Source organism: Delphinus delphis, chromosome 9, assembly GCF_949987515.2.
Source record: "Delphinus delphis chromosome 9, mDelDel1.2, whole genome shotgun sequence".
NCBI classification, from domain to species: Eukaryota; Metazoa; Chordata; class Mammalia; order Artiodactyla; family Delphinidae; genus Delphinus; species Delphinus delphis.
The window spans coordinates 10,741,079-10,867,080 of NC_082691.1; the positions used below are offsets into that span (position 1 = coordinate 10,741,079).

The 126,002-nt window shown below is 49.7% G+C and overlaps 3 protein-coding genes across 12 annotated transcripts; 1 reads left to right on the plus strand and 2 right to left on the minus strand.

The window, feature by feature from the left end:
- Positions 1-5,648: 5,648 nt before the first annotated feature.
- Positions 5,649-21,532, minus strand: ZMIZ2 (zinc finger MIZ-type containing 2). 8 transcript variants are annotated; one of them, XM_069541004.1, is made up of 18 exons: positions 21,398-21,532; positions 15,177-15,311; positions 14,902-15,016; positions 14,380-14,582; positions 13,944-14,136; positions 13,414-13,677; positions 13,082-13,258; positions 11,994-12,162; positions 11,230-11,374; positions 10,943-11,153; positions 10,195-10,300; positions 9,844-10,001; positions 9,120-9,187; positions 8,803-8,871; positions 8,287-8,531; positions 7,624-7,793; positions 7,300-7,539; positions 5,649-6,608 (listed from the first exon to the last, which is right to left on the minus strand). In XM_069541004.1, the coding sequence occupies exons 2-18, from the start codon at positions 15,224-15,226 to the stop codon at positions 6,501-6,503; spliced, it is 2,691 nt and encodes an 896-aa protein (XP_069397105.1). In that variant the 5' UTR covers positions 15,227-15,311; positions 21,398-21,532; the 3' UTR covers positions 5,649-6,500. The 8 variants fall into 8 exon arrangements, with proteins under 8 accessions (XP_069397105.1, XP_069397106.1, XP_069397104.1 ...); XM_069541005.1 differs by having other exon boundaries at positions 7,383-7,539; positions 13,911-14,136; XM_069541003.1 differs by having other exon boundaries at positions 13,911-14,136.
- Positions 21,533-31,508: 9,976 nt separating this feature from the next.
- Positions 31,509-108,190, minus strand: OGDH (oxoglutarate dehydrogenase). Of its 3 annotated transcripts, none has more exons than XM_060020163.1 (23): positions 108,130-108,190; positions 94,620-94,868; positions 79,968-80,159; positions 78,087-78,189; positions 63,758-63,873; positions 60,507-60,661; positions 60,221-60,367; positions 59,606-59,696; positions 59,050-59,229; positions 54,746-54,874; positions 46,370-46,549; positions 45,877-46,029; positions 45,077-45,179; positions 44,774-44,902; positions 44,275-44,425; positions 43,907-44,034; positions 43,558-43,736; positions 43,013-43,084; positions 42,298-42,426; positions 41,642-41,714; positions 33,040-33,203; positions 32,687-32,841; positions 31,509-32,589 (listed from the first exon to the last, which is right to left on the minus strand). In XM_060020163.1, the coding sequence occupies exons 2-23, from the start codon at positions 94,839-94,841 to the stop codon at positions 32,469-32,471; spliced, it is 3,072 nt and encodes a 1,023-aa protein (XP_059876146.1). In that variant the 5' UTR covers positions 94,842-94,868; positions 108,130-108,190; the 3' UTR covers positions 31,509-32,468. The 3 variants fall into 3 exon arrangements, with proteins under 3 accessions (XP_059876146.1, XP_059876145.1, XP_059876148.1); XM_060020162.2 differs by lacking the exon at positions 108,130-108,190 and adding an exon at positions 106,867-106,974; XM_060020165.1 differs by lacking the exons at positions 78,087-78,189; positions 79,968-80,159; positions 94,620-94,868; positions 108,130-108,190 and adding an exon at positions 78,318-78,411.
- A 12,231-nt stretch (positions 108,191-120,421) lies between these two features.
- TMED4 (transmembrane p24 trafficking protein 4) lies at positions 120,422-123,025 on the plus strand. Its single transcript, XM_060021228.2, has 5 exons — positions 120,422-120,592; positions 120,795-120,895; positions 121,008-121,133; positions 121,393-121,539; positions 121,973-123,025. The coding sequence occupies exons 1-5, from the start codon at positions 120,466-120,468 to the stop codon at positions 122,120-122,122; spliced, it is 651 nt and encodes a 216-aa protein (XP_059877211.2). The 5' UTR covers positions 120,422-120,465; the 3' UTR covers positions 122,123-123,025.
- The last annotated feature ends 2,977 nt before the right edge of the window (positions 123,026-126,002 follow it).

The following is a 126,002-nucleotide window of genomic DNA, read 5'->3' on the forward strand; positions in this document are numbered from 1 at the left end:
TATGGTAAGAGTATGTTGAGTTTTATAAGAAACCACCAAACTGTCTTCCAAAGTGGATGGACCATTTTGCATTCGCACCAGTAATGAATGAGGGTTCCTGTCGCTTTCGTGTTTTATTTTTTATCATGAGTGTGTATTTACTGTACAAAAGCAGTGTTTCCTACTCATGTTGCAAGGAAGTCAAGCAGACGGTGACACTGTTGGCAGGTGACGGCTGCTCCACCGAGGCCTCTGCTGTCTTGGGCTCCTGCGGAGAGGGTGGGGGAGAAAAGAGCAGACAGACACCAGCCGCCAGAAACCTCGGGCTCTGTGGTCCTGTGCAGGCTCAGTCAGGAGGAGTTTTGGCTATAGACAGAAAATACCACACAACGCTGGCTCTGGCCACATGGACCTGTTTTGACATCAGCAGGGTCGGTTCTCCAGTCCTGCTGGCGTTACCAGAGCTTGCACCACCCCGCTCCACCTCGTGGTCAAATCCTGACCGCCATCCACATCCAGCCACAGGAAGGAAGAGCAGTATGGAGAAGGTGGCCCCATCGCAGTCAGCCAGTGTCCCAGCACCCAAAGGGGGCCACGAGGAGCTGCAGAGGAGCTGGGAAGGGAGCCGCTTCTGTGGGGGGGGCGGGCAGGGGTCCAGCTAGAGAGCAGGGTCACTGTGCCCGGATCTAGCTCTGCCACCAGCCATAGAAGCAGATGGCCGAACTCTTCCTCAATCAAACCAGCAAATGCTCCCTGGACACCTGCTGAGTGTCCTAGAGTGGCCCTGCAGGGCACAGTCCCTAGCAGGGGACAGTCACAAGCTGAGTGGAGAAGATGCCGGCAGAAGCTCTGCGTGCTTGCGAGGCGCTTGGCGGTGAGCAGACGCGGCGGCCCTCGGGGAGAATGGGCCAGGCCGCATGTACCTCCGGAAGACAGCTTTGCATCCAGCCCATTCGTTCCTGCCTTAATCTCTTTGACAAATGTTTTGGGCACCGGAATAATCCAGGACACAGGAGAGATCTGCTCCCTGCCCTCATGGAGTTCACTGTCTCATGGAGAAAACAGATTAAAAACTTATATGATCTCCTCTGACCAAGAATGTTTAACCACGCTCTAGACTTCCCTTGTAAGTGACAGGACACACAGGGGATAAAGGAGAAAGTGAACAATGCCAGGAGGGAACAACCAGGTGAATGTGGGACATTCTATAAGGTGACTTGACTGAACTGTTAAAAAAAAAAAAATCAATGTAAGGGGGAAGAAAAGGCCAAAGACTGTTCTAGATTGAATGAGACTAATAACCAGTTGCAAAAGTGAACCTTGATGGAATCCCAGATTGCAAAAAAAAAAAAAAAAGAAGTGATAAAAGGCATTTTAGGACAAATGGGACCTTTGAATATAATAGGTGAAGCTATGGAATTACTGTTCGTTTTCTTAGGTGTGATAATGGTAACGTGTTTATAACAGAACATTCTTGTTTTTCCAAGATGTGTGCTGAAGTATTTAAAGATGAAGTGTGGGGACTTCCCTGGCGGTCCAATGGTTAGGACTCTGCGCTTCCACTGCAGGGGGCGTGGGTTTGATCCCCGGTAGGGGAACTAAGATCCTGCATCCTGCATGGTGCGGCCAAAAAAAAAAGTAGGGATGAAGTGTCTCTCTGCAACTTACTTTCTGAAGCTGGCAACAAAAAAAGCGAGTGTGTGCATTAAAAAATACAGATATATGGAGGGAGTGAGAGGGAACAGTAAAGCAACAGGGCAAAATATTGACGGTGAATCCAAAGGTGGTGTGGATGTTCACTGTACTATGTTTTAACTTCACAAAGATAAACTATAATTGTCTGTAATTGATCAGCTACAATGGGGACCATGACAGCAACCCACAGGTGAACCATGGCCAGAGCAAGACGCTCCGACTCATTCTGGAAACAGAGCTCCCTGGGGAAGGGGCAGTTCAACCAAAGCCTGAGCTAGGGTAAGACACTGAGAAACCTGGAAATCTTCAGACGGGGTGGGGAGTGGGGAGGCAGAGGTGCTGGTCTCTGTGGCCGGGAAGCCTGGCTGGAGGAGGTGAGGCCAGGCTGGGCTGGCTTTGGGCTAAGGAATGTGGACCTCATCCTGGGGCACCTGGGGGCCACCTGCACCCCCTTCTGAAAACTGACCCCTCTCTCAGGAAGCGCTCATGATCCCACTCTAGTCACGGGGGCCCCCCTAGCTGAGCCAACCAGAGCCAGACCGGAAAGCAAACATACGGTCAGTGCCTTTCTGTGGTGAGTCAACTTGAGCCAGGCTTGGAAGCTCAGGTCTGGAGAACAAACCTTTCAGAAGGGGAGGAATGCCATCCTGGGGTGTGCCTGCCCATGTCCAGCTGTCCCTGACATTGACCAGGTTCTTGGCCTTCCCCAATCAGTAGCAATTGACCAGAGGCCAGACAAGAAATTCAAGCAAGGCTTTACTGGGGCCCCTGCTGCAGCAGCGGGGAGAGAGAACAAGTAACAGGTTCCCCTGCCCGCTCCCCTAGGCGGGGCCAAGCTGGTTCCTTACATGGGGTGAGGGTAGGGGTGTGTCCAGGGGTCCAGCTTAGGTGGTCTGCCCACCCCTTTGGTGGTGCTGTGCGCAGGCGGCACGCACAGTACCCTGCTTTTGCTTCTGACACCGTTTTTGCTCCTGGCTCTTCAGAAGTGGCAGTTGGGTTTTTTTTTTGGTCTTTTTGTCCATAATTTGCCCCAAGATGGTCCCGAGTGGGTCATGGTCACTTGCAACCTGGGTCGTGGCTAACACCCCATGGAGAGAGTTTCAGCAGAGGAGCACCCTGGCCAGAAAGAGTTGGGTGTCGGAGGCTGGGGAGCGGTGTTAATCACTGCTAGTCATAACTAGGAACAACTTACAGTTAAATGAAAATAAAAATACGAGCTTTAAGGGTCAGTTAACCCAGGGGTGCAGACCTATGATTCACTTATATTAGGTTCAAGACCAGGCCATATTCACCTCTGGTGACAGAGGCCAGAGCAGCAGTAGCTGAGGGGGTGGGGGGAATGGTGGAAACATCTGTCTTCACCTGGACAGCAGTTCCACAGGTGTATGACCTTACAGAACTCAGTTCTGTATGTCAGCTTAAAAAAGTGGATCAGGCCAGTGGCCAATGACTCCCAACACAAAAGGTTAAACAGTAAGACAAAGAAAAGAAAAAAGGCTTCAGCAGTCCCTGGGCCCATGAAACACTCCCTTGATCCTGTCTAGAGACTTCTCCCTCCAGCCATTGCCGCAATGTCCTTGCTTCTCTCGTAGAACCCGTGGCAGGCAGGATGAATGGTCTCAGGGACCACCCAAGCTTGAAAGGTTGTTAAGGAGGACAGGGCTGCAGGGGGTAGAGCTGAGGGGGCAGGGGTGGCAGCCCCTTGCTGCAGGGAGAGGACACAGGCCACCAAGCCTGGAGCGAGAGAAGGCCAGGAACATGGCAGTGCTGCTGGCAGGGAGCTGCCGAGAGGAAACACTCAGGAAGTATTCCCTCCTCTGCAGTGTTTACAAGAGTGGGATAAAGATTGGTATAAGCCTTTAAATGGTAGCATTCACCCATGAAGGCATCTGGTCCCAGACTTTTCTGTGTTGGGGGAGGTTTGATTATTGATTCAATCTCCTTACTTGTAGGTCTGTTCATATTTTCCGTTTCTTGTTGGGTCAGTTTTGGTAATTTGTATTTCTCGGAATTAGTCAATTTCATCTAAGTTATCTAATTTGTTGGTGCACGATTGTTCATAGTATACTCTTATCCTTTTAAGGTCAGTAGTAATTTCCCCAAGTTTCATTTCAGATTTTAGTCATTTGTTTCTTTTCTTTTAGTCAATCTAGCTTAAAGGTTTGTTCATTCTGTTGCTTTTCAAAGAAACAACTTTTGCTTACGTTGATTCTCTATTGTCTTCCTATTCCCTCTGTTTAATAGTTATTTCTTTCTGCAAGCTCTGGATTTAGTTTCTTTTTTCTACTGCCTTCAGTCCTAGTTAGGTTAACTGAGTTCTTTTTTGCTACTTCTTTTTTTGTAGTCATTCATTCATTCAGCTGTGCTGGGTCTTAGTTGCGGCATGCAGAATCTTTACTTGGGCATGCGAACTCCCAGCCACAGCACGTGGGATCTAGTTCCCTGACCAGGGATCCAACCTTAGCCCCCTGCACTGGGAGCATGGAGTCCTAGCCACTGGACCACCAGGGAAGTCCCTTTTTTTAAATGTAGACGTTTACAGCTATGAATTTCCCTCTTTACCACTGCTTTCATTGTGTTTTAGACTTTGGTGTGTAGTGTTTTATCTTGTAATTTATTTGTGATTTCTCCTTTGACCCCTCTGACTGTTGAAGAGTGTTCATTTACACACATTTGTGAGTTTTCGTTTCCCTTCTCTTATCTAGCTTCATTCCACTGTGGTCAGAGTAGGTACTTTGTATGATTTCAATCTTGGTAATTTATTGAGGCTTGTTTTGCGGCCTAACGTGTGGTCTCTCCTGGAGAACGTCCCACATACACTTAAAAATAACGTGTATTCTGCTGTTGTTGGGTGTTGTGTGTGTCTGTCAGGCCTAGGTAGCTTTTTAAGTTGCATATTTGGTACGTTCGTAAGGATATATAACACAAAGCATAAGGTGAAAACCCGTGAAACCACCGCTCCCCTTGAGGGTCAGAACACCACTGCCACTGTCACTCTCCCCAGACGCACCCCTGTGCTGTCCCCACAGGGAGCACTGTGTTGACCGCCTTGCTTTCCTTCCTGTTGCACATGTGCGGATCCCATGAAATGCAGACCTGGTGTTGCGCTTTATAAAAAGGGCATCACACCGCGTGAACTCCCACACCTTGCTTTCATCCCTCACGGTTTGAGGTGGCCACGGTGACGTCGGGGCTGAGGCGCCCCTCAGACCTTTCCCGACCTCTCTGTGGGTATAGCCCGAGCAGCCCATCTCCCGATCTCTCCACTCCACCCAGCACATCACAGGCCAAGGGTGCACAGCTGCCCCATACAGTGGGACAGCGCTCCCAGCTGTGCCTAACATCCACCAGAAAGGAGCCCCCCACCCCCTGGGGGTGGGCTCTGCTGGGTCTGGGCTTCTGGGCAAACCCCGGGACCTGCCTCTTTGCTCCCTGCAGCACTGGGGGCGCCGTTCCTCCCTCAGCCTCTCTCCACTTCCGTTCCCTCAGCCAGAAAAGCCAGAAGCAAGGCTGCAGAGGGACAGAAGGCCCACACCTGGGGTTCCAAGATGTCAGCGGGCAACGTGGAGCCCGCCCACACCGGACGCTCCCCCCGCGGCAGGTGTCCGGGGGCGCCCTCTCTCCTCCCCCAAGGGACACATAAGCCTTTTCTGCTGGACAGGAAGGCCCTCGGGGAGGCTCAGGCAGCTAGCACACAGACGAAGGCACTCGGTCCGGCCCCTCCTGAGGCCTCTGGCCCCATAGCTGGCTCCCTGCCTGAGGCAAGCCCACACAGTGACGTGGTGGCAGATGCGTCTCCCAGCCCTGGTGACACTTCACCAAACAGCTCTCCTGCCAAAGCCAACTTGGGAAATTCCAGGGACAAGGAAATTTACCCGGGGTTGCGAACAGCTGGGCCTTGGCTTGGAGCAGGGAGCCCCACCCAGGCACAGGACGCAGGTGGAGCAGGAAGGAGGGACTCGCCAGGTCCACCACGAGGGAGTCCTTTAATAGAGACGGGCGGACAGGGGACACAGCTCGGCCCTGCACCTGCAGTGCGGCGGCTCCTCCCCCACCTGGCGTGGCCCCAGGGTGGACACGGGAGAGGTGTGGTTTTAAAAAACACAGCGAGACCAATTCTTCACTTTCACAGAGAAGGGGAGCTTGGGGGAGCCGAGTCCGAGCCCCGCCTCCAGCAGGAGGGAGCTTGCCGCCCCCCCCCCACCGCTGTCTGCACACGGCCAGGGCAGGAGCCCCGGCTGCACAGAGGCCCAGCCACCCTACATCTGTCAGCGTTTCTACGCTAGGTACACTGTTGTGCTGTAGAGGCCCCACCCCCAGCGTCAGCCTGAAGCCTCTGGTGGGAGGAGGGACACCCCCAGCCCCTGCCACAGGAGGCTGGGCGAGACGGGGCCCCGGGACAGAGCAGCCCCGCTCCTCACCGGCCCAGGGCCAAGGGGTCATTGAAGTAAAAAGGTCAACGGTGGACAAGATGCAGGCCGGTGAGAGCAGGCAGGGGTCGGGGGGCCAGGGGCAGCAGGTGTGCATGAACCAGGCAGGGCTGGACAAGCATGGGTGGGGTGCGGACGGGGCAGGGACAAGGGCGGGGCTGGGGATCTCATCAAAAACAGTTCTGCAGCTGCAAACTGGGCCAGCGAGCACCACCGCCCAGGGGTCCCCTCCCAGCCAGTGCAGGGCCGCCTCCAGCCTCCAGGGCCAGGCGTCGGGGCGCGTCCTGGCTCCAGGTGTACGTGTGGGGAGGGCCGCTGGTGTCGGGGGGGCCGGGCTGGAGAGGAGGGTGTGTGACATCTGCGGGCATGTCCCCGTCGGCCAGGTGGTCAACAGGATCAGTTGTTCTCGAAGAGAGAGAGCAGGTCGTCATTGCTGTTTGTGGGGAGGTCGGGTGGGCCCAGGTAGGACAGCAGCTCGTCAGGGTTAGTCAGTTCTGGGAGCAGCTGAGGACAAAGCAAACCCGCCAGCTTTGGGCCTGGGTCCCCAGCCGGGATGCGGCACACCCCTCACCCCGACACAGGCTGGCACTGGAGCCCCTCAGCCTGCTCTGCACAGGGGCTCTTCCAGCGAAAGACTGCTCTGTGACCAGGAATCACCTGTGACAAGCTGTTCAAGGACAACATGGGACACCCAGGACCGTGAGGGGTCCCTGACGTGAACAGGGCGAATGCAGAAGGTGGGATCCCACTCCCTGGGATTTTCTGCTTTGAGCTGTGCTTTCTACATTTTTTCACGCTGAACTTTGTATTCATTTACCATGGTCAAGAGACAGTCACCTGTCTTTTTTGCACTGAGTCTGGCTCACATACCACCTGTGAGTCAGACAGGTCAAATCAGACCCTAAGGCCAGGGTCACCAGCTACAAGCCAAGTCTTCTCGGGGACTCTGCCCATGCCACGGTGGCACCCAGGTCCCCAGGGCCAGATGTCTGGACACAATCACCCATGGCTACTCTGGATACCTCACACTCGTCAACAAAAGCGCTGACGTCACCCGACCAGCTCTCCCTGCGTCTGGAAGTCACGGTGGTATCACTGTCCTCCCTTCTATGAAGCATGTGGACCCTGGGATGACAGATAAGCCACACCCCAGCCCCGGCTCCAAGTGCTCCCCAGCACGGGGCCCAGTACTCACGTCCAGGCCCGGTTCCGGGGCCTCCCCTGCCCCAGACACGGGGGGCCCCATCATGCCTGTGGCAGCACTGAAGGCCAGCTCACCGATGGGACCCGAATTCACCGGGCCCAGGGGCTGCCGGGATGCCGGGGGAGGGTTTGGATGGTGCAGCTGGGGCCCTGGGGGGCCTCCTAGGTTGGGGGCATGCAGCCCCGGAGGCCCAGGGTTATGGGCCGGGTCCAGGTGACCCGCTGGTGCCATCTGAAGGAGGAGAGAAGAACCTAGTAAAATGGCCCAGGGGCTCTCCGGGTGGACAGCTCGTCAGCCCCCCGCCTTGGCACTGACCTGGCCTGGGAGGCAGGGGGCAGATCTCTCCGGTGTCAGGAGGCTGCTGGGAATGTCGGATTGATAGGAGACAGGGGGGGGCCCCGGGGTGAACTCAGCAAGGGTCGGGGTGCTGGGCGTGGTGGGCGGGAAGGAGTCGGGGAACGTCCCGGGTCCCAGGAAGCTGGAAGCTGAGAGAGGAGAGCCAGGGGGCTCATGCCGGTAGAGCACGGAAACAGGCCAGCCACAGCATGGGCAGGACTCACTGAGCTCACCCAGAGAACGTCTGACTTTACGAACTTGCTATTCGGCAAAGGGCATTTCTTCTCATTGCTGCTGGGGGAGCTGGCTGATGACACTGCCAGGAGGCTGCGAGGGGACAGGAATGGGACCCACCGCACCCGGACACTCGCGCACGCGTGGTCGGACGGGGCCGGTCCATGGAAGTGTGCCAGCACAGACCTTTGTTCCAGACTACTGGGGAGGTACGTGCAGCTGCAGCCGGAGGCCCTGCTGCCCATCCCCGCCGGCTCGGCCGAGGCTGCGCCTATGCCACCAAGTCCCCAACCAGGCCCCCAGGCTCGCGGCCCTCGGAGTGACACGTCCACAGGCAGCAGACTGGTGGGAGAGGATGGATCATTTGTCCAGGGCCATCTGTTTCTAGGGCAAGCCCCCTGTACTCACCCTGGCTGGGGTAATCGCCGGCAGCCGGGGCTGAGGGGGGCTGGAGGGGGGCGAAGGGCGCGGCCCCAGGGCCCAGGGCAGCGATCATCTCCATCACGCTGGGCATGAGCACGTGGGCGGGGCTCACGGTGCGGCAGCGCTTCAACGCCGGCCCGTCCGGCTCCTCCTTGACGTGCACGTCAGGCTTCACAGGCACTGGCTTCCAGCTGCACGTGGGGTCGATGGTGATCTCCTCGTAGTCAGAGCTGGGCGGGGACATGCAGGGCTGGTCACCACCTATCCTGCTGCCTCTCCTGGCCCTGGGCCATTTTTAGGCAGACCTCCCACTCAAATGCTTGTGGCCACCCAGCACATTCCACGTGCTTGTGGGCTGCGGGCCTGGGTCGGATGTGGATTCCGTCCACGGCCTGGAGTCGAGCCCGCTCCACGCTGGATCAGCATGGGGTATCTCCCCACCTGTCCCAGGGCTGCCCTCTGCTGACCAAAGATGCTGGGGTTGCAGGAAAGGAGACTCACTTCTGAATGTAAATGAGGATGCCCAGCATGTACTGGTCCACCTCCAGGCCCTCCAGCAATGCCGTCTTGCTGTAGAAAACCAAGGGGACACACAGCTCAGAGGGCTGGCCCAACCTCTTCCCGGGCACAGGCCCTGTCATGTCTCAGCCCCCGGTGTGAGGTAACCCTGCGTGACGTCACTGCCCTGAGCCACTCCATCCCTCCTAGCCTGTGCTGTGAGCCCCACACCTGGCTTGTGGAAGGAAATGCCCATTAACAGCCTCAGAGGAAGTGCCACCCGCCCCCAGAGCCGTGGGGACCGTCTCTGACACACTCACTTGCACACGGGGCACCTCCAGGTCCCTCGCTCACAGTTGAGCTGTAAATAGGACTCCAGGTCAAAGCACTGCAGAGAAAGGGCAAGACAGTTCCTCACACTGGGGCCGGGGCAACCCGGCCATGCTCTGTGGTTTCAGGAACTTGGGGCTTATTTACTGCCTGTGTGAGAGGCTCGGCTCCCAGGCTTTTACCACGGCATCATCCTAACAGATGTAGGAGACGGGACAGCCTACGCAGCCCTCCCTGGGAATGACATGTGGCCAAATCAAGAACTGGGCAGCTCTGCCCAGTCAGGGAATGACTTCCAGGACGTGGTGTGGAGGAAAAACATGATGCAGAGCGATGTTTACCGCTTATGTAACCAAAAGGTGGGCGGGGGGGTGGAGGGTGTGTGTGCACGTACTTGTCTGCACGCAGAGCGTTTCTGCAGAGACAGACAAAGGCGCTGCTCCTGGGGGCAGGGCGGGGAGAGGACAGCGCCCTGCATCCAGGATGCCGTTTAAAATCGGAGCCCCAAGAACGCAGTGAAACGGCTGTTACGCTTAGAATAATGTTAGAAGAAACAAAAGCCCAGTCTGAGGGGAGAAGGCAGGGGAGCCAGGCCACCTGCCCACTGGCCGGCCTGTCCTGTCACCTGCCAGCCGAGGTGCTCAGAGGCCACTCCCGCTGAAGACAGTTAAAGGGCAACGGAAGTTCTGGCAAAGCTCTGCAGTGGCCACCTACCTGAATGTGGCGACAGTCATGGCCTCGGGCAGGGAGCTGGATCCTGCGGAAGGTGATGGGGCACTTGAGAGACACCTTGATGGCCGTCTGCTCCACCCCGTCCTCTCCGTTGGGCCCAGGGGTGCCAGGGATGGTGCCGCTGCTGAAGTTCCGCTTTACTGACATCGACAGGGGAAAGGAGGACGTGGGTGAGGGCCGCCAAGCGGGACCCGACCACTGCTGGCTCAGCACCTCCGAGGGGCGTTCCAGGGCTGACTGCTGCTCTCGGCACACAGCCCCCGCCCCAGAGAAGGCAGCCTTGTCTGTCATGGGGCCGGCTGCCTGGGGCCGAGGAACACAAGGGCCACTCACTCTTGGTGATGCAGTGCTCGGCGGGCAGGAGGCGCTTCTTGAGGAGACCCTGCAGCACCGAGCGGACGGACGGCCGGTGCACCAGCTGCAGCACGAAGAGGTGGGACTGCAACAGGAGGACCCGGTCAGTGGGACGTGGCCCGGGGAGGCGCAGCGCAGGCCCGTTCTCCTCTTGTGGCTAACGCACAGGCAGGCCACCTGCTGCCCCTCCCCGGGGAGCCCAGGGGACCAGGCCCACACCTATCTGGAAAGCTCACTGTGTGTCTGCACCAACCACGGCCTCTCTGTCGGAACACAATTATCTGAGAGGCCCCTGAATGTGCCCTGCCTACAGCATCCACCTTTATCCACGCTGGTCCAAGTGAAAACATCCCAGAACTGCATCGGGGCTGCCCGCCTCTGCCCCCTCCCACCCGGGCTGATCAGTGCTGTGCAGCTAAGTGCATCCTGCCTCTTCTAGTCCTGGATCCGGAGCCTGCTGGAACCTGAATGACTCCTTAACAAAGACTCAGGGTCAGCTGAGACTCAGGACCCTGTGAGCTTCCTCCAGGAAAGAGGCAGGCTCAGCTAGTTTCCCTTACATAATTAACATGAGCATCAAATTTAGTCACTGAACCTAACCCGAAAGCAGCAAGGGCATTTTTATTTGAGATCCTTTACTTACAAGGCCCAGGATGGGAAGGAGGAGAGCCAGTGCCTTTTTCTCTAGCCATGACGCCCCCAACCCAGCCCCGCGGAGGGCACTCACGCAGCAGCAGGCTGTGACGGTGATCTGGATGGTGTTGCGGCCCGGCTGGCACACGTGCTTCAGGTAGAGGGGCTTGTGGGAGGTCTTGTTGTCGCCACGCTCGATGGTGAGCGGGGTGGCGTTGACGCTGACCTGCACCGAGGCCGGCCAGTTGGTGTTCATCTGCCGGTCCTCGTGGTGGTAGCACTTGAACTGCAGCTCCAGGTCCGGCCTGCATGGGAAGGATGGATGCTGAGAGCGAGGGGGCGGTGCGAGGGGCTGCAAGCTGGGGGCAGGCGCCCACTCACCTCAGCATCAGAGTCTTGTAGACGGAGTCACGGAGCTGGAAAGCGTGATTGCTCACGGCCAGGTTGTGCTGCAGGCGGAAGGGCTCCAGGACCACCCCGTCCCGCACGGGGAAAGTCAGCCGCAGCTCGTCACAGGGGCCACTGCCTGGAAGCAGGCCATGCCGGTGTGAGCAGGCCACCTACAGGATGGCCACCAGGCCAAGCGGCCTGCTCCCGCCCCATCGCGGGGGCTGTGGCCCCTCCTCCCCTGCCATGGGGCTGGGGTTTGGGCAGCATCTCTCCCGGGACCCTGGGCTCGGCCTCCACCTCCAACGGGAACAGATCTTGGTGTCCCGCCATTCTGTCCTGCTCCAGTAGGAGCCCCAAGAATGATCCCTGAATCATGACCAGAGAACATGCCCCACCAACCCAAAAAAATGGCGTCTCTGGTGCTTTCAGAGGGGGTAGGAGGCAGAAGAGGTGCGAACAGGCCACCTGCTGTCACCCTAGTGCTCAAGCTAGGGTTTTAGGACCCCCAACTGCTGCTGCAGTGGTCTCCCGGAAAGCAGGAGTTCTTAACCAGAAGTGGGCTTCAGGGGGCCCCTGAAACCATACACAAAACTGTGCACATGGCTATTTTCCTACAGAGGAGATGGATGCTTCAAATGGATTTGCAAAGAGGTCCATTAATAGAAAATGAAGGTGAAAGCCCCCCACCCCCGCCAAGGTCCCTGCAGGACTGTCTGGAGCCCTGCCCATCTGTCCCGAGAGCAGACCTCACTCACCGGGTGGTGACGGGTGCAAGCTGCTCACGCCGGGCTTGAGGTCGGGCAGGAAGGGCGACTTGACCTCCTGGCTGGTGGACATGTAGGGGATGCTGCTGCCGGGGGTCATGGGCGGCGTGGGGCTCCCTGGCAGTGGGGAGCTGGGGTAGCCGGGGATGGAACGGGCAGGCTGTGGGGTTGAGCAAACAGTCAAGGTGGAGTGGTGTAGGGGTAGAGTTTGTTCTTGGAGCGCCCAATGGGAATGGTCAGACCAGGAACGGGCAGGGAGTCCACGCCTCCTCCTGCCTGGGCGCCCTCTCTCCAGGCGCCCACCCTATGGGCCTCCCACCGCCCATACCCCACTCAGGCCGGGCTGGCTGTAGCTGGCGCTCCCCCCGTTGAAGCGGGCACCCTGCCCGCTGAACTGCTCTGCGGGCTGCAGGAGAGAAAACCGCGTGTGCCTGGGACTGCCGCCTGCCCCTGAGCGCTCACAGGGTCCTGGACTTGACCCTAGGAGAGGGCTGGGGACGGGGGGCCCACCACACACACGGGTGTTGGCTTCTTTCTTCTTTATACACTTTTTGTGTCTTCTAAATAATCTACAGGGAGCACGTGCTGATTTCCTAATTTTAAGAACGACCACTACAGAAAAAGAGCTGACCCCACGCACCAGAGGGGTTTACGAGGAAGCCACAGAGAGGCTGAAAGGACACAGGTACACACACCTCCTGTCCGTCCTCCAGCGGCACTCTCATCGCTCGGGCCCCTCCCCTCAAGAGCTCCTGGCCCCTCTGGCCTGTCCCCTTGCTGGGCTTCTCTGCAGCAAGCAGAGGAGATGGGGACACTGTCCCTGAAGGACACGCAGGTGGCGTGGGTGCCTGCCTACTGCTCCATACACTGAATCTCACAGAGGGGCCTTTCGTACCTGGACTCCCCTCCTGGGAGCTGCCCTACGCTGATCAGGGCCCCCAGGAAGCTCCTGGCTGCTTGGCCACCCAAGCACACGCGAGCCCACTCGCCAGCCCCGGCTGCCTCAAGGTCCGCCTGTGTCCCACAGGGCTTGGCGTGGGCCAGCAGGGGCTGCAGAGGCCCGGGAGAAGCGGCCCTACCTTGTAGTGCAGTCCCGCGGGGCTGGGGGTGGACAGGGACTGGCCCGCACCCTGCTGCAGGGGCAGCCTGTGCCCAGGGTAGGAGGACGGGGCGGGGGGCTGCCCGGGGCCAGGCGCGTACTGGGTGGCGGCGGGCGTGTACTGGCCTCCTGGCAGGTACTGTTGCCCAGGATACACCTGAAGGAGGAAAGAGGCAAAATGGCCAGGAGAAGAGGTGCTGGGGAAGCCCGTTCCCGGGGAGGGAGGGCGGTACCCACCCTATCAGGCACAGCCGACTCTCCCTCCACACAACGGCTCTGAGGGCACTCGGGGTGGGGGGCCTGACCACTCACCTCACTGGAGTAGGCTCTCTTGACGCCCTGTCGGGGCAAGGGCTGGGCCTGGGGGGGCCCAGGGTACCCGTGCTGGGGCAGGCGCTGCCCTGCATATAGGGGCGCTAGGCCCGCTGCCCGGGTGGGGTTCATGCCCATGGGGCTCATGCCGGAGGGGCCCATCAGCCCTCCCACGCTGGCAGGGTTCATGCTGCTGGGGACACTGGGCCCCCGGGGACCGCCGTGCTGCAGGAACTGGCTGTTAAAAGACTGTCCGGCCCCCATCTGGGAAAAGAGGAGAGGAACCATCCAGGCCTTACCCACCGCTGTGGGCGCCAGCCTTGTGCCCATCCCCTGCAGGCGGGCTCCCCCTCGCCCCCTCCCCGGCCTGGGTTCTCTCCCCTCAGCTCCCTACTCCTTTCCCGCCTCATCTTCATCGGCCCCGGCACACAGCGTGCGTGTCCCCAGGGCCTCAATCCTGGCTGCCTGACAAGACCCTGCCTTCTGCACCAACGCACACGGGCCGCACAGGAGGAGCTGCGGGGCCTCACCGCTCCGTACTGGCTCAGCTCCTGGCTCTGCTTCTCCTGGAGGGCGGCCACGGTGGCCGTGGCCGTGGCTGTGGCCGTGGCGGCAGCAGCAGCCACGGCAGCAGCCGCCGCTGCTTGAGTGAAGTCGGTGGAGGGCCGTGCGGCGTGTGAGGGAAGGCCCAGGCCCCCTGGCCCCCCCGGGCCGCCCGCATACCTGTAATAGACAGACAGCTCAGCTCAGAGGCGCTCCCCTGCCATCTTCCGGGGGGTACACGGCACCCGAGGGGAGCCCCATTCTTTCCCACACACCCCCCTTGTTAGCTTGGGAGCCGGCAGGAGCCGCAGAGATGCAACGTTCAACACATCAGTGTCACACAGCTCCCAGGCGCCCAGCAAGTTAGCAGTGTCGCCCCCAGAGGGCTCCTAGCACGCCTGCCAGGGGAGCGGTCCTGCTTACCCAGCGGTGAAGCCGGGGCCCCCGGGGTAGCCCCCGCGGCCATACACCCCTTGCTGCACGTAGCCCTTGTTGGCACCGCCCTCACCGAACGCCTGCTGTCCCAGGCACTGCGGGGAGTTCAGGGCAGAGCTGCCGCCTGCCATGCCGGGCATCATGGAGCTGCCGGGGGGGCTCCCTGCGGGGCCCATAGGGTTCCCCAAAACCTACAAGGAAGCAAGAATCACCAAAGGACACCATCCAAACAACTTGCTTCATGCCGTGGTTCTAAATTGCTGGAAAGGAGAGGCTGGGCAGGTGAGGAGGTGGAGGTGGGGGCAGAGGGGAGGGTGGTCCAGTGGGGGGGGCACCTGCTCACAGGTGGGGTGTGGAGGCCAGGTGAAGACAGGAGGAGGAGATCCCACGCCACGTGTGGAAGAACTGGTCTCTGAGGACGTGGGAGACTCAGGAAACCCTGGCTCCACTTCTCCGAGATCTGAGGGGGGCTCTGGCGCCCCTCGGGGCGGGGCCCAGGTGTGGGCTCACCTGGCTCTGCGCCGCGTTGCCGACTCCCCACACGGTTGTGACCACGGACAGCGATCCTGCTGGCTGAGTGGCACTCTGTTGCCAAGGCACCGCCTCATAAGCGAATGGACCATCACTACAAGGAGAGGGGCAGGCGGGGAGACTCGGTCAGGAGGCCGCAGGTGCCTAGAACCCCGCCTGGGAAGAAGCGAAGGTTGGGAGCAGAGGGATCCCGCTCTACCACCCACCCGTGTCCTGGGGCCCGAGCGGGGAGGGCAGCAGGAGACCCCACTCACCCGTGTGGCGCGGGGGGCAGGGCGGGTTTCATGGGGTTCATGGGGTTCATTGGCTTGGGAGCAGCCTTAAGGCCAGGTCTGTGGGTGGCAGGAAGCAGCCCTCACTGGTGCTTACGTGGGACTCAGATGCTCTGGCTGCTGGGACAGGAGGGAAGGAAGTCAGTGGAGATGCTGCCGGGAGACCCCTATCAGCACCAAGCCCCGTCCTTCCTCTGCTCCAACCGATGAAGGGTAGGGCAGGTGAGACGGGGACCCGGGGGCCCGCTCAGGGGGCTCAGGGAAGCCCGGCATTGGCCCTACCCGCACTGCCCACCCTGGCAGATCTCTGCCCTCCCCAGCCCCAGCCCGGAAGCCAGCACTGACCCTTTCTGACCGGGCCCTGCCACCTGGAGCCCCCGGAATGGTTCTGGAAGCAGACTTTCTGATCCCCCAAACTTTCCACGTTCTCCCTCCCCCACACGAAAGCCTGGATACGCATAAAAGCCAGGGGACATCCAGAACCCAGCTGCCAGAATCCCCTGCCTCCACCCCCCCCCCCCCGAGGGGGGGGCGGGGAGGACAAGGCCAGAGGCCTAGGAGTGCCAGACAGCAGGCGTCACCTGCTCAGGGTCTGGGGCCTGCCCACTATGGGGAGGGGCCTCTGCATGCCGGAGGTGGGGGTGGGGGTGGGGGTGCGGCACCAGGTCAGCTAACCTGCAGCCTGGGGCCAGGCAGGGGCCGGAACTAGGTGTGGAGCCAGCAGCCCATCCCTGGCTGGCAGCCCCCCAGCCCCAGGGCTTCTCCCCAGAGCAACAGAAGGGCGGCGTGAGCACAGGGGCAAGGCGGGAAGACTGACCCCCACAGATCGCGGTGACCCGCACGGTGAGCTCCCAACAAGGCGGGGACGCACACACAGCGCAAAGGGCGGAGGGTTGGTGGGCACCCAACAGACATGGCAAGGGGCCAGTGGGGACACAGCAGCCATGGCCGGGGGACACGCATGGAACCTGTGAGCCCGTGCTGGGATGGGGCACCGCTTCTTCCCACTCTGTGGGGCTGGCTCTCTTCTCCTTAGCACCTCAGAAAACGAGCAATGCAGCAGCCGGCTGCCCCTCCTGGCTGCCAACGCCTCCGACACCTCCACAAGCAAACCCTCCGCCAACCAGGCCGAGGGCCCTTGCTGGCACCGCCAGGGCCACCTCTCACGCGCACCTCCACCCAGCCTAACCACAGAGGCATGCTGGCTGTGGCTGTCTGGGGGTCTCCGGGGACGCCCCTGTCTGCCTTCTCTGGGTCGAGGTTCCAACCTAGAGCACCACTGCCTTCTAGGGGCTGCAAGGCCTCACGCGCACGCACACACCACCTGGGCAAGCTAACTTCTGGTGGCTCAATCCCACCGCCTCAGCACTCACAGTGCCACCCACCCAACCCCAAGGCTCGCATTCCTGAGCGCTGACCAGGACCTCACCGTCAGGGCAGCCCAAGCGAGGCAGGATTATATCATCATGTCCTCTGCAAATACAGTCCTGAAGGTGGCACGCGGGGGCCGAGTCCCTGACCAGGGCCCCAGCGCAGGTGGGGGATACAGCGGGGGCTGTGACTTGGGCCCAAGGCCTCCCACAGAGCACTGGGGTGAGTGGTTCCCAGAATCGCAGCAGAGCCAGGGCTGGGAGGAAGGTGATGGACCGGTCAGACAAGAGGAGTGAGGCAGCTGGCGTGCCTGCCCACCTCACGCCTGGCCCTGCTCTCCTTCCTGACGCCCCTCCCAGAGGAGTCGGGCCCCAGACCACATGCCAACCAGGAAGCAAAGGCCAAGAAAGCAGGAGGCCGGTGGCTCCAGAGGGCTCAGGGGCCCCTGGACTCAGCCCTCGGAGCCAGAATCACTGAGCCAGGCAAGGGAAGGCTGGCTGTCCCCAGCGAGGACAACCCCCAGGTTGGTGACACTGCAGTGGGAGGCTGGGGGTGGGGAGCGCTGCCGACAGCCAGAAACGCCCCCTAAACCTGCTGAGCGGGGCCTGGAGCAACATGCAGCGCTTTTAGGACTTAGAATATAGGCGGGCTGCTCTAGACTGTGGTATTGGCAGAGGGACAGACACACAGGTCAATGGGACAAACTAGAGAGCCCAAGACAGACCCAGACAGAGTTTCTGACAAAGGTGCAAAAAGTATGCACTGGGGGAAGGACAACATTTTCAACAAATGTGCTGGAGCTATTGGACGTTCACAAGCAAAAGACAAAAACAAAACAAAACAAAAAACCCCTAAACTTCACATCTTATACAGAAACTAACTCGAAGTGGGTCACAGATTTAAATGTACGGCACAAAATCGTAAGAACTTTCTTAGATTTGACACCAAAAGCATGATCCATAAAAGGAAAAACTGGAAACTTTTGTTCTGTGAAAGATCCTGCTAAGAGGATGCAAACGCAAGCTATAGACTGGAAGAAGTATCTGCAAGCCACGTATCTGACAAAAGACTAGTATCTAGAGTACATAAAGAATTCTCAAAATGCGAAAGCTAAAAAAAAATAGAAAACAGGCAAAAGACACGAAAAGACATTTCACCAAAGAAGAAATACAGACGGCAAATAAGCACATGAAAAGATGTTCAACATCACTGGCCATCAGAGAAATGCAAATTAAAACCACATCGAGGTATCACTACACACCTATCACCATGGCTAAAATAAGAAATAGTGATACCACCAAATGCTGGCTAGGAGAAACTGGATCTCTCGTGCATGGCTGGTGGGAATATAAAATGGTACAACCACTCTGAAAAACGATTCGGTAGTTTCTTATAAAACTAAGCATGCAGCCACTATACAACCCAGCAACTGCACTCCTGAACATGTATCTCAGAGAAGTGTAAACTTACGTTCACATAAAAATCTGTACGTGAATGTTTACAGCAGTTTTATTCCTAATAGGCAAAGAATGGAAACCCAGATGTCCCTTAGCAGTGAAGAGTTTACCAACTGTGAGCCTGGAGGCATAAAAAGGAAGAGCTACTGATACAGGCACCAACCTGCAGGAATCTCCAGAGAATCATGATGTGTGGAAAAAGCCAGTCCCCAAAGGTTACACACTGTATGATTCCCTTTATATAACATCCTCGAAATGACGAAATTATAGAAATGGAGAGCACAGTGGTGGTTGCCAGGGGTTAAACGTGGGGAGAAGGGAAGCGAGTGGGAATATAAGAAGGTGGGGATGGAAATACATGTATCTCAACTGTATTGGTGGAGTTAGTACCCTCCTGTGATACTGTGCTACAGTTTTGCAAGATGTTACCACTAGGGAAAGCCAGTAAAGGATACAGAGCTCTTTGTGTTATTTCTTATAACTGCTTATAAATCTATAATTCTCTCAAAATAAAAATTTACTTAATGTACAACCGCGACTAGCTCTCTCTCCCCACAGAGGTGCCCAGGGCAATCCTTTCCCAAAGCTCATTGGATTGGCCAGGCCCACTCTGCTGTCCCAGAAGCAAAGGACAGGGAAAAGCAGGAGGAAGACGGGAAGACAGGCCCCCCCCTACACCCCCCCCCCCCCCCCCCCGGCCTGGGTCAGAGCCTCAGGGCAGGTGGAGCACGCCGGAATCTAGGACTGCTCAGCCCCACTCTGAGTTCGCAGGGTGGGGTGGGGCCTAAGACATGCATTTCTAACAAGTCTGCAGGTGCTGCCGCTGCTGGTACTCGGACCACAATCTGAGAGCCCGGGGGAGCTGGGGAGGAGGGGGACAGGGCAGGTGCAGGGCGGGGGGGCCCCCCGTGGAGGGTGCTGGCCTGGGGCCCAGGGCAGCTTCCTACATCACGTGACTCTGGGGAATTCCAGCCCCACGGCTGTGGACGAGACCACAGACATTTCCAGTTCCCCCTGAGCTTTCTGTGCGGGGGCAGTGACTTCCTGACTTCCTGCCAAGCTCCTGAACCAAGTCTGGTCTCCTCCCTGAGAAGCCCCAAACTCTCCAGGTCAGGGACCCCGTGACCCTCTGCTCCTGACAAAGGGAGAGGCGTGCTGTGAGCACAGACCCTCCTCCCACCTCCTGGCCTCAGAGGCAGAGGTAAGAAAGAGCTTGGGTGTGTGTGCTTCCTGCCGGCTGGGGGCTCTCCCTGTACACGGACACTCGCTGGAAGCCAGGACCTCGGCAGAACGTCCTGGCTTGAGGTCAGTCTAGAAGGCCACAGGGTTTTCTGGGGGTCAGATTACATCTTCCTCCCGAAAAAGAGCTACAGACAGCTCACTACCCAGACCCTTCTTCCCCAGGACCTCACAGCGCCTGCACCACAGTCTCCAAAGGCAGACATTAATTAACATGGGCCCGCCCTCTTCTATCTCCGCTCCGTTACCCCGGCCTAGTCACCCAGGAGCAGCAGGCCCCGCGACACACCACCCGACCCCAGGAGGGCAGGGACTCGCTGCCTCCCCCCGCAGCAGGGGGCCCACAGTTCCCAAGGTTCCAGTGACGGGCCCCAGCCAGAGGAACACCAGACACGCTCAGAGAACGGAGAATGATAGCTCGAGCATCGCAGGACACCATGGGGGGGGGCTCACATGCTCCAGTGGCTCAAAGTCCTGCCCCTCTACTTGGGAGACCACACACTGACTAGCATAAGTGTTAAGAGTTCATCCAGGGGCTTCCCTGGTGGCACAGTGGTTGCGAATCCTCCTGCCAATGCAAGGGACACGGGTTGAGCCCTGGTCCGGGAAGATCCCACATGCCGCAAAGCAACGAAGCCCGTGTGCCACAACTACTGAGCCCGCGTGCTGCAACTACTGAAGCTGGCGCGCCTAGAGCCAGTGCTGCACAGCGAGAGAAGCCACCGCAATGAGAAGCCCGCATACTGCAATAAAGAGTAGCCCCCACTTGCAGCAACTAGAGAAAGCCCGCACTCAGCAACGAAGACCTAACACAGCCAAAATAAATAAAATAAATAAATTTAAAAAAAAGAGTTCATCCAAAATGCCCAGGAATGAGCATTTCTGAATGGCCCAGGTGTGGGTCATTTCAGAGAACAGTTGAAGGGTTGCACTCTTCTGGGCCTCAGTTTACAATGTGTAAAATAGGTACGTGGTGGCCACTCTAGGACTAGGAAAAGGGAGAACACGTGACCACCTTTAAGTCATCAGCCCCCGATCCCATCCTGGACCCAAGCGCTAGTGGACACTCCATGGGGAGGCCTGGCTGCCCTTGGCGATCAATCCAATGATCAGGAATCCTCCCCGGCGCACACCCTACCAGTCTTTCACGAGTGGCTCTGAATCTGTCATTCATCATCTCACCTTTCTCTTCCCAGCCAAGAGCCACCCTCTGGGTGTGACAAGTCCCCAAGGCCAGTACTCACGGGGTGAGGCTGAGATTCCTTCACTTATCCTGTTACCTCTCTCAAGCTTCTTCAACGGAAGCTCTCTGGTTCTAGTGTGACAGGATTTGGTGGGTGAGTCTGTGTTCGCCCTATCAACTGTCTTACAGATCGAGTCACATGTTCTGTGTATTTCCCTGTGAAATCTTCTGAGATAATATTATACGAAGGACTTAAAGACATCACCATGGATATTCTGCAACTACCGGGAAGAGCGTATGGGGAGCAGGCTGTAGGAGAGCAGGTCAGGGGGGAAGGTGGGGAAGGTCCGGAAGAGCAGGGCAGGGGTAGCAGGGTAGCGCGGTGGGGGGTACAGGGCAGCGGGGAACAGATGCGGGAGGCTAAGGCAAGACACGCCGGGGGGCAGGACACCCTCCCGCCTGACTTCAATATGTCCTGTTGGGAACAGGGTATCTCCACCAAAAGCACGGCTGGGGGCTGGAAGGTCAGGGTCGCCAGCCCCAGAGCCTATCTCCGCGGACCTTACATCCGCGTGCCGGCGGCGCGCACGGCCCGGAGGGGCCCGAAAGGTGAGCTTTCAGGCCACACCGCGGAGAAGAGGCAGCGGGACCAGCTTGGGCGAGGGCCCGGGTCAGCCTCTTGCCCCAGACCCCTCGGGTGCTCGGCCGGATTCCGGCCAGCCCCAACAAAGGCTCAGGTGAAGGGTCGCCTCGGCGCGCACGGGGCCAGTCGGCCCAGGACCACGACGCACGCGCGGCAGGTGCGGCAGGTGGGCGGCAGGGCCGGCTCCAGCCCCGCCGGGGCCCCGCCGAGGCGCTGCAGAGCCGGGCCCGGGGACGCCGCACCTGCCGCCGCCCGCACCTGCCGCACCTGCCGCCCCCGCCGCCCGCACCTGCCCGCCCGGTCCGCTCACCTCCAAGCGGCCCGGCCAGGCCCCTCGCCGCCGCGGCCCACGGTCCGCGCCGCTCCATGCGCTCAGCCCGCCCTCAGCGCCGCCCGCCGCCCCGGGGCCGCCGCGGTCCGCGCCATCTCGCCGCCGCCCGCTCCGAGGGCACAATGGAGCCGCCGCGCTGCTCATGCATATGCATGACGCCGCGCGCCGGCTCCGCCCCCAGGCCAGAGCAGTGGAGCCCCGAGCCGGCGCTCAGGAGCGAGTGGCCGCGGGCCTGCGCAGGCCAGGGCGGCGGGCCGGGCGGCGGGTCGGGCGGGGGCGGGGCTGGGAGGGAGGGCGGGTTGGGGGCGACCTGAGCTCCCCGCCCCCTTCACACCTTTCCAAACGCGGCGTCTGCAGAGTCACCCGCGTTTCCTCTTCGCTCTCCGCCGGGGCGGGGCGGAGGAGGCGGGTCCAGAAAGAGGGCGGGCCCAGGAGGAGGGGTGGGACGGGGCGGGGCCTAGAAGAGGGCGGGGCCTACGGAGGTGACCCGGTGTCAACCGGCCACTTCTGGGAGGGGTCTTGTAAGGAAAACCACGCGGAACCAAACAAGTCGCTTTCCTCGCTGTTCTACCCTCTTCCCAGAGGGCGGCCCTGTTGAAGCATTCTTAAAGTCATTCGAGTTCTAGCCAGATGAAGCAACCTCTGATCAGTTGGCATCTTCATATGCTATTAGCAGCCTTTATTTGCAACTATTTTCTACCCTTCCTTTAGGAAGACCACGTTCTCCCGATTACCCACAATTTTTTTATTGTGGTAAAATACAATATCAAAGTTTACCATCTTAACCAGTTTTAAGTGTACAGTGGCATTGAGCACATTTCCCACTGTTGTGTATCCATCACCACCATCCATCTCCATAGCTTTTTCATCTCCTAAAACTGACACTCTGTACTCATCAAACAATAATTCCTCATCCCCCTCCCACCCACAATTTTACTTTCTGTCTCTGAATTTGACTACTCTAGGGACCCGTTAGGAGTGGAATCATACAATATTTGTTTGTGACTGGCATATGCCCTGAAGTTTCATCCCTGTTGCAGCTGGCATAATTTCCTTCCTTTTGAAGGCTGACTAATATTTCATTGTGTGTGTATACCACATTTCGTTTATCCATTCCTCTATCAATGGATGTTTCACAATTAACTGTTTTTTAAATTTTTATTTATTTGGCTGCGCCGCGTCTTAGTTGTGGCATATGGGGTCTTTGTTGTGCCGTGCGGGAACTTTAGTTGTGGCATGTGGGATCTAGTTCCCTGACCAGGGATCCAACCCGGCCTCCTGCATTGGGAGTGCAGAACCTTAGTTACCACCAGGGAAGTCCCACAATTAACTTTTTTTTTTAAACAATTCTTCATTTATTTATTTATTTATTTATTTTTATTTAATTTGGCGGCGTTGGGTCTTTGTTGCTGAGCGGGGGCTTTCTCTAGTTGCGGCCAGTGGGGGCTTCTCTTGTTGCGGAGCATGGGCTCCAGGCACGTAAGCTTCAGTAGTTGTGGTATGCGGGCTCCGTAGTTGTGGCTTGTCCCACAATTAACTTTTAATATTGCTGAAATTACTTCCCTCAAGGTTATCTGAACCCTGTGCTCTGTATCCTTTGAGAACCATTACTTCATTGAACAAATATGGCCGGCCTGCTGTGTGCCAGTCACTGGTCTGTGCTCTGAACGCCCCAGTGACCACGTTTGAAAGTCCTCTCTGGCCCCACTAGAAGGGACAAAGAGAAGGAAATGACTCACCAGGTAACAATGTTTCCATCAGGGCAAGGGTTAGGAAGAAAAATAAAGCAAGACCGGAGGATGGGAATGCTGGGAAATGGGAGGGGGGAATTCTCTAGAGAGCTGGCCCCGAGAAGAGAGAGCGTGAAGGGGGAGGCAGACCCCATGGAACCTGACCGTCTTCTGCCTCCAAGAGGCTGTGAGTTTGGGGGAGTTGCAGGCAGGTTCCTGGAAGAGGCCAGAAGTGGCCACACCAGGGTGCTGCCTTTGAACTCTGCAGGCAGCTCTGTTACCTCCTCCCAATGCCACTGGGAGATGCTGTTTGGTGCTCACTCCCATCTTTGATTATGTGGATTGTTAGAAGAGTCTCCCTTAGGGGACTTCGCTGGAGGTCCAGTGGTTAAGACTCTGCTCTTCTGGGACTTCCCTGTGGCGCAGTGGTTAGAATCTGCCTGACAATGCAGGGGACATGGATTCGATCCCTGGGCCGGGAAGATCCGCGGAGCAACTCACCCCGTGCGCCACAGCTACTGAGCCTGCGCTCTAGAGCCCATGTGCCACAACTACTGAGCCCACGTACCACAACGACTGAAGCCCGCGCACCTAGAGCCCATGCTCTGCAACAAGAGAAGCCACTGCAATGAGAAGCCCGCACACCGCAATGAAGAGTAGCTCCTGCTGGCCGCAACTAGAGAAAGCCTGCATGTAGCAATGAAGACCCAATGCAGCCAAAAAAAAATAACAAATAAATAAATAAATATAAAAGACTCTGCTCTTCCACTGCAGGGGTCGCAGGTTCAATCCCTGGTCAGGGAACTAAGATCCTGAAAGCCATGCAGCCAAAAAAAAAAAAAAAAAAAAAAGTCTCCCTTATTTACTGGAAAAAAATCTGCCTCCCTAAAATCTCCCTTCTACAACTGTATAAAATGAGAATCCTCATTTTGGTATTTGACAGCTCTTCAGGTATTAGAAGAAACTTACTCCCTTGGAATCTGCTGTTGGAAGACAAACACGCCCAGTTCTTTAAGTGTTAACAGCCACAGGATTTCCAGACCCCATACAGATTGACCACTCTCCTTCAAATGCACGACAGTTAGACAGTATCCTTTTAAAAGTGACACTGAGGGACATACCCTGTGGTCCAGTGGTAAAGAATCCACCTTCCAGGACTTCCCTGGTGGTCCAGTGGCTAAGACTCCGTGCTCCCAATGCAGGGGGCCTGGGTTCGATCCCTGGTCAGGGAACTAGATCCCACATGCTGCAACTAAGAGTTCGCATGCCGCAACTAAGACCCGGCACAGCCAAATAAATACATAAATTAAATTAAAAAAAAAAAGAATCCACCTTCCAATGCAGGGGACGCAGGTTGGAACCCTGGTCGGGGAGCTAAGATCCCACGTGCCATGAGGCAACTAAGCCGGCGTGCCACAACTACTGAGCCCAAGCACTCTGGAGCCCGCCCGTTACAACTAGAGAGAGAAAAACCCACACGCCACAAGTAGAGAGAAGCCCACACACCACAACGAAGAGCCCACATGCTACAACGAAAGAGCCCTCATGCTGCAATGAAGGTCCCGCGTGCCGCAACTAAGACCTAATGCAGCTAAAAATAATTTTAAAAAGTAAAAATTAAAAAAAAAAAAGTGACACCAAGAACGGGACACAATATTCTAAATGTGGCCCGCCTAGCACAGCATGGGGGCTTCTGTGGGTCTGCTCTTTCCTGCAGTTAATGTGGCCTAAACCAGAATTTGGTTTTTAACCAGGACCTTCAGTTATTATGAATGGCTCTTAAGCACAATAATTTGACGTGATCTTGGCTTGCAAAACTAACTTTTAAAAGAAAAAACTGCTACTTTTTTTGCAACATATTGTAATTGTAGAGAATACAGAAAAATGTTCATAACAAATCAAAACCTTCCACTGTCCAAATGTTGAGAGAGGGCTTCCCTGGTGGCGCAGTGGTTGGGGGTCCGCCTGCCGATGCGGGGGACGCGGGTTCATGCCCCGGTCCAGGAAGATCCCACATGCTGCGGTGCAGCTGGGCCCGTGAGCCATGGCCGCTGGGCCTGCGCGTCCGGAGCCTGTTCTCTGCGGCGGGAGGGGCCGCAGCGTTGGAAGGCCCGCGTACCGCAAAAAACCCCACAAATGTTGAGACAGAATCCTTGTTATTTTGGTCTATTTTATCTCTGATGGTTCTCTCTGCATATCTGTGTGGTTTGGAGATTATAGCCTTTATGTGGTTTTGCATCCTTATTTTTTCACTCTATTAACAAACATTTCCCTTCTTATTATCATTATCTGTGATCGTCATAAAATAAACGCTGCAAAGATTTATATAAAAGGATGCTTGCTGTGGCATTATCGATGATACTGAAAAATTAGACACAAGCTGTATTCATTCATTCAACAAACTTTTGTTGAGCTTCTATTTGCCAGACACTGTTCTCAGTGCAGGAAATGTGGCAGCTAGTAAAACAGACAAAAATCCCACTGTTGTGGAGCATTCATTAGTAAGCCAATAGTTCAATTCTCCTAGGTAATAGTTTAGTAAAACACCCCCATAGGCTGGAATTTATGCAGCACCCAAAATCATGTTTTTGAAATATTTAAAGGTATGAGAGGGACTTCCCTGGCGGTCCGGTGGTTAAGACTCCACACTTCCACTGCAGGGGGCATGGGTTCTATCCCTGGTCGGGGAACTAAGATCCCACATGCCTTGGGATCATGGCCGAAAGAAAGAAAGAAAGAAAAGAAAGAAAGAAGGAAAGAAGGAAAGAAAGAAAGAAAGAAAGAAAGAAAGAAAGAAAGAAAGAAAGAAAGAAAGAAAGAAAGAAAGAAAGAAAGAAAAGAAAAGAAAAATAGGATACAAAGTTGTATGATGCTAGCTGGTAAAAAACATTTATGGAGCAGACAATCTTCCACAAGCCACTAATCATTATGAGTAGAGATAGGTACCTTTACAATAAAGACATGGATCAGACACTACCTTAACCAAGTCAGCATCACCAAGTGTGGGACCAGCTGACATCCTATGCCCTTGGTGTGATGCTCAGTGTTGACACAGAAAACTGCATTCGGAAGTTCCAGCCAGAAAGGTTCAACCTGAATCGAATCATGAGAAATTCTCGACTGCCTTTCCTTTGTTTCTGCATTCATTCACTCCCGTAATTAGTAACTGTTTGAATCTGCCCTTTGGAACTCAGGGAAGGTCTAGGAGGCTGAAGCCTTTTTCCTATAAATAAGAAACGGGGGACATGCAAAGGCTTTTGTACCCTAGAGGGCCCCACAGGGTCCTGCTCTATTTCAAGGACACCAGAAAGACCAAGAAGTAAATGCAGTGCCATGATCCTTGATTGGACTCTGGATGGAGGAAAAAGACATTATTGGGGGGGCTTCCCTGGTGGTGCAGTGGTTAAGAATCCACTTGCTAATGCAGGGGACGTGGGTTCAAGCCCTGGTCTGGCAAGATCCCACATGCGGCAGAGCAACTAAGCCCGTGCGCCACAACTACTGAACCTGTGCTCTAAACCCCGCGAGCCACAACTACTGGAGCCTGCGCACCTAGAGCCCGTGCTCCACAACAAGAGAAGCCACCGCAACGAGAAGCCTGCGCACCGCAACGAAGAGTAGCCCCTGCTCTCTGCAACTAGAGAAAGCCCGTGCGCAGCAACGAAGACCCAACACAGCCAAAAATAAATAAATAAATAAATTTTTAAAAAGAGAGAAAAAGGTAAAAAAAAAAAAAGACATTATTGGGACACTTAGGGAAATTTGAATAAGGGCCAGAGATGAGATAATAGCATTGAATGGATGTGAAATTCCCCGAGAGTGATGGCTGCATTGTGGGCTTGGAAAATGCCTTTCTTCTCAGGAGACTGTCAAGGAGAAGTATTTAAGGTGAAGGGTCATGAGGTCAGCAACTAAGCTCACATGATTAAACCAAAACAACTAAGTGTGTGTAGATAGAAATAAAGGAATGTGTCAAATTAGATTTCCCAGCGTTAGCTGGGAAAAAAGTATTTTTAAAGGCATTAAAAAATGATAGGAAGGAATGAGCCAAACTGTAAGGATGGATGCATTATTTGTAGATTTGGTAAAAACTATTTAAAATTCTTTAAAATACTCTTGATGACTGCCTAATTTATTTGATAGGTGCTTCATGATTTTCCTTATAGGCAATAGGAAACTGAAACCAATCAAGCAGGGTAGAGTACCAATATCGTGGTTGTTTTTTGTTTGTTTGTTTTTGTTTTTTTGCGGTACGCGGGCCTCTCACTGTTGTGGCCTCTCGCATTGCGGAGCACAGGCTCCGGACGCACAGGCTCAGCGGCCATGGCTCACGGGCCCAGTCGCTCCGCAGCATGTGGGATCTTCCCGGACCGGGGCATGAACCCTCGTCCCCTGCATTGGCAGGCGGACTCTCAACCACTGCGCCCCCAGGGAAGCCCCAATACCGTGTTTTGAGAGTTCTGACTCATCGGGTGAGGGGGGACCACAGCCACGAGATATGTCAGACTCTCCACGTAAGCAGATAGGTTAGGGTGTCCCAGAGAAAGAGAACCAGGCATGGCTTTCTTGACATAAGAGAAGACGTTTTTAGCCTAAGCCATTTTGTGATCTAAGCCAGACCAGAATGCTTGGTCTTGAACAGGTCTTAGTAATGAAAAATCTTAAGGATAGTGAGGGACTGTAGGGACAAGGGAGAAGCAATCAAGAAACAATAGTTCAGGGCTTCCCTGGTGGCGCAGTGGTTGAGAGTCCGCCTGCCGATGCAGGGGACACGGGTTCGTGCCCCGGTCCGGGAAGATCCCACATGCCGCGGAGCGGCTTGGCCCGTGAGCCATGGCCGCTGAGCCTGCGCGTCCGGAGCCTGTGCTCCGCAACGGGAGAGGTCACAACAGTGAGAGGCCCGCGTACCGCAAAAAAAAAAAAAAAAAAAAGAAACAATAGTTCAGTGATAAAAAACAGAGTCCTAGTTCCTCCTCAAGGAATATATATGTGGGGCTACATCCCACAGGCCTACGAGGCCTGTACCTGTTCAGCTTCCAGACCTGAGAAAGAGCCCAGAGTCAGCCACAGAGACATCAATGGTTTAATGGATGGGGGAGCTTACAGTTCTAGAGCAAGGTCCTGGAGCGACTCCCCCCTGGGCGTGCTGGACTTGGCGGAAGTCGACGCTCTGGAGGTGGGGGGGGGGGGGGGGGCGGGGGAGGTTGCCAGTTATAGGGGGAATTGATGAGTCAGATTGGCTCATCGGTTACCAGGGAAACCAACAGAGGGGCACGCCCCTCACCGCCCCTTTGATAAGAAGAATCATTAGCTGGGGTTTGGAGCAAGTAGGAAGGTCAGTCCTGTGAGCAGCATGTAGGTGAAGCAGGCACTGGTCGAGCAGGGGATGGACAGAGAGCAAGAGAACAGCCACCTTGAGTGGCCTGACCGTACACAGTTTCTCCCCGAAGAGCAAACCTGGGGAAGTTTTAAGCTAAGAGTACATGCATGTTCATGTAGCAGCTTGGGTATTGGAGAGAGTCCAAGTTTTACTTGATTGAAGTCACGAGGGTCAGAAGACGTCAACATCATCATTAACCTTAGGTTCCTGTTGATCTAGTGGTTGAGCACCTGAGGGGGGCTTAAATTCTGCAAAATGGCTCAAGAAAGTGCTTCAGGCCAGTCTTTACCAAAGAAGCAGAACTGGGAGTCTGGATAACAGGTGATTTGTTATCTTTGCTATTGTTACTTCTCTTGCCTGATAACAGTTTGATCTTTTTTTCCCTTAAGATCATTATTACTGAGAACTGTTTAAGGGCAAACTCTTAAATGTTCTCATCACAAGAAAAAAAAAAAAGGAAACGTGTTGACATACGTGAACTAGACTTATTGTAGTGACCATTTCACAATATATACAAATATTGAATCATCATGCCGTCAATTTTATTGGATTATGGTTGATTTACAATGCTGTGTTAGTTTCAGGTGTACAGCGAAGAGATTCAGTTATACACATACATATACTCATTCTTTTTCAGATTCTTTTGTCATATAGGTTATCACAGAACGTTGAGTAGAGTTCCCTGTGCTATACAGTAGGTCCTTGTTGGTTTCCAATCGTTATGTTGTACACTTGAAACTAATATGTTATATGTCAAATATATCAATTAAAAAAAGGGTCAAGAGGGAGTTGAGGTCCTGGGGGGAGGTGATGGGGCTGCGGGGAAGGGGTCTGCCCTGGTGGGAGTGAGGCCCTGGGGGAGGCGAGGGCGTGGGGGAGGGTAGACTACAGTGCAAGGGTTAAGTCCTGGGGGTGAGGCCGCGCGGGGAGGGGCAGAGCAGCCCTGGTGGAGGGGACCTGGACCCCATTCCTTTCAGCTGGGTGTGGCAGCTGGGACTCCCAGGGGACAAGAGCTGGGGGAAATCTGAGAGGTGTGGTTAGCTTTGTAGTCCGGTCCCAGGTGAATACTACCCTACCGGGCAGCTCACTGCCCCACCTAATTGAGGGCAGAAATAGGTTTGACACTGATTCCAACTCCACTTCCAATGGAGATAAAATCACCCCAGTGGGTGGACACTTGACACATCAAGGGTGAACTATGCATAAGGCCTCAGCCCCACCTGTGCCTCACCCCGAGCCCCTCCTCTCCCCCCAGCACTCCCCAGGCCCACCTGTCCTGGGGGCCGCTCCCGGGAACAGGGACATGGCAGGCTGACCCTCTTCCTACACTTTCACAGGTGCAGCTGTCAGATGGGCCTTTTTTTTTTTTTTGGCAGTACGCAGGCCTCTGATGTGGCCTCTCCCCTTGCGGAGCACAGGCTCTGCACGCCCAGGCTCAGCGGCCATGGCTCACGGGCCCAGCCGCTCCGCGGCATGTGGGATCTTCCTGGACTGGGGCACGAACCCGTGTCCCCTGCATCGGCAGGTGGACTCTCAACCACTGCGCCACCAGGGAAGCCCAGATGGGCCTTTAATATCCAGAAAGGCCAGGAATCCACATCAAGTGGCCCAGGCACTCTCGTGCACACACACACACACACACACACACACACACACACGCACGTGCACACACTGACATGCCCACACATGCATGCTCTCACACACTGGTCCAGGTCCTCTGGAAGTCTAAGCATATAGGCTGCTGTCCTAGACTGTGAGGCTTCTTCCTTCTCACCATTGCTCTTTTCGTTTTAGGAAAGGGGCAACTGAGAACCATAGCAGAACAGAGCTGACCAGAGAAGCGTTTGTCTGGCGGGTGGCCCAGCGTGGCCTGATTGCCCCTCATCTGCAGACCCACGCAGAGCTGTAGGAGTGGGAGAGACCCAAGTCCCTCGCCCTGTCCCTTGCCTCGGCTCCTGCAGATGGGCCAGTGGTGGTGGCTCCTGGGAGCCCTGGACTCCCTCAGGTACCCCACCAGGAAGTGCCCAGACCCCCTTGGGCTCTTGGCTCCCCTGTACCCACCGACCAGATTAGAAGCAGCAAGAGGTGAGGGCGAACTTCCATCTCATGTCTCACCCCGATGTGCTCTGCCTCGGGGTAAGAGCGGAACCCTAACTCACCACACAGAGTGCAGGATGGGGACAGCTGCCCCCTTAGAGCACCAGAATTCTCTCCAGGGAAAGGGGCTCCTGACTCCTTTTTTGCCTATTAGCTCTAATCTGCCTGGCTGACCGCATCAGACACGGGGACAGGGTGCTGGTTTTGCAGCACACACAGGAGCACAGGGGCAGGTGACAGCTTTTCCCCTGCCACTGCCTGCCCAAGGCATGCCAGGCCCGGAAGACTCTCGGGCAAGCCACAGGACAAAATGAAGAGATTCTGAAAAGCCTTCAAGGACAAGGGACCCGGGTGTGGCCCCAAGGATGGGGTGAACGGCAGGGGGCCCCACTGCTGGAGGGTACCCCCATGTCCACACCCAGGCCTTTCCCTGAGCTCTTTTTCAGTGCCGGGACCTCTCCAACCCCCAGAAAACCAAGGCTGGCGTCCTGTGGGCTGAAGGCAGTGGGGCTCTTGTCAAGAGGGGACACGGCCTCATAAGGGCTCAGCTGGCACGGCCGGCTCCCCTCCAGAGGTCCAATGAGCTGCTTGGGCTCCTGGAGACTGCTAGCAACGTCCCAGGGCGAGCCCACCACCCACGCTGGCTGAAGCACAGACTGCAGAGTACTTTTTTAGGTGGAGTGTTGGGGGACCTGGGAGCAGGGGACACTCAGAAACCAGGGTGTGTCCAACACAGTCTGCCACAATGATGACAGCGAGGCCAGGCCGGAGGGAGGAGGCGGCGCCGCCACCCCTGTGCTGCCCCGCAGGCACGCAGGCCCTGCAGCGAGGAGGGGCTGCTTCCCAGGCAGGGCGGAGCAGAAAGAATGACACCACACAGGCCCAAGGATAACTTAGTTTATGGGTCAAGCCAAATGCAATGCAAAGTTGTTTTCGTTATTTTTTTTTTTAACCAAAATAAATAAATCAGATCTGTCCCTGTGACAGGTCAGGGGAGCTGGCCCCCGGCCTAGTGCTGCCCCTCACTCCTGGCCCTCCTCTCCCCTTCGGACCAGCTTTGGCACAGCAGAGAGAAGGATGCTTCGGAGTCTCCATCGTGTAGAAGGAAAGAGGAAAGGAGGTGGAACTGGAGGTTAAGGGAGGGCAGGACCCAGATGAGCAGCCTGCGCCTGCGCCCGAGAGCCCCGAGTGGCGCTTCCCGCCACGCACACCCCACGGGCCCGGGTGCCACCCAGCTCCAGGCGGGTGGAGTGTGCATGGCCCCTGTGCACGGCCCGGGACCCTCTCGAGGGGAGGAAGTGGACGCTGAGGAGAGCGGACCTGCCCTCTCTGTGCAGGTCAGTCTTGGGCCGTCTCCCACCAGCCAGCCCGCGTCAGTGCCCTCTGCTCACTGCGCGGCGAGGGTCCTCACAGAGCCCTCCCACCCCACAAAGCCTCTGACCGTGGTGGCTCCCCTGAGGGGTCTGGGCTCAGCCTGAGGAGAGGAAGCCACCCTGCTGGGTGACAGGGACCGCCAGCACAAGGGTGTGCCACATGAGGCGGGCCCTGGGGGTGATCCGGGGGTGAGGGCAGATGTGACCCTCCCAGGACTCCTGCGGGGGCTGCCTCTCCTCCCCCCCGCTCTCCACTGCCTCCATGAAGGCTGCTCAGCTGGACAGAAGTCACAGAGCCTGGGGAGCACCTGGCCTGGGGGCAGCCGAGCACGTGGGGGAGCGGCTTAATTCCTAAGTGAGCAAGGAGGGGGTGTGTGTGGTGCAGGGACGGGCAGAGGCGCGGGCAGCGCGGAGCACTATTCTGTAGTGGAGAAGCAAGGGGCGGTCGTGAGGCGGAGCCCAGGCAGCATCTATGAGAACTTCTTGAAGGCGTCCAGGTCAAAGGCCGTGTCCAGGAGGCGCTGCAGCTCCGTGAGGTGGGTCTTCTTGTTGCCGGTGGCTGGAGCCGCTGCTGGGTCCCGGCCGGCGTACCTGAGGGGAGCGACAGTGCGCGGTGATGGCGAAGGCCCCCGAGGGGTCCGGGCCCCCTTGCCCTCCCCGGGCCCCAGCCGACTGCCCGCGACCTTACCACACAGGCTTGGCGCGGTTGATGGTGGTCCGCAGCCTGGGCTTCACATAGTCATAGTAGCCTTGGTTCTTGTGCTCCTCCTGGCACCAGGCCAGCTCGGCGCTGGGGTACTTCTGCACCTCCTGCAGCAGGAGGTCGAAGGGGAAGGGCGACAGCTGGGGAGAGAGAGAGGAGCTCCTGTCAGGAGAAGGTGCTCAGAGTACTGGGCGAGGCTGGTGTCCTAGAGGGGCTGGCATCCCAGGTGAGGAGCTCAGTGACCCCTGAAGGATGTTCTGGAAACTCTGGGAAAGCTCTGGGGTCCAGACACCCAGAGGAGGAATGCCAGGACCGGCCTGGGCACCAGCTGCCCTCACCTGCTCGATCCTCGTGATGGCCACTTGCTCTGCCATGTCCCGTGCTTTGCGCTCTCGGGTAAGATCATAGTACACTTTGCCGGTACAGAAGAGAAGTCTCTTGACGTTTTCTGGGTTTTGGGCTGCAGGGCCATCTTCTGGGATCACCCGCTGGAAGTGGGTACCTACAAGAGAATCCCCACAGCTGGGGGTCTGCTCAGGACTTGGCTGAGGGTGTCCAGGGCCCTCCCTCCACGAGGTGGGGCTGTGCCACAACTGACACCAGAACATTTAGTTTCTGAGGGTTAGGGCTCTCCCCCACTCGCCAGCCTGTGATGCCCTTGCATTAATCCACACTGAGAGAGCCTAACAGGCACAGCAGGCAAGGCCAGCCTTGAGGAGCAAGGGACATCAGTTCATTCTTCAGAACGACCTACCTCAGACTTCAGGGACAACTAGGTCTAGAAGACCATCCCATGACCACTCTGCTCAGACTCCTCATAAGTTTACAAATACTAAAACTTGCCACACTGGAAACTAGAGCAAATACTCAGATGCTCACGGCCGGGACCATTCCCCTGCGAACAAGGCCGACTTCAGGAAGCTGCATTCAAAATAAGGGGTTCCCTTAATGGCACAAAAGCAACACACAACATGCTCACATTCACGTACACACGCAAATGCTAGGATTAGAAGGAAACTACCTTCACATGAGAAAGGCCAGATATGAGAGACCCACCGCAAACATCATACTCAATGGTGAAAGACTGAAAGCATTTTCCTAAGACACAAACAAGGCAAGGATGTCCGTTCTCACCACTTGTATTCAGCGTAACACTGGAATTTCTAGCCAGAGCAATTGGGGGGGGGAAAAAAAAAAGAACTAAGAAGTATCTAAATTGGAAAGGAACAAATAAAATTATCTGTTTGTTTTACATGTAGAAAACCCTAAAGATTCCACATACAAAAAAACCCTGTTAGAACTAATAAATGAATTCAGCAAAGTTACAGGATAGAAAATCAACACTCAGAATTCAGTTGTACTTCTATGAACAATCCAAAAGTTAAGAAAAAAAAATCCTGTTAAAAACAGCATCAAATAAATAAAATTACTTAGGAATAAACTTAACCAAGAAAATGAAAGACTTGTACACTGAAAACTATAGAACATCACTGAGAGAAATTAAAGAAGATACCAATAAATGGGAAGTCCTCCATGTTCATGGATCGGGAGACTTAATATTGCCATGATGTTAATATTATCAAAGCAATCTACAGATTCAACGCAATCCTTATCAAAATCCCAATGACAGGGACTTCCCTGGTGGTGCAGTGGTTAAGAATCCGCCTGCCAATGCAGGGGACGTGGGTTCGAGCCCTGGTCTGGGAAGATCCCACATGCTGTGGAGCAACTAAGCCCGTGAGCCACAACTACTGAGCCCGCGTGCTGCAACTACGGAAGCCCATGCTCTTAGAGCCCGTGCTCCGCAACAAGAGAAGCCACCGCAATGAGAAGCCTGCTCAGCACGACGAAGAGTAGCCCCCGCTCGCCGCAATTAGAGAAAGCCCGTGTGCAGCAACAAAGACCCAACACAGCCTAAATAAATAATACGTCTTAAAAAAAAAATCCCAATGACATTTTTTCAGAAATAGAAAAGTCCACCTTAAAATTCATGGAATCCCAAAGGACCCTGAATAGCCAAAACTATCTTGAAAAAAGAAAAACAAAGCTGGAGGACTCATGCTTCCTGATTTCAAAACTTACTACAAAGCTACAAGATCAAAGTGGTACTGGCATAAAGACATATATAGACCAATGGAAGACAACAGAGGGACCAGAAATGAACCTTCACGTATATGGTCAAATGATTTTGACAAGGGAACCAAGACTATTCAATGGGGAAAGGAGAGTCTCTTCAACAAATGGTGCTGGGAAAACTGGATATCCACATGCAAAGGAAGCTGTACCCTTACACCATACACACACAATAACTCAAAATGGATTAAAGACTAAACACAAGACTGAAATTATAAAACTTAGAAGAAAACATGCGGAGATTGGTTCAAGATGGAAGAGTAGAAGGTAGTGCGCTCACTCCCTCTTGTGAGAGCACCAGAATCACAACTAACTGCTGAACAATCATCGACAGGAAGACACTGGAACTCACCAAAAAAGATAGCCCATATCCAAGGACAAAGGAGAAGCCGCAAAGAGATGGCAGGAGGGGCGCAATCACAATAAAATCAAATCCCACAACCGCTGGGTGGGTGACTCACAAACTGGAGAACAATTATACCACAGAAGTCCATCCACTGGAGTGAAGGTTCTGAGACCCACATCAGGCTTCCCAACCTGGGGGTCCGGCAACGGGAGGAGGAATTCCTAGAGAATCAGACTTTGAAGGCTAGTGGGATTTGACTGCAGGACTTCGACAGGACTGGGGGAAACAGAGACTCCACTCTTGGAGGGCACACACAAAGTAGTGTGTGCATCAGGACCCAGGGGAAGGAGCAGTGACCCCTAGGAGACTGAACCAGACCTACCTGCTACTGTTGGAGGGTCTCCTGCAGAGGCAGGATGTGGCTGTGGCTCACCGTGGGGACAAAAAAACTGGCAGAAGAAGTTCTGGGAAGTACTCCTTGGCGCCATTAGCCCCACCAAAGGGCCAGTAGGCTCCAGTGCTGGGTCACCTCAGGCCAAACAACCAACACGGAGGGAACCCAGCCCCACCCATCAGCAGACAAGCGGATTAAAGTTTCACTGAGTTCTGCCCACCAGAGCAACACCCAGCTCTACCCACCACCAGTCCCTCCCATCAGGAAACTTGCACAAGCCTCTTAAGTAGCCTCATCCACCAGAGGGCAGACAGCAGAAGCAAGAAGAACTACAATCCTGCAGCCTGTGGAAGGAAAACCACATTCACAGAAAGACAGACAAAATGAAAAGGCAGAGGACTTTGTACCAGATGAAGGAACAAGATAAAATCCAAGAAAAACAAATAAATGAACTGGAGATAGGCAACCTTGCAGAAAAAGAATTCAGAATAATGATAGTAAAGATGATCCAGGACCTCGAGAAAGAATGGAGGCAAAGATTGAGAAGATACAAGAACTGTTTAACAAAGACCTAGAAGAATTAAAGAACAAAGACCTAGAAGAATTAAAGAACAAACAAAAGGAGATGAACAATACAATAACTGAAATGAAAAATACACTAGAAGGAATCAATAGCAGAATAACTGAGGCAGAAGAACGGATAAGTGACCTGGAAGACAGAATGGTGGAATTCACTGCCGTGGAACAGAATAAAGAAAAAAGAATGAAAAGAAATGAAGACAGCCTAAGAGACCTCTGGGACATCACTAAACACAACAACATTCACATTATAGGGGTCCCAGAAGGAGAAGAGAGAGAGAAAGGACCTGAGAAAATATTTGAAGAAATTATAGTCAAAAACTTCCCTAACATGGGAACGGAAATAGCCACCCAAGTCCAAGAAGCACAGAGAGGCCCAGGCAGGATAAACCCAAGGAGAAACACGTCGAGACACATAGTAATCAAACTGACAAAAATTAAAGACAAAGAAAAATTATTGAAAGCAACAAGGGAAAACGAAAAAAAACATACAAGGGAACTCCCATAAGGTTAACAGCTGATTTCTCAGCAGACACTCTACAAGCCAGAAGGGAGTGGTATGATATATTTAAAGTGATGAAGGGGAAGAACTTACAACCAAGATTACTCTACCCGGCAAGGATCTCATTCAGATTCGATGGAGAAATCAAAAGCTTTACAGACAAGCAAAAGCTGTGAGAATTCAGCACCAACAAACCAGCTCTACAACAAATGCTAAAGGAACTTCTCTAAGTGGGAAACACAGGACAAGAAAAGGGCCTACAAAAATAAACCCATAACAAGAAAATGGTAATAGGAACATACATATCGATAATTACCTTACACATGAATGGATTAAATACTCCAACCAAAAGACACAGGCTTTTAGACATATGCTGTGTAAAAGAGACCCACTTCAGACCTAGGGACACATACAGACTGAAAGTGAGGGGATGGAAAAAGATATTCCATGCAAAGGTAAATCAAAGAAAGCCAAAGTAGCAATACTCATATCAGATAAAATAGACTTTAAAATAAAGAATGTTACAAGAGACAAGGAAGGACACTACATAATGATCAAGGGATCAATCCAAGAAGAAGATACAACAATTATAAATATATAAGCACCCAACATAGGAGCACCTCAATACATAAGGCAACTGCTAACAGCTATAAAAGAGGAAATAGACAGTAACACAATAATAGTGGGGGACTTTCACTTACGCCAATGGAAAGATCATCCACACAGAAAATTAATAAGGAAACACAAGCTTTAAATGACACAGTAGACCAGATAGACTTAATTGATATTTATAGGACATTCCATCCAAAAACAGCAGATTACACTTTCTTCTCAAGTGCACATGGAACATTCTCCAGGACAGATCACATCTTGGGTCACAAATCAAGCCTCAGTAAATTTAGGAAAACTGAAATCATATCAAGCATCTTTTCCAGCCACAATGCTATGAGGTTAGAAATCAATTACAGGGAAAAAAATGTAAAAAGCACAAACACATGGAGGCTAAACAATACATTATTAAATAACCAAGAGATCACTGAAGAAATCAAAGAGGAAATCAAAAAATACCTAGAGACAAATTACAATGAAAACATGACGATCCAAAACCTATGGGATGCAGCAAAAGCAGTTCTGAGAGGAACGTTTATAGCTATACAAGCCTCCTCAAGAAACAAGAAAAACCTCAAATAAACAATCTAACCTTACACCTAAAGGAACTAGAGAAAGAAGAACAAACAAAACCCAAAGTTAGTAGAAGGAAAGAAATCATAAAGATCAGAGCAGAAATAAATGAAATAGAAACAAAGAAAACAATAGCAAAGATCAATAAAACTAAAAGCTGGTTCTTTGAGAAGATAAACAAAATTGATAAACCATTAGCCAGACTCATCAAGAAAAAGAGGGGGAGGACTCAAATCAATAAAATTAGAAATGAAAAAGGAGAATTTACAACGGACACCGCAGAAATACAAAGCATCCTAAGAGACTACTACAAGCAACTCTATGCCAATAAAATGGACAATCTGGAAGAAATGGACAAACTCTTAGAAAGGTATAACCTTCCAAGACTGAACCAGGAAGAAATAGAAAATATGAACAGACCAATCACAAGTAATGAAATTGAAACCTTGATTGAAAATCTTCCAACAAACAAAAGTCCAGGACCAGATGGCTTCACAGGTGAATTCTATCAAACACTTAGAGTAGAGCTAACACCCATCCTTCTCAAACTCTTCCAAAAAATTGCAGAGGAAGGAACACTCCCAAACTCATTCTGTGAGGCCACCATCACCCTGATACCAAAATGAGACAAATATACTACAAAAAAAGAAAATTTCAGACCAATATCACTGATGAATATAGATGCAAAAATCCTCAACAAAATACTAGCAAACAGAATCCACCAACACATTAAAAGGATCATATACCATGATCAAGTGGGATTTATCCCAGGGATGCAAGGATTCTTCAATATACACAAATCAATCAATGTGATACACCATATTAACAAATTGAAGAATAAAAACCATATGATCATCTCAATAGATGCAGAAAAAAGCTTTTGACAAAATTCAACACCCACTTATGATAAAAACTCTCCAGAAAGTGGGCATAGAGGGAACCTACCTCAACATAATAAAGACCATATACGACAAACCCACAGCTAACATCATTCTCAATGGTGAAAAACTGAAAGCATTTCCTCTAAGATCAGGAACAAGACAAGGTTGCCCACTCTCGCCACTACTATTCAACATGGTTTTGAAAGTCCTAGCCACGGCAATCAGAGAAAAAAGAGAAATAAAAGGAATCCAAATTGGAAAAGAAGAAGTAAAATTGTCACTGTTTGCAGATGATATGATACTATACATAGAGAATCCTAAAGATGCCACCAGAAAACTACTAGAGTTAATGAATTTGGTAAAGTTGCAGGATACAAAATTAATGCACAGAAATCTCTTGCATTCCTATACACTAACAAGGAAAGATCAGAAAGAGACATTAAGGAAACAATCCCATTCACCATTGCAACAAAAAGAATAAAATACCTAGGAATAAACCTACCTAAGGAGGCAAAAGACCTGTACTCAGAAACCTATAAGACACTGATGAAAGAAATCAAAGAGGACACAAAAGGATGGAGAGATATACCATGTTCTTGGATTGGAAGAATCAATATTGTGAAAATGTCCATACTACCCAAAGCAATCTACAGATTCAATGCAATCCCTATCAAATTACCAACGGCATGTTTTACAGAACTAGAAAACCTGCGGCAAAAGCTTCATGACATTGGGACTTCCCTGGTGGCACAGCGGTTAAGAATCCGCCTGCCAATGCAGGTGACAGGGGTTCGATCCCTGGTCCGGAAGATCCCACATGCAGCGGACCAACTAAGCCCATGTGCCACAACTACTGAGCCTGCGCTCTAGAGCTCGTGCGCTACAACTGTTAAGCCCACGCGCCACAACTACTGAAGCCCATGTACCTAGAGCCTGGGCTCCACAACAAGAGAAGCCACCACAATGAGAAGCCCGTGCACCACAATGAAGAGTAGCCCCCGTTCGCTGCAACTAGAGAAAGCCTGCGTGCAGCAATGAAGACCCAACGCAGCCAAAAATAAATAAATTTATTAAAAAAAAAAAGCTTCATGACATTGAATTTGGCAGTGATTTCTTAGATGTGACTCCAAAGGCACAGACAACAACAAAAAGAAGAGAAAAAGTGGACTTCATGAAAATTTAAAAATTTTGTGCATCCAAAGACAACACACAGGGACTTCCCTGGTGGTCCAGTGGTTAAGACTCCGCACTCCCAATGCAAGGGGCACGGGTTTGATCCCTGGTTGGGGAACCAGGATTCCACATGCCGTGTGGTGCAGCAAATAAACAAACAAACAAACACACAAACAGGCCTGGAAAAAAAAAGACTACACACAGATGGAAGAAAATAGTTGCAAGTCACATATCTGATAAGGCATCAATATCCAGTAAACAGAGAGAAATCTTACAACCCAACAACAAAACAAACAACCCAATTAAAAAATGGGCAAGGACTTGATTAAACATTTTTCCAAAGATAACATACAGATGGCCAATAAGCACATGAAAAGACGCTCAACATCACTGATCATTAGGTTAACAAAAATCAAAACTGCGATGAGATACTACTTCATGGTCACTAGGATGGCTATTATGAAACAAAAACAAAAACCAAGAAAACAAAAACAGAAAACAGTAGTGTTGGCAAGAATGTAGAGAAACTGGAATCCTCGTGTATTGCTGTGAACCAGTATGGAAAATGGTATGGTATGCCTGAAGAATTACCATATGACCCAGCAATCTGCTTCTTGGTATATACCCCAAAGGAATTGAAAGCAGGGTCTTGAAGAGAGATTTGTACACCCATGTTCATAGGTGTACTAAAAATTTTAGCCATAATGGCTAATAATTTTAGCCATTATCCCCAATGGCTAAAATGTGGAGGTAACCCAAGTGTCCACTGACAGATGAATAGATAAGCAAAAAGTGGTATAAAAATACAACAGAACATTATTCAGCCTTAGAAACGAAGGAAATTCTGACACCTGCTACAACATGGATGAAACTTGAGGATACTGTGCTGAGTGAAATAAGCCCGTCACATAAAGACACATGCTGTATGAGCCCACTCACATGCAGCTCCTAGAGCAGCCAAACCCACAGAGACAGAAAGCAGATGGTGGGTGCCAGGGGCTGGGGGAGGGGTGGTGATGGGGGAGTTCTTCAATGGGTGCAGAGTTTCAGTTTGGGAAGATGAAAAAAGTTCTGGGGATGGACGGGGTTGATGGTTGCACAGTGACGTGAATGTGCTTATCAATGCCACTGAGCTGAACACTTAAAAATGGCTAAGATGGTAAATTTCATATTGTGTATATTTCACCATAATAAAAAAAATGGGAAAAAACCAAAGAAGGGGTTTACCTTGACCGAAGATTAAAGGGGGCTCCATGGCTGGGAGCAAGTGGGCTCCCCTGGCCCTGTAAGCCCGGGGTTGTGTGGGGCCACTGTGTGCTGTCAGCCACCTGATGTCTGCTGTCCGGGGGGAAATCTCAGTGCTGTGGGCGTCACCTCACACCACTGAGCTGCCATGTTACGTGGCAGCCCCTACCCACCGGTGCTTCTCCTCTTTTCCTGGCGGTGAGCTGCCATCAGCCCCCCAGGAGCAGTGCCCGGGCAGCAGCGTGAACTCTAACCTCAGACTCACTTCACTGCCTCTGAAAGAGTCCTGCGGGGGTGCACCCAGGCAGGGGTCACAGACCCCAGTGGGACGCGAGACGCGAGACATGCTGTTTGACCAATTTGCACATGAGCTCTGACATCCAGGCTGTCGTGTTCAGTGGTCTTTACCCAACAACCAAAAAATGTGGCAAGGACCAGAGTGAGACTGACAAGGATAAGCCCCCCACAGAGTAGCACTCCAAATGCTCACCCCCCTCAAGCCTACCTGGAAGCATCTCGTCAAAGCTGGATCTGGCCTCAGGGTGCCGCAGCAGGGACTTGGGGGTGAAGATGATTAACTGAAACACAGCAGGACAGGCTCAGGTTCTAAGGATTCCAGAAGGAGGGCCGACAGCAAGGGGCTGCCCAGGCCTCGCCTTCAGAACAGGCATCTAATGCTGCCCTCCCAGCTCTACGGTCAGGTCAGCGGGATCCGCAGGGTAGAGGTGAAGAGAAGGAAAACAGAACGATGCGGTTTCCCCTTGTCCCCTCTCCTCCGCCCTGAGACACTGGGCATCCACTCCTCCAGGGTCTGTCCCAGCCTGCTCGGAGCCCTGGGTGCCCCCTACCCTATACCTGGGGAAGACCCCTGAGCCTTTCCTGACGTCCTTGCCTGTGGCCAGGGCTGTCCTGTCCCATGGGCCTGCCTGGCCCTGCACTGTGGCCGGCAGCAGCAGGGGGCATTCTCCCCTTGGACCCTTCACTCACACTCCTACTCACCCTTCCACACCTCACCAAGGAGACTGCTTCCTGGGGGCTCAGCTCTCCTCCAAGCTCAACGCACCATCTACGACCACCCGCCCACAAGTCCATCCTCCCATTGGGCTGGGGCCCTGGAGTTCTCAGGCCAGGCCTCTCTGAGCTGGGACACCCCCAACTGACCGGCTTCCGGAAGGGAAGGAGAATCTGGCGACGCAGCACATGGAAGAAGTTGCCAGGGGTGGAGCAGTTGACGACAACCCAGTTGCAATCGTACAGCTGATTTATGTCGAAGTTGGCTTCCTTAAGGTCCTGGAGCAAGGAGGGAAAGGGCCAGAGGCCAGGCGGCACTGAGCACCCCATCGCAGGGGGCATCAAGGCAGAGGGCCTCATGGCCGCAGCCTTAGGGTGCCACAGCTCCTCCAGAGATGCACACACAGGGGGCACTGACGAGAGCTCAGCCAGCCAGCCCCACGCTCTGAATGGGATTCTCAGTCCCATGTAATCCCTATTTCTCTGAAAACTACTGCCTGGTCTGGGACAGATACAGGTTCTACCTAAAACCAATTCTGATGTTCCTCAGAAACAGAACCCCCCAAATTTCCTTTTAGCTCTTAAAATTTCACTAGAATCACCCCAGAGTTCTTTCCTCTAAACTGTTTGCCTGAATCAAAATACAGGCGGTATCACTCCTAGAAGCTTCTGCTGTAGCTTTCAGCGCCTCTGCTTTCTACAGCAGCAGGGACGACAGGAGGCAGCCCGGCACTGTCTTTTGTGCTCTAAGAAGGCCTCTCACTTTGTGGAGACCAGCAGGCTCGGGGCCCACCTGCGACTCCCGAGAGGCACAGAGCAGTCGTGCCTTCAGAGTTGCCCACAGACGCCCAGGTGTGCCACTCACCGGCAGGACGTCTGGGTCGTCATTGCACATCTGCAGGAACCGCTCCGGCCTGGCGGAGGAATGTTCCGGACCCTGGAACCAGACACACAAGTTACAGATCAGGAGCTTCCCCCATGCTGACCGTTGCATTCAGTACATCTCTTCCTTAACCAACTTGCTCATTTTGGTCTGAAAAACACCAAACTGTCTCTTTACTGCTGGCAGTTTAATTCCTTCTCCTCCTGCACATGGAGCGTGGAGGGGGCGTTTCCACATCAGGACAGGGCCCAGCACTCCTGGTTCCTCCTGGTTTCCAAACCCGGTTCTTAAGCAAGCCCCCCACAGGGCCTGGCGGAGGAGGAGGGAAGAGAACAGGGAACACTGGAGCCTGGGAGGTCCCCGTCCGCACTGCCACTTCTCATCAGTAACGGAGCAGGACCTGCCTCTTGCCTTCCAAGGGAGGTGGGGAACACCAGCAGAGCCTGTACAGTGCCAATTTCGGGGTCAGGGTCCTAGGCAGGCCCTTCCCACGTTCTAGGTCTGCCGGGAAGGGGCGGGGGCCTCACCATGCCCTCCATGCCGTGGGGCAGCAGCAGCACGATGCCGTTCTGCCGCACCCACTTGGCTTGTCCCGGGCAGATGAACTGGTCGATGATGCACTGGGCCGTGTTGTGGAAGTCACCAAACTGGGCCTCCCAGAGGACCAGGGCGTTAGGACTGGCCATGGCAAAACCCAGCTCAAAGCCTGCAGGGCAGGAGGGAGGGAGAGAAGACCGGACAGGAGTCAGCTGGTGGGCGGGAAGGGGGCTGCAGGGAGGAGGGGAGAGTGGGGCGGAGGGGAGGAGGGGCAAGGGGTGGCAGGGGAAGCAGCGGGGAGGTGGCAGGGAGGAGGGCCTCGCAGGCTGGGGTGCTCACCCAGGACCCCGTACTCGGACAGTGAGCTGTTGCACACGGTGTAGGGGGCCTGGTTGGGCCAGAGGTGGTTCATGGGGATGCAGGTTCTCTTGTCCACATTCTGGTCGTGCAGCACGTGGTGGCGATGGCTGAGGGAGAACAGCACCGATTAGCGGCAGAAGCCAGCCCCGTGCACCGCCGGGGGAGCACAAAGCCCCGTTCTTAACAGAAGCGTCTAATCAGAGCAGGGAAAGGGTGCTTCTGGGTCTGAGCAATGGGATCTAATGATTTGCTCCTGGCAGGGATTTTCTTCTGGGAGAGGAACTCCAGAGCCCTTCCTTTCCATCTCCCATGCTTTGAAGGGCCCACAAGAGCACCGGGACCATTACCTAAAAGTGCCCCGCTCCACGTCCTGGCCGCTCAGCCGGATGTGGATGCCCTCCTTCAGGAGGGAGCCGAAAGCCATGTACTCTGCCAGAGCCCAGTCCACCGTCCTGTTCTTCACCAGCTCCCCACGGGTCTTCAGGATCCGGCTCAGCCCTGCAGAGACAGGGTGCTCACCAGCCGCCCAGCACCCCCTCTCGGGACAAGAGCTGAGCTTCCTTCGGCCCAAGCTTTTGGGAGTCCTGACTCACCGGGAGAGTGGGGAAGGGAGCTGAGTGGAGACCAGGCCAGAGCGGCCGTGACATCCCATCCCTTCCTCCACTGCTCCGCCGGCTGAGGACCTCGCCGGGGCAGGGGTGAGGCGAGGCGAGGGCTTCCCTCATCCAGCCACCGCGGCCTTGAACGAAGCAGGGACCTAAGGTGGGCGAGGACTGGTCTCATGCTGGGACACAGTTGGCACTGGACTCGGCCCAACACTTCCAAAGGTCCGGGTGGCGCCCTTACCTCCGTGAATGGTGAAGTTCTCCACAGGCACGGAGCTGGCCACGTTCCCAATGTGCGCGAGAATATCCTCCGTCAGGCCCGTGGAGGGGCAGGTCATGCTCCTGGGCTGCCCGTCCAGGGTGAAGAAGCCTAGCAGAGAAGGGGCAAGCTGACGCACAGGTGCCACTCCTCAAGGAGCCGTGGACACGCGAGATGCTGTGCAGCGGTGGCCAGGACCGAGAGCCGAAGTCAGGGGTCCGAGTCCAGAGCCCACAGGGTGTTGTGGAGCGGGGAGGGGGCTCACTGGTGGCGTTCCTCACTCACCAGGCCAGGGGGAGTCCAGCCAGTGCTTGATGTGCAAGATCTTCTCGTCCTTGGACCTGGTGAAGGCCTCCTCACAGATCTTGTCATACTTGGAGATCTCCTCCTGGAGGGTCGGGCCCGACACAGCCGTCAGGGCCGCTCTGCACAGGGCACGCCAGCCACACGGCCAGTGCGCGCCTGCACTTCCTGAGTGCAGAGTCCCTCAGACTCCACTGGCCTCCAGGCCTTCTCCTCCCAACACGCATCACCCCTGAGGTCTGTGGGAAGCTTCCGTTTTATTGTTTTCATTCCCGTAGCTGCTTCTCCACAGTTGCTGGCTGCAGATCCTGCTCTAAGTTGGAGCCCTGTCCCCGCCCACCCTCTCACCATATTCTTTCGGATGAGTTCTCATGGCTCCGAGCACAGCCCCTGAATACGAAGCCCTGCTCCATTTCTCCGTCACCCTGCACGGGCCTTCGCACTCATAACCAGCCAGAACTGACCAGGTCACAGCAGGCCCTTTACGAGCTGGATCCCTCATCAGCCTCTCGCCCTCTCACCCCTGTGCACTGGACTCCGTAAGCCAAGGAGGCCACTGCCTTGTGCCAAAGTGCTCTCAGGTCCCACCTCCCTCACCCAACTCCTCAGTAGCCTGGACTCTCCAAGAAGTTATGCACCGAAATGCTATAGTTGTAAATATTTCACGTGTTCTCACTTGGATCCTAATTACTCTGCGAAAGCGAGCATTTGCCCTGTGGTGGGCCTTCTCTATCCCTCCCTGGCTCTGGAAAGGCCCACTGGGACCAGAGCCGGGGACGCACCTCATACTCAGGCTGGTTGACCACGCCCTGCGACACCAGCACCTCGGCGTACTTCTGCAGCACGGGCTTCTGCTTGCGGATCTGCTTGTACATGAGCGGCTGTGTGAACATGGGCTCGTCCATCTCGTTGTGGCCATTGCGTCGGTAACACACCTGAACACAGCCAGGAGATGCCAGCATCACGGACCATGTTGGCTGGGACCCAGGACCCACGAGGACCTGCCCCCATTTCTCCTATGTGACACCTCAGTTTACCTCTTCTAGAATTAGGGTCCTGTCTCTCCCTCCTTCACTCGCTATAATTGCTTTGACTGTCACATGAGATGAAACGAGAGTGACCTGGGGCTATCTGGGGACAGGATTCCAACTACCTTCTTCCCCAGGTCAGGTCACCCAGGCCGAAGATGCAGGAGCCCTCAGGAGGGGCACTGAGGTGCCCTGGCTCTAGGGAGCCCTGACCCCTCTCTTCAGGACACGGGCTAAGGTCACTCACCAGGTCCACCACCACGTCCTTGTGGAAGGTGCTCCTCCACTCGGCTGCCACCTTGCACACGTACATGACTGCCTCCGGGTCATCCGCATTCACGTGGAAAATGGGGGCATTCACGACTCGGGCCACATCGGTGGGGTACGGTGAGGAGCGGGCCATACGTGGGTCGGTGGTGAAGCCGATCTGCAAGAGACAGGCAGCTTGGCCAGGGAGCTTGGGCATGCTGCTGAGCATGGGTGGGGCAGAGGTGGGGCAGGGCAGAGCAGGCCCACCCTCCAGGCCAATGGCAGGGTGGAACCAGGACAGGGGGTGGAGCCGAGGGCAGGGCAGGATAAGAGGGCAGGGCAGGAGCAGGAATGTATGTGTCTGAGGGTGAGGGTGGGGCTAACGGCAGGCAGGGTGGAGCCTGAAGGCCACTTGCTGGAGGCTACTTGGCTGCCCTTGGCCTACTCTAAGACAGTTCCCAAAGGCTATTTTTTTTTAATTGTTTTTTTTTCCTATTCTGGTAACAAAATTCATACATGTTCAACAGAGTTTGGAAGACAGTTTAATGAAAAATTAAACAAAGTCACTATATTCTACCAGGTTCAGTGTAAATATTTTGATGTTTTCCTTTCCAGATGATTTTCTTTGCATGCATACGCATGAAATATAAATATAAAATTTCAGATCCTATCATTTCTGTAGTTTTGCACTTTGGTCACTTAACATTAGCATTCTTTCTTTGAAAAGAAAATTAAAGGCCTCACCACTTAGATGTACTAAAACTTAATCATATATTCGTAATTTTATAACCTGCATTTAACATTTATTTTCATGGGGACTTCCCTGGTGGTCCAGTGGTAAAGAATCCGCCTTCCAGTGCAGGGGATGTAGGTTCGTTCCCTGGTCGGAGAACTAAGATCCCATGTGCTGCGGGGCAACTAAGCCCGCGAGCCACAACTACTGAGCTCGCGCGCCTCAGTGAGAGAGCCTGCGTGCCACAAACTACAGAGCCCACGTGCCACAACTAGAGAGAGAAAACCCACACGCCACAACTAGAGAGGAGCCCGCATGCCACAACGAAGAGCCCACATGCCACAACAAAAGATCCCGCATGCCACAGCTAAGACCTGACGCAACCAAAAAAATAAAAAGGAAAATAAAACAAATACCTAAAATTTATTTTTATGGACTACTTCAAACATATAGAAAGTATGATAATACTATAATGATCACCCATGAACTCACAAGACAAAATGAACAAATCTTAACAGTTTCAGGACTTTTTATACATTTCTGCTACAGCTGGCCCCCACACAGAGAGCACAGCCCTGAAAGTGGAGGATGTAGTTTCTACATGTTGCAATATGTATTCCATGTGTCCATAAACAATATATGTTATCTTCTTAGGCTTATTGTTCACTAAAATTTTGATATCATTCAGACTTATGGAAAAGTTGAAAGCATACAGAGAACTCCCACACAGTCTTCACTCAGATTCACCAACTGTTGCCATTTTGCCCCTTTTCTTATTCATGCTCTTTCCATTACACACGCACGCACACACACACATTTTTCCTAAACCATTTGCAGGTAAGTAGTAGACGTCCCTATTCCCTAAAACATGGACATTTCATTACCAGCCAGAGTGCAGTTCTTGGCCCAAGCAATTTAATATTACAGAATACCGTTATCTGACCCTCAGTAGACACATTCCACCAATTGTCCTAACGATACCCAGTCTTTCTTGCCTCAGTCCCATATCCAATCCAGCACATCACCCTGCATTAGTTGTCACCTCTCTCTAGTCCCCTTTAATCTTGAAGCCTTCTTGCTTTTCTTGGGTTTTCATAGCACTGACATTTTGGAAGAGTATTTCCATGTCTTTTAAACCATAGAGATATACAGTCTGTGTACCTTACATATGGTGTCATACTCTATATGCTGTGCAAATCCTTTGCAACTTGCTTTCTGTTCAATATTTATATTCATGGTTCATCCAGGTTGAAACATGTACCTCTACGTCCTGTAGTAGAGCTTAGTGAAATCTAAGTACTGAATAGTATACACCACAGTTCATTTATCCATTCTCCTGTTGTTGGACATTTAGTTGTTTCCAACTTGTGGTTAATACACTGTTACTGTACACATTCTTACAGAGGTTTTCTCCAGCAAGCACTGAGTTTCTCTGCAGTACTCCTAAGAAGGGAAAACTAAGCCACAGGGTCAGAACATTGCACCTAAATACCATCGAGTGCTCTCCAAAGTGGTTGTACCACTCACCCTCCTACTAGCAGCATGAGTAACCTGCATTTAAACTCACCATGTTGTGACCGTTTCCCCAGGATATTAAATATTTTAATGATTATATAATACTGCTTCCTACGGCTTTGCCAAGATTTATACAAAGACTCTTTGGTTTTTATAAACATTCTTTTTTTTTTTTAATTTTTCCCTGAAAAATCTTTTCTTAAAAAAATAAATTTATTTATTTATTTTTGGCTGCATCGGGTCTTCGTTGCTGTGCATGGGCTTCCTTTAGTTGCGTCGAGCAGGGGCTACTCTTCGTTGCACTGCACGGGCTTCTCATTGTGGCGGCTTCTCTTCTTGCAGAGCATGGCCTCTAGGTGCATGGGCTTCAGTAGTTGTGGCCCGTGGGCTCTAGAGCGCAGGCTCAGTAGTTGTGGCGCACGGGCTTAGCTGCTCCGTGGCATGTGGGATCTTCCCTGACCAGGGCTCGAACCCGTGTCCCTGCATTGGCAGGCAGATTCTTAACTACTGCGCCACCAGGAAAGCCCGATAAACATTTTTTTTTAGTAAGTTTTTTTGTTTTTTGTTTTTAAAATTTATTTTATTTTTATTTTTGGCCGCTTTGGGTATTCTTTGCTGCGTCCCGGCTTTCTTTAGTTGTGGTGAGTGGGGGCCACTCTTCATTGTGGTGCGTAGGCTTTTTGTTGCGGTGGCTTCTCTTGCTGTGGAGCACAGGCTCTAGGCACACGGGCTTTGGTAGTTGTGGCACACGGGCTCAGTAGTTGTGGCTCACGGGCTCTAGAGCGCAGGCTCAGCAGTTGTTGCACACAGGCTTGGTTACTCCGCGGCATGTGGGAATCTTCCCGGACCAGGGCTTGAACCCATGTCCCCTGCATTGGCAGGCGGATTCTTAACCACTGCACCACCAGGGAAGCCCCCCCACCCCGCCCATAAACATTCTTATACAAAAGCATTTAGCAACTGATGGCTTCCTTAGCAGAAAAATTCAGAATAGGAAATCCTACGTGTGTCCTTAGAGAAACAAGAGCCTCAGCAAAGCACGTCTTTCCTTTCCTGCTACAGATCTTACTGGCCCCATGTCATGATTGATGTTATCAAAAACAGTAAAAAGATTTAAGAAAACATTAGCAAAACTGTAGTTCTTACAGAAGTCTGAGAATTCTTTCTTTATTTATGATGAATTGCTTTTACATAAACTCCTTTATTACACTGACTAAAGAAAAGATTAGAAATAGTCACAAACTGATGAGAACATTAAAAAAAGATGTACCAGGGAGAATTCTGATGAGCACTTACAGAGAACCTTGATCAATCCCAGGGTCCATCTGGGTCTGGGTCTCCCCATAGGGAAATGAGGGTAGGGACCAGGTAAGACAGTGATCATAATATGAACATTACAGCTAGAACACCACAGAAAGTGAACTGCTTCGAAGTTTTGAGACCTCAGTCCCCCAGCTGCCCTCCCCAATATCCACCACTGTTACCGACTTCATTTTTTTAATTTTATTTTTAAAAAATATTTATTTATTTATTTGGCTGTGCCGGGTCTTAGTTGTGGCATGCGGGATCTAGTTCCCTGACTAGGGATTGAACCCAGGCCTCCTGCACTGGGAGCTCGGAGTCTTAATCACTGGACCATCAAGGAAGTCCCTGACTTCTTCATCTTTAAACACATATGGTGGGTGTACGCATACCCACCCACTCACACACACACACAGAGGTGCCGCTATACTCCACGTTCTGCTCTGCACTTCTTTTCCCCACTTAACGTACCTTATAGTTCATTTCAACAGTATATACACATCCTACTCTCTCAAATGGTTTTATTACACTGCAGTTGCAGTTAACTTACATTAGTGCTTATTTATGGGCCAGGCACTATTCTGAGCACTTTATGTATATTAATTTCTATGTATTAATTCATTTAAGCCTTGTAACACATGGATGGATACATCATAAACTACTTAACCAGCTCCCTACTGATGTAGTGGTAGAAACTCTGGTTTCTAGTCTTGCTGCAGCAGTCATAGCTTCCCCACAGTGCCCCTCCATATTATTTACTTATTTCAGTTGTGTACATTTTTCTTCCAGTTTTATTAAGATATTAACTGTGCAGCAGTGACATATATATTATGTACATATAATATATATATATATATATATTTTGGGCCACACTGTGTGTCTTGCAGGATCTTAGTTCCCTGACCAGGGATCAAACCCTGGCCCTGGCAGTGAAAGCACCGAGTCCTAACCACTGGGCAGCCCGAGAATTCCCCAAGTGCTATCTTTAAAGAAGACATTTGGGAGTGAGTGTACTAGTAGGAAAACCCCACAAAGTGGAACTGCTGGGTTTGAGAGTGAGAGGGGATGCGAGAGGCAAATGGTCTATCCTGGTTGGAGCCCTGTTTCCTTCAACCCTGCAGCTCTGTCCCTGGCTGCCCCCCATCCACGCCACTACCCCTGCTCCCACATGTGCTGGGCGCTCTGCAGCTTTCAGGGCTACCGCATCAACCTGCAGATGAAGCTGGGTGGGCCTGAAGGCCCCAGATTTGGCTAACTAAGGCCCTCACCCAACCCGGACTCTGCACCTTCTTCCCTGTCCTGTTTTCAGTGTCTTCCCCACCCTATTAAATTTTATCCGGTGCAAAAAAAAAAAAAAGGAACAGGGGGCTTCCCTGGCAGCGCAGTGGTTGAGAGTCTGCCTGCTGATGCAGGGGACATGGGACATGGGTTCGTGCCCTGGTCTGGGAAGATCCCACATGCCGCAGATGGCTGGGCCCGTGAGCCATGGCTGCTGAGCCTGCGTGTCTGGAGCCTGTGCTCTGCAACGGGAGAGGTCACAACAGTGAGAGGCCTGCGTACCGCAAAAAAAAAAAAAAAAAAGGAACAGGTCTGATTGTTGGAAGTTCTTTTCATTCAGCTGAAATCTGCTGCTTCCTGGTAACTGCTATGCATTGGTGCTGACTCTGCCCATTATATTCCTTGCTTTGTGAAGCATTCATTTATTTGAAAACAGCTCTTATGCTTCTAGGAGTCTTCCATCTTCTGGGCTACATGGTCACGGCTTCCTTTTAGGGTAATTTTCCAGACACTATGCCATCTTAAGACTCTCTCCTCTGGACACAGTCTCACTTAAGTTCAACCAAAATGCTTGATGTTCTGTCATAAGAAGTTTGACAAACCAAAGGCTTACCTGTACTGCATTTGTGTAATGTGATTCTTTTTTTTTTTTTTTTTTTTTTTGTGGTATGTCGGCCTCTCACTGTTGTGGCCTCTCCCGTTGCAGAGTACAGGCTCCAGACACGCAGGCTCAGTGGCCATGGCTCATGGGCCCAGCCGCTCCCCGGCATGTGGGATCTTTCCGGACCGGGGCACGAACCCGTGTCCCCTGCATCGGCAGGCGGACTCTCAATCACTGCGCCACCAGGGAAGCCCATGTAATGTGATTCTTAAATTGAAATACTGTTAAATGTTTATATTGCCAAGACGGAAGGTTTCAAGTCAATGAATAAGAAAAAAGAAACTAGAAAGAGAAGACTAAATTAAACCCAAAGCAAGTAGAAGGAAAGAAATTACAAAGAGCAGAAACCAATGAAATAGAAAACAGGAAAACAACAGAGAAAATGCAATGAAACCAAAGCTGTTCCTTTGAAACCAACAACAAATCTATATAACCGAGAAAAAGAGAAAACACACAAATTACCAATATTAGGAATGAAAGAAGGGATAAAACAACAGACCCTAATAAGAGAACATTGGAAACTTTATGCTCATAAATTTTACAACTTAAATGAAATGAAAAAATTCCATGAAAGACAGAAGTAACCAGAGCTCACTCAAGAAGAAACAGATAACCTGAATAGTCTTGTATTTACTAGAGAAATGGAATTTACACTTAGAAAACAGTGCTCATAGGGACTTCCACTTCTGGAAGATGGAGGAGATGTACCTTTCCCTCCTTCTCCTGCTAATAAGTACAATTAAAAACCCAAGGCATTGTATACATAAGACAAACACTGAAGGCAGACAGAAGCAAGCAGATCAGCCGGGGACCTCCGGTCCCGATGAATGACTGGTGATCATTCCCAGGGCTATCTTTTTGCCTCATATAGCCCAGATTTAGGGCTAGGGAAGCAGGCAACTCAGAAACGCCAACAGGCATAGCAAAAAGACGTTTCAAGGAAAGTGGCTCTCTCTGGCCAGAAGACCAGGAACAGGCCACCTAGCAGTACAGAAGATTTTTAGACAATCATCACCCTGCTGCAGCCAACCCCACAGAAAACACCGTGGCCACCCCCACTTGCCCCAGCAAAGGCCCGGTGTCCCCAGCAGCCCCCCTAGGCTTCTGGTAATTAGGCAACCACTCCATCCCTGGCATTAGTGGAGGCTACTTGGGAAGCAGTAACAAAGCACCCTTGTCCCACCCTCCGTCCCCTCCCTTCCCTGGGTATCAACAGACCTGGGGTGGGGAACCTGGACCCCTACCCCACCTGGCAGTAACAAGTATCCCCCAACCCCGACCCGAAATGTCCAGAGGACACCTCCTATAACAGGAGATTTAAATAAGATTCTGAGTTTCATAACATATCCTCAAAATGTCTGGTTTCATAAGAAATCACTTGTTATACCAACAACCAGAAAAATCTTAGCTTGAATGAGAAAAAGCAATCATTAGAAGCCAACACTGAGATGACACAGATTTTAGAATTACCTCACAAAGACCATAAAATTAAAATTCATAAAATTCAAAGCAAACTTCATAAAAATACCTCAATAAAAATTATGAACATTCCTGAAATACATGAAAAAATAGAAACTCAGCAAAGAAACAGAAGATACAAGAAGAACCAAGTGGAAACTTTAGAGTTGAAAAAACAAACAAACAAACAAACCCCCCCCGGGGGGGGGTGGAAATCAGGGAAAAAAAACCCAAACCTGAATGGAGGTGCTCTATAGCAGAATGGAAGGGAGAAAGGAAAGACTCAGAGAACTTAAAGATGGAACAGAAATTACCCAATCTAAACAAATGGAGAGGGACTTCCCTGGTGGTGCAGTGGTTAAGAATCCGCCTGCCAATTCAAGGACCACAGGTTCAAGCCCTGGTCTGGGATGATGCCACATGCCGCGGAGCAACTAAGCCCGTGTGCCATAACTACTGAGCCTGCGCTCTAGAGCCCGTGCACCACAACTACTGAGCCCACATGCCACAACTACTGAAACCGACGTGCCTAAAGCCCGTGCTCCACAACAAGAGCAGCCACCGCAATGAGAAGCCCACGCACCACAATGAAGAGCAGCCCCAATAGAGAAAGCCCACGTGCAGCAATGAAGACACGATGCAGCCAAAAATAAACAAATAAATTAATTTTAAAAGAAGAATAAATAATCAAAAAAAACCCCAAAAAAACCGCACCAAAAAAACCCAACCAATCAACCAAGCAAAAAACTCCTGGGATGGAATTCACCTGACTCTGGAGACTACTCATGGAAAAATTTTTTTCTTTAAAAAAAAAAATCCCCCTGTGTCTTGGGCTTCCAATTCCTGTGAATGATCTTTGCTGTACTCTTCCAGATTGAAGACCATTCCTGTTAGCATCTCAGCCCCTACCCAAAAAGCAGTAAAGACTCTCTGTGTTTGGTCATCTGTTTAAAACACAGTTCAGAGGTTGTTTTTAGACCTTTCTCTTTCCTTGGCACCTTTTCAATATCTATTTTATGAAACAACCTATAATGAATTATTTCCATTAAAATTAATATTTTAAGAATATATAATGCCATGAGAAAACACTGTGGTAAATAAGAAGTGGATATAAAACTGTGTGTATGGAACCCAGTTTCTTAAAAGAGGAAAACCATCTATATGCTTGTGGATATGGAAGAAAATATTCTGAAATAACACCATGATCTTAAACACTGTAATTAAAATCTCTCCACTTTAAAGAAAGTTTCCTGTTTGTCCAAGTTTATTAATCAGAAAACAACAAATGTATTAAATGATGAAACCATGTCATTCTAAGTAAGGCTGATGTGAGCGTAGAAGCCTCAGGAGAAAGTCTAATTGATGCTGTGGCCTCCACAGCCTTCTCTGCTGCAAAGACCCCAGAGCCCGCCTGGAGCCCAGGTTACCTGGTTGTTGACGACCACGTGGACAGTGCCGTGAGTCGTGTAGGACGGCAGGTCACTCAGGTGGAAGGTCTCGTACACGATGCCCTGGCCGGCAAACGCAGCATCCCCGTGCAGAAGGATGGACATGACCTGCAGACATGCAAAGGAGACCCCAAATGTGACATGGTCCTGACCACCACGTCCACAAGGCACACTGGAGATTCAGTCACAATCCACTTTTCAAAAAATGATGTATTTTGAGATAATTTCGAACTTAGAAAGAAAATGGCAGGAAGGCACAACGACCCCCAGGCCCCCCCAGCACCCCCTTCCCCCTGAGAATGTGCTCCATGAGGGTGCCCTCCATGTCTGCACACCAGCCACCCTGCCATCATCTGCTGCAGAGCCAATGCCCATCACCCCTGAACCCACCACGCAGGACCCTCTCATCAGGAAAGCAATGCTGGCCCAGACCCCACGTGGACGTGCTCTTAGGGCCACGCCTCTTTAGCCTCTCGACCTGGAGCAGCCCATTGTGTCTCCCGTCTCCACGTCGCGGACAGGCCTTGGGCTCTGATGGTCCTGTGTGACCAGACTCAGGAACGGTGCATTCCGTACCAGGGGACGCCAGAGCTGGCCTACCCCACGTGGATGAAGTTGACTTGGATCATATGGACAGGTAGCTGTCTGTTTCTCCCTTTTTTTTTTTTTTTTTTTGGTCACGCTGCGCAGCATGTGGGATCCTAGTTCCTCAACCAGGGATCGAACCTGCACCCCCTGCAGTGGAAGTGCAGAGTCTTAACCACTGGACCGCCAGGAAGTCTGTGTTTCTCCCTTTAAACTTGCCATTTCTCCTCGGTAACGAGAACAGTGAGGAGAACTTCTAGATCTTGCTCCTTACCACACCTCCACCCACCCAGCAGCCTGAGCGGCACCCCGGGATGCTGCCAGGTGTCACTCCTACCTCACGCGCTGGCATTCCATAAAAGCTTTCTCTTCTCGACTTTTATTTATTTGTATTAATATGTGCTCCCGGATTCCTGTTTTATTCAGCTGGCTGTAACTGACTAGTATCTGTAGTTATTTGGATGCTCACACTGCCCCATACTTGGCGTGGGGGTCCCGTGCCATCTGGACAGGCCCCATGGCTCGTGGGGGCCTCCGTGCTTTCTGGCACAACAGAGATTTCAGCCCCCTGCTGCACTGTTCCTGCCCAGCCCTGGAATCAGACACTTCTCTAAGGAGCCTGGTTCCTTCAGTGGAGGACGGCACTGAAGACTAGTATTTGTGTGCTCATCACCACTAGAAACATCACACTTCTAGGCTCTTCCAGCACAGAGCCAAAAACCAGAAGCACAGGTTCACGCACACAGAGATTTCTAAGTCTGTACACTGCACAACTGTGATGCCTCCAATTCCAACCCTTTTTCTGGGCCTTCCTCCTTCCGCGTTTATAAACATCTCCTACCCCGTGAGACACTGTTCCCACTGTCCTCAGCACATTACCTGTTTGCTTGGTACAGCCCCACGGCCCTGCCACCCCTGCTCCTTGACGCCCTCTTGCTGTGTTTACTCAGCTCCTGTCACCTCCCTGGTCCGCAGCGCCAGGAAGAGAAGGTCCACGTGCTCTTCAGGGACAAAAATCTAGATTTTTTTTTTTAGCAGAACCCCATGTGTCCTGCCCTGAGGGACACAGGGACGCTGTCTGGGACAGGTGGAAGTGGACACAAGTGTCGGGTCTGCGCAGGGACCTCCTCAGAGGATTGCAGCCTTGCCAGGGCCCAAACGACCGGGGGACACGGTGCCTCTTCCTGCTCGCCAGGACGCGCGTTTCTCTGCAGAGCCTTCTCTGTACAACCTCGGCCTTCTGCCGTCGGGCACCTCAGGGTCAGCCTCCCCTCTCCTCACGCTGTTTCTCTTGATCTTCTGGAGAAGCTGTATTGTGCCCCTTGCTAGGTTGCACTCGGTCCCTTGTGTTCCTCAGCGCAGCGCTGCTTGCTAAAATCACACACCCTGGCGGCCCGATCTGGACCCAGGTAGGAGCGGGCCTCCGTCCGTGGCAGGCCACCCGCGGCGCTAGGGAGCTGCTTTCCCACATGAATGCCCCAAGGGCCACATCAGCCCTGAGCCAAGCTGGGTCAGGCTCAGTCTTGCACCAGGTTATAGAACAACCTTGGCCACATTTATAGAAATTACATAGTTTTTTTCTGAAACACTGAAGGTTATGTAACAAACACTCCAGCTCCCTGGATTCTGGGTTTAACAGAAATCAGATAATTGCCTAAGGGTTTGGGAAGCGTAGCCAGGAGAGCAGGTGTGAAGGACTGGTGGGGTCTGGACCCGCCCGCTGAGCACGGGCAAGGGTGGGCTCAGATAGAGGGGCGGGGGCAGGGGCCTGGAGGGATGGGCCGTCCACGCCAGGCAGGGCACTCCCATGGACAGGGCACTCCCTCAGACAAGTGCCTGGTGACCACACAGGGCTAATCGGCCTCTCCTGGCCTCAGGATGGATTGCTGTGATCATCTGAAGCATGTTAGACACCCTCCACCACTTCTCCCTAGTTCTTTCATTCCTTTTCAGGACGTCTCCAGCATTCTAAGCAAGCGATGCTGGAGTGGCTTTTCGTCTGTAATTTATGAACGTGGATGTCACGAAGTTTTCTGCAATCCTGTTCCCTTCCCTGGCCCCAAATGCCTGGGCAAGGGTTCCAGCCACAGACAGCGGAAATGCTGGAGGCACTGGTCACTGATGCTGGTTTCCTCCCTATCCGTCCCCGGCCACTGTGTCACTGGTGGTCTCGGGGGCTGCACAGGAAGCCACTTTCTACCCTCTTGGAGTTTCTGAGGCACCATCCAGGCCCCCAAGCTCAGCAAAGTAACTCTCATGTCCCGACACCCTCCCCGTGGGCCACACTCTTTGTGGTGCAGGAACCACTTCCTGTTCCCAATGCCACCTCTGGTCGGGATCCCGTTACCCTCTAACCGTCCAAACACAGTACGAGTAGACTCACAGTGTTTTAAATTATAGAACCTAGTAGACTAATGCTTGGTTCCACCTCTAAAAAGTCTGACCTCTCTCCAGGGCATCCCTGGGCCAGGCTGCCCTGCCCAGCTCCTCCCTGCTCTGCCCACAGCACAACCCCACCTCCATCCTTGTCCTTCTTTCATCGCCAGAGAATGTCCTTTTCTTCCCGTCTACCTAAATCCTGCTGTTTCTTTAATTAAATATGACAACTACCTACTCTATCGATGAGAGGATCTGTCTGCCTTTCATTCCACTTCCTTCCACACCCATATACGTCTTCTGAAGTTCTTTACCAGTGAACCTGCAGCTTTACATCACATTGTGTATGTTCTGTTAGCTTCCTCACATATGACCCTATTTCTAGGAAGAACAAGAGATGCTTGAGAGTAGGGTGGTGATGCTGACTTTGAACATGCCCCAGAATGCACAGGCAGACATTACAAAAACTTGATTTTTCTTATTGCTTGGCTTTGAGGTTATCATTAAGTAATAAGAACTGTACAATTTGTTACAGACAGACTTCTACTTTGAGGTTAAACAAGGACAAACAGTTAAAATCCACTGAGGATTTCTATACGTAAGTAGGCTGTCCAACCAACATTAAACATTCAGTGTCACACACCTGGAAAATGCCAGTACCAGGGCCCCCCGGAACTCGAGCTGTTCTCCATCTCTAAACGGTGCCACCCTGCTACAAACTCGAACACCTCTCCTTCCATCTATCAGTATTTTTTTTTTTTTTTTTTTGCGGTACGTGGGCCTCTCACTGCCGTGGCCTCTTCCGTTGCGGAGCACAGGCTCTGGACGCGCAGACTCAGCGGCCATGGCTCACAGGCCCAGCCGCTCCGCGGCATGTGCGATCTTCCCGGACCGGGGCACGAACCCGTGTCCCCTGCATCGGCAGGCGGACTTTCAACCACCGCGCCACCAGGGAAGCCCCCCATCTGTCAGTTTTACAGTTCCTCCTTTAGGCTCACCCACATCTTTTCCTTAAGACTCTCTCCTCCTGTTCAGTGACAAAGGCTCTTTGTCCGCCATGATACTGTACAAGACTAGCTTCTCCACAGGTGTGGTGACAATGAAAGCAATCTACTCCCCACCTAGCTCTGGTGATCACAACTTGGAAGGAAGCATTATCTGTAACGGATTAATTTATTAATACTATGGCTACTCTTTCAAGATCCATTCAGAATATTTTGTTAAATTCCAGAAACATGAGGTCTGGGACGTGCCTGAGGTTGTGAGCCGGTCCTGGACCATGTGGCCTCAGGGCTGCCCCTGGCCAGCCCCCGTGGCCTTACCTTCTTTCCCTCGGTGTCCCCGCAGTAAAACTGCTCAGCTTTAGTCTTGCCCATCACCACGGGATCGGCAGCCTCCAGGTGGGAAGGGTTCGCCACCAGTGACAGGGTGATGTTCCTGTCGGTCACACGGTTGATCCGCCGGTGATACATGCCCAGGTGGTACTTCACGTCTCCAGAACCCTGAAGGTACAAACAGTCAGTCTTCATCCTGGGCATGGAGATGCTTACTCTTCACGACAGCCCTGTCCTGTGTTACTTCTCCTCCCAGAACCCCCATTCCTGGAAGGATGGAAAGCCTTTCCCCAGAACGGCTCTACCTAGGGCACAGGGAGAAGGTCCCTCAACCAGAGGCACACATCCCAAACCCCAGCGGGGAGGACTGCGGGGGCTGCCAAGCCTCTGATCTCTCTTTTCTCCGGGAGGTCGGCCACCGGCTACCTCCTCTGTGAGTGGTATGGAGGATCCCAGGCCCAGGTGCTTCCGGAGAAACAAGTGGAACCAGGGTCTGGTGTGGGTCGGAGCTATGCTAGTTTCTAAAAGAAATCAGGTGTCTCACCTCATCAGCTGCCTCCAGCTTTGAGTCGAACTGACAGAAAATCTGCTCCAGCTCCTTCCTGATGACGTTTGCAAGCACGTTCAGCCGCCCTCTGGTACACAGAGGAGCGAGCAGGGCCTGAGCTGTGTTCCGGGCAGCAGGCAATGCTGTTCTAGCCCCTTCCTCCCCCGATGGACAGGCAGTGCCTCGGTTTGCAGCCCGAGAGGAGCTGAGAGCAGAGCTGATGGGACACTCAGCCTCTGCTTGCCCGGCACCCAGGGCCACGACGAGGTGGGAGGAAGAAAGGTAGAAAACGGAGAAACACTGCCGGCCTGCGGCGAACGCTCCACCCTCAGCCTCCGCTGCCGCCTCAAGCTGAGGTCTCCGCTCCACGTCACCGAGCAGCCTTCCCTCTAGGTTAACCTCCCTCAGTGGTGATCCCGACAAGGGCATGAGGCCAAGATGCCTGCCTAAAACCACTATGGCCTTGAGTGTGACAGTGGCTACTGAGGGAGGGGGATGCTGTGGCGATGGCTGTCCCAGGACAGGGGTGCAAGTGCGTTCCAGGCGAGCCAGCCTCTTTGCTTGCCTAGTGCCCCACCCCGTGCTCTGGATGCATGAAGGGCAGCCAGGTACCTGTGCGGCATCCCCATGATCACGTAGTCCACTCCGTTCTCACTTGACTTGTCAATGATGGTCTTGAGGGCAGGAATCAGCACCTCGCAGCCTTCGAGACCAAAGCGCTTCTCAGATGACCACTTCCGCTGCAGGAACTCCTCAAACCTGGACAGGAACCAAGCCACTCTGAAGAGCCAAGTCACCAGGGCCAACCTTGCTCTCGTGGGGCTGTGGCCACGCTCCAAACCCACCCACCCCTGTCAACAGGCTGTGCCACACTGACGGGACCAGTGCAGCCCCGTACCTGGTGGAGCGCACTAGCCGGGCCAGCAGGGTCCGCTTCTCCTCGTTGGTGAACTGCATGATCCCAGGCGTCTCGAATTTCTGCCGGATCCACTGGCACTGCTCCAGGTCATTGATGAACATGAACTCCACCCCAATGTGCTGGCAGTACGCCATCTGTTTTTCACGCACACACACACGATCAAGGGGATGTCCCCCCAGGCGTGTTGACTGCCCACTCAGCCAGAAGGCTGGCAGGAACAGGTGGCCTCCCTTTCAAATGCAACAGAGCCAGCTGTGATCTGGGGCACCAAGTTTGGGCCCACAACCTCCTCTCACTCCGAACCTGGCCATGAAATACTTCCTCCACAGAGTACAGAGCCCAATAGGCAGGGAGGGGACAGTGAGAACCACTAAGCCGAGACATGCTCCCCTCATGGTGGGAGGACAGAAGCACCAGCCCAGGGATGGGGAAGCTCCTGGGGAAGACAGGTTCTCTGACCTCAAGGTCAGACTGTGCCCACCACCCTGAGAAAGAAAGGCCCTGTACTGCCGGTGGATATCACAGCTCAGTGGCCACTTAAGTTAGCAGGCTTTTATTTATTTTTAAAATTTATTTATTTATGGCTGCGTTGGGTCTTTGTTGCTGTGTGTGGGCTTTCTCTAGTTGTGGCAAGCTGGGGCTACTCTTCGTTGCGGTGTGCGGGCTTCTCGTGGTGGCTTCTCTTGTTGCGGAGCACGGGCCCTAGGCACGCGGGCTCCAGTAGTTGCGGCACGCGGGCTCAGTAGTTGTGGCTCATGGGCTCTAGAGCGCAGGCTCAGTAGTTGTGGTGCACAGGCTTAGCTGCTCCACGGCATGTGGGATCTTCCCGGACCAGGGCTCAAACCCATGTCCCCTGCATTGGCAGGAGGATTCTTAACCACTGCTTTTAGGAATTTAAAAAGCAATGCCCTGGTGTGCCAATAATTTTTTAAAATTAATTAATATATATATATTGGCCACGCTGCACATCTTGTGGGATCTCAGTTCCCTGACCAGGGATCAAACCCAGGCCACGGTAGTGATACCGCTGAATCCTAACCACTAGGTCACCAGGGAACTCCCGACAATAAGTTTTAGAGCCCACAGATGCCTTTCAACATCTTCGCAGCAGCCATGCTGACCAAGCACTTAGAGGGCCGGGTTCTGCTTGGTGGTTCTGTCTGTGACCCCCTTTGGTTTTCACAACAGACATGGAAACTGGCTGGCACAGTGCAGGGTGAGGATGCACCTGGGATCCCAGTGGTGGGTCCAGATGTGACACCAGAGCAGGGGTGGGCACCTCTGCATGTTAATTCTATGATAATGAAACAAAGGGACATTTGCTTGAACTCAAAATAATGGCCAACCACAACGCGCTCACTATCATCCTAGCCAAGAGGAGGAAAATCTTGCCTAGGGACAAAAAGAGGAAATGGAGCTGGGAAAGACCTTGGTGTTTAAGGTGTTTTCATTAACTCCAAAACTATATTTCCCTGAGGACACCTCATGTGATAAACTGGGAACTTTTAAACTGGATGCACAAGAAGCCCAGGGATGGGGGGTGCTGGCCGGCCTTCCCTGACTTCAGAGCCAGCGCGTGTCACCACTTCCACCGGAGCTGTACAGTGACAGTGCCCTGATCTACTGAGCCGCAGAAGAAAGTGTATTTCTACACAAACACATTTGAGAAAACATGGCCCAGCCACAGCGTCTGTTAACATGAACCTTGAACCTTCCTCCATCAGCTTAAAAAAGGGTGCATCTTCCCTGGGACCCAAGTCTGAGTTGTAAGCCTAGCAGAGAGGAGAGGAAGGGGTGGGGAGAGAGGGGAGGGGAAGGGGAGAGGGGAGGGGAGGGGAAGAGAATGAAGGAAGGGAAAGGGGGAGAGGAGGGGGAGGGAGGAAGTGGGGAGGGAAGAGGCGGGGAGGGGGAGGGGGCTCCCTCCTTTACCCATGGAGGCAGGAGAACACGCCCGTGCTCCTTATGCCTGATGGGCAGGTATGTCCATTACTGAACAATTAAAGGCTCAAAGGAAATTATTAGGTCAAAAACAGTATGTCTCCATTATTATCAGCATGAATTTAGCTATTAACTTGGACACATAGTTACTGGGCCCCTGGATCATATTTTGTTTCTCCTGTTCTTGGCTCAATCCCCAGGAGAAAAGGGCAGGGAGTTTTAGGTGCCGATTCTTAGCTTCTCTCTCTAGTGAGACGTTAGGAAGCCAAGAAATTGCACTCGCTCTAAATATTCAAAGAGCTGCAAGTTGATTATTATGTCACAGGACCAAGAACATACTTAAGCTCTGTCAGCTCACACAGCCGCCCAGTGCACGCACATGTCACGTGTAAACATACCTAACCCACCATCATCGGGTGAGTGTTCACAAATATCTGTAAACAACGAGAAGGGGTATTCCGAACTGGGACAAGTCAGAATGGTAGGCTCTCTTGGAAGAGCCCTGGACGTGGGGCCCTCTGGGGACAGGGGGTGCTATGGCTGGGACCCCTGGAGTCCAGGTCCAAGGGTCCACAACAGCCCAACTCCTGGGTTCTGGCACTGGATGAAATGAGAGCCGTGCATGGCTCTCTGCCCCTTTCAAATGCTGGATCAGTACAACCTGGGGCTCGAGCAGTCGCTTGTAAACACAGCTGCGTATCCCTATCTCCGGGAGATTTGTAAAAATGCACATTTCCAGGCTCCAAAACCAGAGCTGACTCAGTTGGTCGTAGGTGGGCCAGGAATCTCCCCAGGCGTTCCTATTCAAGTTGGTTTGGGAATGACACCCTTTATTTACCTAATGCTTTAGGACACATTTTTTTTTTTTTTTTTCTGGTACGTGGGCCTCTCACTGTTGTGGCCTCTCCCATTGCGGAGCACAGGCTCCGGACTCGCAGGCCCAGTGGCCATGGCTCACGGTCCGTGGCATGTGGGATCCTCCCGGACCGGGGCACGAACCCGTGTCCCCTGCATCGGCAGGCGGACTCTCAACCACTGCGCCACCAGGGAAGCCCAGGACACATTTTTTAAAGTCGGAAGCAAAGTCTACATTTTGTTATGGTTGATTGTAAAAATAAACATGGAATTTCATCAACAAAATAGCAAAAAACAGAACAAAACAATTCCCCTTCCCTTACATTAAAAAAATATATAGGATCAAGAGAAAAACAACCTAGTCTGGAGGCCTCCTGCCAACACAAGTTTTTAGCAAGTCCACTGGAGTTTTCTGGAAACGACTTGTGGTTTCTTACCTCCAGGCGCCGGATGATCTCCCGCAGCGGAAGGGCCGACTCCTGTCCGCCGATGAACGTGGTGGTGGGCAGGTGGAAGACCTTGTCCAGGTCAGACTCGTCCAGGCCGTAGAACCCTACGGGGGTGAGGAGAGATGGGCACAGCCATACGGGGGCCACAGTTTAGGAAAAGGGGGAGGGACTCCCCGGGGGAGAGAAAAAAGAAGAACAAAATCATAAAAACCTCTGTTATGTATGAAAATAAATACTATATTACAGCCAGAAACACAAAGTTTAGCAACAAACAGAAGCTGAGTATATTACTGGCATCACAGGTAAAGGAGAATAAATTCATATGATGCATATATTAGTCCAGTGCACCAATTATTCATAATTTAGAGAAAAATGTATTTCAAGGCCCCACAGACACAAAGCGATTTAGGTTTGAAAAGGCACTGGGTAAGTCAATCAGAAAGCAAATGAAAAACAGTTAAGGAGAGAATTCAAGTAGAAAATGAGGAACTGGACTAGACTAGGTCATATATGTCTTAATGGTGATGGCTTTTGTATGTGGTGAGTGGAAGCTAGGAGACTGAGAAGTGAGGGACAGTCACCAAGAAGCCCAGTGGCCTGCGGGAGAGCTGCCAGGCAGCAGGGCAGAGGCTTCCACAGCCACCTCTGATGAAGGACGGCGCCATCTCCTGGAAGACCTCCAACTGCACATAAAGACCCATCCTCCAGACAGCGCTCGTAAGTCACAGATCTGATTATCGCTCTCCCCAGTCCAATACCGACACGTATTTACTGACTAATTGCTAAGGAACCGACTGTCACTGACTCATCACTGCTATTTGCTGAGCACCACGTGCAAGGTGCCTCCTCATCTGAAAGCATATTTCAAACTGACAAACACGTGATGGAGCGGAGGGGCTCTTTCCAGGGCATTATGCGCTTGTTTCATGTTGCAATAATTATCAAAGGGGAAGAGACTTGGAGGAAAACTGCCCAGTGACACTATAGGTTAGGCTCCCACCCACAAGATATTGGCTGGAGTGAGGCAAGGTGCAGTTCACAATCCCAGACGCCAGGATGAAATGTGAAACGAGCACCCAACAGTCTCTAACACCTGACTGTGCAAGATCAGACAGTCTCCGATTTCCTGGCCTAATTAAGTGTAAATAAGACAGAGGGCCCAGTAAGGGACCCAAGCAGTTGCTTGCAAACACAGCTGTGTATCCAAATCTCTAGGGAATTTGGGAGATTTGTAAAAATGCACATTTCCAGGCTCCAATGCCAGGACTTGACTCAATTGGTCATGGATGGGCCATGAACATCCCTGGATGATCCTATTCAAGCTGGCTTGGGAACCACAGCTTTTATTTATCTAATGCTCTAGGACACTTTTTTTTTTTTAACTTTTAAAAGCAAATTCTATGTTTTTCAACCTTTTTTTGTTTTATTAAAACAAAAGCAACCTGGCTTTTTTTCACCTTGGGGTGGTGGTGGTGATGGTAGAGTGGCTTGGTTAAGCTATGCACCCGTTTCCTGCTGTTATTCTATCAAGAATGAGGATGGGCCATCACGTGGGCCTGATAAAGCATGGCTCTGGCCCTTCACAGCCCAGCTCTCAGTGTTTATGGAGGAAAACCAGAGTTATTTGGGGGACACTTTTCCTAGCTCATGGGAACACTCAGCAGTGGGGGCTAAGGGAACCGGGGTATCCAAAGAGTGCACACTCTGTTGGGAACAGTTTGAACATTTTGATTGTGGAGTTAACCAACGACCTGTGTGTCCCAGAGGAGAACGTGGGCTTGTCGTGACCTTTCAGCATGAAGAGCCCTTGGCCTCACCACATGTGTGATTCTTCATTTCCATCACCGTGAACTGATCATTCTTGGGCTCTACTACTGAACTTCAAAACTGCTGGCCTTGCTTCTGAGTTCTTCAGTCATTTGACAACTTAAATCTACAGACGTCTGGGAAGGTAGTATAGACATATGCCTACCTATTCCCCCACCAAGTGCAACTAAAAACCCCAGATATCATGTATAAAACAAATGTAAGATGACGCCAAAGGGTGGAGAAAAAAGCCAACCAGCCAAGGAGGTCCCTAGGTTTCCTTTTGGGCTCCCATATCCCAGACTTGGAGCAAAGAATGTGGAAACTTCTACAGGTGTAGACAGAAAAAGCCCCAACAAAAGCTGCTCTCTTTAAAGGACAGGAGAAAGGCAGTCTCGCAGGACAGAAAACTTTTAGACTGTAACTGCTCTGTTCCACCCAAACATACGGAATACACTGCAGCCCCATCAACACCCTTGTCAGGCTGCAGTGCACTCTGACCTCTGACCCCACCCAAAGGTTTCAAAGAAGGCCCAAGAAGAAGCCCAAACTTTCATTCCCTCTGGGAGGTAATGCACTAGCCCACTCCCCTACCCTAATGTCAACAGAGACTTTGGGGCCCAGAATGTCCATCTCCACCGGGGAGTAACTAGGTGGGCCCCTCCCTACCAGAGCAGTGTTCAGAGGAGCCTTGCTATAACAAAGATTTCAACAAGATCCCATCTCATAATACCCAAAATGTCCTGGTTTCAATATTAAAAAAAAAAAGAAAAATCACTTATAACAAGAACCAGGAATATGTCAGATTGAACGAGAAAAGATAATCAATAGACACTAAGATGTTAGAATTATCTAAGATTCTCAAGAAGCCATTATCAAATGATTTCAGTGAGCAATTAAAACGTGAGAGAGACATGAAAAAAAAAATTAAGTCTCAGCAAAGACACAGAAAGTCTCTGCAAAAAATTAAGATACAAAGAAGCACCAAATGGGAAATTTTGAAACTGCAAAATATAATAACCCAAATTAAAACTTAGTAAACGGGCTCAATGGCATTATCAGAGGACAGAGGATCAGTGAACTTAAAGGGAGAACAACAGAAATCAACCAACCTGAAGAATACAGAGAAAACAGATTGGGGGGGAAAAAAACGGAAGAAAGTCCTAGGGACGTGTGATGCTGTAACAAAAGATTTCACAGTTGTGTTGATGAATCCCAGGAGAAGAGAAAGTGGGAGGATGAAGACTTCCCAAATATGGCAAAAGACTTACTCCACAGACTCAAGAAACTCAGTGAACTCATAAAATAAAGCCAAGGAAATCCATGTCAAAATATGTTACAATTAAACTTCTGAATTTAAAGACAAAAAATCTTGAAAGCAGCCAGAATACAGTGACACTCTGCCTAGAGGGCAAAACAACTCAAATAACAGTGGATTTCTCAACAGAGGACAAAACAACAGAGGACAAAATAATAGAGGATTTCTGAACAGAAGCCATGGAGACCAGAAGGAAGTAGCACCACACTTACCAAGAGCTGAAAGAAAAGAACTGTTTCCCCAGAATCCTATATACAGTGATAATATCCTATAGGAATGAAGGAGAAATCAAAACATTTTCAGATGAAGAGAACTAAGAGAATCTGTCATCCTAAATGAATGGCTAAAAGAAGTTGTAAACAGAAAGGAAATGATACCAGAAGGAATCAGACAGGAGGAAGGAAGAAAGAACATGGAACTAAATAATACAGGTAAATAAAAGACTTTCCTTCTCCTCGTGGGTCTTCTAAATTATGTTTGATGATTGAAGCAAAATTTGTAATATTATCTGATGCAGTTCTAAACATATGTAGAGGAAATGTTTAAGAAAACTATATATTTTACATGGAGAGAAGGAAGGGATGTAAAGGGAGGTAAGTACACTTCACTTGAACTGGTAAAATGATGACACCATTAGATTGTGATAAGTTATGTAGTGATATAACACCTAAACAGCCACTAAAAAGGCTAAAAACCACTAAAAACACAAAGAGAGATGATCAAAAAGACTATATATAAATAAAAATGGAATTTTAAAGTATAGGTTTAAAAACCTAGAGGAAGTCAGGAAAAAGAAAGCAGAGAAATGAATAGGGCCAAACAAAATGAAGGATAAAATGGTAGATTTAAGCCCTAACATATCAATAGTTACATTAAATACAAATGGTCTAAATATACTACTCAAATGACAGAGATTGACGGAGTGGATTAAAAAAACAGGACTCAACTATATGCTTGACTTCAAATACAGTGATTTAGGCAGACTGAAAGTAAAAGGATGGAAGAAGATATGTCATGTAAAACATGTCCAACAAAAGCAGGAGTAGCTATATTATCATCAGATAAAGTATATATTAGAGCAAAGAAAATTACTAGAGACAGAGAGGGACATTGTATGATAAAAAGATCAATCCACCCAGAAGACATAGCAATTCTAAATGTGCGTGCACCAAACAACAGAGATGCAAAATATGCGAAAGAAAAAACACCAAAACTGAGGACTGAAAAGAAAAATAGACAAACCCACAGTTCGTCTGGAGGCTTCAAAGCCCTTCACTCAATAATCGACAAAAAAGGAGATAGAAAGTTGCCAAAGATATAGAAAGACTCTATAACTGACAGGATCTAATGGACATTTATAGAACACTTCACCAAACAACAGCAGAGTATGCATTCTTTCCAAATGTCCATGGAACAAATGTCAATTCAGACAATATAGTGGGCCATAAAAACACCTCAACAAATTTAGCAGAACTGAGGGACTTCCCTGGTGGTCCAGTGGTTAAGCATCTGCCTTCCAATTCAGGGGATGTGGGTTCGATCCCTGGTCGCGGAACTAGGATCCCACATGCCATGGGGCAACTAAGCCTGTGCGTCGCAACTAGAGAGAAGCCAGTGCGATGCAACTGGAGAAGCCCACGCGCTGTAACAAAAGATCCCGCATGCTGCGACTAAGGCTAGATGAAGCCAAAAACAAAAAAATTTAGCAGAACTGGAATTATATGGAGTACATTCTCCAACAACAATGGAATCAAACTAGAAATCAATAAGAGAAATATAAAAGGAAAATCTCCAAATTCTTGGAAACTAAACAACACCCTCTAAATAATCCATGAGTCAAAGAAGAAATATTAAGGGGTATCAGAAAATACACTGAACTGAATGGAAATGAAAATACAGTATGTCAAAGTTTGTAGGACAGCTAAAGCAGTTCTGACAGGGAAATTTATAGCAGTAAATGCAAATATTAGAGAAGAGGAAAAGGCTCTAATCAGTAATCTATAAGATCTTATCACAAGAACCTAGAAAAAGAAGGAAAAAAAAACAATACAAAGAAAGCAGAAGTAAGGAAATAAAGATAAGAACAGAAATCAATGAAATTGAAAACAGCAAAACAGAAAAATCAATGCAACAGCTGGTTCTTTGGAAAGATCAGTAACATTGACAAACTTCTAAAAGGACTAACAGAAAAAGAGAAGACACAAATTACCAGTATCAGGAATAAAAGGGGATATCAATACAGACCCTGCAGATATCAAAAAGATACTAAGGGAATACTATGAACAACATACACTTGACAACTCAGATGTAAACAAACCATTCCTAGAACAACACAAACTGCTGTTACCCACCCACTAAGAAAGAGATAATCTGAATAGCTCTAACTTTTAAAGAAATCGAATTCATAAATAAAAAGCTTCTGAAAAAGAAATCCAAACCCATATGGTTTTGCTGGGGAATTCTACTGGATGTTTAAAGAAGAATTAACAACAACTCTACACAGTCTCTTTCAGGAATTAGAGTAGGAAGAAAACTTCTCAGCTTATTTTACAAAGCTAGAATTACCCTGATACCAAGAGCAGACAAAGACAGTCAGAAAAAAAAAATTACAGACCAATATTCCCTACGAATACAGATACAAATACATACATATATAGATGTAGCAATATGCACAAATAATTATATACCATGACCAATTGAGGTTTATTCCAGCAGTACATGTAAGTTGGGTTCAATACTTGAAAATCAATCGATGTAATCCACCATTGATCAGGAACAAAGCAAGGATGTTCATTCTTATGCCTCTTAGTCAACATGGTACTGGAAGGTCCAACCAGGGCAATTGGGCAAGAAAAGGAAATAAAAGGCAAACAGATTGGAAACGAAGAAATAATTGTTCCTATTTTCAAGTGAGATGATTGTCTACCCCCAAAATTCTAAAGAATCTACTAAAAAAAAAAAAGTCCTAGAATAAGTGAGCTCAGCAAGGTCACAGGACACAACATAAAAACAATCAATTGTACTTCAAGATATTAGTAATGAATAGAGGGACACTAAATTTTTTTAAAAACAGAAAGTACTGACATGTAAATCTAACAAAACATATACAGAATTTGTATGCTGAAAACTACAAAAAGCTGATGAAAGAAATCAAAGATCTAAATAAGTGAGACATACTATGTTCATGGATTGAAGGGCAACATAGTAAACATGTCAATTCTCCTTAAATTCATCTATAGGTTTAACACAATTCCTACCAAAATGTCAGCAAGAGTTTTTGTAAATGTAGACAAGCTTATTCTAAAATTTACATGGAAAGAGACAGGCCCTAGAACAGCCAAGGCAATTCTGGAAAAGGAAAATAAAGTTCAGCAGCTACAGTAATCAAGACAGTGTGGTACTGGTGGAGAGACACACCTATTAAAAGAATAGAGAACCCAGAAACAGACCCACTGAATAAGTCCAACTGATTTTTGATAAAAGTGTATAAAAGCAATTCAATGATAAGAAAGACAAACTTTTCAGTTAATGGTGCTGGAGTGATTGACATCCACAGGCCAAAAATAAACAAACCTTGATCTAAACTTCATATCCTATACAGAAATGAACTCAAAATGGATCACAGAGTTAAATGTTAAATGCAAAACTATAAAACCTTTAGAAAAATACAGGAGAAAATCTTCAGGATCTAGAGCTAAGAAAAGAGTTCTTAAACTTGATACCAAAAACATGATCCATAAAAGGGAAAATTGATACACTGGACTATAGAGTTTAAAACTTTTGCTCTGTAAATGACCCTATTAGTCGAAGAACAGAAGAAACAACACAAAGGTCCTTCAGTGAGTAAATGGTTAAAACAATTCTGGGACACCTATGGCAAGGAATGCTACTCAGCAATTAAGAAGGAAAAAATTAGTGTTAGAAAAGCATGCTGACTGAAAAATGCCAATTCCAAAATGTTACATATTGTGATTTGTAAAACATTCTTGAAATGACAAAATTATAGAAATGGAGAACAGAACAGTGGTTGCCAGGGGTCAAACATGGGGGTGGGGTAGAAGGGGAGTAAGTGTGGCTACAGAGGGGCAGCAGGAATGACCGCTGGAGTGATGTAGACCTCTGTGGCTTGACTGCTGTCAGTGTCGGTATCCTGGTGTGATGTACTATGGTTTACAAGATGGTACCACTGAGGGAACTGGCTGAAAGGCATATGAGAATGTCTCTGTTATTTTTCATAACTGCATACAATTATTTCAAAATGAAAAGTTTAATCAAAACTAGAGTCTCACAGACATGATAAGATGGAGGAAAAGAGAACTTCTGAGTGACACCTGGCATGGAAGGAAGACTGGCCACTGTGGTGAGTGACAGCAGGCAGATGACCCCCGGCACCCCACTCTGGATTCTTCAAAGGTGCTCTGCCCAGAACCAAGGGTCATTAAGGACTCCTTACTTCATTAAGTAACGTTTTATCAGTACTTTAGTTGTCCTTCAAACATGGGAAGATCAAAAGGGAAAAAATGCCCAGGAAGCAGAATCTGAAAGAATCCAGAGTCCAGTCAGAGGCACAGTGCAGGATGTGGAGGAAACGACGTGCCAACATGCAGAATGTAGTGTGGCCTCAGGTCCCCGCTGGCTACAGCAGGAGCTAGAGACAGCCTACGCTAAAGACGGAAGCCCAGCGAAGCGATGGTGGACACGTGGAGGTGAAAATGCTCTTCAGAACACAAATGGACAGAAGCTAATATGACATGGTAAGTAGCTCTACCTGTTGGATAACAGCTATATGACAGGAAAAACATATCTCAAGACAATTAACAAACTTCAAAACACTCGACAGAGTTGTGTCAACTTTCCCCAAATTGCATGCTGGGGAAAGCTGCACATCCTGCTCAAACGAAGTCCTCAGCTCCAGAAAAGTGAAAGGCTCGTTATTTTCATACCTCCTACTGTTAGCATTCGAAGTCGTTCCTTGAAAACTGCAAGATCTGAGAGGCAGAGTGGGATAGCATGGGTGAGTGCAGAGGGAAAAAGACAGGCGAGTTAGTTTAAAAAAACCCCAAACACCCAAAACCCTACACCATTACCGCAGGAACAGGTAGCACAAACACTGTCACACAGACATAGACACTGAAGGAGAACAAGGGAGGGGGGATATGTGGTCTGATAAACATGGAAACGGTTCATGAACAGCTGGAATAAGGTGAATCTGAAGGAGGGAAAGGCCGCTCCCTGAGACCAAGAAGCCACCGTGTGGTGGCAGCTGAGGCCTCCTCATTTCCCCATCCTGAACAAGTGGCCGACACAGAGCTCTCCTGGGAAGTCAAATCCACCCAGTCCAGACTGCTTTGGGATGAAAAAACTGGGGAAAAGAAAATGAAAAAGCCTAATTTTTGTGTCCCATTCCTCAGAACTGGAGCACTAGGCAGCAGAATAGACCCAAAACCTCAAGCTCCTGCTGGATTCTAAAGAGTAGAAGGTAGGTCCTTGGTCTCCCCTCTCGAGAAGGTAGAACCAGGATGGAGGAACTCAGCTGCTGAGGACACAGGCTGAGAGCCACACACGTGCACAGCTGTACACACTCCTGCCCCACACCTGGAAGCTTGCCTGGCGCTAGTGAAAATCAAGATGTTGATCTGGACACACAAAATGCCTCCTGACGCTGGTTCCCTGGGAGGGTGGGCCTGATGACTGAGGGGTCAGAGCATGGTCACTGGCACTGTGGCTGCTCCCTGCCCTGGGAGTAGAGAGGAAGGCCAGCCAATGCATCCTTGGACGCTGATGGCAAGAGCTCTGACTCAGAGAGGACGGAGATGCCTGCTCTGAGTGGGTAAAGCTCTCCTCCTCACCCTCGAGGACGGCAGCACCTACCAAAGACCTCAGAGCCAGTGGCTCTCAAGACAATGGAACGTCCAGGTCCTACACAAAAGCATGGATGCTTTGCTTAAGGCAAGGATGAAGACTCTTCATTTTTTTCCTTCAATCCTCATAATCACGACATACGACCATGCCAAGGAGCCATAAGAGTTGCCTGTGGGACTATCTCCCCACCTCCCCTGCCACCTCCCCACCCGCCGCCGGCCTCAAAGGGAACTGCAAACGTGCATCTGTTAAAAAAAATCTAGGGACTTCCCTGGTGGCGCGGTGGTTAAGAATCTGCCTGCCAATGCACGGGACACGGGTTCGAGCCCTGGCCCGGGAAGATCCCACATGCCGCGGAGCAACTAAGCCCGTGCGCCACGATACTGAGCCTGCGTTCTAGAGCCCGTGAGCCACAACTAATGAGCCCACGTGCCACAACTACTGAAGCCCGCGCGCCTAGAGCCTGTGCTCTGCAACGAGAAGCCACTGCAATGAGAAGCCCGCGCACCGCGATGAAGAGTAGCCCGCACGCAGCAACAAAGACCCAACGCAGCCAAAAAATAATGAAATAAAACTAAAAAAAAAATCTAAAGGCAATATGGTAAAATGTTTACATTTGTTCACCGTGGGTACTGGATACGTGGATGCTTTTATTCTTATCTGCACTTTTTGGATATTTTTAAAATAAAATACAAAGAAAAGACACAAACCGAAGGAGAATGGAAAGAGAACAGATATTCTGGTTGTCATTTACAGAAAGCGCAAGGGATTCCCAGCACCTGAGCACTTCAAAACATTTTTAAAAATTACTTCTTGATGAGCACAAGATGCTCTGCTGGGGAGACAGAGAACGGCTGAGATTTGGCCGTGTTGTTCCTAAGTGAAGCATAGCCGGCAAGAAGCAGGGATGTGCCTTGGTCTGCCAGTTCCTGGGCATCCAGGACGGAGGACACCCCTGCAGGGGGAGGTACCCACAATGACCTTAGCTTGGCCTGCCCTCCTGAGTCACTTGGGGAACCTGATCCCAACTCTTCACTCAGTGGTCTGGTGGCACCACACACTCACTGCACACAGCTGCCAATAAATGCTAAGTAAACTGCCCTCTATTGTTCTGAAATTATGAAAGCAGATTAAAATTCAACTCTATTTTTAGCTCATTCTTCCCAGCCATCAAGGGGGCAAAACTCAACCAGAAAGAACGCTCTGGAAGGTCAGAAGGGTGGGGAGACTTCATGTCCTGCTGTGCTGGACATGAAGTAGCTAAAATGTTGCCATCATTTGGACTTTTGAATTGCCCTTTTAACTATTTAACTCAAGCTCATTTCCTAAGACTGACAATTTGCAAACACTAATGGTAAATAGAAGTTTCACGCCTTCCTCTCTATTTACAGAATTTGTTTTGAGTTCTCCTTTAATTATGTTTAAGTCTCACATTTAAGTAAATTCCAATCATTTTGTCACTGTGAATAGTTATACTATAGAATTTATACAGAAACCACAGACGATGGCACTTTTAAGCTGGAATCTAACTCAAATGCTGCCCTTGGAAGAGGAGAGGAAATGGAGGGCAAGAGCTAATGAGAACTTTCACCATGTCCCCACCCAGCCAAGGGCAGCTCTGCTGAGGCCAGAAACAAGACTGCCCCACGCCCCGTCCTCACCCCAGCGAAGCAAGGACTGCATGCCAGCGCAGGACTGCACCCTGGAGGGGGAAGAGCGCACAGGCTGTCTGGAGTTGATTTGTTTCTACTTAAGGTGGCAACAACCCCGACCCCAAGGGACTCGCTGTCAAAAGCTGCACGCTGACCCTTCTTTAGGGCCAACCAGGAGAGGCCTCGCTAGAAAACCTGATCCCATCTGGAGACTTCCCACCTCTCCCTAGGGAGGAATGTGGAATGTGTGCCCAGGCATCTCAGGTTGGAGCTCAACTCTCCTCCACCCGATGCGACATAAATCAAGATGCTCTTCTGGGGGACACCTGGAACCTGGCTCCTAACATAACACATTATGGGAAAAGGCCCCCCTTTCCTAAGCAGTCACCGCACAATTCTAGACCATAACCCACACCTGAGAAACTGTTCTAACATTAATTGTTAAATTTTAATCAAAATAATCGATAACCCCACCATCTCAATGATATTTCTGTTGCATTCACAGTATGTTCTGTGTGCACGTGTCTCACGGTGACCCTGACATGCTAGGACCATCCAGCAGCTGGAGCATGTCGGCCAAGTCGGCTGTCTACCTGTTAACACTCTCTACCAGTGACTGCAGGGGCCATGAGTATTTCTAGGATGTTAGCATAGGGAACCTAGGCCAGCGTTTCCCAACCTTCTCAGAATTGGTCAGAAAAGGGCAAGAACTCAGTGGAAACTTTTCATATTTTCCACCTTATTAAAAAAATTTTGAGGGGACATCAGCCCCGCTCGCCCTGCAGACCTGCACTGGCTAGCGCTGCCCTTGGGAACGGCTTCCTGACTTCACCCAAGGCTCGCAGCTGTTCCTCTGGCCCTCATGCTGCTCCAGCAACAGCACAATGCTCAAATACCTGAGGGGTGATCACCGCCTGGGCCTCAGTTTCCCCACAAGAGGATGGAGAAATCGTGCCGCATCCACTGGGAGAAAGGAAGGGCAGCTCAGGGGTGTTACGAGTGGGACGCAGGCTTGGGGAAGGCTTCTGTGCAACACAGGACACCACTGCAGTCACTCACTTACCCCAGACCAACACGTGGGCCACGCCGACCCCCTGCTTTGGCAGGTCCCTGCCCCGGAGCTACCCTGTCTCCTCGTCACTCAGGGTGCAGCCCAGTCCTTGCTAGTACCAACTCCTGTGGGACCCACTCTGGGTTATTTGCTCCATTTCTTGGTTTCTAAATATATATCTTTACCAGAGAAACCAGCAGCTACTTATCTCAAAAGATTATTAACAATCACAGTGGCTCACACCTTCATGGAGCTTAGTAAGCTCCAGGTACTATTCTCAGGAGTTTATTTAATTCTGAAACAACCTAACAGACGAGGAGACAGAGACAGAGGCACACAGCTAGTCCTGGCAGAGCCGGGCTTCCACATAGGGAGCTGGCTCGAACCCAGGCCCTGAGGTTCGGATAAGATGGTGGGCAGGAAAGTGCTCTAGGGACTGTCCAGTGTCCCTGAATAGAGCAGTCACATTGGACCAGTTGTTTTCATAAAGACCTACATACATCAAGGATGAGATAATTTAAGACTAACTTTCCTACACTAACCCCATTGATCATGACTTTTAGGTCACACTATTTTGAATTCTCGGGATGCAGTGACCTTTTCTCCTGCACAGGAGGGGGCTGCTGCCCAACTTTCTCCTGCTGTTTCTGAAGGGCTCCCAGTTGGAGGATGCCCAGTCTTCCTCAAATGAGCTCAGGAAGTTCTGGGCCACCTCTGTGTGTCTCTGGCTTATAACCCTCGCCATGCTGACACAGAACCTCACAGGGGCACACTCGGGGCACTATTCCAGAGTAGAACGTAAGGCAAGGCCGAGATGGCCAAGAAAGAGCTAGGAAGAAGGACAGAGGTCCTGCCTCTGCCTCTGCCCCTGATGAGAGCTGTGAACTGAGGAGCCAGGCAGCATCAACTAGGCCTGGGGGCTCCCACCCTTCACAGACTCCTGGGCTGGGATGGCCTGGGGGGCGCTTCCAAGAAAGCCCCACCTGTGCCTGTGGGCTGCGGCGGGTGCCATCCCACCCTGACCAGTCTTGCGTGGGACAGAGAAGAGCTCCAGGCTCCCCAGGCAGTACTAATGAGCTGGGAACCACCGAAAAAGGTCCGTTTTGATACCAAGAAACTAGCAACCAGGGATGGCACAAGGAACAGGGGATGCAGTTTCGGATGGGAGAAGGAGACCCCACCTCCCCTGTGCCTTTCTTGTTGAAATGCTTGACTGTGCATGGGAACACCAGGCTCTGTGGCCTGGGCCGGGCTGGCTCTGCAGTCCTCCTTTTCTGGAGAGACAGCTCCAGGGCACAGGGCCTTGAGCTCTCATCAGGCAGCTGGTGCCCTGGGGCTCGCAGGTCTCTCACGTAGAGGGGGTGCTCTGCCCTGGACCTGGAGGGGACTCACGGTGCTGAGGGGGCTTCAGCACTGGTGAGCACCGGTTGGGTCAGGCCTGGGTGCTGCGGGGACTAAGTGGCGAGGAAGAGGAAAGGAGCTCCAAGTGTCCTCAGGGACACTGCAAAGAGAAGCTCACTTCTGGGGTGCACAGTTGTCACCACTCAATAAAGTAGCAGGATTAAGCTCACGTCCTGCCGACAATCTGAACTGGCCCTATTTAATCATATTCAGGAGGGCTTCTCTAATCTTTCTTCCAAAAGTGCAGGTACAAAGTAGAGGAAACCCTGCATTACCTAGGAGTGTTTCTGAAATGAAGACGGAGCAGAGACGAACCTCTAACAGCAATCCCAGGGCCAACACTGTTTGAAATCCAGCCTTACCTGACTAGTGCCTGACCTCCCACGTCACAACTCGGACACGCCTCTAAGGGCATTCGGGCACCACAAAGCATTAGTGACTGTTATTCAGGAGGCAAATTTCGTCCCCTCCCAAAGAGCAGCGTTAGGCAGGTAGGTAATCATCAGTTTTATTAGCATGCACAGTGTTTCTCGAAAACAACCTGGCCATTTAAAAATTAGTCACGTCGTCATTTCTGCAGCACAGGTTAGCAGCACGGTGACTTAGAGCAGGTTAACTTGAGAAAGCAACCGCAGGTGTGAGCCCAGCCACGCCCCTCTGCTCAAGACAGAGAGGGTACGGTGAGCGGGACTACAAGCGCCCGCGGGGACGCCTTCCAAAGTTTCCTCAGTATGATCACCGGCATTTGAGAATCGAGACACCCAAACTGCACCACCTGCTCTGGAATTCGCCCTGTCAAAGGCAGGCCACACCGTGCTTCAGAGCAGACAGTGTGTGACAACGGTCCTGAGCAGTGCCCCGTCTGGGGCAGCACTGCCCTGAGATCTGGAAACCGAAGCCAGACGAGCTGGTCTCTGGAATATCTTCTGACCCGCCTGCCTGGGTGGGTCATCTTTTTCTCTGTGCCACAAACCTTTTCTGCCCCCAAATTTTACTTTCCAATTTTGAGACTTAGATAATTGAGCTCATACGATCTGGCTGAAAAGCTGAGATAAAAATAACTTGCCCAAAACACACTAAGGCTACATGACTGATAAATGTCAAGTGATCAGAACGAAGGAAACTTAAGAGTCTTTCCCTTCTGCCTGTGGACGTCCTGGCTGCCACAGGCTGGGACACAGAGAGAGGAGCCACGCAGCGCAGCGCTGGCCGCTCTCAGACCCTCACCAAGTTTGTCTGTGGATGAGATAATATCAGCGGGCACGGAGGAGTCCAGATCAGCATCCAAAATTCCCAGGGGGTCCAGCTGTGCTACATGGTGCCCTCGTATCTACGAATGGGCCAGCGATGGAGAGGGAAGGACACACACAAAAGGACAGGAGAAAAAAAAGAGGGAAGGGGTAAAAAAAAAAAAAAGTAAAATTACATTAAAATTAGTGTTTACAGATTAATTCTCACCCACGTTTGAAGAAACAGTTACTGGAGCATCATCAAAATTTACACAACTAATTCCGAGAGGATCAAGTTTTGCAATGTGGTGACCCCTGACCTGGAAGCAATAATACAAGCAGTCATTAAGCAGGTCCTGTGGGCTGTGGCGAGGGGTAAAAGTTGCACTTGGTCAAACCTTTCCCTGAGAGTGCCAATGAACCCAAACAACAAAGTCAGTTAGTAAAAAGACTTACAATAGTTTGTTTTAAAGCACTATTGTGCATAAATGCACTTTTATAAAAAGGGGATAAGCTCCTCAGGTTTTGATAAACCTGGCAGTCTAAAAGGACCCACTTCTCGGGATCCTTCACAGTTTTCCTGGATAAACAGAAATGGGATATGCTGGGGACTTTAGCGCCAGTGCGAAGACCACTCAGCTTAGAACACGAAGTCCCTAAGGAAGGGGTGGGTGTGGCCCTGCTGCGTGGGTCAGGGCACAGGGGGCACAACAGCAGACAGCTACAACAGGGACCTCAGTGCCTGATCTGAACCATTTAAAAGCAAAAAGACACGTAAAATCCCTTCCAATTTTGTTTCTTTAAGTCTTGGATACTTTATCCACTGTTTCTTGCTAACAATTTGGGAAGGGGAGCAGTTGCTGAGAAGTCACTTAAAGACCAACAGAAATGACTGAGGCTGAATAAGTCAGGCAGTGGTCAGCACACACCAACTGGGCCTCCTTCTACAGAAACGCCCACTGTGAACGGCGTGCGTCTCGTCATTTGCCCTGGGGAGAGAGCCTGACTTGCCAGGCTCCAACAGGACAGACCCACCCTGTGCTACCTGTCCTGACACCTGTGGCAACTGGCCCCGTGGGCGGAGGGGAACGGTCCACATGGCCATTTCCAGGAAAGAGAACATCGGAGACAGAACTCTGTGGTGTGACACCCCTGCTACATTGCAGCAATGCCAGAAGAGGCAGCAGGGGAGCCCATGTCCTGGGAGCTCCCAGAAGGGCCTCCCTGGGCCCGATTTCTCCTCCTTTCCTCCTGAGAACTACTCACAGACCAGGTGGTAAGGTCTGAATTCTGGGCTCTTCTCCACACCACGCGGATATCCTGGAAGGGGCTTCTGGGCTCTGAGAAAGGCCATGGAAGCCCTTGGTTCTGCATGAGCCTCCTCCAACGGGGCTGACCACTGACTGGAATGCTCCTGGAGAGGTGGCCCCTCTGCAGGCTCAGCTGCCCCTCACCTGCCTCTCCCTGCTTCCATGGGCTCTGCTTCTGTCCCCAAACCCTACAGGTTCATTTTGTCTTATTGCATTTGGGCCCTAGCAACTGAGAAGGGGAGCAGCACACCCCTCCTGGTCACTGCTCCCTCCTGGGCATCGGCACTTCCCCTGACACCCGGGCACTGACCGCGTTTCCCTGCTCACAAATCATTCTTGCCAAGCTATGGGAAGAAATAAGGGCAGGTGCTAAAGGTGGCAGAGGATCTGCTCAAACAGGGTGAGACCGCCTGGGCTCCTTTTCTCTTGTCATATGTCATTTTTGCCTCCCTCCAGCCCAGAGCAGGGAGAGAGAGCGCCTAGTGTTTGGTGGGGGTGAAAGTTAAGCGACAACCTTCATGGGGTCAGCGGGGCACTCTGTCACGGATGGCTGGCCGCTGCCACCTTACCTGGTAGGCCCTGATGAGAGACTGCACTGCCAGGTGATCCTCCACCAGCTTGTCCACGTTGGGCTGAACCTCCACCAGGGGCTGCGCTCTGGCCACAGCTGACAGGGAGCCCAGGCTCAGGGGGAGCGGGCTCTGGTAGGCGGTGCCCGGGGGCGCTCCGGCGTTGGTGTTTCGGAAAAAAATGTCCCATGACTGAAGACAAAGAAGGAACACACATGTCACTCCGTTGCTCCCCTAAGGCCTAGGACTCATTTTTAGCCAAAAAGAGAACTGTTCTCGGCAGGTAAGCCTTGATTATGCCCATCTACCAGTAGCCTGGTTGGGTCAACTTCTTCCTACTCTGGACAGCCTGCTTCTGCCCCCAGAGGGTGGCTCTCTCAGAGGCTGGGCCCCTGCTTCCATCATTCCCTCAGATGCGCCTCCTCACCCCAACCCTACGACGCAGATGCCCTCCCATCAAAACCCCCAAGGCCCAAGGCCGAGCAGCTCTGCCCGGCTTGTGAGTGCCAACTGCTTCCATGGCAGGCAGCCCAGGAGGCAGGTGAACAGAGGCCTTCCTGCCCCATCTGTTCCCTGCCTAGTCATCCGGAAGACCAATGCTCGTGGCCCTCCTGCCTCTAGGGCTGCAGCTGCCCCAGGTCCTCAAACCCCAACTGGGCCTCCTCAGGGGAACTGAGTGCATTTAGATCCTCTTTCCAGACCCCAGAGGCGTGGCACAGCTTTTGAAGCCCAGGCCTGCTTGCTTGTGCTTTCTCACCGGACATAAAACAGAATCAGGGGGACTTCCCTGGTGGCACAGTGGCTACGACTCTGCGCCCCCAACACAGGGGGCCCAGGTTCGAGCCCTGGTCGGGGAACTAGATCCCAACACGCATGCTGCAACTAAGAGTTTGCATGCTGCAACTAAGGAGCCCGTGCGCCGTGGCTGAGGAGCCGGCGAGCCGCAACTAAGGAGCCCACCTGCCGCAACTAAGACCCGGCGCAACCAAATAAATATTAAAAACAAAAACAAAAAAAACCCAAACAGAATCAAGGCCTTTATGTAAGAGGCAGCCCGGAGCTTGGACCTGTGAAGCCTGAAGCGTCCTCACCGACCCCTACAGAAATAGTCTTGTCACTAAGGGCTCAGGGTGTGCAGTCGGAGGCAGAACCTTAAATCTGAGCTCTGAGATCTTGGTAAATAACCTAAATTTCTGTGCTCAGTTCTTTCATCCGTAAGATGAGGACAAAAAAAATCTATATATTCTTCATAGGTTTTTTTTGTAAAGACTAAAGGCATTTAGCACACAATCTGGTAGGCAGTTGGCATTACTGGTAGTAACTAGTATTACTACTGGTTTCAACTTCCTTTGTGCTAATGTGAACTAACTCCTCTTCCTATTATTTTTGGCTATTTTGTATTTGATTCAATTTTTTCTTTTCTTTTTTTTTTGGCCATGTTGTGCGGCTTGTGGGATCTTAGTTTCCCGACCAGGGATCGAAACTGTGCCCCCTGCAGTGGAAGTTCGGAGTCCTAACCACTGGAGTGCCAGGGAATTCCCTGATTCAATTTATAATCTGCATAGACATTGTGAACTATAATAGTTTATCTCATACAAAGACGTGAAGCTTAAAATAAAATTTTAGAGGTCAGAGAAACTAAGACTTAATAAAATTCCATTGCCAAAAAATATATATTAAAACTCAGAGAGTTTAGAAACATGAAAACATTGTCTTTCTTCTCTGCCATGCATTTTCCAGTTTCTAAGATTCTTCTGTCAATAAACTCTGGTTAGACTTCTTGAAAAATCTGGAGAGGAGAAACTTCACTAGACTTTTGTTCGCCCTCCCAGTTAAGTGCTACCAAGATGTTGTCCAGATGGGCTCGTCTGGGAGCTTGGGCAGGTATCGAATGGGTCTATCTATGTCTGGGCAGAAACCCTGAGACTGGTCCTGAAGCCTGAAGGTCTTCTGGCTTTTTCAGGCAGGCTCTTTATGACATGTAGACCTACTGACTCGGACGGTCCGAGAGATGGCTGCATGCTGCTGCCAGGCACAAACCCCTGGGATGCGCACAGGCCTGGAGCATCACACAAGGCAGCCCGGCCTCTCACTACAAGTGTTTCTGAGGGGAGCTTTCCAGAATGTTTATATCATTCTACAATAAGAACACAGTCCTTTTGTATTCAAAAAGATTAATTAAAAAAAATCAAACTATTAGGGATGATAGTACAACACGGTGAATATACTAAAAACCAGAATTGTACAATTTTTACATGCAAATTCTACCTCAATAACAATTTTTAAATGTTTTAACATATCTCACTATTCAAGGTTTTACTGTTTTTACCTTTCTGGTTAATTTTCAGCATGTCAGCTGATGGTAGAAGGGAGCTCTGGGGTTCTCTTTTGGCAAAGGCCATAACACCGACTGCAGAGCACCTTGCATCACGTGACCTGACAACCAGGGGCATTCTACACCCAGGGCTTGGAACCCCAAGACCATTCTCTCCCTCTGAGTCCTCTAACAGGGGTAAAAGCAGTATGCCCACCAGAGAAAGCAACCGACTTACTCTTGGGAGAGAAAGGAGAGGATGCCTCAGGATCAGCAGCCTTGGGCAAGGCAAGGCTGCCCCAAGCTCGGCACCCACCTGGTTCCTTACACAGGCCTAAGGAGCAGACACGCTGGACACCCCCAAACATTTCTGACTCTGTGAGCTCGTACAGCAGGCCATGCAAGCTCCACGCATTCTGGGAGCAGCTCTGGCCCAGGGCTCTCCCTGACCCCCACCCATACCTCCAGTAACCGAGGGCCTGGACTGAAAGGAGCCCCGTTGATAGGGTAGGGGATGCGGCAGGAGTCAGCCCAGCCCTGCACGGCAAGAACCAACAGCACACCGTTCCTGACTTGTAAAACCTCATCTAGTTTCTGCTTTGCCCCCAGCGGGCTCTGGCACTGGCGCCCCCACCCTTACGCGTGTCCACGCCAAGTCCTGCTCTGGACATTTACCCTGGGGCTGCAGGGGGGCTGAAGGACAGGGCATGACCCTGAAACCAAGTAGCCTCTGGAGAGCAGCACACAGGATCCCAACTTTCTTCAAGCCTTAAACACTGTCTTCTTCCCCGCAGAACGCATGAACACATGTGTAGAAATGCAGCGGCAGTCGCCCAACGACAAGACCTTGGATGGAGAGGGTCCCCTGGCTGCACGCCGACCCCTCACCCTGATGGGCACCAGCTGCTGACAGACCCAGAGCCAAAAGGCATAGCAAAAAACACAAGTTCACCTCTCTTTAGAAAAATCAGCTTTGAATAACAAGAACAGTAGTGGCAGCCACAGAGGTAGGAGTAGTTACCACACTGATGTTCCAAGCACCTGGAATGCCAACTACAGCCTCCTGGGGAGAGGTTCAGGCAGGCAGGACTGACAGCGTGGTCACCAGGCAGAGATACTGATCAGGTTAAGTAAGACAGAGCAACCCTTACATAAACAGCGTCTCTCAGGCTGGCTTACCCTTGCCAAAGCCAGCAAACAATAAAATCAAAGGATTTCCAGGGCTGACACCCGGAGGGCGCAGGCCAGGCCCCTGGGTGGCAGTGGGGTGGGGAGGGAAATCGCAGTCATCGGGCCTCCTCTCTCTGACCTTCTTTTGTGCTTGGGATAAAACTCCAGGTGATTTTCAATTGGCTGAGGACAGCGACACAGACTGAAATTCTGCTCAAGCTGGAGGCGGTCAGAAAAAACTGGTTCCTACCAGTATTGCAGAGAGCTGGGAACCACTGGGAAAGAATATGCCAGGAATGCAGCTTCCTCCAGGCCCGTAATTCACCCCTGCTGCGCACGCTTCCCTGCAGCTCCGGCAGGCCCTCCCCCGCACGCTCTGGGCAGGTGTGGGTACCTGCACTCAGATGAGGGCCCGCCCAAGGAGCCCACCCCAACAAACAGCAAGCCCCCTTCCACCAGATCCGATCAGTTTGCACACGTGGGTGACAGAAAGTTCCTGGTGGCATACACTTTGCAAAACCCTCGCACCGCAGCTTAAAACCAGTAAATTTTCATGTAAGTCAGACCTCAAAAAAAAGTTGATTTAAGCTGTGAAAGTGAAGGTCATTTTTTCTGGCTTGTAGGTTTCACCGCCCTTCAGAGGCAGAGCTTCTCTCCCTCCAGCATCTTCTCCAAGATGCCTCTTTCACCCCTCCCCTCCCCACACCTGAACTGGCTTCCACCTTCGTTCGGTAGTAGCCTGCACCTCCCCCACTCCTGCTGCCTGGGGCGCTCATCCCCTCTCCACACACTGACCCGCGTCATCTTCAACCTGTGGCTCTGCCACTATCTGGAGAGGGTTCCCCTTCTGATAATCGCAGCCCTCATTTGCACACATCTGAACTTGAGGCTTTGTTTACCCGTATGTCTACCTGCTGCCAGTTCCAGTTCTCTCCCCGGCAGCGGCTTCCCTGCTGTCAGAACCAAGTGTCTGCAGACCCGCTGCAGGGACAGGTGACCACGAGGCTGAAGTGACCGGTCAGTGGGCCCTTTCCCAAATGAAGAGAAAACTTCAAGAAGAGGACGCCTGTGCGGTCCCACATGCCCCCTGCACGTGGAGCTTCGCGGCCTCCGTGCCATAGAGGCGAGCAGCCCTGGCCCGTCAACGGAGGTGTAGGCAGGCCACCCACCTCCCATGAATGGGTTTAAGGTCATCAACTTGTTGCTGAAATGACTTAAACCAAAACACGATAGATTTCAAGTACAAATAAGTATAACATTCTGGGTGAAGTGAAACCAGAATTCTTACATTTAATTTTAGATAACTAAAAGCATTTAACTGTAGTACATGAAGGTCTGCTTTCAAAAGCCATTAGCTCCTCTGCTCCCCCATACACCTCCCAGGCTTCTCACAGCCCCAACGGGCTTTCCCTGCCGCCCGCCGCCAGTCCTCTTCTCCCCAGTTAGAGGGAGCTCTTCAAAGCTGCAAACACATCCCTTCTCTGTAACGTCTAAGGAAGCGGGTCCGGTGCTTTGCACATAGTAAGTGCTCAACACACCTGCTAAGTTCAGACAGGTCAGACTCCTTCAAAAGCGAACATCTTGACAGGTGTGGTGTCAGATGCAATGTCAGGTGCAGTGGTAGGGCTGGTATCAGGTGTGATGCTAGGTGCTGTGCTCCCTGGGATGTCAAATGTGGTGCTGGGGGGTGTTTGCTGTAGTTCTAGGGGTGGTATCAGATGCAGTGTTAGGTGTGATGCGAGGTGGATGCCAGGTGCTCGGTCTGGCGTGGTCCTAGGGATGGTGTCAGGTGTGGTGCTAAGTGCTGTGCTAGGCAGGGTGTCAGGTGCAGCAGTGGGTGCGGTGACAGCTGTAAGACCGTGGACCGTCCAGAGTCCTCATCTCAGATAAGGCACTGACCTCAGTGGCTGTGGGAGTGCTAACCAGGGGACGTGGGCGTCAGTGGTTCAGTGAGGCAAGCAGACTTTACCCTGTTGATTGTCAGCAGATCGCAAGAGTGTCAGGGCCAAGTTCCTGACTGTGAAGGTCGTGACAGAGACTTGCTCACGAAGGGTTTGGCTTTGGAGGGGTCACAAACCTGCTACCAAGTGCCCTTCCCCACCCCGTCTCAAAGTCCCCCGATGTGTGTCAGATACGTAGGCCAGTGCAACCGTGTGACCTACCGGGGCCACGCACAGGCTGAGCCCACCAGAGTGGGCCTGCCTGCTGCCCGCCCGCTCCTGGGCGTTGGGAGCCCCAGTCCTGACCCCCACAGGCTGGGCGAGGGCCAGGGAAGTCGCGTCAGCTCTCTGTGCCTCATTCCTTGCCTATAAAGGTAGGGAGCACTTACTTAGGACAGCCCCGTACTTGTGCTTTTACACCTTAAAAAGCACCTGTAGGTATACTCATATTTGTTCAAGAAGCTGATGATCAAAGCTTAACCCCAGGGTTACTAATGCTTATTCTAGCTGCTCAATTCTATGACTCTGGGTTCTGGATTGGCCAGGCCACTTTCTCTCGTGCAAAGTCCCCTTCAGATGCCCTGCTGTCTCGTCTCCACCTTAGCTATGGAACAAACCCCACCCACCCGCATCATGCACCCTGGTCTAGAACATGATGTCACCTGCTAGCCACCACCACCCTCTGCTGGGCGCCCTGCCAAGGACCCTGACGTAAACACCACGCGGGGGACCGGGCGGGGCAGCCTCTGGCCGCCTCTTGAATGGACCAAACCCCAGGCTCAAAGGCCATCACAGTTGATAAACTAATGACTGCCAGGTCTGGACGTCAGATGCCAGCACTGTCACAAACAACCATATCATTATGTTCTGATACTGACAATGCTTTTTAACTGCCACAAACGTGAAATTCAAGGGAACAAGTGACCAAGGAAAACACATGCATGGCCAAACAAGGGTTTGGTGGGTTCAGGCTAATTCAGTCAAATAAATGGACAGGCAACAGCTCCCTGAGCCAAGGATGGTCACCTGTGACTCGCTGGCCGACAGCGCCAGCTGTCCTTGAGGAGGTGCCGCTCCTCAAGGACCCTAGTGCCCTGGAGGGAGCTGGCACTGCTCTGAAGCTGCACGTCTCCCTACCCACCCTGCACAGGGGCTCTTCCAGCTTAGAAAGTGCGCTGGCAAATTCTGCAATTATTTTCTAAGTGCCTAGCTTTCTGTGCACACCAGCCCAGCTATGGCGTGGAGCTGAGCGATTCATGTCTGTGCTGTGTATGAAAAGCCTGCATGGGGCAGTGTCTACAACCCTCCTGCTGTGCCCTGTCTGTGCCAACTGCTGGGCTCCATGCCTTTCCTGAAAACACCGTGTGGGACTGTCCAAACGTCCTGACGAGACGATGCCCGGGGTGAGGGGGCGAGAAGACCCGCGGTGGACTGCCACAGACCTGCACAAAAGGTTCCTGCTTCAGGGCTAGGCAGTCTCAAAAGACATGCATAGTGCTGGGCTGCAGACCCCTCCAACCACCAAGGCAGGGCCTTGCTCAAACTGTCCCCAGCTGAGGACGGGCGGGGCCATGTCCCGACCCAGCTCACTGCCCACCACCACATCTAAGAGGCACCAGGATCAGGGCCTGCCTGACCTGTCACCACAGATCTATTTACACTGGGAGCAGTTAAACTTGGGCATTCTGCTCGGGGATGCCTCAGCCACAGAAGCCAAATGAACTGTGCTCGATTAGAGCGATGCTGTTATTTTTAAAGCACAGTGTAGCACAGGCGAGAGAACATCTCCAGACAAGTTCTACTATCTTCTCTCTGTATGGGCATGCAGGTAAAATGTCAATAAACACACAAGATTAGCAAAGAAAAGCTGCCTCAGCTCTGCTCTAAGGAATCTGCTGATAGAGGAATGATACTCCCTGGGTTTCTGCCCTAAAGGAAGTAGCCCCATCAGATCATTATAGAAAGGACTGTGGTAGGCTGCCCAGGGGCCACACGTCCTCCCAGGTCCACAAAAGGCCCCCTGCAGTGGCCATGTGGCTCCTCCACTGGGGGTGAGCCCTTGGGGGCTGGCCTGAGACTTGCTTAGACCAAGGCCACAGGTGGGAGTGGCAGTGTGAGTTCTGGGTGGGGCATCCAAGGCCTGCAGCCTCTCCTCCTCTCTCCTCTCTTCTCCTCTTGGAGCTACACTGAGGACTTGTGAGGGAGTCTCTCTGGTCCCCTGGCTGATGGCAGGGCCTGGTGGACAGCAAGCACCAAGCACCAGATGTGAGGGGGTCCTTTGCGGGGCTGCAACCTGGCCAAACCTCAGCTGCACGGAAGCTGGGAACCATGAGAAAGACTTCATTGGTGGTGTTTCGAGTTGCCAAGTTTTGGGCTGGTTTATTACACAAACGCTCGTAGAAACCAGACTTTTACTGCAGGAGAATATTATACGCAGGCCGCCTGTGACGGCTCTCATGCGCAGTTTTTCTGGCATTGCTCAGGAAGTGAGAGCCCTTGCCCTCTGCCTGGCGGTCCGCACCCAACAGTGCATTCTGTCAACTCAGAATTGCAACTCTCAAGGGCGGCTGTGCGGGACCACAGTGGGCATCTGGTCCCCACGCGCCTAGTGGATGGCCCCACCTGGAGGACCTAGCCCAGCGGAGCCAAGCCTCAGGCTGAGAGAGAATTCTGGCTCTGCGAGTCGGGACCACTTAAGAGAGAAGGCCCTAAACTCAGAAACTGCCCATGGACGGCAGAGCCCAGAGCCCAGCAGACCTTCAGACCCCTCGCGGGGGCCTGGCACAGGCGGAGTCGGGGAGTGAGTGGCCTAGAGGCTCTGGACTGACGATGTGATCACCACCACAGCCCCTTTCTGGGAAAGGCCCCAAAGAACGCCTCCGGCTGACAACGCGCTCCTTCTTCCCTTCCCCAGAGAGGAGGTGCCAGGCAGGCGGCTGAGGCAGAGCTCGCTGCGCCCTTCTCAAGAGCTGCCCCAGGGACTTCCCTGGTGGCGCAGTGGATAAGACTCTGCGATCCCATCGCAGGGGGCCGGGGTTCAATCCCTGGTCAGGGAACTAGATCCCACATGCATGCCACAGCTAAGAGTTCACATGCCACAACTAAAGAGTCCACCTGCCACAACTAAAACCTGATGCGACCAAAAAAAAAAAGAGCTGCCCCGGCCCCGAGGTTGACTCGCTCCTTTCTTGCTCTTGGTGTCCACCTTCCCCTTGAGGTCGCTCTGGATCTCTCTCTCCAGTTATCACTGACATTTAAAAACCCACGATTCTTGCTTAAAATACAGTATAAAAGGATAGGCATTAAAAAATCGCGCTCCCAAAGATGCAGCACGCCTTTACTCCCAGCCCGCCCTCCGGCCACTGCAGGCTTAGTTAGCTCTCCATCAGCGTCTGACACCCTCACTTTCTGCCAACTGCTCAGGGGTCCACACTCCCACAGCGTTTCACAAACTAAGCCAACACCCCTCGGCTTGATCTCGGGGCCTCTCCACGTATGTCGCAGCTCAAACTGCTGGTCTTCACTTTGCTGCCTTGGGTTCCTGGTGCCGAGCCTCCCAGGAGCTTCTGTGAGTGCTCGCTGAGTGCCCCCCGACCCTTCCCATGCCCCTGTAGCTCTCTGCCTTCACACGTGCCTCTTCTGGGTACAGCCACCCTGTCCCTGGCCAGGCCCCTTCCTTACCCTTCAAAACTCAGAACAACTGGCGCTTCCCTGCAGAAGCTGGTGAGGTTTACTCTGTATTCTAACTGTGCTCGGCTTACTGAAGTCCCCACGGGCCCACGAGCTAGCGGGCCCTGCACACTCGCACCTCCTGGCAGCCAGTCGACGCAGTCCTCCAATAAAACTGTCGCGAGCTGTGAACCGCTACACACATAAGGTGAAGGCACTGCTTCAGGACCCTTACACTTTCCAAAGGTGTTAATTTTATGTCCCTGAAGGTATAAACACAAATTCTTTAAGAGTAAAATACTATACTGAAGTTAGGGAAGATGTTCTTTGTTGGTTTAGTCAATTTAACACAAAAAGTCACCAGGGTTGAGATTCATCCTGATTTAGGAAGCTGAGCATGGAGGGGGAACTTCAAAGTGAGGTTTAACAGCCTCGATCACTGAAAGCCCCTGAAGTATACCACGTGTGTGCTTTTCCCCAAGGCCAGCAAAGAACTAGGGCGAACAGCGGCTGAGTTTTTAAAGTGCAGCCAAGGCAGTTTCAAAGCTGCAGAATGAAAAGGAACGGTGTCACCCCATACTGGGGACGATGTGTGTCTGTTTCTGCTCTGCTTGTCTGGTTCAATTACAGAAAATAACAGCATTGTGTTTCACGAGCATGGAAGGAAGAAGCAGAAGTGCCTGGCCCAGAAGGGTGGCATGGCCGAGCTCAGAGAGGTGGGACCGAGAGTCTAGGATCTGCATGTCGAGCGCCACACAGAGCTCTTGTGGTGACCACACTGGACCAGAGAGCTGTTACTACACGTGGGAGCTGGCCCACAGAAGGCAGGAGAGGAAATGGACACAGTCAGCAAGATGAGGAAGACAGGCTTTTAGGAAGTGGGCAGGGGTCACTCAGAAGGCCCAGGCAGGGGAAGTGAGCTCCGATGCACCAAGGACGGCCGTGGTGGCTCAGTGAGCAGGGGCACAAAGGGCACCACAGGGTGGAGAGGGCACAGGGCCCGACCCTGGGATCTCCCCGCAGGGCTGACACCACACTGTGACTGTGGTGGGGGTGGAGGTGAGGGCAGGCACCTGCCTCTGCTGCACAGGGGGGGCTCGGTGAGGGCTCAGCAACTCTCAATTACCTGTCTGTGTGAAACACTAACAAGGGCAATCTGGCTTTGACTCTGTTTTTAAGACATAAACAAAAATAAGATGCCACCATCTGACTTGTCCCCAACATGGCCAAGACCTTAATGAGGGAGGGCTTTGCATGCTGACAGAACAGGCCCTGGCTGACGGGTCCTAGGGGGGCAAGGGGCGAGCTACACTTGACAAGGTGTTTACGACTGGAGCGCAGAGGCCGAACTGGAGAAAATGATGGGGAAGAGATGGCTGTCTAGGAGAGGACCACGCCAAGGGACGAAGAGCAGAGGGACGGCGAAACGGGGTGCAAAGGCAGACCCAGGTAACTGTGCGCAGAGGCACGGGGAGCGCTCGGAGGCTTGCACCCCTGAACTGCTTGATTACTTTACCACAAACATAACATTCACCATTAAACATTTAGAAATAAAAGCTTTCTTTTTTTTTTTTTTCGGTACGCGGGCCTCTCACTGTTGTGGCCTCTCCCGTTGTGGAGCACAGGCTCCGGATGCGCAGGCTCAGCGGCCGTGGCTCACGGGCCCAGCCGCTCTGCGGCATGTGGGATCTTCCCAGACCGGGGCACGAACCCGTGTCCCCTGCATCGGCAGGCGGATTCTCAACCACTGCGCCACCAGGGAAGCCCTAAAATTTTTCTTTAAAGATAGGGATACGACAAAATTATAAAGTAAATTATAAAGTCAAACATGAAAGGGCAGCTTTAAGATAATCACAAAGAGCTGAATATAGACTGAGAATGAGATTATAGTATTAGAGAAGTATCTTGTTAATTTTGTTAGGTGTGGTGAAGAAACCATTCCCTTGATAGAGCCACTGAGATGCATTTATGACAGAAAAGTAAGTGGGGAAGGAATAGATTTTTAAAGACTGGCAAACTGCAGAGAGCTACTGAAGTTGCGTGATGGGTCTCCTCACGGAGGTTCATTTCACACTCCTGTCAACTGGGGGAAGAAAAAAAAAGCACAACGTGAGAGTTGTGAGTTAAGTTTTATTTGCGGCAAAATGAGGACTATAGCCCAGGAGACAGCATTTCAGAGAGCTCCGAGAAACTGCTCTAAAGAGGTGGGGGGGGAAGGTCAGTATATTTGTGATTTTCGTGAAGGGGGAGTCCATGCAATCGAGCACACATTTTTTGCAGAAGGTTTCTGCTAGTCACGAGGAGCAGACAGCACCATGAAGGATTTTAGTGCTTCTCTAGATACAGGGAGATGACAGAATTGAGCTCATAAAATCTTCTCCTGAAGATATCTATCTGAAGACCTGTTCTCCCAGCTTTCCCCAGAGCACAGAGTGCTTCATTCCTGATCTCCACCCCCTGAACTCCTTTCAGGGGGTGTTGAAGGTCAGCAGCTGCAGAGCTCATAATCTGATCCTTGTAGAGGTAGATGCTAAGTGTCAATTTGTAATTGACACTCCTATTGTATGTTTGAAAACGTCATAAAAAGTTTAAAAAATAATAGGAAAGCAGAGCATAGAAGGGCAGGGAGGGGGAAGATGCTAAATCTGTGCTGTTTCTGCTGGACACAAAAAAATTCAGTCCTAGCAGTTCCTCATAAGCCCTCTGCAAAGGGAGGGAAGAGAATGATGACAGAACCAGCTCTCAGGACAAGGAATGTGACATCCCTTATCTGATGCAGAAATGAGAGATCAGAAAGATGATCAATCTAAATCTTAAAACCTAATTTTCTTTATCTCTCCCTAAACTATTTTTTCTAACACAGAGCACAAACAAAGCATTCTTAATAAAACCAACGATTTCCAAGGCCTTCCGTGGGTCACAAATGCCTTTGAAAATCTGATGAAAGCTCTGGATCCTGTCCCTCAAAAAATGAGCATACAACAGGTATTGGGCCTAATTCAACTTGGAGAGGCGATCAAGTCCACTTTGCTGGGATGCCCGCAGAGGGACACTGCCATTGTAAATGTCCACTGATTTACACCATCCTGTCCCTCTCCCTCAAGGAGACGCTGTGTCCCCTGGAGAATACTGACAACAGAAACCAGCACATAAAATCTGGCCCAAAGACGCCAACCTGCATGTATTCTCTTATTAAACTGAAAAGTCCTTTTTCGAGATCCTTTACCCATATCCCCCGCAGAATCTCTCAAAGAGGTGCTAAAGAGGTGCTTGCTCTGTCTGACCTGCGAAGCCCAAGGACCCAATCCTCACTCTGCATTCTTCCTCGGCAGGCTGCATCTACCTGTGCCTGTCAGTAGTCCTCTCACTGTGCTGTCCTCATCCCTGGGACAGATGGACACGGTGACCCTCCCACGCAGCCTGAGAACCCCCAAGTGTTACCTTCCTCGACACCATGTGATAAAAATCCTTTTCAAGAATAGGTGGAGCACAGAGCATTTTTAGGGCAGTGAAAATACTCTCTATGATACTATAATGGTGATACATGGCATTATGTATTTGTCCAAAACCACAGAACGCACACCACCAAGAGTGAACCCTAATGTAGACTGTGGGCTTTGGGTGATGATGACACGTCAGTGTAGGTTCATCAATTATAACAAATGTTGTAACTCTGGTGGGGGATGTTGATGGCGGGGAGACTGCATGTGGGGGCAGGGGGTACATGGCAAATCTCTGTACCTTCCCCTCAATTTTGCTATAAACCTAAAACTGCTCTACAGAATAAGTCTTTTAAACAATTTTTGTTGTTGTTGTTGTTTTTTTGTGGTACACGGGCCTCTCACTGCTGTTGCCTCTCCCGTTGTGGAGCACAGGCCCCGCGGCCATGGCTCACGGGCCTAGCCGCTCTGCGGCATGTGGGATCTTCCCAGACTGGGGCACGAACCCGTGTCCCCTGCATCGGCAGGTGGACTCTCAACCACTGCGCCACCAGGGAAGCCCTAACAATTTTTTTAAAGCAATAACGATAACGATATTAATACAAATACTAATAATGGTAACAGCCACTGTGATGCTTTCAGCCTCACTTTCCAGAGCTCTGCACCACAGAGCCACAGTGTGCTTCACCACTGCAACCCATTCCCGTGACACCAGGCATTCACACGCGGACGTTCCCCAACCTAGATCCCTGTTAACTTGCAATAGCTCACTCATGTGCTATTCTCCCTAAAACCAAATATAACTTAAGAAGACTTGGTTGGTTCCGTAAAGAGGTTACGTCTGAGAAAAGGAAGGCAAGGGACAGCCTGGACACAAGATGAAAGTCTGATTCTGAAACCTCTGGGCTAAGTTTATTTGAGAGATAACCTTGTAGTAACTGTCTTCAGAAACCGCTAATATCTGACATCACAGGCAGAGGCACTTCTTTCCGGGCAGTGCATTTGTCTACAGTCTTGGGAAACATACCGCAGATCTCCTCCCATAGGAAACCAGGTCTCATCTTGCTCATGGAGCAATGCAGCTTCCAGGTTGCCATGGAAACGTTGCTGGGCAAGGAGGTTCAGACCAAGAGGCGGCATTCCTGATGAAACGGGACTAGTGGCTCCTGCAGTCAAACGTACCCAATCTAAATGTCACTAGTGCTTCAGGGTAAAAGGGTAAAGCTTACACTCAAGGGCCCAATGGAAGCAGGCTGCCTTTAGATAGCAAGTCCCCAAAATTCACAAGGAAAGAGCCAGATCAACAGTGACAACAGCCAGCCTCCGGTGGGCACTTTCTCTGCGCAGACCCTGAGCACCTCACACATACTGTCTCCTTCACACACCCCGCAATGGGGCACAAGGAGTCTGAGCAACTTGGGGATCTACCCTCCAGCTTCTGCTGGGCCAGCTGCCTGACCTGAAAACCAAGAAACAGTCATCAAAACCCATAAATATCACTGGCCAAAATGCTGTGAAGAAGTTCTCCCACTAGGCACGCTCTGTATCAAGTAAACGTGTGAAGAGAGAGGCTCTAAGGAAGAGCCTCACTGGTTAACACAGAGAAATTAGAAGGAAGTCTTCACAGAATTTACTTTCAAATACAAGAGAAAAACGTGAACATACTGATCTAAAATGTCATTTATACAGAAATCACATGAAATGGTTTTCAGGTGTTCCGAGGACAGCGGGACAGAGGAGCTTCCTGCGGGGCCTCTCCTTCCGTGGGCTTCCTTTCTGCAGCATCACCATCCTGCAGCAGCCTTGGTGAGAGCCTGGGAGTGGTGCAAGTGCCCTCTACATCCTTGCCGGGTTAACACGTTGGCTGTTCCAAGGAGCAAGGCCTTGAGCGCGCCGCACACGGAGAGAGGGACACACCCCTCCAGAGAAGGCGGTTCCAGTTGGGCCTGGTGTGACGGCCGAGCTGGGCTGACGCAGAGAACTCGGGTTGGTGGGGCTTCCAGCCACCTGCCTGCCTTCCTTCTTGACGGTCCTCAGAACACATGCACTTACCTGGATGGCCAGCCACCATCGGCCAAGACTCCAAACACACGAAGACACCTGCTCCTCTGAGCCTTACCTTGTGTACACTTTTGGGGTTTTCCAACCAAGCATAGTACATTTCCTCCACATAGTTCGAACTAGTCCCGCTGAGGAAGGGCTCCGCAGCAACGGGGGCAGTATAGCACCGGACCTGCCCAAACGTCCTAGCTGCTGCTGGTCTGTTTTGTGAAAATGTCTTCACAGTCTGGGAAGCCGTCAACGGCCTCAACTTAGCAGCACAAGTCCTTAAGTGAAACATTCTTGTCCTGAAGTCTCTCACGACCGTCTGCACCAAAAAAAGAAAGAAAAGTTAGAAAGAGCATTGTAGCAGCCAAGGCTACTGGGGGAAAACCTCGCAGACTGTGGCTGGAGGAGAAAGACCCTGTAAATGCATTTGTGGCCGCGTGCCCTGCTTCAGAGAGCACGACACAGCATGAGGTAGTCAAACTGACCAACCTCCTATGTACAGGGCCTGTGCTCCACATGGGGAGGAGAGAACACAGCTGTAGAGGTATGGTCTTCCCCTGCAAGTTTCAATCTAGTTTGAGGGATACGATATATCATGATAAATATGTGACGCCCTGTAAGTTTATACGTTGTATAAAACAATTATAGGCAAAGGCAACAAAGATTAATGAATGATTAGATTAATATAATTGTAAAATGAGAAAGATACTTTCTAATCTATTCGGAGACTACCGAGTACCCGCTGGACTCACGGTATTCTGGAGAACACGGAGACATTGGAAAAATATTTTGCTCACCCTCAAATAATTTATCTTTGAGCAGCAGAAAAAAATTTTTTTAAATTAAAAATTACAGCGACAGCACTGAGCGCTTGAGAGGCACAGAAAATGCCAACACAACTCCATGGGAGAAGCCGCTCCTCCCAGGTGTTCCTTTCCGGCGGCTGGGAAAGCTTGGGGAAGGGGCGGAACACAGGGAGGATTTTGCTCTGGAGAGGCAGAACGGCAGGCATTCTAAATATAAGAATCAGGAGGAGGAAAGACAGAGAGGTGGAAAGGCGAGCAGAACACAGGGGAAGAGCAAGAATCGTCTTGTCTGGCAGGAGAGGTGGACTGGCTGGACAGCCAGGGGTCCTGAGCCCCGTTTCCTGGGACTGGGAGCGGGCTCTGTGGGAGGAAGCACGGGCAGCAGTGACTACACAAGTGTCTACCTACCTTGGGGCGCTCTGTGGTCATCAACTTGACATGTTAGGATCCTTCACGAACCCCACCAACTCCCTAGAAGGCAGGCGCTAGCTCTTCTGTTTTACAGGTCACCTTTCTGAGTTTAACTTTCCCCCAAGGTTGAATAGACCTTGAGTTTGAGGATTGTAATTTTACTAAATCTAGTATGTAACTCTATATACGCCAGCCATTTTACAAAAGCAGCTGATGTACCCACCAGATCATGAAAGAGTTTAGACTGTCCCCAGAGGGGTCTTGAACCACTTCCAAGCACGAGTCAGAATCCAGATGCCTCCGGGAAGGGACCCAGTCAGGAAGGGATAAGGACACTGTGCAGTTCCTCTCCCCATAAAGATCCCGGCACCTTCCAGTCAAAGCGAAAGAGGCTGTGGGAGGGGAAGGGAGCCCCAGGGCAGGGACGAGGCTCACCACAGCCCTCTGCCCTGAGATACAGTGCCTGCTGGCCTAACACATGGTTGCCCTTAAATCTGCCTTAAAGCAAGTGCCGGGGCTGTCAAGTTGGAATTACACCCCACCTCCACTCCTGCCTGAAGGAAATCCAAGCTCTGAGACATGCTGAGAATTACCCAGAAATAAATGTTACATAAACTATCCTCTACACAGTTTATACGAACCCTTCCTCTTAAGCCAAATATGATCAGAATACGCATAAAGGACACTGACAGAGTCTCTGGCCTGTTCTCCTGCTCAGAAAAGACAGGTCAGCAAAAGGGAAAAGCAGAACAGGTACTTTAAAAACAAACTGAACAACAAACAAAAACTTCCTCCTTAAAATTTAAAGATGAACAAGCCTATATTTTGCTATAGAATGCAATCTTAACTCCTTTTCTTTTTAACCTTAAGTAACTTCAGTAGTTCTTCCTACCTCCAACTATACTCCCATTTTCTCTCACAGGCAGACAAAGAAAGACACTGATGGCAAAAATACTACTACTGCTGCTTTCCACGTTAATTTTTTAAAAAATTCAGATCCAAAGGAAAACACTCATTTTTTTCCTCCAATGTCATTATTATCTAGGCAGCTTGAAACACTCGATGGCCCCTGAGCTGGGGTTTTCTCCTAGAACACAGCAGTATCATCACCTCCATTAGTATCATCACCACCATTAACTGTCATTATTCAGTTGCTGCGATACCCAATTAACAGGCACCACACTGACAAGCACAAAACTGCTCGTTTCATGTGTTCTTCCCAATGCAGTCCTTCCAATATGATACTATAAACAAACCACGTTACCTAGCTATCTACAGTCACGGAATCTGACAAATAGCTCAGTGCTGCTGAGCACTGTTACTAGCAATTTTCAAACTTCCCTTAAGATGACTCATCGGAAAACCTGCCCTTCAGCAGATGGCTCAACATCCCCGGCCTCCACCCTGGGAAGACCAGGAACAGCTGTTCTCTATCCACGATCTTATGGACCCACAGAGCAGACAGCAGGTATATATACATTTCAGATTTTGGTAGGGTCAGATTCCATCCTTCCAATTCCAGAGTCAACATTACGAATAGTGCACCATTTTTGGTAGAAACACTGGATTGTTCAAACACTTTCATGAAAGCTTCGGGTTGTCCAAGAAGTCCAAGTGTTCTGACTTGTGGTTTAGAACAATATTTCTACTTGACAAGGGGGCCAAAAATTCTCAATGGGGAAAGAATAGTCTTTTCAACAGACAGTGCTGGGGCAACTGGAGATCCACATGTGAAAAAATGAAGTTTGGACCCCTGTCTCACACCATATACAAAATTAACTGAAAATGGATCAAAGACCTAAATGTAAGAGCTAAAACTGTAAGACTCTTAGAAGTTTTATAACTTCCAAGTTAAAATGGAATAAATCTTCATAGCCTTGAGACAAACAACGTGTCTTAGGACACCAGAAGGACAAACAACAAAAAAAATAGACAAACTGGACTTCAACAAAATAAAAACTTTCGTGCTTCAAAGGACAACATCAAAAAAGAGAAGACAGTCTAAGAGTAAAAGGAATATTTGCAAATCATAGAGCTGATAAGAACTCTTACAACTCAATAATGAAAATAAAAATAACCCAATCAAAAAACTGCCAAAAGTGACTTCCCTGGTGGCGCAGTGGTTAAGACTCCACGCTCCCAATGCAGGGGGGCCCAGGTTCGATCCCTGGTCAGGGAACTAGACCCCACATGACGCAACTAAGAGTTTGCGTGCCACAACTAAAGATCCTGCATGCCACAGGGAAGACCCCGCATGCAGCACAACCAGGAGCCCTCGTGCCACAACTAGGACCCGACGCAGCCAAATAAATAAATTGATTAATTTTTTAAAAATTGCCAAAGGATACGAACAGACATTTTTCCAAAGAAGACACACAAATGACCAATAAGCACATTAAAAGATACTCAACATCATTAGTCATTAGGGAAAAAAATGCAAATCAAAACCACAACAAGATACCACTTCATGCCCACTAGATTAGATACAATCAACACAAGCAAGTGTTGGAGAGAACGTGGAGAATTTAGAACCCTCATACAATTCTGGTGGGAATGTAAGCTGGTGCAGTCACTTTGGAAAACAGTTTGGCAGTTCCTCAAAAAGTTAAACATAGAATTACCATATGACTCAGCAACTCCACTCCTAGGTATACAACCAAGAAAAACAAAAACATACGTCCACACGGATGTTCACTGCAGCATTATACGAGCCCAAAAGTGGAAACAACTCAAATGTCCATCAACTGATCAATGGGTATACAGAGTGTGGTATAGCCATACCATGTAATAGTATTAGGCAATGTAAAGGAATGAAATGTTGATATCTCTTGCAACACAGATGAACTTTGAAACTTTTAAGTGAAAACAGTCATTCACACACAAAAAACACATGTTGTATGACTTCATTTATGTGAAGATGTTCAAAAGAGGCAAATTGATACAGACAGAAAGCCCAAGACTGGGGGTAGCAAGGATAAGACATAACAACTAATGGGTATGGGTTTTATTTTTTGTTTGGGGGGGGCGGGGAATGAAAATGTTCTAAAACTATTGATAGATAATGCTGATGGTTTCACAACCTTACGATATACTGTAAAATGTTAAATTGTACAATTTAAATGGGTGAATTGTATGGTATATGAATTATACCTCAATAAAGTTTTTTGTTTTTAAATGTTTGTGAACAGATTTGCCCAAACCTAAACTTTATTTTTTTTGCCACACCACACGGCATGCGGGATCCTAGTTCCCCAACCAGGGATCGAACCCGTGCCCCTTTGCAGTGGAAGCATGGAGTCCCAACCACTGGACCACCAGGGAAGCCCCTCAATAAAGTTGTTTTTAAAAAAGTCTAAGAAGAAACATAAACGAGCCTATCCCTATCAATAAAGTACACAAAGTGACACTATCTGTAACCCATTAATTTCAAAATGCAAGTATAAATGTATACATTTGAGAAAAATAACATTAATAAAATCCCAAAAACCAAAGCAAAATTTGTTTTTAAGGGTTCAGTGCTCTGCCCTTAGGAAAATAAAACAGTTTATCTGTGCCTGGACATTCCCCAGTCAGGCAGCACACACCTTACCCAAGGCCACCTCCCCATTCACAGGATGAGGAGATAAACTGACTCCTGACGTCTACCACCCTCATGCTGGCTAGCAGAGGAGTAATTAAAGAGGCAAAAACAGCCTGGGCATTTCTCAGGACATGAGTCTTTTAGGGAAAAGCACATGCATCATTAAATGATTGTTACCATTGTGTGTTGCCTAAGAACCATTTTAAAAAAAACTTACCTTGAGAGACTTTTTGTTTTTTGTTTTCTTTTGGTTTTGGACTCATTAAGATTTTCATGATGAATCAAGAAAACAATGCTTGCTACATACCTATCGCTGTTAATCCATTATTCTAGTTTTAGCAGTGATACAAAGACATTATGTACAGGGAGAGCACAAGTACCAATTTTCTTTTACTGGCTGAGAATCTCAAGAGAATGCAACGTCTTTCACTTGTGATGCCTCATCAAACATAAACTGAGGGATTGAGAGGTAGTGCAGAGTACTCTTAAACTACAAAGGTACTTTCCCGTTATTACACAGAAACGGTGGTTGAGCCTGCAGGGCAAACAGGCAGAGTGACTCTTCCTTGCTGTGTGAGCCTTAAATGTATCACTTGATCTGTGTTCGTTTCCTTTGCCATAAAGTGAAGGATGCAATCACTTCTGTTCCCTCAATGTTTTTTGTAATTATGATACAAACATGAAAGAACTTTGCACACTTTAAAAGTACTTTTATGGGACTTCCCTGGTGGCGCAGCGGTTAAGAATCTGCCTGCCAATGCAGGGGACACGGGTTCGAGCCCTCGTCTGGGAAGATCCCACATGCCGCGTAGCAACTAAGCCCATGCGCCACAACTACTGAGCCTGCTCTCTAGAGCCTGTGAGCCACAACTACTGAAGCTGCGTGCCACAACTCCTGAAGCCCGCGCACCTAGAGCCCGTGCTCCGCAACAAGAGAAGCCACTGCAATGAGAAGCCCGCGCATAGCAACGAAGAGTAGCCCCCGCTCACTGCAACTAGAGAAAGCCCGCGCACAGCAATGAAGAGCCAACACAGCCAAAAATAAATAAATTTATTTTTTTTAGGTATTTTTATGACTAAAGAACTATAATCTACCAGAAGAAAAAAAAAAAAAACCCACCCCACAACTAATGGTATGTCTTAAAAAGCTGAAGTTCCCGAGGTAAAACTAAACAGAAGTAAATTTGGAGTGGGTAGCTGACCAGATTGCTGGGGGGGACTTCCACCTCTGAAGTGGGAACCCCAAACAAGCTTCAGTGCATGGGTCTGAAGACTGATCCATCCTGCCCAGACCGGCACTGTGTTTCCAAAGGTGCCCTGAATGCAGTGGTGTATGGTATAGGTAAATAGGCACTTTTTAAAGGTGTTGGTTAAAGTAGAAATTATTAAATTTTTATGGAAAGCAAGGACACTTGTCAATATTTATTAAAAATTTAAAAAGCACATACAGGACTTCTGTTTCCCACTAAATGCAGCTAAAAACATGAGATGCTTCATTTAACACAAAACAAAACATAAGACTCTGAAAGGTGGAGAGGAGACAGACTGGGAAGGGGCCTCGGGGCCCCAAAAGACTGAGCACTGAGTTCTCGGTTTTCCTTTTGCCTCATATATTCCAGGCTAGATGCTGAAGAAGCTGGCAACCCAGAAATACCAACTAATGTAGACCAAAAAAAAAGCTGCAGTAAAAGCCTGCCCTCTCTGGCCAAAGGACCAGGAATGGGGCAGCCTAGCAGGACAAAATACTTTCAGACAATAACAACTCTACTGCAACCAACCCCACAGAAACACTGTGGCCCACTCCCACTCCACCTGGTAGTGTCAGAGGAGATCAGGGACTTCCATCCCCACCAGGTGACAATGAGCCACCCTCCCCACCCCAACAATCTAGGAGGGAGTCTGGATTCTACTCTCGCCCAGCAGTAACAGGGCAGCACCTCTCCCTTCCCAGGCAGGGTGGAATCCCAAAGGTGTAATTGGGAAATTACACCCACACAGCAGTAACAAGGAGTCCCTACCCACAGATACCAAGGAGGCCAGGTGAGGAGCCTCTACCTCCATAACCAGGCAGCACCTCCTACCCCCCCAGCAGTGTCAGAGGAAGCTCACCAACACCAAGATGACACAGATGTTAGAATTATCTGGCAAAGATTTTCAAAGAGTCAGCATCAAAATGCTTCCACAAGCAACTAGAAACATACTTGAAACAAATGAAAGTAGAGAGCCTCAGTAAAGAAAAAGAAGATATAAAGAAGAACCAAATGGAAATTTCAGAACTGAAAATTACAATAACCAGAATAAAAAATTTGATGGATAGGTTAAACTGAAGAAAGAAGAAACAGTGAACATTAACATGGACAAACATGAACGAAAGGAATTTCGCAATCTGAACGGAGAAAACAGACTGGGGGAAAAAAAAAGAACAGGACCTCAGGAACACGTGGGACTATAACAAAAGACCTAATGCTGAATATAAAATGTCATCAGAACCTCAGGAGGAGCAGAAAGAGGAAGGGGCTGAAAACGTATTCAAACAAATAATGGCTGAAAACTTCCCAAATTCGGCAAAAAGACATAAACCCATAGATTCAAGAAGCTGAGAGAACCCCAAACAAAATAAACCCAAAGAAATCCACTCCAAGACCCATCACAAGCTTTTGAAAACTACAAACAACTTGAATAGCATATTTCTCACCAGAAACTATGGAGGCCAGGAGAAAGTGGCATAACACTTTTCAAGTGTTGAAGGAAAATAACTGTTAATCCAGAATCTTATATCCAGAAAAAGTATCCTTCAGGAACAAAAGGGGAATAAAGATCTTCTTAGATGAAGAAAAACTAAAAAAATCTGCTGCCAGAAGACCTACCCAAAATGAATGGCTTAAGGAAATCCTGTAAACAGAAAGTAAATGATAAAAGGAATCTTGCAACATCATGAAGAAAAGAAAGAACAACAGAAAGACAATGTATGGGTAAATATAATTTCCTTTTCCTCTAGAAATCTTCTAAATGATGTGTGATTGATGAAGCAAAAATTTCAACACATCTGATGTGGTTCTAATGATATGTCTGTAAAGGAAATATTTAACACATTACTGACTGGGGGATTTTTGGCAGAAACTAACGCCTGTGGCCATAATACGTCTCCAGTCAAAAATGTGTTAAAAGACAATTTTAAGTGGAGTAGGATACAGTGATGTAAACAGAGATATGGTTTCTATACTTCAAACTGATAAGATGATGACACCAGTATACTGTGATAAACTATGTATATATAATGCCTAGACAACCATTACAAAAGCTACACAAACCGATATACTCAAAAACACTACATATAAATAAAAGCAGAATTTAAAAATATGTTCAAGTAACCCACAAGAAGTCAAGATAAAGAAAGCAGAAGAACAAAAAACGAAAAAGGAAGTAAAGGATAAAATGGCAGACTTAAGTCCTAACATATCAATAATTACTTGATATGTTATGTAAATGACCTAAATACACCAATTAGAAAACAGAGATTGGCAGAACGGATAAAACAACAGGATCCAATAATAGAAGAAACTTCAAATGTAACAATACAGGAAGGTTGGAAGTGAAAGGATGAAAAATTATATACCATGAAAACATTAATCAAAGGAAAGGAGAAGGACTATATTATTATCAGATAAAGTAGACATCAGAGCAAAGAAAATTACCAGACACAGAGATATTAATGACAAACGGTTAATCCACTAACAGGATATAGCAATTCTAAATCTGTACGCACCAAACAACATAATTGCAAAATATGTGAATCAAACCAATAAAAGAGAAAGGAGAAAAAGACAAACCTACAATTATTGTTGGAAACTTCAACCCCCCTTTCAACAAGAGATGGAAAAGCTAGACACGAGGTCAGCAAGGATACAGAGAAACTCAACGAAAGTACAAACTACCACAACTCACCCAATTTGAAATAACTATTAAAGAAACTTCACATGTAATTTAAAAGCTCCTGGAAAAGTAATTTCCAGGGAATTCCCTGGCAGTCCAGTGGTTAGGACTCTGCACTTCCACTGCAGGGGGCACGGGTTCGATCCCTGGTTGGGAAACTAAGATCCTGCAAGCCACGCAGTGCAGAAAGAAAAAAAAAGAAAACGTTATTTCCAGGCCCTGATGGTTTCACTACAGAATCCTATCAAATGTTTAAAGATTAATTAACTCCAAACCTACACAATCTCTTCCAGAAAATACAAGGAGGAGAACTTACCAATTCATTTCATGAAGCTAGTATGTCCCTGAAATGAAATCCAAACAAAGATAGAAAAAAGAAAAAGGAAAAAAAAAGCTTTAAACTCATATTCCTCATGAATACAGATGCATATAAATAACCTTGACAAAATATAGCGAATAGAATTAAGCAATATATAAATGCAATTATACACCATGACCTAACGGGGTTTTTTCCAGGGATGTAAGCTAGTTCAATATTCAAAAAACAATGTAATCTACCATACTGACAGGCTAGAGAAGAAAAATCACATGCTCATATCAATAGATGCAGATAAGCACTTGATAAAATTCAACACCCATGATAAAAACTCTCATAAAAGTAGGAATAAAGGGGAACTTTAACTTAATATAAAGCATCCACAAAAGTCTACAGCAAACACATACTTAATGGTGAAAGACTGAACGCATCTTTTTAAAACTGGGAGCAATGTAAGGATGTCCACTCTTATCCCTACTACTCAGTGTAGCACTGAGAGTTGCAGCCAGAGAAATAAGGCAAGAAAAGGAACTAAAAAGCATATGTATCAGAGAGTAAAACATAAAACTACTACTATTTGCAGATGACATGATTATCTATGACAAAATCTCAAGGCATCTACAAAAACACTTATAGAACTAATAAGTGAATTCAGCAGGGTCACAGGATACAAGATAAATATACAAAAAAAACTGTATTTCTACAAACTATCAACAGACACATGAAAACAAAAATTGTTTTAAAGGAAATAGTATAAGTCTAACAAAACGTGTGCAGGACTTGTATGCTAGAAACTAGAAAACACTGATGAAGAAAGAAAAAACCTAAATAAATAGACATACCTTGTTTAAGGATTGGAAGATTGAACATAGTAAAGAAGTTATCTCCAAATTGATAAACAACTTTAACACAATTCCTATCTAAATCCCAGCAAGAATTTTTATAGATATAGGCAAGATTATGCTAAAATTTATATGGGAAGGCGAAGGAATTAGATCAGCTGAAGCAATTTTGAAAAAGGATAATGAAGTGGGAAGAACCAATCTACTTAATTTCAAGAGTTATTATGTAGCTGCAATAATCAAGACTTGTGGTACTGATGGTGAAATAGACAAAAAGACCAATGGAACAGAACAGAGAACTCTAGAACAGACCCATACAAGCACAACCAACTGATTTTTGACAAAAGAGCAAAAGCAATTCAACAGAGAAAGAACAGTCTTTTCAACAAATGCTGCTGGTTGGATACATATGGGGAGGGAAAAAAAAAAAAAAGAAAGAATGAAAGGAAAAGAAAAGAAAGAAACCACTCGAACTAGACTTCACACCTTATATAGAAATCAACTCAAAATGGATTATAGATTTAAATGTACAACACAAAACTATAAAACTTTTAGAAAAGTATGTAAGAGGAACTAGAGCCAGGCAAAGAGTTCTTAACTTGACGCTAAAAGCACAACACATAAAAGACAAAATTCATAAACAGGACTTGATCAAAATTAAAAGCTTTTGCTCTGCAAAAGATACTGTTAAGATGATGAAAAGACAAGCTACAGACTAGAGAAAATATCTGCAAACCACATATCCAGGAGAGGACTAAAATGTGTAAGAAATTCTCAAAATGAAACATTAAAAAAGGCAAATGATCCAATTACAAAATGGGCAAAAGATATGAAGAAGTTTTTCACTGAAGAAGATATACCCATGGCAAATAAACACATGAAAAGACATTCAATGTCACTAGACATCAGGGAAATGCAAATTAAAACCACAATCACTACACATCTATTAGAATGGCTAAAACTTTAGAAAATGGTAACATCACCAAACGCTGGCAAGAATATGGAGAAACTGGGTCACAAATACATTACTGGTGGGAATATAAAATGGTAGTCACTCTGGAAAACAGTTTGTCTATTTCTAAAAAAAAAAAAAAAACTAAACATGCAACCACCATATGACCTAGTGATTACACTCCTGGACATTTACCTCAGAGAAAGGAAAACTTATGCGTACATAAAAACCTGTATATAAATGTTTATAACAGCTTAATAGCCGAAGAACGGAAACAATCCAGACGTCCTTCAATGGTTGGAGAGTTAAACCAACTGTGGTACATCAATAGCCTGGACGCATAAAAAGGAACAAAATGCTGACATAGACAACACCCTGCATGCATTTTCAGAGAATTACACTTAAATTAAAAAAGCCAACCCCAAAAGGTTACTTACTGTATGAGTCTCCTTATGTAACACTCCTGACACGCCAAAATTACAGAAATGGAAAACAGATTAGTGGTTGCCAGAAGCTAAGGAACTGGAAGCAGGATGGAAGTGGGTATGGCCATAAAAAGGTAACAGGAGGGATGCTTGTGGTGATAGAAATGTTCTCCATTTTGACTGTTATCAATGTCAATACCTGGTTGTGATATAATACTGTAGTTTTTGTAAAATGTTATCATTTGAGAAAAGTGGGTAAAGGGACACTGAGACCTCTCTGTACCATCTGTTATAACTGCATATAATAGATTTGCATGTACAATTTCTCAAAATTATACCATTCTAAAATAAATTTCTCAATAATTGTACAATTATCCCAAAATAAAACGACCTAAAATTTTAATGGAGATGATACAGTACTTCCGTCAAATGGGGCAGTGAGGAGTAAGACCGATTAAAAGCAGATGTGAAACACATAGATGTATATGCAAGATATACAGGTAATAAACACGGTAAATATTTCACATTTAATAAACTGTGCATTCAAATTTAAATGAAATCAAAAGAAATTCATATTTCTGTAATTAAAGTTAGTCTTTAAAAGTAACTGAATTTTGGGACTTCCCCAGCAGTCCAGTGGTTAAGACTCTGTGCTTCCACTGCAGGGGGCGCGGGGCTGGATCCCGGATCTCGCGTGCTGAAATTTGGTGATGGTTGCATACTGTAAATATACTACAAACCACTGAACTGCATACTTGAAAGAGTGAATTGTATGATACATGAATTGTATCTCAATAAAGCTGTTAAGGAAAAAAAAAATACTCGAAACTTGGAAACTGCTCTCAAAAATATAATCAGGATACTCTGATATTTCTCCAACTTTCAAGAGCTAGTCCTCAGCTAATATGCAAAGCTAGAATAGTATTATACACTTTCATACCGCGCAGGTCTTGCACAAAAATCTGTGCGGTTGGACTGCTGCACGTCCTGACACAGTGCAAACAAGGCTTCATCCCAGGTGATTCATCCTAAAGGTGCTCAGAGCAGTGTACCTGGAAGTGGGCCTCTAGTCCCTGCTTCAAGGCGCACGACTGCAGAACAAGGCGCAGAGAAACCCCAGGACAGAGTTCACACCTCAGGCCTGAGTCATCTGTTCTGGGCGAAAAGCAGAGAAAGCAGTTTCTTATCTACTCGTCTCTCGCCACCGGTTTTCTACTAAGTCTCGGTACCCAACTTACACCGACATCAGGTAAAAGGGAAAAGGTACACTAGTGTGTTCCTCGAGGAAATGCACTTCATCTCAACATGAGCTATCAAACCCCTGGAAGAAAGAGGAGTATGGTGGCGTACCGTGCACGGTAGGGTACCGCAGGGTATTCTACTCATCAAGGGTGTCACCCCAAAGAGCTCACAGAGAGCATGGGTACCGAGGGTGCTGAGTATGGAGGGATTCTGAGTATATAGGTACTGAGTACGGTATGCTGCGGCAAAGTAATCCACTCATCAGGGGCGTCACGCTGAGGAGCACAGAGAGAATGGGTACGGTGCGTCCTGAGTACGGTAGAGATACTGACCTAACGTAAATGCTGCGGGGTAATCCACTCAAGGGTTCACCCCAGGAAAGGGCAGGGAGGATGGATATAGCGGGTACTGAACACAGAGGATACTGAGGGGTAATCCGCTCCTCAAGGGAGTCACCCCAAGGAACACAGGGAGGATTAGTACGGTGGGGTACTGAAGAAGTGGGGGTACTGCGGGGTAATCCGTTCCTCAAGGGTTCACCCCAGGAGCAAAGGATCAGCCCGGACAGAAGCCGACCAGCGTCTCCGCGCTCTGGAAAGGGAGGACTGCCCACAATTCGCAGCCGTTTCTTCAAGGGCGTGCCACCCTTCCATCCGTCCGGGTGTGGAGAGGACACTGCCGGGCGACTCCCACGTGACGCCTCCTCGACCTTGGGGGTCACCCGCGCCGCGGCGCCCATTCCCTCACATCCGCCGTGCGGCCCACCCCCTGCCCGCTACAGCCAATGGAGCGCCGCTCCGCGCCCCGCGCGACCTCTGCGCACGCCCGCAACCGCCAATCTCCGCCCGCCAGGAGACGCCCGCCGCGCCATTGGCTGCCACGCCCGTCTGTCAGGCCCCGTCCCACCCACCTCCCCCCGTCAGCCCCGCTCCAGCCAGCTTCACTCCCTGTCACCGGGGTACCGGCCGCAACGAGGGCGCGGCGGCCTTGCCCCCTGCCGCGACCCCCGCCTCCTGCCCGACCGGCGCGGAGCCTCCCAAATCCGGCCGAGCCCGGCTGCAGCCCGAGCCTACCTGTCTCCGACTCAGCTCCACCCGAATGAGGCGCCGACACCCCACTCCGGGGCACCAAACTCTCGGCCCCGCCCCGGCGTGCGGCGTCAGCACGCCGCCCCGCCCTGGGAGGAGAGGGGCCGCCCCTAACTCGTGAGCGGGGTCTTGACGTCACGCGCCTCGTTGCTCTTGGCGCGTTCTTGGGGGAGCAGCGCAGATGCCCAGGCTGCGGCCGGGAGTCGTCCGGCCGGTCCCTACCGGGACGCGTGACGGGTCTGAAAAGGGGGTCTGCACGTTGCTAAGTAGTGTCTCCTGCAGTGGGTTGTTAGGAGCCCTCTGATGGAGAGCTGACCTAGTCTGTGCTGCCATACAGAAAGGAACCTTGATCGGCAAATGCGCGCTCGAGGCGCAGCAGCAGGTAGTGGCCCGGGGGAGTGAGAACCAGGAAGCCCCAGCGCCGACACAACGGTTTCCCAAAGTGGGCAGCGGGATCGCGGGGACCTTCACGTGGTGCATGGACGGTGTTATCATGCCATTTCATCGAATACAAATGGTCATCTGCTTTCAGAGCTTATTTTACTTACTGCTGAAAAAGAAAAAACAGTGTTACTAGGACACCTCGATCGTAAGATGCTCTATTTCAAAATGTGGGGGGGAAACGGTCAGATTTGATGAACTATGGTAAATTGTAGTCAATCACATACTGAGAAAGCCCTTGCAGTTCTTCTGTCTTCATTACAGCAAGGAGAAAGCCTCATTTCGTGCTAGTGTATCCTTAGCTCCACTTTTTCTTTCCCTTTTTTGACAAAGAGAGATAAGAAATTAGGCTGAAAACTTTTGGTGGATAATAATATAGGTAGAACTTAAGTTACTTTGTCTTCCTGATTTGTGACAGTTTATCTTTGACATTTATGGCAAGTGATACTGGTTTTCTGATTTACAGTAATAAAAAGTTTTCTTTTGGGGGACTTACCTGGTGGTCCAGTGGTTAAGACTTCGCCTTGCAATGCAGGGGGTGCGGCTTTGATCCCTGGTTTGGGAGCTAAGATTCCCACATGCCTCAGGCAAAAAAGCAAAACATGAAACAGAAGCAGTATTGTAACAAATTCAATAAAGACTATAAAAATGGTCCACATCAAAAAAATCTTAAAAAAAGAATATAATTAAAAAAGTTTTCTTTTGTAATAAAATTTTCCATTTTAAGACTACATTAACTAGATAGTAGTATGGGAAGGTGGCATCCAAATGACTGACGTTAGGGAAACGCTGTTCCACCCTGTCTTGAATTGTTCTTCGGTGTTTATTCCCCAAAACTTGAAGACAAGGGCTGTGTCATGTGGCATAGCCAGGGATACTGGGGTGACAAAGGCCAGCAATCTGACCATAGGGATCTGACCATGAAAGCTCCATAGAGGACACAAATGTCTGAATCTGGGCTGAAATTCAAACTGAGGACTTTGCCACCTGCTCACAGGTGTGATAGACTTAGAGCGATTTCTAAATTTCTAAAAGGGAAAGGCAAAGTAGGAGGTGTTTTTTTCTTTTTTGTTTTTTCTGTAGGAAGTATAAGTGCTTGTAAGAACAAAATTGGGCTGATATGTGGGATAAGGATCTGGAGACAGAAAGTGAAGGAACCAAGGAAAAAACTTCAGTATTTTTTTTCCTTTCTCTTTTTATTGTGGTAAAATATATAAAAGAAATAATATTTGTCATTTTAAAGGACAATTTAGTGGCATTAATCACATTCACAATGTTGTGCAACCATGACCACTATTTTACCACTCCAAAGAGAAACTCTGTAACCATTAAGTGATAAAGTCCCATTCCCCTCCCCTCTTGTTTCTTAGTAACCTCTACTATCCTTTCTGTCCCTATAAATTTGATGACTCCACCTACCTCATATAAGTGAAATCATACAGTATTTATCTGTCCTTTTATGTCTTGCTTATTTCACTTAGCATGTTTTCAAGGTTCATCTATGCTGTAGCATGGGTCAGAATTTCCTTCCTTTTCATGGCTGAATAATATGCCATTACAGCACTATACTGCACCTTGTCTATCCATTCATCTGTTGATGGACGTGTGGGTCATCTCCCCCTTTTGGCTTTTGTGAATACTGCTACTGTTACTGAACCAAAGTTGGGTCCGCTCACCAGACTGGCAGCGAAACTGGGTTGACACCAGGTTGTGGTGAAAGAAAATACAGCATTTATTGCAAGGGCAAGCAAGGAGAAAAGGCAGCTCATGTTCAAAAGACCAGAACTCAGGGGCTTTCAGGAAAGGGTTTTTAAAGGCAACGGTAGGGGAGAGGGTTGCAGGGTGCCTGGTCAGCTCGTGAACATTCTTCTGATTGGTTGGTGGTGGAGTAACTAGGTGGTATTTCGGGAGTCAGCAACATCAACCTGGTTCCAACTGGTCTGAGGTCTATGTGCTTGTGGTCAGCATGCAGTTAACTTCTTCCACCTAGTGGGGGCTTTCGTATCTGCAAAACAGGGAGATTGTTCAGAGTATTATCTGTGGCCCTTGAGGAGGAACTAAAGGTCCTTCCTTGCCTTTGTTTTATGGCTAAACTATTATTATTTGGTCTTGTTTGACTGTTTTCCTTTGTTTCTGCATTTTCGCATTTCTCTGATTAAATTTGTTCTTTGGAACATGGGGCGGGCCTAGGAGGCTAAAGCTTTTCTACGAACAAGAGGCAGGGGAGGGACTTCCCTGGTGGCACAGTGGTTAAGACTCCGCACTTCCAATGCAGGGAGCCTGGGTTCGATCCCTGGTCAGGAAACTAGATCCCACATGCATGCTGCAACTAAGAGTTCACATGCCACAACTAAGGAGCTCATGTGCCGCAACTAAAGGAGCCTGCCTGCCGCAACTAAGACCCGGTGCAACCAAATAAATAAAATTAAATATGAAAAAAAAAAAGAGGCAGGGGACACTGGGGTCTGTCCTTGGGAAGGTCCCACAGGGCGCTTCATGGTTCCACTACAATGAGCATTGGCTTACAAGTATCCATTGAGTACTTGTTTACAATTCTTTTGTGTATTTCCTAGGAGTGTAAGTGGTTGGTCATATGGTAATTCTATGTCTAGCTTTCTGAGGAAGTGCTAAACTGTTTCCCATAGTGGCCACACCATTTTACATTCCCACCAGCAATGCATGACATTTCCAATTTCTCCACATCCTCTTCTTATTTTCTTTTAAAAATTGTATTATAGCCATCTTAGTATGTGTGAGGCGATCTCATTGTTGTCTTGTTTTACATTTCCTTAGTGACTAATGATGTCAAGCATTTTTTTTTTTTTTTTTTTTTTTTGTGGTATGCGGGCCTCTCACTGTTGTGGCCTCTCCCGTTGCGGAGCACAGGCTCCGGACGCGCAGGCTCAGCGGCCACAGCCCACTGGCCCAGCCGTTCTGCTGCATGTGGGATCTTCCCGGACCGGGACACGAACCCATGTCCCCTGCATCGGCAGGTGGACTCTCAACCACTGCGCCACCAGGGAAGCCCTCAAGCATTTTTTTTATGTGCTTATTTGCCATTTGTATATCTTCTTTGGAGAAAAGTTTATTTGAGTCATTTGCTCTTTTTTGTTTTTAATTTTTTTTATTCATTCATTTATTTATTTTTTGGCTACATTGGGTCTTCCTTGCTGCGCTTGGGCTTTCTCTGGTTGTGGCGAGCGGGGGCTACTCTTCATTGCGGTGCACGGGCTTCTCATTGCGGTGGCTTCTCTTGTTGTGGAGCATGGGCTCTAGGAGAGTGGGCTTCAGTAGCTGTGGCATGCAGGCTCAGTAGTTGTGGCTCACGGGCTCTAGAGCGCAGGCTCAGTAGTTGTGGTGCACGGGCTTAGTTGCTCCGTGGCGTGTGGGATCTTCCCAGACCAGGGATCAAACCCATGTCCCCTGCATTGGCAGGTGGATTCTTAACCACTGTGCCACCAGGGAAGTCCCCTGCCCTTTTCTGAATTGGGTTTTTTGTCTCATTGTTGAGTTGGAGGAGTTCTTTATATATTAATCCCTTATCAGATATGTGAGTTGCAGATACTGTCTCCCATTCTGTAGGTTGTCTTTTACTTTCTTTATAATGTTCTTCATTAAAAAAAAAAAGTATTTATTTATTTGGCTGTGCTGGGTCTTAGTTGCGGCACGCGAGATGTTCATTGCGGAATGTGGATCTTTTAGCTGTGGCATGTGGGATCTAGTTCCCTGACCAGGGATCAAACCTGGGCCCCCTGCATTGGGAGCACAGAGTCTTAACCATTGGACCACCAGTGAAGTCCCCTTTATAATGTTCTTTAATGAATAAAAGTTTTAAATTTTGAAGTCCATTTTATCCATGTTTGTTGTTGTTGCTTAATGTGTTATGTGTCATAGCCAAGAATCCATTGCTAAATCCAAGATCATGAAGATTTCCCTTATGTTTTTTTTGTTTGTTTGTTTTTTTTGTTTGTTGTTTCTGCAGTACGTGGGCCTCTCACTGCTGTGGCCTCTCCCGTTGCGGAGCACAGGCTCCGGACGCGCAGGCTCAGGGGCCATGGCTCACGGGCCCAGCCGCTTTGCGGCATGTGGAATCTTCCCAGACCAGGGCACGAACCCGTGTTCCCGGCATCGGCAGGCGGACTCTCAACCACTGCGCCACCATGGAAGCCCTCTCTTATTTTTTTATTTCTGTTAGGTCAGTAGTAATGCCTCAAATTTCTGATTTTTTAGTGATTTATATCTTCCTTTTTTTTCCTGTCAGTCTAGCTAAAGCCTTGTTAATTTTATTAATCTTTTCAAATAATCAACTTATACCTTCCATGGACTCTATTGCTTTTCTATTCTCTGTTTTATTTACCTCTACTTTTTTATATATAATTTTTAAGATAGCCTCATTTGCCATTTTTTCTTTCTTTCTTTTTCCTTTTTTTCTTTTCTTTTTCTTTTTTTGGCAGTGCTGTGCAGCTTGCAGGATCCCTGAGCAGGGATGGAACCTGCACCCTCAGCAATGAAAGCGCAGAGTCCTAACCACTGGACTGCCAGGGAATTCCCTATTTACCTCTACTTTAATCTTTATTATTTCCTTCTTTCTGCTAACTTTGGGTTTAGTTTGCTTTTTTTTCTTTATTCTTTCTATTTTAGTTCATCAAAGTGTAAAGTGAGGTTATTGATTTCTTTCTTCTTTTTTAATGCAGGCTTTTACAACTATAAATTTTCCTCTGAGCACTGCCTTCACTGCATCCTGTGGCTTTTGTTCAGTATGCTTTTTCATCAAAATATACATTCTGCATTCATTCAACAAATATTTCTACCAGTTTGGGTCTAGGTGCTGGGGATACAGAAGTGAACACAACAGACAGGCAGGATCTCTATTGTCATAGTGCTGACCTTTTAGGGTAAACCAACAAGACAGAAATTGATGATTTGAAATCCATAAAACAAGGTGCTGTGATAGACAATCACGGTAGCACTGCTTTTGTTTTTAAAATATATTTTATTAACTAGGTAACACATCCATTTGGTTCAGAAATCAGAAAGATATTAAAAGGTCTAGTTTGCAAAGTCTCCCTTGCACCACCCCTGTTACCATCCACGTCATTATCTGCTGGCCTGGCAGACCCCTTCCCTGCCAGGGGTAACTCTTTATTTGTTGGATCATGGAGCAATCAGGTATCCCAGGAGGAGAGCAGAGATGGAGGGAATTCAGGGGCTTGGAGAGTGGCCATTTACTAACTAGCACAGAAGTATTCTGTAGTTTAGACAGCACAGCCATACTGGTGTATATTTGCTGAATATTCATGTTACCTATAAGTAACCACTTATATTATAGTCTTATATATTCTTCCAGCATTTTTCATGCAAATACAAACACCAAAGATAGCATACTATGTACTGTCTTCGGCACCTTGCTTTTTTAACTTAGCAAAATATCCTGGAAATGTTTATAAATATATCAGTTCATAAAGAGTATCTTCATTTTTTCCAGTGGCATAATTGCATAGAGTGGTTTTGGTGGGGACAGCTCATCTTTGTTCCATATGGTATTGACTGAGGCAGCTCCTCTGGGACTGAAGGATCCAAAAGAGCTTCATTCTGTTAACTGGTGGCTCAGGCTGGATCTCATATCATCTGGTTTCCAAGAGAGTGAAAATGGAAGCCACAAGGCCTCTTAAGGTCCAGGTGCCAGAGCCATACAGCTTTTCTTCCACTGCATTGAATTGGTCAGTGCAAGTCACGGGGTCAAAACCAGATTCCAGTGGAGGGGAAATGGATTCCACTTCTCCGTGGGAAGAGCAGCATGTGCACATGGGGATAGGAGGGATTGTTGGAGAAGGTCTTCACAGACATTCTACCACACCAATGTCCAATCAAGGTTCACGTCTTAATTAGTATTATCCATCTTTAGTTTCTTAAATTAGTATTTATATTTCTCCCACTTCCCCCCGCCCCTTTTTTGGCTTTAGTTTTTGAAAGGTTGGAGTCAATTGTTCCATATTCTGGATTTACCTTATTATTTCCTCATGATGTCTTCTAACTTCTGAATTTCCTGTAAACTGCAAGATGGACAAAGGCCTAATTGAAATGAAACATAACTTACAAAAATATTTTGTATTCATAGATTACGTTTTACAATGAGTATCTTTTGCCTGAACAGGATCATTTAAAAATCTAAGACAGGACTTCCCTGGTGGCGCAGTGGTTAAGAATCCGCCTGCCAATGCAGGGGACACAGGTTTGAGCCCTGGTCCAGGAAGATCCCACATGCCGCGAAGCAACTAAGCCCATGCACCACAACTACTGAGGCCGTGTGCCTAGAGCCCGTGCTCCGCAACAAGAGAAGCCACCGCAATGAGAAGCCTGTGCACCACAACAAAGAGTAGCCCCTGCTCATCGCAACTAAAGAAAGCCTGCGCGCAGCAATGAAGACACAACGCAGCCCAAAGTAAACAAACAATTAAATAAATTTATTAAAAAAAAATCTAAGACAGATCAAGTCATTCCTTACTCAAAACTCACCTAAGAGGTTCTCATTTATTTTCCAAGGTCCTTAAATGGTCTAAGAACCCTACCTAGTCTTCCCACGCCCATCTATGGCCTCGTTTCCTCCTACTTTCCCCCTCACTCTCTCTCCTCCTGCCACACTGGCCTCCTTGAGCTTCAATTCACGAGACACACAACAGCCTTGGGGCTTTCACTGTTTCCTCAGGTATCCATGTAACCTGCCCCTTAAGGGCCTCTCTCACACAGCATCTTCTCAGGGAACCTTCCTTGGCCACTCTTCTGTATCCCATCCCACATCTGACCAGACACTCGCTATATTAGTTTCCTGTGGCTACCATAACAAATTACCACAAACATACTGGATCGGAAACAACAGAAACTCATTCTATCACAATTAGAGAGGGCAGAAGTCCGAAATCAAGTTGTCAGCTGGCTGTGCTCCCTCCAGAGGGTCTAGGAGAGATTTCATTGCTTGTCTCTTCCAGTTTCTGGTGGCTCCAGGCATTCCTTGGTTTGTGGCTGCCTCACTCCAATGCCTGCCTCTGTGATCACACGGCCACCTCCTTTTCTCTGTCTCTCTCTTTTTTAAGTGTACAGTTGAATGGCATTAAGTACATTTACAGTGTTGTGAAACAGATCTCCAGAACATTTTCATCTTACAAATCGGAAACTCTGTACCCATTAGGCAACTTCCCATTCTCCCCTTCCCCCAAGTCCCCTTGTAACCACCATTGTACTTATCTAATGTCCTCAAGGGTCATCCATGTTGTAGCATATTGCAGAATTTCCTTTTTTTTTTTTTTAACATCTTTATTGGGGTATAATTGCTTCACAATGGTGTGTCAGTTTCTGCTCCACAACAAAGCGAATCAGTCACACATAAACATATGCTCCCATATGTCTTCCCTCTTGCGTCTCCCTCCCCCCCACCCTCCCTATCCCACCCCTCCAGGCTGTCACAAAGCACCGAGCCAATATAGAATTTCCTTTTTAAGCCTGAATAATACTCCATAGTATATATGTGTCACATTTTGTTTATCCCTTATCTATTCACCCATTGATGGACAATTGGGTTGCTTCTACCTCTTGGGTATTGTGAATAGTGCTATAATATGGATGTGCAAATATCTTTTCATGATCCTGCTTTCAATTCTTTTAGAGATCTACCCAGAAGTGGGATTGCTGGGACATACGGTAACTCTGTGTTTAATTTTTTGAGGAAACTCAATACAATTCTCCATAGTAGTTGCACCATTGTACATTTCCAACAACAGTTCACAAAGGTTCCAGTTTCTCCATATCCTCATCAACACTTGCTATTTTCTGTTTTTCTTTCTTTTTTTTTAATAGTAGCCATCCTAGTGGGTGTGAGGTGTCTTCTGTGTCTCTCATAAAACACTTGTCATTGGATTTAGGGCCTGCATAGATAATCCAGGATTATCTCATCAAGATCCTTAATTACATTTGCAAGATCCTTTCTCCAATTAAGGTGACATTCACAGGTTCCAGGGACTCATACATTGACATGTCTTTTTCCAGGCCACCATTCAACTCATTATACTCCCTTTATTCTCCTCCTCGATACTTATCTCCATCTGACATGCTATATATTTACTCATTTATCTTGTTTATTGACAGACAATAACCAAGATAAATCCTTGAGGACAAGAATTTTTGTGTTTTGTTAACCAGTGTGTTCCCAGGGTTTAGAACAGTGTCTGGCACAAATGGGTACTCAGCAGATATTGGCTGAATGAATGAATGAAGGGGTAGCTAGCCTAGGTAAACGTTGGCAAAAATTCCCGCCTCCCACCTTTGAGGGGAAAAGGTTTGGGACCTCGGGAATTAGATTACTTAAGGCAGGTTTCTTCCTGTGGGGAATGCAATCTTCTTACAATTACCCATCAATTAGGACAAATTTCAGGGTCCTCCTAAAAAAAAAATAGAAATACAGATACCATTTCTTGCTAAAAGTGAATTAGGATTCCTTGGATAAATGGCTGATTTGGTGTCTAGGGCAGGAAATGTACAAAATGGAATGTAAGGAAGCCCCTAAACGCTACTGGAATTGTGTCAAAAAAGAGCATAGCAAAAGTGTTTATGAGAGAATTTGAGCTTTAAATAAGGGTAATGGGTTTAATGGATTTAAACACATTTTGTCTTACTGTAACTCCTTGGCTCTAGATTTAACTGTTTGAAGGATGTACCAAGGCCAGAGAAACCTGTTAAATGACACATGAATAAACAATCAACCAAATCCAGAATGTGGAAAATTCTATCGGTCAAATGATCCAGTTGCTTCAATAAGTAAATGGCATCATCATCACCATCAACAACAGAAAGGGAAGGGGAATTGTTAATACAGTAGTCCCCCTTATCCATGGATTTGGCTTCCTGTGGTCAACTGCAGTCTGAAAATATTAAATGGAAAATTCCAGAAATAATTCATAAATTTCAAATTGCTCGCTGTTCTGAGTAGCGTGATGAAATCTTGCTCTGTCCTGCCTGGGAAATGAATCATCTCTTTGTCCAGTGTATCCCGCCCATTTCGTAGCCCTCTTAGTTATCAGATTGGCTAGCCCAGTATCACAGTGCTTGTGTTTAAGTAAACCTTATTTTAATTAATAATGGCCCCAAAGTGCAAGAGTAGTGATGCTGGCAATTCAGATATGCCAAAAAGAAGCCGTAAATTTCTTTAAGTTGAAAAGGTGAAAGTTATTGACTTAATAAGAAAAAAAATCATATGCTGAAGTTGCTAAGATCTATGTTAAGGACGAAACTTCTGTGGAATTTTAAAGAAGGAAAAAAGAAATTCATGCTGGTTTTGCTGTTGAATCTCAAACTGCAAAAGTTATAACCACAGTGCATGATGAGAACTTAAAATGGAAGAGGCATTAAATTTGTACAACAGAATATTTTGAGGGCCCATATTCACATAACTCTTGTTAAAGTATAATTGTTCTATTTTGTGATTGTTAATCTCTCACTGTGCCTAATTTATAAATTAAACTTTACCTGAGGTATGTATAGAAAAAGAACATGGTATATATAGAGTTTGGTACTATCTGACATTTCAAGCATCCACTGGGGGTCTTGGAATGTATCCGCCTTGGATAAGGGGGGACTACTGTGTATCAAAAGAGGTTTAAGAGATATGTCAATGAATGCAGTAAGCAGACCTGTTTAGACCTGATTAAATAATCCAAAGTTTTTTGAGACGGGGAGGGGGGAGGAATTGAATATATACTATGTATTAGAATTATTAAAGAATGATTTTTAATTGTGTTGGGTATGATAATGGTATTTTTAATGGTCCTTTTCTGCTAGAGACACACTGAAATATTTATAGGTGAAACTATATGATGTCCAGGGAGTCTTTAACACACTTGAGGAAACAAAAATGCAGAAAGGGATAAATGAAATAAGAAAGGCAAAATCTTGACTGTTGTTGAAACTGGTTTATGAGTATATGAAAGTTCATTGTAGTTATTCTACTTTTATGTTTCCAAATTCTCTTATTAGAAAATTTAAAACAAATTTTCAACCTTTCTTTGTTCTAATTCCATGCCCAGTAAGAAACTTTCTGGTTTGATTTTCACCTTCCTCCATCCCAAAAGAGGGGTGCTGTAACTAGGAGATGTAAACAGGCCTCATGGACCTACTCATTCTGAGTTTTCCTCATACTTTTCCTCAATTTTCTTAGCCCAGATCTTCAGTCTCAAGTTGTACCAGTTTGTTCAAAGAAAGGAGAAAGACGCAGAGAACCTGAAGGGAGGAGCCGGCAAACAGGTTAAGTCACTTAAACCAGAAGACTGTCCCCCACTGGATTTGTATGAGATCACATGTTGTTCACATGACTGCTGAATGTGGCCAGATTGTGCCTTGTTGTTCATTCCATTAGAGAAGAGTTGAGTCACAGGCTAATATTTAACAATCAGATTTCATACTGAAACCCAAATTTCCAGCTTCTTAAAAAGATCTTATTTTCCATCCTCACCGCAGAACAGCTGCTCCTCAGGGAGGTTTGCCTTGTAAAACTTCTTTAATTCCACAAGGATGTTTGCTTTGGTTCAATCCCACTTCTTACGCGATAAATAGGAGCATATGCAACACTAAGCACGCTATTACAGGGTTTCTTTGTGTTTAGCAAGGAAGGCAGGCAGCAGAGCAAGCAATGGGCCCCCACTTGCACTTGTCACGGGCCCATAGGAGCCACGAGGACAGGTTTCGTTCTTTTCCACATTTCTCTCCACTCTGAGCCCCAGACCACTGCGGGCCAGTGGAGCAGACCCGCAGTCCAAGGGACTGCATGTCCCATATCACCTTCACCTAGGGGACAATGGGCAGTCGGACAAGTTGAGAGAGCAATACGGGCTGGAGAACACAGACGGAGACGCCGCCAAGCCTCGCCCCGCCCTTCGGGAGCAGTCTAGAGACAACTGGACCGTCTCGCATCGTCCCTCCTCCCACACATCTCTCACCTGGAGCCCAATCTCCACCTCCTCTCCCAGGTCAGCACCCCCGGGTGACTATCTGTGGATACTTCAGTGTGTACCCCTAGCAGGGGAGTGTCAGAAAATAACCACTGCAACACCGACATCGCATGCAAAAAACCCCGACAAACTCCTAAAATCAGGAACACCTAAAAGCCTGTTGGAGCCCCACTGGCTCGGAATGTCGTTTCCCGTCGGCTGGACTGCAGCCCCATCCAGGCAAGGCCTCCTCTCCCGGGTCAGGGACTCCAAAGGCCGGGCGGGCCTCTCCTCCAGGCGGCAACGGACGCGCCTAAGGCCCCTGCACGCCAGAAGGGCTCTCACACCGACACCCGCCCAGCCTGGGTCTCGGGAAGTGCCCGTCGGCCCCTGGGCTCCGACTTTCCCGCCTTGCGCGGACCCCGAGTCCGGACGCCCCGGGGGACCCAATCTTCCAGATCTGGGGCCCGCCCTCCAACCGTCCAGATCTGGGACACAAGCCCCGGCGGAGGCCAGCAGAACTCTAAGCAGGATCCGCAAAGAAGGCGTCAGTCCACGCTTACTCTCCACTCCGCCGTGCCGCGTTTACTGGGAGCGGGGCGTAGGCGCGCGCATGCGCACTGGGTATAAACCGCTCGTTGGCCGGTGACCAAACAGACTGCGCAGCCAGAGAGCGGGAGGGAAGCCCCGAGCGTCCTGCGCGTGCGCACCCTCCCCTCGGCTGTGCATCCTGGCCTGGAAGACGCACGCGAGGCGGGGCAGAGCGGACGCAGGGAGGGAGGCACCGCGCACGCGTATTCTGCGCCGGGTCTTGCTGCGTCGTTTGAGAGCTGGGCGCAGGTGCGCGCATGCGCCCTGGGCGGAGGGGCGCGCGTTGGCAGGTGTTGGGGCTGGGCGTCGGCGGGCAATGGGGTTGTTGGCGCTGCTGCTCATCGCGCTGTGCGCGCCGGGCGCCCGAGGGCTCTATTTCCACATCGGCGAGACCGAAAAGCGCTGCTTCATCGAGGAAATCCCCGACGAGACCATGGTTATCGGTCAGGCGGGGCGAGGGTGGACAGGGCCCTGCGTGTCCTCCCGACGCGGTCCGGCTCCCCGCTCCTAGCGGCGCCCTGTGGACGCCGGACCGTGGCCGGGGGAGCAGTGCCCCCTGCCCGGCGTCCTGGGAACCGCGGCGCCCCGCGGAGCGTGGGAGCCAGACGGACTAGGTAGGTTGTGACAGCTCCGTCTGCTCCGCAGGGAACTACCGCACCCAAATGTGGGATAAGCAGAAGGAGATCTTCCTACCCTCGACCCCCGGCCTGGGCATGCATGTGGAAGTGAAGGACCCTGAAGGCAAGGTAAGGCCACCTTCACTAGAGCTCTTGGGGTGGACAGAGCTCAGAAGACATGAGCTTGCACTTGGAGAGGTCAGAGTAGAGGCGGGGGCTTTCACTGACTGCTGTGCTGCAGGTGGTGCTGTCCCGGCAGTATGGCTCAGAGGGCCGCTTCACCTTCACTTCCCACACTCCGGGTGACCATCAGATCTGCCTGCACTCCAACTCTACCAGGATGGCTCTCTTTGCTGGCGGCAGACTGGTAAGAGAATTTTCTCTTTGGCCATAGCTCAGAATCTCTCACTTGGTTACAAAATTTTGATTTATTACCCTTATCATTTGTAACACTTTCTGGCACAGTCACAAGCAAGAAATAGACGTTGCCCTTCTGTCCCGCAGCCAGGGACAAGAGTGGGTTCCATAGCCTGGAACAGACCATCGGAGGTCCCACTACTTAGACACCATAACCACAGAGTGTCTCTGACCTTACGACTTTGGGGTCCAACCCTGTTTCCTTCTAGCGTGTGCATCTAGACATCCAGGTCGGGGAGCATGCCAACAACTACCCCGAGATTGCTGCCAAGGATAAACTGACAGAGCTGCAGCTCCGAGCCCGCCAGTTGCTGGATCAGGTGGAACAGATCCAGAAGGAGCAGGATTACCAAAGGGTAAGGGCATGTCACTGTACTTGGACATGGCAGTTGACCTTTATACCCACTACACTTACTGGAAGTTTCTGCCTGGGGCCTTCCCTGCTTGGGAGATCAGCTGTTCAAAGACTGGAACGAAGGGCTATCAGCCGTTTTTTCCGCTCCGTAGAATAAAGGGTAGAGAGGACAGTTCACACGCTATCAATAGCCATTGCCTACCTCTTTACATTGGGATCTTGCTGAAATGGTAAGAGCGTGATTTCTGTCCTAGCAGAGATGCTTGTGGAGGGGCGGCATGTCACTTCCTTGGGGCACTTCCAGGGGAACCAGAGGCAGCATTTCAAAAGGCGTTTGGTCCCACAATTGAGTCGTCGCACAGGAGGGAGGGGCCTCACAAATGCTGGGACTGTCTCTCCTACACATTTAATCCTGCGTCCATTGTCCTACGCAGTATCGTGAAGAGCGCTTCCGTCTGATCAGTGAGAGCACCAACCAGAGAGTCCTGTGGTGGTCCATCGCTCAGACCGCCATCCTCATCCTCACTGGCATCTGGCAGATGCGTCACCTCAAGAGCTTCTTTGAGGCCAAGAAGCTGGTGTAGTGCCCTCTCCATATGACCCTTTCCTGTCACCTCAGTTGTTTGGTACTTTCCCCACCCAATACCTTATCCATCTGGATTTTGAGGGAAGAAACAGTGAAAAAAAGAATATAAGCCACATTGGTTCCATGGCAACAAAGCATTCAGATCAGCCACTTGTTAACAACACTGGTTCTCAAGGACACAGGACATTGGTCCAAGCTTTCAAAGATCTGTCTTGGGGTTTGTGGGGAGTCAGAACTGACCCAGGACTGTCTTGCTGCTTTTGCCACTAGTGATTCCTCTCCATCCTGTCACAAAATGAGCAAATGTCTCTCCTACTGCTTTAACCTCTCTCTTCGTCTGCTTAGAAAGTAGGCGACCAAAATGCCCCACCGAGGAGGCCCCACCTCACTGCTCCCCTGTCAGTCCTGGGTTCACTCAGTGGCTTCGTGAATGTAAATAAGGGGCAAAGGCCCCAGAGGATTGAAATGTTTTTCTATATATTAGAACTATTTTTTGATAAAATTATATATTTTCCTTCCTAGTTGAAGTGTTACTGCCTTTGTGTGACTAGCTGAAAACACCAATGCAGTCTCTTCTGCATTGTTTACCAATGCATTCTTGATAACTAACTACCATGGCAGCTCTCAGGATTTCAGTTCTCAGGGCCAGAAAGCAGACATGACAGCTGCTCTCAAGGCCTAATCAGAGGGCCAGGCAGAGAATTCTCTGGGACACCTGTGATTTCCGTCACACAGGGCCCGAGTTCAGACTGAGGCAGTGACAGAGCTAGCACAAGGCAGGGCACTCTTACCCTCCCATTTCCCTTAACGTTTATTTAAGCTGTGGTAAATGTTTTCTTCATGGGAACCAGATTTGGTTCTTTATACAGATTTTTCCAGTGAAATAAAGCGTGTTGTAGTAGCTGTGTTTGAAATGAAATAAGAGGCTGTGGGCAGAGGGGAGGCACAGAGGGAAATGGAGGAAAGGCTCTTGGTCCGGGGGCCTCTGCAGCTGACCCGGAGTGGATTTCAGCATGTGGGCTTGTGGTGCTAGAGCCTGGCCTGACTGGAGACTCTGGGGTTGTGGGAACGGACAGGGTGGTGGCTCAGCCATTCACAGAGCTCAACCAAGTAGACCTGTCAGCAAGGAATCCTGTGAGGAGATTACGTACCCGTTTCTTAGCTCCCTGGAATCATAAATTTAAACACATCTTAGTGTACTTCCCTCATGCCCTTCTGCTGTATAAAGCTTAATGCCCTTAGTTGCCCATTCTTGACGTTTTATTTCGTGGTTTTATTTACTTAAAATACATTATTTATCTGACGTACAAAACTAAATTCTGCCCTTCTTGTTTTTCTCTTTATGTTCTATACTACTCCACGTGTGTGCCTACTTTCACTTATAAAAGTATATGCAATTTAGGGCTTCCCTGGTGGCGCAGTGGTTGGGAGTCCGCCTGCTGATGCAGGGGACGTGGGTTCGTGCCCCGGTCTGGGAGGATCCCACGTGCCGCGGAGCGGCAGGGCATGGCCGCTGGGCCTGCGCGTCCAGAGCCTGTGCTCCGGGACGGGAGAGGCCGCGGCGGTGAGAGGCCCGCGTACCGCAAAAAAAAAAAAAAAAAAAAAAGTATATGCAATTTAGTTGTATAGGCTTTGTCATTTAATATTTTTGTAGATATTTTAAAAATTCTAATTCTGGATGGCCACGTTAACGGTCCAGTGAGGTGAAATGCCATAAATGACTCTTCCAAAATTCTTTGGATATTTAAAATAGTTCTTAATTGTCTTCATAGAATTAACACAGGGAAAATCAGGTAGCCTTGGAACTAGTCAGCGTGTGGACCTCTGGCCTGAGCCTCTTGGGGACCATGGGATGTGTCAGGAAGGGAACACATTTCTGCTCTGTGGCTGTTACTAGGAATCTAGCCAGCTAATCAGACACTGGAGCCTGGACTGTGGGAATACAGGAAACTACACAGAAGAGCTGGGGTGGCCTTCAACAGTCTGTCCAGCTGTGCATCTTAATTATGCTGATACATCAGTGTGTCCTCAGTTTCTCCTCCTGTGAATTTTTTGATAGGAAGGGGAGTGGAGTGAGGACAAAGGTGGGAGTATAGCACACCTTTACACTGATGGGCACTTGGAATCTCGATTGCCAGAGGACAGGCTAATAGGTGGTGGCTATGGGGAAAAGAAGGATTTCCATACTGGTGTGTGGTATTCAGACACATTATGGCCTAGGAAGATGTTTCTGAAAGTTCGGCTACATCCAAGGAATTCTGGTGATTTTCTTCCCGCCCCCCCCCAGTACTACCTTGATTCCATTCTGAAAGTCTTGCTTTCTTAGGTTATATAACACCCTTATCAAACAGCCTTCTACCTCCTTACCACAAAAAGGGGGTGGGGCGTAGGAGCCATTCTACTCATCCCATCATCCCTGGCCCAGTCCCCAGCTCTCACTCGGACTGGTAGTTCCCATCTCCATCTTTTGGTTCCAGCCCCACTTTACCTGTGGTGCATGAATTGCTCTCAGTTCTCACCCTAACAACAGCCAGAGCCTAACCTCTGGCTCTCATGCTGGGCCCACGTCAGAGGAGATTTATAGGGTCATGTGAGAAACTCGTCAATATAGATTCCTGGGCAACACTCAGGTCCAGCTGTTTAAGTAGGTTTATGTTTGGGGTGGTGTGGTAGGCAGAATAATAGCCTCCCAAAGATGTCCAGTTAGATGTACTAATTCCTGAAACCTGTGACTATGTTACCAAACATGGCAAAGAGGAATTAAGGTTGCTATCATCTGCCTCTAAAATACGGCGATTATCCTGGATTATTGGGGTGGGCCCAATATCATAACAAAGTTTCTTTAAAAATGGAAGAGGGAGGCAAAAGAAAGTTGCAGTGATGTGAGGTGAGGATCCAACCCTCCATTAACAGCTTTGAAGATGAAGGGGGCCACAAGCCAAGGTGGGAGAGGCAAAAAAGGGATGATTCCTCTCGAGCCTCCAGAAGGGAATGCAGCCCTGCCAACATTGTAATTTCAGCCTAGTGAGGCCTCCTCAGACTGCTGACCTACAGAACCGTAAGATAATAAGTTTGTGTTAAGCCACTAAGTTTATGGTAATTTGTTACAGCAGCAATAGGAAACTAATACAGGTGGGGACTAAGAAAACTTTTTGTTTTTGGCCGCGCTGCACCACTTGTGGGATCTCAGTTCCCCCAAACAGGAATTGAACCTGGGCCACCGCGTGAAAACCCGGAATCCTAACCACTAGGCCACCAGGGAACTCCCAAGAATTCTTATTTTTAACCAAGCTGTGCAGGCAACATGGGCTGCTAGGTTTGGGAACCCCAGAGCAACCTACCTTTTTGTTTCTTATGCCACTCATTCTTCCAGCCTTCATCCTTGTACAATCCAATTGCTATGGCCTGTCCTTTGGATTGCCTGTGGCCCTGAACCTTAGCCCAGCCTCGGTGACCTCTGTTATATGCTGGTACACCCAGCGTCGCTTTCTACTCTCAAAGCCATTGCCCCGTTACAGATTCCCACGGTTCCCACCACTGCTACAGGCAAACAGCCCTGGAACACATATGCTGGTGCACTTTTCCTGAGTACAGCAGGTGGCAGAGCAATTAGTGCTTACAGATAAACCTGACAGAGATCTCCCAGATGCATAATGGTAGGAAAGGGCGCAGGACTCACCAGTGTTTCCCGAACGTGGTAAGCTACCACCCGCAGCATGCCTGTTCTTAGGTAGTACACAGACGAACACTCTAAACATTTATGTATTTGTCAATATAACTAATGCTGGCATTACTGCTAGGGCGAGCCTGCCCCTGCAGCTGGTAACCTTAACCTAGCACGCCACTTGGAGGGCGTGTCAGGGAACCGGCGAGGACCC

Bases quoted from the DNA above. Each gene is read 5' to 3' on its own strand.
- ZMIZ2 (XM_060020152.1), bottom strand. From the start codon at position 15,226: ATGAACCCCATGAACCCCATGAAACCCGCCCTGCCCCCCGCGCCACAC. The intron at 15,017-15,176 runs GTGAGTGGGGTC...CTCTCCTTGTAG, and splicing joins CTGCCCCCCGCGCCACACGG to TGATGGTCCATTCGCTTATG. The intron at 13,678-13,910 runs GTGCGTTGGTGC...CTCTTTTCCCAG, and splicing joins GCTCCTCCTGTGCGGCCCGT to ATGGGGGCCGGACAGTCTTT.
- TMED4 (XM_060021228.2), top strand. From the start codon at position 120,466: ATGGGGTTGTTGGCGCTGCTGCTCATCGCGCTGTGCGCGCCGGGCGCC. The intron at 120,896-121,007 runs GTAAGGCCACCT...GCTGTGCTGCAG, and splicing joins TGAAGGACCCTGAAGGCAAG to GTGGTGCTGTCCCGGCAGTA. The intron at 121,540-121,972 runs GTAAGGGCATGT...TGTCCTACGCAG, and splicing joins AGGAGCAGGATTACCAAAGG to TATCGTGAAGAGCGCTTCCG.
- OGDH (XM_060020163.1), bottom strand. From the start codon at position 94,841: ATGTTTCACTTAAGGACTTGTGCTGCTAAGTTGAGGCCGTTGACGGCT. The intron at 46,550-54,745 runs GTAACCTGGGCT...TGTCTCTTGCAG, and splicing joins ACGTGGTCGTCAACAACCAG to ATCGGCTTCACCACCGACCC. The intron at 32,590-32,686 runs GTAAGGTCGCGG...CGCTCCCCTCAG, and splicing joins AACCGCGCCAAGCCTGTGTG to GTACGCCGGCCGGGACCCAG.